Below are 144,179 nucleotides of genomic sequence, written 5' to 3' on the forward strand. Positions count from 1 at the left end.
CGGCCAGGGTCCTATTGTTGGCACAAAGCCCCTGCATCAACACATGGAGTGTCTCCATAAAGTGGTATGGGAAAACCAAGCCAATCATAAAGTGTTACAGCCTGATGCAGAAATTGCTGCATCTTTCACCAGCCAGCACCAACTCTCAAGCAGTGAGGGCTCGTCAACGTCAGTAGAAGAAAGCTTTTGTTCCTTCCCATCAACTTCAATGTCGTCTATTGCTCCTGATGCTCCTCCTTCTCCTTGTCACTTGTTTCGACAGCAATCGATCGCCACGCTAATTGCAAAAAGACAATAGCAGCAGTCTCTTAGTCAGTCTTACTGCCTTTGACTGTCTCCACTAGCCTCCCTTGCCCTCTCCTCTCCCTTCCTCTCTTTAGACTTCTACGTAATCTGATCCTTCAGTGAGAAAGCATCCCATCTTCACTGAAGACAGATCTGAGTAGTGAATTAAGAGTTACTGAACAGAAGGGAAAACAGGTTAAAAATATGAATGCAATGATAAGGAAGCCTCTTTCTATAAGAAGATATATTACAACTAGAGATGAGCGAAGTTTTGAAATATTCAATTTGGCAACTTTGCCGAAGTTTGCCAAGAAATGTGATTTGTTACGAATTGCTATAAATCAGCTATACCCAGGCTTTACTCTGCTTTAGGGTATAGCCACACAGAGCGGCCATGCTGCTAGGAGGTTGCAGCCATGCTGCGGTGAAGAACCACGTGGCCAATGAACCCGCAGCTGTCTTTAATTTAATAATAAAGACGGTGTGGCACCTTTAATGCACTTTTAAACAGGGACTGTTGCTGGTATAAGCTTTGGCTGGTTAGGTGGGGGCAAAAAATGCAGTTCTGGCCTGCCTTCTTTGGCAAGTTATTTTACAGTAAACACAGAATATTAATCAGCTCTGGTATACCCACTTCTCGTACTGCAACATTATCCTGCCCTATAAGTGAGAGCCCTTGTTCTGCGCTTTTCCCCCTTCTAATAGATTTTTTACTCCATCTAAAAAAACATTTCCCAAACTCGCGTTCGGTTCAAAGGTACCACTGAGTTCCGGAATTGATTTTTTACAGTACAAATTAATTTATGAAGTTATTTCCTGAAGTCTCTCAAGACGTCGCAAAGCAATAACTTCGGCTCATCGGGGCCAATACATTCTAATACTGTATGGAGCTCCTGTTCTGTACAGTATTAGAACAAAGTTTTATGCAAATCGACTTCGGATGTTTCATCAGAAACATCAGCTCCTCTCTCTGCATCTTGCTGACTTTTCAGGGACATGGAGACCAAGAAGGATGATTTCAAAGCAGTAAAGCCAGAAAAAGATGAGGATGGTCATCAGTAAGACCTGGCCTCTTTAAGGGGTGCGGACTCGATTGTATTGATTGGCACGCTGGCATTGGAATAATAAAAGCTTCCATCTTATTCGTGTTGAATTACATATGTTATTTTATGGCTGATGTAGGAATAAGTAAATATAGGAATAAATAAATAAAACTGATGCAGAATATATCTCCCTACCTCTCCTTGCAGTCTCCCTGCACTCTCCCTGCACACTCCCTGCACTCTCCTTTAACTCTCCCTCTCCAATATTATTCTATTAATCATTATCACCAACACTATCCGTATCTCATGAGCGCTTGACACGTCTCTCTGTATGCTCAACTCAGAGAACAATGGCGGAGACTGCGCAGGATGAGGGTTTTATAGGGCAGTGACATCAAAGGGGATGGCTACCTGCGATTGGCTGGCTGCATGCCCGAAAAGGTGATCTTGTGTTCCTGGGCTTGTCTCCTCTACACTTAGTTTCACTTTGTAACACGTGCAGCTGCCATTTTAGGAAAACCTAATTCGTTACCACAAAGCGTGAGAAAATTCAGATTGGTTTAGAATCAAAGTTTTCCTAAATTTCAGACCAAATTTTTGGTTTTAATGCTTTGCTTTGCCCAACACTAATTACATTACTTATATTCACCCGTACTAATCATTTATGGGGGAAAATGAAAATGCAGATGCTCTTTAAGTTGTCAGATAGGTTAATTAAATGGATGTGTTTCCAACTTGTATATATATGAGGTTCAGATGTACGTCATAAATGCAAATTTACATCCAACTATATATTTTCTGCACGCTAGGGACCCAATCCAAGAGCATTTTAAACCAAGGCAGATTAAGATGTTTCTAAGTAAGTCCAGCAATTTATTCTAGCCATCTGTAGCTGTGTAAACACAAGGTTTCTTACCAAATGTTTTATAGATTTTTAGGTGCAACAAAGTAATTCTCTCGTAGCTGATAAAGGACATAAATTTATTTACAGAGTTGCACAATGATTGATCAAAAGAAGACTGATTGTGGTGTAATGACAACATATTAGCAATGCTAAAAAGGCTAATTCCCTATTAATATTGGTAAAGACATTTTATTTGGTTCATCTTATTTTTAGTTTCATATAGAATTGGTACCAATTTAACAATGAAGAATTGTATGAAATCATTATTTTTACATGTATAGTGAGAAGTTTCTATGTGCACAAAAAGTGACACTTCTATTATTGACAAGGAGAAAAAATTGATACAGGTGATTTCACATAATCCCATTTTTCTTTGCCACATTTTTCAGCCTTTTTTTTTAAACTCATTTTCAAGATATTTTCTTAAAGCCAGTAGTGAAATATAAAATGAACTGCAATACAGTTTTATTCTTTGTGGCACTTTTCTTCATATTTGGTGTCTTTTTTGGGTCCATATTAGAAGGTGATAAAATCAGTTCTAGTGTTGAACGACTCGAAGTTGATGAAGCAGAATTCAATCCGAATTTTTTGAAAATTTTGATTCACACCGAAGCCAAATTTTCTGTTAAGAAATCAATTTTTTTGCTAAGATGGTGGCTACTCATGTTACAAAGTGAAAGTAAGAAGTCCAGGAATGCAAGATCACCCACAATGCCTGAAGACAGATCTGAGCAGTGAATTAAGAGTTACTGAACAAAAGGGGGAACAGGTTAAAAATATGAATGGAATGAGAAGGAAGCCTCTTTCTATGATAGGATATAGGTGCCCGCCCCTTTAATAACAGTGACCTCCACTGTGCCCGCCCCTTAAAAAACAGTGACCTCCACAGTGCCCGCCCCTTTAAGCAGTAAAGAAAAATGGCTGGGTTGTTATGGAAACCTGGAGCAAAACTGTGTTTATGGCAGTTGGGATTTGAAGAGAAAGACTTGCAGGCTTGTATTGGCTAATGTGGGTCATTTTTGGGGGATATCTCAGGAACGGTATGTCCTAGAGAGCTGAGACCCAATCTAAAACCTTCCCGGACACCTGGTTTACCTGAGTGTCAAATTTGGTGAAGATCAGTCCAGTCGTTTGGTCGTGCATAAAGAACAGACAGAAACTCATTTTTATATTTATAAGAGATATACTCTCCCTGCAGGTCAGAATATAGCTGATTTAACGTGCTTCGTGACTAATTCATTCAGAATAACGCACATTTTATTAGAAAATTCGGCAAAGCGTCCAAATCAATTTTTTTTTAAACTTTGCTAATTTCTAATCAGTTCTTTAGGATCAAAATTTGACTTTAATTTAAAAAAATTATAATAATAGTTTGTTAGAATCAGAGAGAGAGAGAAAGAAAAATAAATAAAGAGAGAGAGAGAGAGACTTCAAGGCAACATTATTTCAATTTAGGTAAAATTGGTTCGTACCTGAATAGAATAACAAAGTTTAAATGACCGAAAAATATTTTTTTAGAAATTTGCTTATCTCTAGTCCGTTTTATTTATTTTTTCAAAATTCAGCATCTTCTAGGTATTTTTATTTATTTATTTCTGCTAGCACAGGACTCTATAGTTCAGAAAAAAATCCAAGTGTTTATAAAGCTGTGTTTTTTTTTAGCCAAATTCAGGAGTGGATTTGAAAGGAATGTGAAATACAAAAGTTAGGGCGGGTTCTCATTGGCGCTTTGGAATTCCATTTTTGGTTCCGTTATAACAGAGTTATAATGAAGTAGTATGGGATTTTAGGAAGGAATGCAAAATGAATGCCATTAAGAGGCATTCAATTTTGCTCTGTCCTAATACATGTCTATGGGGACAAATAATGGTTTTGTTTTACATGACAGAAAAATAGTTCTGTTGCTGTTTGATCCATCATACACCAGCAAGGTTTCTTATTAAGACTGGGGTCAAAGATACCAAAACAATAAAGGGCCATTAGGTGGCTTACTTTGAACCAGAATATTGCGGCAGAATTTTGGTGTACATTAAACCATGCACCCGCACCAACAAGCCATGCCCCTTGTTGGACAAGTAACAAAAGTGTCTGTGGGCCCAGAATGTTAACAAAGGATATCTGAACTAAAGAAAGCATGTGCATTATCTCTTCTTCATTTAAGCACTGTTTTATATATACATTTGCATGCAAGACGTTTATTGTTAGAGAATAAACATGTATTTTTAAAATATCATCAACAGAAAGATCTATTTCATTCCAATGATATGAAAACAGCATTTCAGGCTTTGAGTGGTGTCCATCAATACAAAGTCATTGATCAATGTGGAAGGCAAGTAATGATCGTCTATGAATTATTATAATGTTGAAGTGTGCTGTAATCTATATGGGAAATTGCTGGTTTGCTGACATAGCAGGTAACAGTGCTGTCATTATTTGTGCACTGCTTGACTTTGGCTGGATTCATGAGATACTTTTTTACTGCCTGTTTTATCTAGTAGTCAGATTTTGATCATATAACATTACTAGGTATTCATATATAAATTATACTGTATGTGTATATGACAATTATAAGAGAATATGAGTATAAATTATAAATTAAAAAGAAAACATTCATATAAAGATGTCTGATATTACTCACATATTTAAGAAAATTAATGATAACACACAAATCAATTGGCAGTAAACTAAACTGCATACAGCTACCTATCCTCTCATGAGTGTATATCTCAATTCGCTACTTTTACAAATTGAGTTTCAAAATTTCTACCATGTGCTTTGGTTTAGAGGCAAGATGTCAAGATATTTAAGACATCATAAAACAATTGTATTGCAATTTATTATTATTATTTTTATTATTATTATTAGTGACTTTACATGCTAGGATAAAGACAACACCAATATAAGAGCACTGTCCCTAAAGTAATGGCTGTGATATAGCTACAAAGCAGATAACCCCTAAAAAGACACTACATAGTTACTAATAGTAGAAAATGAGTTTATTGTACAATTACCAAACATAATAAAATACATTTATATGTGGCTATACAGACACAGGACAAAAAACAAGGACTACATAAACTTTGTCAATAAATAATAGCAGATAATCCCAAACACTCCCAGGCTACCTGCAAGAGAGAATCTCACTATACAGGTATATAAAATGCACAGTGCAAAAGTGAGAGAGTAACCAAGGGACAATCAACTGCCATTTGTATACAGACCTACTCTCTCACCTATGCACTATGCACTTTATATACCTGTATAGTGAGATTCCCTCACAGGTAGCCTGGGAGTGTTTGGGATTATCTGCAATTTTTTATTGACAACGTTTATGTAGTCCTTGTTTTTTGTCCTGTGCCTCTGTATAGCCACATATACATGTATTTTATTATACTTGGTAATTGTACAATACATTTGTTTTCTACTATTAGTAGCTGTGTAGTGTATTTTTAGGGGTTATATGCTAGGATAAAGCAATTGTTTTCTCCATAATACAGTCCACATGTGAGCATGGTCGGAGGCATGTGCACCTCTGCTGCCAATGATTAGCTGCAGAAGTGAAACAAAACTGCAGTGACCTGCTTTAAGACATGTTATCATTGTGGCCAGTCATTGGTTGCAGTGGTACATGTGACCCCTGTCTGTGCCAGATTTATATATATTTATGTTGTGTTAGGTATGACGTTAAGCTGACAAGGTCAATTCTAAACAAATTGGATTTATTAGTAATTTTGCGTAAAAATGGACACCCAAGCTCCATTTTTCAAAGAAAATTTGCAATAAAAAGGCCTGGAAGAACATGGAGTATAGCATGACCCTGGGATGGAAGATCGGAGGGCTTGCTTAGATTGGCTCAGAAGCTGACTGTCTGATCAGCCAATCAGGGGGCAGCAGGGGCGTAGCTAAAGGCTCATGGGCCCTGGTGCAAGAGTTAGACTTGGGCCCCCCTTCCCTCAGTGCTTTGTGTGTCTTCTTATGCAGCACAAGGGTATTTGGGCCCCCTCAGGCTCCTGGGCCCGGTAGCGACTGCTACCTCTGCACCCCCTATAGCTACGCCCCTGGGGGGCAGCATTCATACAGTATTAGAGCATATTTGATTAACGTAGAATGAAATTGGACATGAATCAAATTTATGGAAAGATGGTATGAATGGGACATGAAAAGATTTTGGTAAGCAGTAATTATGGTATTTTTGGAGTAATGCAGTGTAAAATTTAACTACCGTATTTTTTCGCCCCATAAGACGCACTTTTTCCTCCCCATTAATGGGAGGAAAATGCCCCTGCGTCTTATGGGGCGAATGCTGACATGTTTAACATCGCTGGCTGCTGATGTGCGAGCGGAGGAGAGGACTGGGAGGAGGAGCTGGGGGCCGGCAATTGCGGCGGGGCGTTGCAGTCACTGTACTATAGCCCCGCCCCGCCGCTCCTGTGCTACACAAATATAAAATGTATTATTCAATTAAAAGTTATTAAACATGCCCCCCTCACTCCTAATAGTACTGTATATCCTATTTGCTTCTGTATAATGCCGGCAGGCAGGCTGGGCGGGCGGCAGCGTAACTCCCTGATGTCACGTGCCTGCGCCGCCTACTTTATGAATGAAGTAGGCGGCGCAAGCAAGTGACGTCAGTGAGTGACGAGCCGGCCGCCCGGCCCGCCTGCCGGCATTATACAGAAGCAATTAGGATATACAGTACTATTAGGAGTGAGGGGGCATGTTTAATAACTTTTAATTGAATAATACATTTTATATTTGTATACTGGGGGGCGGAGGGGGACACGGAATCTGTGGATGGCACAGTTAAAGGGTGGGGGTCTGTGGATGGCACTGTTATGGGCTGGGGGGGTCTGTGGATGGCACTGTTATGGGCTGGGGGGGTCTGTGGATGGCACTGTTATGGGGTGGGGGGTCTGTGGATGGCACATATAACAGTGCCATCCACAGATCCCCCCGTAACAGTGTCCATCATCCACAGATCCCCCCATAACAGTGTCTGTCATCCACAGATCCCCCCATAAGTGTTCATCATCCATAGATCCCCCATAAGTGTCCGTCATCCACAGATCCCCCCATAAGTGTCTGTCATCCACAGATCCCCCCATAAGTGTCCGTCATCCACAGATCCCCCATAAGTGTCCGTCATCCACAGATCCCCCATAAGTGTCCGTCATCCACAGATCCCCCATAAGTGTCCGTCATCCACAGATCCCCCATAAGTGTCCGTCATCCACAGATCCCCCTATAACAGTGTCCGTCATCCACAGATCCCCCCATAACAGTGTCCGTGATTCACAGATCCCCCATAACAGTGTCCGTCATCCACAGATCCCCCCATAATAGTGTCCGTCATCCACAGACCCCCCCCATAACAGTGTCCGTCATCCACAGACCACCATTAGTTCCAAACCCACCAAAAGCACACCTTTTGGTTAAAAATATTTTTTTTCTTATTTTCCTCCCCAAAAACCTAGGTGCGTCTTATGGGCCGGTGCATCTTATAGGGCAAAAAATACGGTATATTGTGCATTGTTTGTAGAATTGTGCACTTTTGCAGGTAGAGCTTTTACATTATTATTTGTTTTTAGTGTTTCGTTGTTTTTTATTAACTGCTCTAGTTTTATTCATATTTATTTATGTATTTAATATATTTAGTAACTTATTTATTAGCAGCCTATGGTTTGTGTCTCTGAGCCTCTGAGTGTGAGACATGGACATACCTGTGCTGCTCCTGCCTGTCGTGTTTCTGGCATAAATGTTGGCCTTCTGCCAGAGAAATCCTGCTGCATGCAGTGTTATTTTGTGGATTTATGTGGATGATCACTTTATTATAGTGAATGGGAACTTCGGCGGTGCCCAGCTGTATCCAAGGAAGTAATCAAATTTACAAAATGAAGATATGATCCTATCCTTAACTTGCAAAACTATTTCCATGTATAAATGTGCATTAGAGTGGTTAGAATGATACACATTATCTTAGTTTGACATACTCTTTATTTCTTTATTCATACAGTAAGATGCAACTACAGGGCTATCTTATGAACCAATGCTGATTGCAGATATGCCACAAAAATCTAAAATATTTGATGTTATTGTACATTCACATGATATTTTATATTCCTGAGTCGGAAACCACAGCTAAAGTGTAACTAAAATATAACTTAATTCAAATAATCAGTTATGAATAAAATAAAATGTGACAGTTTTGAGTAACTCAGATGCCCCTTGTATGCTAAATAGGTACTTTATTTTTCTCGAAACAAAGAATAGAATATATTAAAATGTATTACAATATACCCTTACATAATGGTTTACAATGTGAAACACTTTATGTAAGGACTTAAAAAAATACTTTACAGAAGTGCTAGTTATATATTGTTTAAAACTTATTTTAGATATATTGTTTTCTCTCCTTTAAGGGGTTGTCCGAGTTTATAAAACATTTGCCCCCCCCCCCCCCCCGTCTACAGTTTAAAAAATTATTGAATATTCACTTATTTCTCCATCACTATTCACAGTGACACCAGTCCGGTCCTCCTCTCACTTTTTGTATAAAAGGATGGTGCAAAGTGGTTTAGTGCCTATGACCGCTGCAGTCAATCACTGTCTTCAGCAGTCATGTGCTAAAGGCAGTGATTGGCTGCAGCGGTCATGTGTTATATACCTGAATGTCACTAAGAGTGCTGAGAATAACAGAGAAGAAGATAGCTATATAATAATTTTTCATTGCAAAGCATTTGGTGGTATGGGGCGAATTTGTAATTTATGTGGGCAACCCCATTAATTTTTGGCATAGCAAGAACGACACAATTGGCTTCATCCTAATCCCTCCTGAGGTAGCAGTAGATACAGTGCTGCCCATAAACATTCATACCCCATGCAAATTTTGATTTAAAGTTACTTTTATTCAACCAGAAAGTAATTTTTTGATGGGAAATGACATAGGTCTCTCCCAAAAGATAATAAGACGATGTACAAGAGGCATTATTGTGGGGAAAAAAAAACATTTCTCAGTTTTTATTTACATTTGAGCAAAAAATACAAGATGTTCCGCACTGTGAAAAATTTTAGAGGACGTGGTCGGAAGCCAAAAGTGACACCTGTGCTGGCCAGGAGGATAGTTAGAGAGGTGAAAAAGAATCTAAAGATCACCACCAAGGCCATCCTGGTGAATCTGGGCTCTGCTGGTAGCAATGTCTCAAGGCAGACAATCCAACGGACACTGCACACTGCTGGGTTCCACTGATGCAGACCAGGCACACAAAAACTTGCTTGGCCTTTGCAAAAGCTCATCTGGACAAAGAAGAAGACTTCTGGTCTTCTGTGTTATGGTCAGATGAAACAGAAATTGAATTGTTTGGTCACAATGATGTTTCCTTCATTTGGCGTAAAAAGGAGAAGCCTTCAACCCAAAGAACACCATCCCCACTGTCAAACATGGTGGTGGGAACCTAATGCTTTGGGGGTGTATTTCAGCCAATGGACCAGGGAATCTAATCACAGTAAATGGCACCATGAAAAAAGAGCAATACATGAGGATTCTCAACGACGACATCAGGCAGTCTGCAGAGAAACTTGGCCTTGGGCACCAGTGGACATTTCAGCATGACAATGACCCAAAACACACAGCAAAAGTGGTGAAGAAATGGTTAGCAGACAACAACATTAAAGTTTTGGAGTGGCTCAGCCAGAGTCCAGACTTGAATCCAATTGAGAATCTATGGAGGGAGCTAAAGATCAGGGTGATGGCAAGAAGACCCTCCAACCTGAAAGATTTGGAGCTCATTGCTAAAGATGAATGGGCAAAAATACATGTGGAGACATTCAAAAAGGCTTTTCTATTGATTATTAAGAAGGGTATGAATAATTTTGGACTGGACACTTTTTGCTCAAATGTAAATAACAGCTGAGAAAAGTTTCTTCCCCACCACAATAATGCCTCTTGTACATTGTCTTATTATCTTTTGGGAGACACCTATGTAATTTCCTGTCAAAAAAATTACTTGCTGGTTGAATAAAATAACTTTAAGTCAAAACTTGCCAGGGGTATGAATAATTATGGGCAGCACTGTATGTAATAGATGTAGTGCACTCAAAGAATTGTGTGCAGCCTGCATATCTGGGACAATTTTCCTTTCTACTTTTCTTAAAGATACATTTTCTCTCTATAACTGAGCAAATAGGTTCTTGATGGTATAACGTCAGAGTCTACTGTAAGCTACAGTAAATAGATGTTCCATTCTACTGATCTCTCTCTTCTCCTTGTGTATCCCAAATAATCTGAAGCAGAGAAGCTATATTATGAGTCTCCTCCTTCATCCTCCCCTCTCACAGCATGACAATAACACAGAGTGAGAGCTCTTGCTGCATTCCTTCTCTCTGTCTAGTATTTAATGTTTAAATCTAGATGGACAGGTGTATAGGTTTCTGAACATCTACTGAGTGTCTTCAGGCAGAAAAACTATAGGCTGCTAAAAGGTGTGTAAGATGCCACTTTAAGAAAATACATTATAATAATGAGATATAGTATTTACATGTACTACTGATTTATAAATGTGAAGATGTAACCCCTTTCTGTCTAACATTGTACATATGGAAGTCAGGACTTTAAATATGACTCCCAATCAAGGGCTGAGCAGATACCATTGTGCCAGGTTTCTGCTGTTTTGCACAGCAGACACCTGGACTCAAAGTCTGTGATCTGAGATAACGCCATTGATAGTTTTTTTGCCTCTTAAATACCATGGTCAACCACCGCATCTGAGAGTTTTTTTCCTAGGAGCATTGTGCTCCTGGGGTCTGAATGGCTTCTCGCGCCAAGATCGTGGGAGCCATTCAGTTGTTATGGCAGCCTCCATCCCTCTGAAGGATCCGAGGCCCGCCATAATAATATTTCTGCTTCATAGGAATATATAGAATATGCAATAGACTGCAATGGTAATTCACTGCCTTCTACAGGAAAAGGGATCAGATGATCGCATGTTAAAGTCCCCTAGGGGCACTATTAAAAAAAAATTAAGAAAAAAGTAAAAATATTTTTTGAAAACCTTTGATGGCGTTATGACATAGTAAAAGTTTTTGAAAGCTCAGTCATACTTAAATAAATCTCACATACTTATAACAGTGGTTATTAGTAAGGTCTAAACACAGTGGAAGTTCATTTACCAACCTTTGAGATAAGAAAAAAAAGGTTTAGAAGAAGAGGTGCAGTAGTGCAATACATTGTAAAGACTGTTTACTATAAAAATGACAGACAATCTTGTAGTATTGTAACATTGTTGCACTTTTAATAAAGAAGTGACTGAGGAATATAGCCAGCTCATTATTTTTTATATTCATTTATATAATGCCAGCACATTCCACAACGCTGTACAGAGATTGTCTTAACTCAGATATGAAAATATAAGGTCCATTGAGCATTTGTGGTGAATAGACAAGAAAAACTGTGGACATTGTGCTCCTTGTTTGTGGATCAATAAACTAGAGATGTACAGGTCATTGACTGGAAATGTTTCGGATACTGGCAAGAGTATTTTCATTCATTGTTTTTTGGCCAACATACTTGTCTCTTAAATCGAGTTATCTAGCATTCTTACATTTCTTTGTATGTGTACATAGATAAAGGCTCATGGACACTGATAGGAAAGTTCAGCTTGGACCTCACCTGCCTAACTTCACTTCTTAGCCTTTGGAAATAGCACCTTAATATTTGCAGCTGCATCTCTGAATTCCAATCCAAAATTTTGAAAAACAAACAAACAAACAAAAAAAAAAACAGTTTTCTAATTTCTATGAATATATTTTTTTTATTTTTCTATTTTTTTTTATGCCCCATTCTGATGTGTCTATTTAAGTCTTGATAGATAAGCCCTAATACCCATGTTATCTGCACTCCCTGCAGAAAAAATGTATATACACTCACCTAAAGAATTATTAGGAACACATACTAATACGGTGTTGGACCCCCTTTTCCCTTCAGAACTTGGACCTCACCTGCCTAACTTCACTTCTTAGCCTTTGGAAATAGCACCTTAATATTTGCAGCTTCATCTCTGAATTCCAATCCAAAATTCTGAAAAACAAACAAAAAAAACAGTTTTCTAATTTCTATGAATATTAGGTTTTTTATTTTTCTATTTTAAATTTTTTTTATGCCCCATTCTGATGTGTCTATTTAAGTCTTGATAGATAAGCCCTAATACCCATGTTATCTGCACTCCCTGCAGAAAAAAATTATATATTGTATATGGGAAAGAGCATATTTGTGGCAGACTTTACGTATGATAGTAAAACTTTAAATAGTGCCATCATCCAATAATGGTCAGTTCTACAGACTTATATACAGTAATTCCTCATCAGGCGCAACTCATCTCTTCACACAAACTTCCCATCCTGCTGTTACCAACAGTGCCCCTCTCAGTGATCCCTACTTAGTGCCACCTTTATGCTTTACACTGAACTAATGCCTTCTTTGGAGCACCACAAGACTCACAGGCCTTTTATTAAATTTGACACAACTCTAAGTAGTCCATGCACCAAAAAATTCTAATCTACACCAGCAATGAGCTGACATAGATTTGAGCTATCATTTACATCAGTTTCTGGCATAAATGAAAGCAAATTGAATGCATCATGTTCATAAATTTGGCACAAGTTAGCATAGCAACTATAATATAAAAATAAACTTTAAATACACCTACAACGATTAATTCCCCCATTTACCTTATCATATGACCACATTTCTTGGGTCTTCAGGTGGTAACCCAGAAAATTAAAATTTTATTTCAACATTTATTTTTCTTTCTGCGCATTTTATTTTATGAAAGCAGAATTAACACATTATATTTAAGTCCGTGACTTAAGGACCGCGGCAGGGGTCCGGCAGTCACTAATAGCCTGACCCCTGCTGCATTCGCCAGCATCGGTGAAATCACTGATGCCAGCACATTAACCCTTGATGTGCTGCGGTCTGCGCTGACCTCGGCACGTGCAATGTCTGGAGTTAGAGAGAGAGGTATCATCGGGTTCCTGCGCTGCTATGACAAGGACCTGATGGCAGGGAAGGCAGCCTAATGCCTTTCTGGCATCATAGCTGCCTTCCGTGACAGCCCCCTGGATCTCACAGACAGGAAGCTGTAAGTGTACTACAGTCTGTAATACACTTATAGCCAATGCATCACAATACAGAAGTATTGTGATGCATTGTAAAGGGGATCAGACCCCTAAAAGTTGTACTCCCAGAGTGGGACAAAAAAATAAAGTGAAAAAAGTTATAAAATAAAGTTTTACGGGAAAAAAAAGTGTCCTTTTCCCAAAATAAAGTAAAATAAATTGTTAAAAATAGAGAAAAAAATGAAAAGTATACATATTAGGTATAGCCGCGTCCGTATCGACCGGCTCTATAAAAATATCACATGACCAAACCCCTCAGATGAACACCGTCAAAAAAATTAAATAAAAACTGAGCTAAAAAAATCATTTTTTTGTCACCTTACATCACTAAAAGTGCAGCTCCAAGCTATCAAAAAGGTGTATGCCCCCCCAAAATTGTACTAATCTAACCATCACCTCACCCCACAAAAAATGAGCCCCTGCCTAAGAAAATTGCCTAAAAAATAATAAAAACTATGGCTTTCAGATTATGGAGACACTAAAACATCTTTTTTTTCTGTTTTAAAACGCTGTTATTGTGTAAAACTTAAGTTAATAAAAAAAACTATACATGTTAGGTCTCACCGCGTCTATAAAAATACCACATAATCTAACCCCTTAGGTGAACACCATAAAAAATTAAAACGGTTTTAAAAAAGCCATTTACTGTCACCTTACATCACAAAAAGTGTAATAGCAAGTGATCAAAAAGTCATATGCATCCCAAAATAGTGCCAATTTATTCGTCACCTCATCCCGCAAAAAATTATACCCTAACTAAGGCAATCTCCCAAAACATAAAAAAAACTGTGGCTCTCAAAATATGGAGACACTAAAACATGATTATTTTTTTTGTTTCAAAAATATTATTGTGTAAAACTTCAATAAATAAAAAAGTAGACAAATTAGTTATCGCCGTGTCTGTAAGAACCTGCTGTATAAAAATATCACAAGACCTCACCCGTCTGGTGAACACCTTAAAAAAAAAAAAAAGTGTTTCAAAAAAGTGTAATACCAAGTGATCAAAAAGTCATATACACCCCACAATAGTAAAAATTAAACCATCATCTCATACCAAAAAAAATTAGCCCCTACATAAGACAGTCGCCCAAAAAATAAATAAAAAACTACGGCTTTCAGAATGTGGAGACACAATAAAAAAAAATGCTTTATTATGTAAAACTGAAACAAACAACCATATTTAGTATTATTGTGTCCATATACCCTCCTGCTCTATAAAAATACCACATGATCTAATCTGTCAGATGAATGTTGTAAATAACAAAAAATAAAAATGGTGCCAAAACAGCTATTTTTTGTTACCTTGCCTCACAAAAAGTGTAATATAGAGAAACCAAAAATCATATCTACCATCAAATAGTACCAACAAAACTGCCACATTATCCCGTAGTTTCCAATATGGGGTCACTTTTTGGAGTTTCTACTACTCTAGAGGTTCATAAGGGGGCTTCAAATGGGATATGGTGTCAAAAAAACAGTCCAGCAAAATCTTCCTTCCAAAAACCATATGGCCTTCCTTTCCTTCTGCGCCCTGACGTGTGCCTGTACAGCAGTTTACGTGTTTCTTTATAAAGTGTCACTTTAAGTGCTGATAACTTTAAAACGCTTTGACATATCCAGGCCATTCTGAGATTGTTTTTTCGTCACATATTGTACTTCATGACACTGGTAAAATGAAGTAAAAAATACGTTTTTTGGAAGGCAGATTTTGCTGGACTGTTTTTTTTTTTTACACCATGTCCCATTTGAGGCCCCCCTGATGCACCCCTAGAGTAGAAACTCCATAAAAGTGACCCCATCCAAGAAACCCTCAAGGTATTCAAAACTGATTTTACAAACGTTGTGAACCCCGTTAGGTGTTCCACAAGAATTAATGGAAAATAGAGATACAATTTCAAGATTTCACTTTTTGGGCAGATTTTCCATTTTAATAATTTTTTTCCAGTTACAAAGCAAGGGTTAACAGCCAAACCAAACTCAATATTTATGGCCCTGATTCTGTAGTATACAGAAACACCCCATATGTGGTCATAAACAGCTGTACCGACACATGGCAGGGCGCAGAAGGAAAGGAATGCCATACGGTTTTTGGAAGGCAGATTTTGCTGGACTGTTTTTTTTTACACCATGTCCCATTTGAAGCCCCCCTGATGCACCCCTAGAGTAGAAACTCCCAAAAAGTGGCCCCATTTTAGAAACTACAGGATAGGGTGGCAGTATTGTTGGTACTAGTTTAGGGTATGTATGATTTTTGGTTGCTCTATATTACACTTTTTGTGAGGCAAGATAAAAAGAAATAGCTGTTTTGGCACCGTTTTTATTTTTTTGTTATTTGCAACATTCATCTGACAGGTTAGATCATGTGAAATTTTTATAGACCAGGTTGTCACGGATGCGGCGATACCTAATATGTATACTTTATTTTATTTATGTAAGTTTTACACAATGATTTCTTTTTTTAAGCAAAAAAAATCATGTTTTAGTGTCTCCATATTCTGAGAGCCATAGTTTTTTTCAGTTTTTGGGCGATTATCTTAGGTAGGGTCTAATTTTTTGCGGGATGAGATGACGGTTTGATTGGAACTATTCTGGGGTGCATATAACTTTTTGATCGCTTGCTATTACACTTTTTGTGATGTAAGGTGACAAAAAATGGTTTATTTAGCACAGTTTTTATTTTTTATTCATATGAGGGGTTATATGAGGGGTTAGGTCATGTGATATTTTTATAGAGCCGGTCGATACGAACACGTAGATACCAAATATGTATACTTATATTTTTTTTTTTATGTAAGTTTTACACAATAAGAGCTTTTTTAAAACAAAAAAAAATGATGTTTTAGAGTCTCCATATTCTGAGCCATAGTTTTTTTTATTTTTTGGGTGATTGTCTCAGGTAGGGGCTCATTTTTTTAGGGATGAGGTGATGGTTAGATTGGTACTATTTTGGTCGGCAAATGCCTTTTTTATCGCTTGCTGTTGTACTTTTATTTTTTTTATGGTGTTCATCTGAGGGGCTAGGTCATGTGATGGGTTTATAGAGCCAGTCTATATGGACGCGGTGATACCTAATATGTATACTTAACCTCCCCTATTTTTTTACAATTTTCTTTAACTTTATTTGGGGAAAATGACGTTTTTGTTTATTTTTACTTTAAACTTTAAACTTTTTTTTTCACTTTATTTTTTGTCCCACTTTGGGACTTGAACTTTTGGGGGTCTAATCCTTTACAATGCATTCCAATACTTCTGTATTGAAATGCATTGGCTGTATGAGTAATACACTGACAACATTTTATTTTTCAGTGGTCTTGGAGTTGTATTTATTTAGGGGATTCCGTCTGAGGTCTGAATTATTTTGGGTGTAGGATCTCGGCTCTGTGTTAGTTTAGGGTGTGGTCTAAGGTCTGATTGCCCACTTGCCCTCATCCTATTTTTTTTATTTTATTTAGCTGATAGTGTGTGTTTGAGGCTTTTATCATTCCCTCTCCCACAGATGATATTCCTGAACGCAGAGGGACAGATATTTAGCAGAGCCTGAACAGGAGAAGAGCAAGCCAGCAGTACATAGAGAGCGTCCAATAAGAGTGAACATGGTCTGTTTCAGCATTCCCTCTTACAAATTGTACTAGACAAAAAGAGGAACACCTCTCAACTCAGGGACCCCATCTCCTGTTTTCCTCTGTATTGTTGTTATGTTTGGGAATTATTTTACATTTTCTAGTATGTCTATATGAATTGTGTGTTAGAGACTATTGTGGTATATGTGCATTAAAGTTTATGATGTTTCCTATAAACATTAACAGGCTGATACTTGCTTTATTATTGTACTTTTCAAAAATCTACTCACAAGATGTAGTGCAGAAAAAGAAATATAGTATCCAGAAAAGCAGCCACTCTCCTTTTAGAGGAAGGCACAAGTTACAGTCCCATTGCACAGGCCAAAAATTGGAGGAAAGATTGGGAAGGATCTTTCCTATGGATTTTCGTTCCCCGTAACTCCCCTATGTAAAGGTACCACCGATCACCCGATGATCAAGCAAACATTGGGCGCAAGCATTGTTAGTGTGGATACCTAAATCATCATTTTTGGGCAGCAGATCAGGCTGTGTAAACAGGCATCTGCTGACCAGAAACAATCCTTCTCTTTGGGTCAAACAATCACAGCAGTGATCCCTTATCCCCATGCAGAGGAGGTAATTGCTGCATGTGAATGAAGCTCTCACCTCCTCTGACAAGCAGTCAGTTATTGTGAATGAACAGATCATTCCCAATAGCTGCCTGCTGTATCTTCCTGTATAAAGGAGCCTTTAGACTACATTGAAGGTTTTCGTTTGCTCAAGACAGGGGCAATGTCCCAGCAAAGAGAAATTATCTAGCCAGCATTCTACATTTGCATGTGAACTTTGTGTCATGTAACTTTTATCTTTCTGCTGTTGAAATGGTCACGTTTATGACCTTTATGACCATGTACTATTTGCTTTGCTGAGAATTTGTTCAGGATCCTTACAACTCTGTACTACAGTAAATCAATACTAGTAGTATGTCAACTTCTTTTTACTACTTTTTATCAGATCATTACGTACTCTCTGTTTCTGAATTTACTACTAAGTGTTTCAGTGTACTCTTTTTCAGAACCTCTTGACCTCATATATCACACTATCCCAACAGATTTATTCTTTTAAAGAGATTGCCTGGGCTTTTAATATTGATGACCTAGCCTCAGGATAGAGAAAAAAGGGGGTCAGTCAGCACATCCCAAAGCGCAGGGGCACGTTGCTATGGCTGAGAACAAGACTGTTAAACAAAACAAGGAATGCAACAGCTCACTGCAAACCAAATAAAGTACAAAATTGCATCATAATATCAAATGCTGAACTAATAAGTTAGAGATATTTGGCAAATCGTTTTGTACAAAATTATTTGAGCCCGTCTGCCGACCGTCAAGGCAATCTCTAGTTAGCCTCAGGATAGGTCATCAATATCAGATCGGTGGTGGTCCGACACCAGCTGGTCAGCTGATTGAGCCTTCTCTCTTCCTGCTCTCCACTGTATGTCTATGGGACAGCAGCAGCAAAAAGGAAGAGAGATGATAGACGGCACGTGCGTACCGCATGTGCCTTCTCCTAAACCAGCTGACAAGCACGGGTGCCGGGTGTCAGACCCTCGACAATCTGATATTGATGACCTATCCCAAGGATAGGTCAATACTTCAATTAAGGATGTACTGTACATATAAAATGAAAGCAATCCTCATCTCTCACGCAAATCCATATCTATGAAGTACCAGCAATAGCATAAAATTCCAAACTTCCATCTATTTAAGCTAAAGCATGCATGCAAATGCTAGCAACGTTTCGACCCGTAATTACAGTCAGGGCTTTGTCAAGCTTGTAAGGGGGTCATACCTTACATAAAAGATCCTTGAGTGGTATATGTGGCTCCCCACTCTAGGATAGTGGAACGAGAAAAGGTGGACACAGATGAAACATTACAATCTTTACTAGCCTCATATGAGACAAGGTTGCCAGTTCTATTTTAGAGGCAACAGGCTTGACAGTAATAATCTCTTTAAAGGCAATCAGCATAGGGTTACAGAGTTCCTAGGTAAAGACACAGTCCTAATAGATAGCAACACATGCAACAGAAATGCTGTCTCTTTAACCTCTTCACGCCTATGACGTACATGTACGTCATCGGTCCTGTCTTTAAACATGGCGCCCGATCGTGCGCGCTGTGGGAGCCATAGCCGCGGGTGGTCATCTGCTTCTTATAGCAGACACCCGGGCTCATTTGCGCAACCGGCAGTAATGACGATCGCGGACATTTAACCCCTCAGATGACGTGCACTTTTGGTTATGCTCCGACTCCCCCGTGTGGCCATCCGAGGAGGCGAATCTTGTGTGCAGCAGCCCCTGTCTTTGTGTATGACAGGAGGCTGCTGCATAGTATTTCCAATGGATCCCTTGCCTGCAATAGGGCTACATAGAAAAGTAGTAAAATCATCATAGATTCCAATGCAAGTGCATTGGAGTCTATGATAATAGTAATCAGACGATTGATTGTTATAGTTCCCTGTGGTAACTGTAAAAAAGTGTAAAAAAAATAAATAAATGTAATAAATGAATAACAAAACATTAAAAATAAAGCTAAAATTTTTTAAAAATACACATCATAGGTGCCGTGATGTGCAAAAACGCCCATAGTATAAAAATAGAAAAATGTATTCCCCATACGGCAAACAGCAAAATGGGGGGAAGCATCCAAATGGCCAATTCGCCATTTTTGGTCACTTCACTTTCTACAAAAAAATTAATAAAAAGTGATCAAAAAGTCATACACACCCAAGAATAGTATCAATGAAAAGTTCAGCTCGCCTTGCAAAAATTGATCCCCTATCCAGCTCAGTACAAATAATTGCAAAAAAGATATAGGGGTCAAAATATTGTGACAAAAAATAAACAGATTTTTTCCCACTTAAAATTTTTTAATCACTATCAAAACGCAAGAAAAACTATACATACAGGTATCACCGGATTCGTACTGACCTGTAGAATAAAATAAAATGGTCAGTTTTATCGCACATCGAACGTCGTAAATTAAAAAAATACGTAAAACTGTGGTGGAATAGCTTTTTTTTGGGGCAATTTCACCCCATTTGGAATTTTTTTCCCGCTTCCCACTACATCATATGCAATATTAAATGGTGGCATTGGAAAGTACAACTTGTCCCGTAAAAAACAAGCCCTTATATGTGAACAGACATATAAAAAAGTTATGGCTCTGGAAAGGCAGGGAGCGCAAAACAAAAACACAAAAAAAAACCTCAGATAATGAAAGGGTTAAGTGACAACAGTTTACTCTCTCCCTTTGTGCTTGTGATGCCCCATTTTTTAGGGTGTCAACATTTTGTCAGCACAAGGTGGACAACCTTCAATAGATAAAGCCAAGTTGCAGTATATCTGTGCTTGCATCCACCATAAGCACTTTATAGTGTACCCACACAATAGCGGTACATATTTCATCGCCACTTTATTGTTCACAGGCAGGTCACTATTAGAGATGGCCTTGCGGTTCACCTGGCAGTCGTTTCGCTGAGAACTTTGCGCATTCGCGATTTGCCGAACATACGGCAATGTATGCATGCGCCATATTCTTTTGGATTGCGCCAAACTTTGAACCATGACACATCTATCAGGAGGGATAGGACAGCACATGGACACACCCCCAGCCTATAAAGAACCCGATCTGGCAGCCATTTTATATTCCGTGTTTTGCCAGTGTAGGGAAAGGTTACTTTGTGGAGCAGGGACAGACTCTTAGGGACACCAAACGCTAGCTAATATGGCCACAATGGTATAGGTGTGCTATCGATAGGTGTGAGATACTGAGGGGTGTGATATGCTTATAATATACTTTCTAACATAGAAAGTATATTATAGTGCATTTGTATTGTGCAGCAGTTGTATTCGGTTCTGCTGCGATACTGCAGCTAAATAGAGGGACAAACGCTATTGGAATAACTAATTGTAACTAGTGTGATATACCTATTGCCCCAAAAAAAACGTATTGAAGGGTGTGATATACCTATAATATATTTTCTACCATAGAACGTATATAGTGCATTTGTACTGTGCAGCACTTGAGTGCGATTCTGCTGTTATACCGAAGGTATCTAGAGGGATAAACGCTTTTGGAACAACTATATGCAACGGGTGCGATATACCTGTTGCCACAGAAAATACTGATTGAGGGGTGCGATATACCTGCTTCTGCCAAATATTGATTAAATGGTTCTCTATACCTGCTTCCACAAAATACAGATTGAGTGGTGCGATTAAACTGCTTCCACAAAATGCTGATTAAGGGTTTTTTATATGCCTGCTTCCACAAAATATTGATTAAGGGTTTTGATATACCTGCTTCCACTAAATACAGATTCAAGCGGGCGATATAACTGCTTCCACCAAATATTGATTATGGGTTCTATATACCTGCTTCCACAAAATACTGATTAAGAGGTGCGATATACCTGCTTCCACGAAATACTGATTAAGGGGTTTGATATACCTGCTTCCACAAAATACTGATTGAGGGGTTTGATATACCTGCTTCCACAAAATACAGATTGAGGATTGCTATCTACCTACTTCCACTTGCTTAAGGGAATTGATATACCTGTTTCCACCAAATATTGATGGAGGCCTGCGATATACCTGCTTCCGCAAAATACTGATTAAGGGGTTTGCTATGCCTGCTTTCGCAAAATACAGATTGAGGGGTGTGATAGACCTGCTTTCACCAAATATTGATTAAGGGGTTTGATATACCTGCTTCCACAAAATACTGATTGAGGGGTGCGATATACCTGCTTCCACAAAATATGGACTAAGGGGTTCTATATACTTGCTTCCACAAAATACTGATTGAGGGGTGCGATATACCTGCTTCCAACAAATATTGACTAAGGGGTTCTATATACCTGCTTGCACAAAATATTGATTGAGGGGAGGGATATACCTTCTACCACAAAATATTGATTAAAGGGTTCTATATACCTGTTTTCACAAAATACTGATTGATGGGGGAGATATACCTGCTTCCGCAAAATATTGATTAAGGGGTTTGATATACTTGCTTCCACAAAATACATATTGAAGGGTGTGATAGACCTGCTTTCACCAAATATTGATTAAGGGGTTTTATAAACCTGCTTCCACAAAATACAGATTGAAGGGTGTGATATAACTGCTTTCACCAAATATTGATTAGGGATTCTATATTCCTGCTTCCACAAAATACTGATTAAGGCCTGCAATACACCTGCTTCCACAAAATTCTGATTAAGGGATTGATATACCTGCTTCTACAAAATATAGATTGTGTCCTGTGATACACCTGCTTCCACAAAATACTGATTGAGGGGCGCAATATACCTGCTTCCACCAAATGTTGATTCAGGCCTGCGATACACCTGCTTCCACAAAATACTAATTAAAGGGTTTGATATTCCTGCTTCCACAAAATACTGATTGAGGGGTGCGATATACCTGTTTTTACCAAATATTGTTTAAGGGGTTCTATATACCTGCTTCCACAAAATACAGAGTGAGGAGTGCGATAACCTGCTTCCACAAAATACTGATTAAGGGTTTTTTATACACCTGCTTCTACAAATTACTGATTGAGGAGTGTGATATACCTGCTTCCACCAAATATTGATTAAGGGGTTCTATATACCCGCTTCCACAAAATACAAATTAAAGGGTTTGATATACCTGCTTCCACAAAATACTGATTGAGAGTGCAATATACCTGCTTTTACCAAATATTGACTAAGGGGTTCTATATACCTGCTTCCACAAAATACAGATTGAGGAGTGCGATAACCTGCTTCCACAAAATACTGATTAAGGGTTTTTTATATACCTGATTCCACAAATTACTGATTGAGGAGTGCGATATACCTGCTTCCATAAAATATTGATTAAAGGGTTCTACATACCTGTTTCAACAAAATACTGATTGAGGGGTATGATATACCTGCTTCCACAAAATACTGATTAAGGGGTTTGATATGGGTGCTTCCACAAAATACTGATTGAGGGGTGTGATATACCTGTTTCCACCAAATATTGATTAAGATGTTCTAAATACCTGCTTCCACAAAATACTGATTAACAGGTTTGGTATACCTGCTTCCACCAAATATTGATTGAGGCCTGTGATACAACTACTTCCACAAAATACTAATTAAGGGGTTTGATATGCCTGCTTCCAAATATTTATTAAGGGGTTCTATATACCTGCTTCCACAAAACACTGATTAAGGGGATTGATATACCTGATTCCACCAAATATTGATTGAGGCCTGCGATACACCTGCTTCAACAAAATACTGATTATGGGGATTGATATACCAGGGTGTGGATGTGCATGCGGTTTTAAGACTTTAAAGTGCTTTTAACAAGGATGTATTTGTAAGTAGAATAAACCTTTTTTATATTGATGGAGTCTGGCAATACTTCACCATTGTGGCGAATCCTTGATCCCTATAGGAGAATCTGGAAGATGAGAAACGCTTTCCTGGGAAGCTGGATGGTGTTTTCAATATCCAATGAAAAATAGCCCGTTGTAATTGACAAGGAGATTCATATTGATGTATAGCAGCGCGGTCTGTTTGACTTTATTGCTTTTAAATTGTGAGACTTACCAACGTCACAGTTTGGACTGCAGAGCTAAAATATATAACGACGTATTATAGATGTTTTTGTATTTTTTTTACGATTGATATAACTGTTTCCACCAAATATTGATTGAGGCCTGCGATACACCTGCTCCCACAAAATACTGATTAAGGGGTTTGATATACCAGCTTCCACCAAATACTAATTGAGGCATGTGATACACCAGCTTCCACAAAATACTGATTGAGGGGTGCGATATACCTGCTTCCACCAAATACTGATTGAGGCCTGCGATATACCTGCTTCCACGAATACTGCTCTTCTCTAGGGATTTCGGCACAGAGTCATTTTGAAAATGACAGGGAAAGGAAGAGGCAGGCCATTCCCTAGGGGTGGTAGGGGTCAGGCAGGTGCATCAGGCCGGAGCGTCAGTGGGAAGTCGGAGAAGGTGCTTGCGATTACATCAAAGGACGCACCAGATTTGGCTGAGTGGCTCATTCAGCTTTCCGCTTCTGCACCCTCCTCATCCTCTGTATCTGCACCCTCCTCACTCTCCGCTGTATGTACTCCCAAAGACACCACCACCACCAACACCACCATAGCCACTCCACTCCAGTCAGAGGAATTATTTTCCCATCCATTCCCAGACCATACCGATGCGCAGTCATTCTTGGCAATAGATGAGGAAAAGGAGGTAGCAACGGCCACCACCCACTGGTCTGACGACAGTACCCAGATTAGCCCAATGAGGGTGGTCCTTGCTGTTGCTTCCTACCCCGAGATCTATAATGTCAGTGGTGGTGAAGGTGATAATGATGAGGTATTGATGGACGTTTGCAGCCTATGCTGTCAACGCATAAGTCATGGTAAGCCCAACACACACCTAGGGATGACTGCCTTAAGAAGACACCTGGCCTTCCATCACCGAGCCCAGAGGAGGTTCAGCACAACAGGGGGGGATCGTGACAGATAAGCGCACTCTCCTAGCTCACGACAGGTTGGACTATCTCATATTTCTAAAAATGAATAAGGCATGGATCTCAGAGAAATTTAACACCTGTGACGACCACGTGTAATTGAATTTTCTCATGCCAGCACATACATATCTGCCACCACCCAGAACAAAAAATGGTCCTTGCCTTATGTATATATAGTGGCATAAAAGGCCTTTTCTGTCAGGTGAATGCCTAATTTTTGGGGCCTCTACGCCTGTGGCCTACAGTAAAATTGTTATCCAATGACCGCCTAATGTACCTCCAGCCACAAAATCACTTGTTCTTTTCTGTCAGGTAAATGCCTCATTTTTTGGGCCTGTACTCCACTGGCCTACAGTAAAATTGTTATTAAGTGATGTACCTCCAGCCACATAATCACTTGTTCTTTTCTATCAGATGAATGCCTAATTTTTGGGGTCTGTACTGGCCTATAGTAAGATAGTTATTCAGTGACCATCTAATATATCTCTAGCCACATAATCACTTGTACTTTTCTGTCACGTGAATGCCTAATTTTTGGGGCCTGTACTGGCCTACAGTAAAATTGATATCCAGTGACCACCTAATGTACCTCCAGCCACATAATCACTTGTTCTTTTCTGTCAGGTAAATGCATACTTTTTGGGGCCTGTACTCCACTGGCCTAAAGTAAAATTGTTATTCAGTGACCGCCTAATGTACCTCCAGCCACATAATCACTTGTTATTTTATGTCAGTTAAATGCCTAATGTTTGGGCCTGTACTGGCCTACAGTAAAATTGTTATCCAGTGACCATCTAATATACCTCCAGCCGCATAATCACTTGTTTTCTGTCAGGTGACTGCCTAATTTTTGGGGCCTGCACTCCACTAGCCTATAGTAAAATTGTTATCCAGTGACCGCCTAATGTACCTCCAGCCACATAATCACTTGTTCTTTTCTGTCAGGTGAATGCCTAATTTTTGGGGCCTGTACTCCTATGGCCTAAAATAAATTTTATCTAGGCTCCAGCAGGACATATTTTTTGAGAGTTTCCCTTTAGGACCCATAAAAATGGCCCCTGATTAAAATACATTTTTTCCGTGGGAATTTTTGCCATTGATCCCCCTCTGGAGTGTCACTGTCCATGTTGTGGGACTATTTGTGCACTTCTAGTAAGTATTTGGTGGCTGCAAATATGACCTGAAGGTTTTTGAGGTTCGCCTGACATTAAAGTCAATAGGTTTTGTAAATATTTGATCGCAAACGTGCGTTCGCGAATCGTCCTACAATTCGTCCATCACCAGTCACTGGCTAGTTATGAGAACTGGTCTGCTGTTATACAAGTCTTGGCTGCTCTCAGAAAGCAGGGACTAGGAGGCTTCATATTTGCCTCAGTGTTAGAACGGACTAGTGAGCAAATATGACAAGATGAGAGAGCACAATTGAGGTTCAGTAGCATTTAGGACTGTGCACACATAACAAACTCTTGCTATGGGGACCTCAGCTGGAGTCTGCCTTTTCATTTTCCTTCAAAACATATAACATGTTCTGGAAAAATTTTCAACATTTACTCCTTGCACATTACTCTACAACTCATGTCCAACTATAATGAATATCTATTGTCAGTGCTACACCTTCCTGTAGTGTCAACCAATTTGCAGTCTGACATTGAAATATGTACCTGACACATATCTTACCAATTTAAATTGAAAGGAGTGCCACAGGCCTGCAAACTTACATATTATATTCACTCCACTGACCCACTATTTCATTTTTTACTGGACAGAATACATTTAATAATATGCTGAAATACTAGATTTTTTCCCCTGTTTCCAAGGGTATGTATTTCGATTGTAAACATAATATTTGTCTCAATACGCTTTTATGACAGGGGTGAAAAGATTTATATTTGAATGTGTTACTTCTGTGCTTGGAGGTAAAACCGCTCAAGAACTGCCACCGATCTTTCACATTTCTGCTTTTCTGTCATACAGTACATAATCATGTCTCCACTAGGTTTGTCATTAAGTAAAACAGACCTGTCATTTTCTGTCACACACAAAAAAATATTCTCTTATGGTTTCTATTATGCGGGTGAAAGGACGGTCGACATTTTATTGTAAGGAGGCAACTTAATGTACTATCTTGCCATAAGAGTTCTGTCCCATTCTCTGATGCAGAAAATTGGTCAATCATAGTAAATTTGGTTTTTGGACATTCCCAAGGATTCACTGATAAAAAGGAAAATGAGTGGGGATAGTTTAAATTCAAGTTAAGTGCAAGCTAATAGAGATGAGGGAACTGATTCTACATGATCAAATTTGTTATGATTTTCACAAAGAAATTCTAATTTTGGCAAATCTTAAACTTTTGTAATTCAACACGCACAAATCTCTCAAAATGATGGCCACCGTTTTACATGTCAGAAGACGGAGAAGAAGGAATCTGCTACCAGCAGGCATACTTTTTGGACCATTTTTTTATAAAAAAAAACAACCAGCTGTACTAGGTATTTTTAAACAATTTGCTTGTTCCCACTGGCTCCAATCTGCTTATCTATAGACAAATATGTCACTTGTCTTTACTAATGCTGTCTTAGCCTTAAACATCTTGAAAGGGGTTGGATACAGTCATGCACAAATTTTCAGGGCAATTTGGGAATTTTTGATTCGGGCTAAATATACTTATTTGATTCGGGATGAATAAATTTTTTTCTCAAGAAAATGGAATGCTTTACTACAATTTTTTTATTTTCACTTTACTGGTTAAATTTATCTATAGTGCAGTGTTAGGTCTTTTTAAAAGTCATTGATCTAAGTAGGCATCAACCTCATAGATACTGTATTTTAAACAAACATAATTGCATTACAGTGTGGTTAAAGCTAACCTGCTGAACACTGTACACACATACAGTACAGACCAAAAGTTTGGACATACCTTCTCATTCAAAGAGTTTTCTTTATTTTCATGACTATGAAAATTGTAGATTCACACTAAATGCATCAAAACTATGAATTAACACATGTGGAATGATATACATAACAAAAAGTGTGAAACAACTGAAAATATGTCATATTCTAGGTTCTTCAAAGTAGCAACCTTTTGCTTTGATTACTGCTTTTGCCAAATACCCTGGGGTCCAGGACTCTTGTGGCAGACCAGGAAAATCTCTGGCCATTTTAGAAGATCTTACATGGCCATGGCTCGCCTTGTTGACGTTTAGCGGCAACACCACTTGCCAGTCAGACGTCTGATTTGTGACTGCCCGATGCGCTGGAACTCCACCTTGTATATGCTTGAAAGGCTGATCCAGCAAAAACGTGCCATTAACGACTACCTGTATGAACTCTGTGGCAGGACAGGTTCTGGCAAGCTCCTTTTTTTTTTTTACCACACCAGTGGCTGCTCATTCGCGACACATGCAGACTTCTGCAACCATTTGATGAGCTCACCAAACTGGTCAGTCGCAGCCAGGGCGCCATTAGTGACATCATACCTTACGCCTTCTTTCTGGAGCGTGCATTGCGTCGAGTCATTGATCAAGCTATCGAGGAGCAGGAGCAGGAAGATGAGGAAGTTGCAATGCTGAATGAATTCCCAGGGGGGCTGCTCCATCTGAGACATGTCAGCAGGAGTCTGAAGAGGAGTCAGAGGAGGATGGTTCCTGGGGGGAGGACGAGGAGGAGCAAGAAGAGCAGGCTTTAAACTTTTCTGGGATCGTTGGTGTTGTCCGTGGCTGGCAAGAGGAGACCGAGGACGACATTCTCCTGGGTGATGAGCAGGAGCCAGGGCGCTCCATCGCTTCTCATTTAGTGCAAATGGGGGCCTTCATGCTCCAGTGAAGAGGGACCCCCATATAAAAAGCATAAAGGGCAAGGACTAGTACTGGGTGGCAACGTACTTAGACCCCCAGTACAAACACAAAATGGCAGACATGTTACTTACCAGCATCACAGAGTGATGTCAGAATGCAACATTTCCAGGCCTTGCTTCGATAGATGCTGCATTCTGCTGCAGCGAGAGCTGGCAGAGGAATTTACACCCACAGAGAAACAGTTGTGGGTACCAATCCTACATATCATGCAAGAAAAGGGCTGTTTTAAGATGTGCTGGTCACTTCGGATATGAGATCGATCATTCTTGCAGCCAACCCATCGACAGCTGCCCTCCGGATCCAGCATCAGGAAATGCCTAAACCAACAGGTGTCCGATTACATCGGGTTAACAGCCAATGTGGACGCTCTGAGAAGCGAGGAACCCCTTGACTACTGTTACCAGATCTGGCCAGACATGAGACCAGACCTGGCACAATTTGCCATGGAACTCTTGGCTTGCCCCTCGTCGAGTGTCCTGTCCGAAAGGACGTTCAGCACAGCAGGGGGGATAGTGACCGATAAGCGCACTCGCCTAGCTCACGACAGTGTGGACTAACTCACATTTCTTAAAAGGAATTAGGCATGGATCTTGGAGGAATTCAACACCTGTGATGACTACGTTTAATAGAATTTCACCTATTACCATTGTTTTGTTTTTTTGTTTTTTTTTAAGAGGGGGATTTTGTTAGCCATGTTTTTATTCCAATTTTAAATATACAGATGAAACTCGAAAAATCTGAATATTGTGCAAAGTTCATTTATTTCAGTAATGTACTTAAAAGGTGAAACTAACATATGTGATGGACTCATTACATGCAAAGCGAGATATTCAAAGCCACAATTTTGAAGTACCGTTTGCTCAGGGGGTATGGATTAATTAGCTGACTGAATTAGTGTGACACTTTGAGCCTAGAATATTGAACCTTTTTACAAAATTCTAATTTTAAGCTGCATTAATGCAATTCCTTTTAATTTGCATTACTGAAATAAATGGACTTTTGCACGATATTCAAATTTTTTTGAGTTTCACCTGTATGTATTTGACATGTATTTGTACTGGCTTGCAGCAAAATTGTTATCCAATGACCGTCTAATATACCTCCAGCCACATAATCACTTGATCTTTTCTGTACGCTGAATGCATAATTTTTGGGGCCTGTAATCTAACTGGCCAAAAGTAAAATTGTTATATGGTGACTGCCTAATGTACCTCCTGCCGCATTATCAATTGTTCTTTTCTGTATGATGAATGAATAATTTATGGGGCCTGTAGTGCACTGGCCTGCAATAAAATTGATATCCAATTACCATCTAATATACCTCCAGTCACATAATCACTTCATGTTTTCTGTCCAGTGAATGCCTAATGTTTGGGGCCTGTACTCCTGTGGGGCCTAAAATAAAATTCTTCTAGGCACCAGCAGTGCACATTTTTGAGAGTTTCCCTTTAAGACGTATAAAAATGGCCCCTGATTAAAATGCCTATTTTTTGTGGGAATTGTTGCCATTGATCCCCCTCTGGTATGTCACTCTCCATGTTGTGGGACGATTTGTGCACTTCTAGTAAGTATTTAATGGCTAGAAATATGACCTGAAGGGTTTTCAGGTTTGCCTACCATTAAAGTGAATAGGGCCCGCCACGAACTTGTGATTCGCAAACATTTGATTGCGTTCGCACGATCGTGTTCGCAAATCATCCCGACCGATGTTCGTCCGTCAGTAATAGTCAGTGTAGGTTAGATAGTGATATAGTGTAACTGATAGGTTCCAGTTCAGGATGTTAGGTAGTGTGATAGGAATTACTGTTTCTCTACTGTCCATACATAAATACTACAGACATAGCGCTGTGATGTCACAACAATACTTAGTGCACCAAGCAGTAATACCTACTCAGACCTGATAAAATGTGAAGTTGCACGTATTGTACAAACAAATATGCACATCATTAGTGCCGATTTGCGAAGTCGCAAAAATAATGACTGGAGATTAGGGATGAGCGAACTCGAACTGTATAGTTCGGGTTCGTACCGAATTTTGGGGTGTCCGTGACACGGACCCGAACCCGGACATTTTCGTAAAAGTCCGGGTTCGGGTTCGGTGTTCGTCGCTTTCTTGGCGCTTTTGTGACGCTTTCTTGGCGCTTTTTGAAAGGCTGCAAAGCAGCCAATCAACAAGCGTCATACTACTTGCCCCAAGAGGCCGTCACAGCCATGCCTACTATTGGCATGGCTGTGATTGGCCAGAGCACCATGTGACCCAGCCTCTATTTAAGCTGGAGTCACATAGCGCCGCCCGTCACTCTGCTCTGATTAGCGTACGGAGAGGTTGCGGCTGCGACAGTAGGGCGAGATTAGGCAGATTAACTCCTCCAAAGGACTTCACTTGATTAATCGATCGATCTGCAGCTGTGCATCATTGAGCTGCTGAAATTCAAATGCTCACTCACTGTTTTTAGGCTGCCCAGACCGTTTGTCAGTCACTTTTTTCTGGGGTGATCGGCGGCCATTTTGTGTCTTGTGCGGTGCTGCGACCAAGTGCATCCAAGCTGCGACCAAGTGCATTTAACCCTCAATGGTGTGGTTGTTTTTTGGCTAAAGCCTACATCAGGGTGAAGCTGTCACACCAAGTGCATTTAACCAGCAATAGTCTGTTCATTTTTTGGCCATATACTAAATCAGGGGCAAGCTGCGCCTGTCACCAAGTGCATTTAACCCTCAATGGTGTGGTTGTTTTTTGGCAAAAGCCTACATCAGGGTGAAGCTGTCACACCAAGTGCATTTAACCAGCAATAGTCTGTTTATTTTTTGGCCATATACTACATCAGGGGCAAGCTGCGCCCGTCACCAAGTGCATTTAACCCTCAGTAGTGTGGTTCGTCAAGCTGTGACACCAAGTGCATTTAACCAGCAATAGTCTGTTCATTTTTTGGCCATATACTACATCAGGGGCAAGCTGCGCCCGTCACCAAGTGCATTTAACCCTCAGTAGTGTGGTTGGTCAAGCTATCACACCAAATGCATTTAACCAGCAATAGTCTGTTCATTTTTTGGCCATATACTAAATCAGGGGCAAGCTGCGCCCGTCACCAAGTGCATTTAACCAGCAATAGTCTGTTCATTTTTTGGCCATATACTACATCAGGGGCAAGCTGCGCCCGTCACCAAGTGCATTTAACCCTCAGTAGTGTGGTTGGTCAAGCTATCACACCAAGTGCATTTAACCAGCAATAGTCTGTTCATTTTTTGGCCATATACTAAATCAGGGGCAAGCTGCGCCCGTCACCAAGTGCATTTAACCAGCAATAGTCTGTTCATTTTTTGGCCATATACTACATCAGGGGCAAGCTGCGCCCGTCACCAAGTGCATTTAACCCTCAGTAGTGTGGTTGGTCAAGCTATCACACCAAGTGCATTTAACCAGCAATAGTCTGTTCATTTTTTGGCCATATACTAAATCAGGGGCAAGCTGCGCCCGTCACCAAGTGCATTTAACCAGCAATAGTCTGTTCATTTTTTGGCCATATACTACATCAGGGGCAAGCTGCGCCCGTCACCAAGTGCATTTAACCCTCAGTAGTGTGGTTCGTCAAGCTGTGACACCAAGTGCATTTAACCAGCAATAGTCTGTTCATTTTTTGGCCATATACTACATCAGGGGCAAGCTGCGCCCGTCACCAAGTGCATTTAACCAGCAATAGTGTGGTTATTTTTTGGCCATATCCCAGTCTAATTCTGTCGCTAAATCCATACCGGTCACCCAGCGCCTAAATACTAGGCCTCAAATTTATATCCCGCTAAATCTCTCGTTACCGCTGTCCTGTTGTGGCTGGGAAAGTTATTTAGTGTCCGTCAAAGCACATTTTTTGTTCTGGGTTGAAGTACAATTCCCAATTTAGCAATTTCATAATTTAGTGGTTCCTGCTATATCAGAGCTATTTGAAATCTATCCCTAAAAGGGTATATAATATTCAAGGTGCACATAGGGTCATTCAGAATAACTTCACACACACGCTACTGTGCATTTCCAAATCTAATTCTGTCACTAAATCCATACCGGTCACCCAGCGCCTAAATACTAGGCCTCAAATTTATATCCCGCTAAATCTCTCGTTACCGCTGTACTGTTGTGGCTGGGAAAGTTATTTAGTGTCCGTCAAAGCACATTTTTTGTTCTGGGTTGAAGTACAATTCCCAATTTAGCAATTTCATAATTTAGTGGTTCCTGCTATATCAGAGCTATTTGAAATCTATCCCTAAAAGGGTATATAATATTCAAGGTGCACATAGGGTCATTCAGAATAACTTCACACACACGCTACTGTGCATTTCCAAGTCTAATTCTGTCACTAAATCCATACCGGTCACCCAGCACCTAAATACTAGCCCTCAAATTTATATCCCGCTAAATCTCTCGTTACCGCTGTCCTGTTGTGGCTGGGAAAGTTATTTAGTGTCCGTCAAAGCACATTTTTTGTTCTGGGTTGAAATACAATTCCCAATTTAGCAATTTCATAATTTAGTGGTTTCTGCTATATCAGAGCTATTTGAAATCTATCCCTAAAAGGGTATATAATATTCAAGGTGCACATAGGGTCATTCAGAATAACTTCACACACACGCTACTTTGCATTTCCAAGTCTAATTCTGTCGCTAAATCCATACCGGTCACCCAGCGCCTAAATACTAGGCCTCAAATTTATATCCCGCTAAATCTCTCGTTACCGCTGTACTGTTGTGGCTGGGAAAGTTATTTAGTGTCCGTCAAAGCCCATTTTTTGTTCTGGGTTGAAGTACAATTCCCAATTTAGCAATTTCATAATTTAGTGGTTCCTGCTATATCAGAGCTATTTGAAATCTATCCCTAAAAGGGTATATAATATTCAAGGTGCACATAGGGTCATTCAGAATAACTTCACACACACGCTACTGTGCATTTCCAAGTCTAATTCTGTCGCTAAATCCATACCGGTCACCCAGCGCCTAAATACTAGGCCTCAAATTTATATCCTGCTGAATTTGAATACAATACATTGGGCCAAATAATATTTTTGTTGTTGTGGTGAACCATAACAATGAGAAAAACATCTATTAAGAGACGCGGACGTGGACATGGTCGTGGTGGTGTTAGTGGACCCTCTGGTGCTGGGAGAGGACGTGGCCGTTCTGCCACATCCACACGTCCTAGTGTACCAACTACCTCAGGTCCCAGTAGCCGCCAGAATTTACAGCGATATATGGTGGGGCCCAATGCCGTTCTAAGGATGGTAAGGCCTGAGCAGGTACAGGCATTAGTCAATTGGGTGGCCGACAGTGGATCCAGCACGTTCACATTATCTCCCACCCAGTCTTCTGCAGAAAGCGCACAGATGGCGCCTGAAAACCAACCCCATCAGTCTGTCACATCACCCCCATGCATACCAGGGAAACTGTCTCAGCCTCAAGTTATGCAGCAGTCTCTTATGCTGTTTGAAGACTCCGCTGGCAGGGTTTCCCAAGGGCATCCACCTAGCTCTTCCCCAGCGGTGAAAGATATAGAATGCACTGACGCACAACCACTTATGTTTCCTGATGATGAGGACATGGTCATACCACCTCAGCATGTCTCTGATGATGACGAAACACAGGTGCCAACTGCTGCGTCTTTCTGCAGTGTGCAGACTGAACAGGAGGTCAGGGATCAAGACTGGGTGGAAGACGATGCAGGGGATGATGAGGTCCTAGACCCCACATGGAATGAAGGTCGTGCCACTGACTTTCACAGTTCGGAGGAAGAGGCAGTGGTGAGACCGAGCCAACAGCGTAGCAAAAGAGGGAGCAGTGGGCAAAAGCAGAACACCCGCCGCCAAGAGACTCCGCCTGCTACTGCCCGCCGCCATCTGGGACCGAGCACCCCAAAGGCAGCTTCAAGGAGTTCCCTGGCATGGCACTTCTTCAAACAATGTGCTGACGACAAGACCCGAGTGGTTTGCACGCTGTGCCATCAGAGCCTTAAGCGAGGCATTAACGTTCTGAACCTGAGCACAACCTGCATGACCAGGCACCTGCATGCAAAGCATGAACTGCAGTGGAGTAAACACCTTAAAACCAAGGAAGTCACTCAGGCTCCCCCTGCTACCTCTTCTGCTGCTGCCGCCTCGGCCTCTTCTGCTGCTGCCGCCTCGGCCTCTTCCTCCGCCTCTGGAGGAACGTTGGCACCTGCCGCCCAGCAAACAGGGGATGTACCACCAACACCACCACCACCACCTCCGTCACCAAGCGTCTCAACCATGTCACACGGCAGCGTTCAGCTCTCCATCTCACAAACATTTGAGAGAAAGCGTAAATTCCCACCTAGCCACCCTCGATCCCTGGCCCTGAATGCCAGCATTTCTAAACTACTGGCCTATGAAATGCTGTCATTTAGGCTGGTGGACACAGACAGCTTCAAACAGCTCATGTCGCTTGCTGTCCCACAGTATGTTGTTCCCAGCCGCCACTACTTCTCCAAGAGAGCCGTGCCTTCCCTGCACAACCAAGTATCCGATAAAATCAAGTGTGCACTGCGCAACGCCATCTGTGGCAAGGTCCACCTAACCACAGATACGTGGACCAGTAAGCACGGCCAGGGACGCTATATCTCCCTAACTGCACACTGGGTAAATGTAGTGGCAGCTGGGCCCCAGGCGGAGAGCTGTTTGGCGCACGTCCTTCCGCCGCCAAGGATCGCAGGGCAACATTCTTTGCCTCCTGTTGCCACCTCCTCCTTCTCGGCTTCCTCCTCCTCTTCTTCCACCTGCTCATCCAGTCAGCCACACACCTTCACCACCAACTTCAGCACAGCCCGGGGTAAACGTCAGCAGGCCATTCTGAAACTCATATGTTTGGGGGACAGGCCCCACACCGCACAGGAGTTGTGGCGGGGTATAGAACAACAGACCGACGAGTGGTTGCTGCCGGTGAGCCTCAAGCCCGGCCTGGTGGTGTGCGATAATGGGCGAAATCTCGTTGCAGCTCTGGGACTAGCCAATTTGACGCACATCCCTTGCTTGGCGCATGTGCTGAATTTGGTGGTGCAGAAGTTCATTCACAACTACCCCGACATGTCAGAGCTGCTGCATAAAGTGCGGGCCGTCTGTTCGCGCTTCCGGCGTTCACATCCTGCTGCTGCTCGCCTGTCTGCGCTACAGCGTAACTTCGGCCTTCCCGCTCACTGCCTCATATGCGACGTGCCCACCAGGTGGAACTCCACCTTGCACATGCTGGACAGACTGTGCGAGCAGCAGCAGGCCATAGTGGAGTTTCAGCTGCAGCACGCACGGGTCAGTCGCACTACAGAACAGCACCACTTCACCACCAATGACTGGGCCTCCATGCGAGACCTGTGTGCCCTGTTGCGCTGTTTCGAGTACTCCACCAACATGGCCAGTGGCGATGACGCCGTTATCAGCGTTACAATACCACTTCTATGTCTCCTTGAGAAAACACTTAGGGCGATGATGGAAGAGGAGGTGGCCCAGGAGGAGGAGGAGGAGGAGGAAGAGGGGTCATTTTTAGCACTTTCAGGCCAGTCTCTTCGAAGTGACTCAGAGGGAGGTTTTTGGCAACAGCAGAGGCCAGGTACAAATGTGGCCAGCCAGGGCCCACTACTGGAGGACGAGGAGGACGAGGATGAGGAGGAGGTGGAGGAGGATGAGGATGAAGCATGGTCACAGCGGGGTGGCACCCAACGCAGCTCGGGTCCATCACTGGTGCGTGGCTGGGGGGAAAGGCAGGACGATGACGATATGCCTCCCACAGAGGACAGCTTGTCCTTACCCCTGGGCAGCCTGGCACACATGAGCGACTACATGCTGCAGTGCCTGCGCAACGACAGCAGAGTTGCCCACATTTTAACCTGTGCGGACTACTGGGTTGCCACCCTGCTGGATCCACGCTACAAAGACAATGTGCCCACCTTACTTCCTGCACTGGAGCGTGATAGGAAGATGCGCGAGTACAAGCGCACGTTGGTAGACGCGCTACTGAGAGCATTCCCAAATGTCACAGGGGAACAAGTGGAAGCCCAAGGCCAAGGCAGAGGAGGAGCAAGAGGTCGCCAAGGCAGCTGTGTCAATGCCAGCTCCTTTGAGGGCAGGGTTAGCATGGCAGAGATGTGGAAAACTTTTGTCATTACGCCACAGCTAACTGCATCACCACCTGATACGCAACGTGTTAGCAGGAGGCAACATTTCACTAACATGGTGGAACAGTACGTGTGCACACCCCTCCACGTACTGACTGATGGTTCGGCCCCATTCAACTTCTGGGTCTCTAAATTGTCCACGTGGCCAGAGCTAGCCTTTTATGCCTTGGAGGTGCTGGCCTGCCCGGCGGCCAGCGTTTTGTCTGAACGTGTATTCAGCACGGCAGGGGGCGTCATTACAGACAAACGCAGCCGCCTGTCTACAGCCAATGTGGACAAGCTGACGTTCATAAAAATGAACCAGGCATGGATCCCACAGGATCTGTCCGTCCCTTGTCCAGATTAGACATTAACTACCTCCCCTTAACCATATATTATTGGACTCCAGGGCACTTCCTCATTCAATCCTATTTTTATTTTCATTTTACCATTATATTGCGAGGCTACCCAAAGTTGAATGAACCTCTCCTGTGTCTGGGTGTCGGGGCCTAAATATATGCCAATGGACTGTTCCAATGTTGGGTGACGTGAAGCCTGATTCTCTGCTATGACATGCAGAATGATTCTCTGCTGACATGAAGCCAGATTGTCTGTTACGGGACCTCTCTCCTCTGCCTGTGTGCTGGGCCTAAATATATGCCAATGGACTGTTGCAGTGGTGGCTGACGTGAAGCCTCATTCTCTGCTATGACATGCAGACTAATTCTCTGCTGACATGAAGACAGATTCTCTGTTACGGGACCTCTCTCCTCTGCCTGTCGGTGTGCTGGGCCTAAATATATGCCAATGGACTGTTGCAGTGGTGGCTGACGTGAAGCCTCATTCTCTGCTATGACATGCAGACTGATTCTCTGCTGACATGAAGCCAGATTCTCTGTTACGGGACCTCCCTCCTCTGCCTGGGTGCTGGGCCTAAATATATGCCAATGGACTGTTGCAGTGGTGGCTGACGTGAAGCCTCATTCTCTGCTACGACATGCAGACTAATTCTCTGCTGACATGAAGACAGATTCTCTGTTACGGGACCTCTCTCCTCTGCCTGTGTGCTGGGCCTAAATATATGCCAATGGACTGTTGCAGTGGTGGCTGACGTGAAGCCTCATTCTCTGCTATGACATGCAGACTGATTCTCTGCTGACATGAAGCCAGATTCTCTGTTACGGGACCTCTCTCCTCTGCCTGGGTGCTGGGCCTAAATATATGCCAATGGACTGTTGCAGTGGTGGCTGACGTGAAGCCTCATTCTCTGCTATGACATGCAGACTGATTCTCTGCTGACATGAAGACAGATTCTCTGTTACGGGACCTCTCTCCTCTGCCTGTGTGTGTGCTGGGCCTAAATATATGCCAATGGACTGTTGCAGTGGTGGCTGACGTGAAGCCTCATTCTCTGCTATGACATGCAGACTGATTCTCTGCTGACATGAAGCCAGATTCTCTGTTACGGGACCTCCCTCCTCTGCCTGGGTGCTGGGCCTAAATATATGCCAATGGACTGTTGCAGTGGTGGCTGACGTGAAGCCTCATTCTCTGCTATGACATGCAGACTAATTCTCTGCTGACATGAAGACAGATTCTCTGTTACGGGACCTCTCTCCTCTGCCTGTGTGCTGGGCCTAAATATATGCCAATGGACTGTTGCAGTGGTGGCTGACGTGAAGCCTCATTCTCTGCTATGACATGCAGACTGATTCTCTGCTGACATGAAGCCAGATTCTCTGTTACGGGACCTCCCTCCTCTGCCTGGGTGCTGGGCCTAAATATATGCCAATGGACTGTTGCAGTGGTGGCTGACGTGAAGCCTCATTCTCTGCTATGACATGCAGACTGATTCTCTGCTGACATGAAGCCAGATTCTCTGTTACGGGACCTCCCTCCTCTGCCTGGGTGCTGGGCCTAAATATATGCCAATGGACTGTTGCAGTGGTGGCTGACGTGAAGCCTCATTCTCTGCTATGACATGCAGACTGATTCTCTGCTGACATGAAGCCAGATTCTCTGTTACGGGACCTCTCTCCTCTGCCTGGGTGCTGGGCCTAAATATATGCCAATGGACTGTTGCAGTGGTGGCTGACGTGAAGCCTCATTCTCTGCTATGACATGCAGACTAATTCTCTGCTGACATGAAGACAGATTCTCTGTTACGGGACCTCTCTCCTCTGCCTGTGTGTGTGCTGGGCCTAAATGTATGCCAATGGACTGTTGCAGTGGTGGCTGACGTGAAGCCTCATTCTCTGCTATGACATGCAGACTGATTCTCTGCTGACATGAAGCCAGATTCTCTGTTACGGGACCTCCCTCCTCTGCCTGGGTGCTGGGCCTAAATTTATGACAATGGACTGTTGCAGTGGTGGCTGACGTGAAGCCTGATTCTCTGCTATGACATGCAGACTGATTCTCTGCTGACATGAAGCCAGATTGTCTGTTACGGGACCTCTCTCCTCTGCCTGGGTGCTGGGCCTAAATATATGCCAATGGACTGTTGCAGTGGTGGCTGACGTGAAGCCTCATTCTCTGCTATGACATGCAGACTAATTCTCTGCTGACATGAAGCCAGATTCTCTGTTACGGGACCTCTCTCCTCTGCCTGGGTGATGGGCCTAAATTTATGAAAATGGACTCTTACAGTGGTGGGTGACGTGAAGCCAGATTCTCTGCTATGGGACCTCTCTCCAATTGATTTTGGTTAATTTTTATTTATTTAATTTTTATTTTAATTCATTTCCCTATCCACATTTGTTTGCAGGGGATTTACCTACATGTTGCTGCCTTTTGCAGCCCTCTAGCTCTTTCCTGGGCTGTTTTACAGCCTTTTTAGTGCCGAAAAGTTCGGGTCCCCATTGACTTCAATGGGGTTCGGGTTCGGGACGAAGTTCGGATCGGGTTCGGATCCCGAACCCGAACATTTCCGGGATGTTCGGCCGAACTTCTCGAACCCGAACATCGAGGTGTTCGCTCAACTCTACTGGAGATCACAAATTCTAGAATTGACAAATTTATTGTGAATATTATGCAAAAAATTTGCAAAATATAGCGAGGGAAAGAAGAAATAAAAAATCTATGTGGTTGCATAAGTGTGCACACCCTCTTATAACTGGGGATGTAGCTGTGTTCAGAATTAAGCAATTACATTTAAAATCATGTTAAATAGGAGTCAGCATACACCTGCCATCATTTAAAGTGCCTCTGATAAACCCTAAATAAAGTTCAGCTGCTCTGGTTCGTTTTTCCTGAAATTTCCTTAGTCACATCCCACAGCAAAAGCCATGGTCCACAGAAAGCTTCCAAAGCATCAGAGGGATCTCATTGTTAAAAGGCATCAGTCAGGAGAAGGGTACAAAAGAGTTTCCAATGCATTAGATATACCATGGAACACAGTGAAGACAGTCATCATCAAGTGGAGAAAATATGGCACAACAGTGACATTACCAAGAACTGGACCTCCATCCAAAATTGATGAATAGAAAACTGGTCTGGGAGGCTACCAAGGAGCTGCAGGAATATCTGTCAGGTACTGGCTGTGTGGTACATGTGACAACAATCTCCTGTATTCTTCATATGTCTGGGCTATGGGGTAGAGTGGCAAGACGAAAGCCTTTTCTTACGAAGAAAAACATCCAAGCCAGGCTACATTTTGCAAAAACACATCTGAAGTCTCCCAAAAGCATGTGGGAAAAGGTGTTATGGTCTGATGAAACCAAGGTTGAACTTTTTGGCCATAATTACAAAAGATCGGTTTTGAGAAAAAACAACACTGCACATAACCAAAAGAACACCATACCCACAGTGAAGCATGGTGGTGGCAGCATCATGCTTCGGGGTTGTTTTTCTTCAGCTGGAACTGAGGCCGTAGTTAAGATAAAGGGAATTATGAACAGTTCCAAATACCAGTCAATATTGGCCCAAAACCTTCAGGCTTCTGCTAGAAAGCTGAACATCAAGAGGAACTTCATCTTTCAGCATGAGAATGACCCAAAACATATATCCAAATCAACAAATGAATGGCTTCACCAGAAGAAGATTAAAGTTTTTTGCTTTTTGATGACTCTGCTTGCAGGGTTTCCCAGGGCCATTCACATAGACCTGCCCCAGAAGTGGAAGAGATTGAGTGCACCGATGCCCAAGCACTTATGTTTCAGGATGAGTTCATGGGAGGACCACCGCAGCACGTCTCGGATGATGAAGAAACACAGGTGCCAACTGCTGAGGCTTTAGAAAGTCTGCAGACCGACAAGGAGGGCAGGGGTGAAGACTGGGTGGAAGATGATGTAGAGGACGATGAGGTCTTTGACCCCATATGGATTCAAGGTCATGCGAGTGACCTATGTAGTTCGGAGTAAGAGGCGGTGGTCACACAGAGCCACCAACACCGCAAAAGAGGGAGCAGGGTGCAAAAGCGGAGTGGCCGTCCCCTAGGCAGTACGCCTGCTACTGCTCACCGCAGCAAGGTTCCGAGCACACCAAAGCCAGCTCCAAGGAGTTGCCTGGCGTGGCAATTCTTCAGACAATGTGCTGACGACAAGACACGAGTGATTTGCACACTGTGCAATCAGAGCCTGAAGAGAGGCATAAACATTCTCAACCTGAGTACAACCTGCATGACCAGCATAGCTTTTTTTCTCATAGAAAAGGTGGTGGGACTCACCCCCCCTCCCCTGGCCACGCCCCTACCCACCCCTATGACCACCCCCTAAAACCGCCCCTTCAGAGAACAGGGATGCAAGTAAAATTTGGGGGGGCTATAAAAGTCCAGCCTAGCAAAGAAACCCCCCAGATGGGGATGGCACTGTTAATGGGGGATCTGGGGATGGCACTGTTAATGGGGGATCTGGGGATGGCACTGTTATGGGGTGGAGGATTTGTGGATGGCACTGTTATGGGGGATCTGACGATTGCATCCACAGATCCCCCCCATCCTGTAGCAGTGCCATCCACAGACCCCCCATCCTATAACAGTGCCATCCACAGACCGCCCCACCCCATAACAGTGCCATCCACAGACCGCCCCACCCCATAACAGTGCCATCCACAGACCCCCCCACCCCATAACAGTGCCATTCACAGACACCCCCCACCCCATAACAGTGCCATCCACAGACACCCCCACCCCATAAAAGTGTCATCCACAGACACCCCCACCCCATAACAGTGTCATCCACAGACCCCCCCCATTGCTGCTCCAGTACAGTTATAAAATGTGCAATTCAATTAATAATGATTCATTCTGCCCCCTCTGTAGTATAACATTCAATATATCCTACTCACAGGGCTACTGTTATCGTAATGCAGGCTGGCCGGGCAGACGAGCGGCAGCGTCACTGACTGACGTCACGTGCCTGCGCCACCTACTTTATGAATGAAGCACGTGACGTCAGCCGCTCGTCTACCCGGCCGGCCTGCATTACGATAACAGTAGCCCCGTGAGTACAATATATTGAATGTTATACTACAGAGGGGGCAGCATGAATCATTATTAATTTAATTATACATTTTATAACTGTACTGGAGCGGCGGGGCCGGAGCACAGTGAACGCACCGGCCCCCAGCTTCTCCTCCCAGTCCCTCCCCGCTGATACATCGCAGCCTGCGATGCTGGAGCATGGCAGGCTGCGATGTCAAAATGTGGCGGAACGCCGTTCCGGTGCGTTCCGCCAGAAAAAAAGCCCTGATGACCAGGCATCTAAGTGCAAAGCACAAGCTGAAGTGCAATAGACACTTCAAAAAACAAGAAAGGTCTCTAGCTCCTCCTGCTTCCTCTTCTGCTGCATTCTCGGCCTCTTTATCCCCCTCTGGAGTGACAGTGGCACCTGCCACCCCACAAACAGAGGATGTGCCAGCAACGCCACCACCTCGGTCACCAAGCATCTCCAAAATGTCCCATGGAAACGTTCAGCTGTCTATCTCCCAAACACTGGGGCGGAAGAGGAAGTACCCCCTTACCCACCCGCGATCCCTGGCCCTGAATGCCAGCATTTCAAAATTACTCTCTGAAATGCTGGCATTCCGTCTGGTGGAGACGGAGAGTTTTAAAAGCCTTATGGCGATGGCTGTCCCACAGTACGTCTTGCCCAGCCGCCACTACTTTTCCAAGTGTGTTATCCCTTCCCTGCACAACCAAGTGGGGGACAAAATCAGGTGTGCACTGCTCAACGCCTTCTGTGGCAAGGTCCACCTAACTACGGATATGTGGACCAGTAAGCACGGTCAGGGACATTATATCTCCATAGCAACACACAGGCTAAATGCAGTGGCGGCTGGGCCTGAGGCTGATAGCAGTTTGGCGCATGTCCTTCCACCACTGAAAATCAGTTTGCCTCCTGTTGCTTCCTCCTCCTCCTCTACAGGTTCCTGTTCCGGTCAGCATAACACCTTCATCACCAACTTCAGCAAAGCCAGGGGTAAATAACAGCAGGCAGGTAAAACAAATCTGTTTGGGGGACAAACCCCACACCGCGCAGGAGCTGTGGATGGGAATGGAACAACAGACCGATGAGTGGTTGGTGCCAGTGAGCCTCAAGCCCGGCCTGGCGGTGTACGATAATGGGGGAAAATCTCGTAGCAGCTCTGGGATCTAGCCGGTTTGATGCACATCCCTTGCCTGGCGCATGTTCTGAATTTAGTGGTGCAGAAATTCCTTAAAAATTACCCCAATGTGAAACTCCACCTTGCACATGCTGGCCTGACTGTGGGAGCAAGAGGGATGATTTACAAGGGTTTCAGGCCAGTCATTCACAAGTGGCTCCGAGGGTGGGTCCCTGCACCAACATACTCCAGGTACACAATTGTCCAGCCAGGGCTGGAGGATGACGAGGTGGAGGATGAGGAGGAGGACCTGTGTTCACAACAGGGTGGCCCCCAAACCAGTTCATGGGCATCACTGGTGCATGGCTGGGGGGATACAGAGGGCACAGACGATACACCTCCCACAGAGGACAGCTTGTCGTTGCCTCTGGGCAGCCTGGCACACATGAGCGATTACATGCTGCAGTGTCTCCGCAAAGACCGTCGAGTTGGCCACATTCTAACTTGTGCTGATTACTGGGTGGCCACACTACTGGATCCTCTTTACAAGAATAACGTACCGTCCTTAATTCCCTCACTGGAGCGTGATCGTAAGATGTGCGGGTAGAAGCGCACGCTGGTATACGCGCCGCTGATGGCATTCCCACCTGACAGCGGGGGCACAGTGGAATCACAAGGCGAAGGCAGAGGAGAAGGAAGAGGTCGCCAATGCAGCTGGGGCACCACCAGCACCTCAGAAGGCAGGGTTAGCATGGCCGAAATGTGGAAAAGCTTTGTCAGCACGCCACAACAACCAGCACCCCCAGCTGATATGGAACGTCTTAGCAGGAGGCAGCATTTCAGCAACATGGTGGAGCCGTATGTGTGCACTTACCTACACGTACTGACTGATTGGTCTGCTGACTGATTGGTCTACCCCCTTCAACTTCTGGGTATTCAAATTAGGCACATGGCCTGAGCTTGCCCTTTACTCCTTGGAGGTGCTGGCCTGCCTTGCAGCCAGTGTATTGTCTGAATGCGTGTTTAGCACGGCAGGGGGCGTCAACACACGCATAGTGGACAAGCTCACGTTCATTAAAATGAACCAGGCATGGATCCCACAGGACTTGTCCGTACCTTGTGCAGAATAGACATGTATGCCAGCCTCACCCAGCCATTGTTATACTCCAGCACACTTTCTCATTGTTTTATTTTGTATATTTCCCAATGTTTTGGGGTGTACCCTAATTTAAATGACAACAAAAAATAATAATAATAAAGTAAAAAAAAAAAAATACCAGGGTTGGCTACCTCATCCTCCTCCACCGCCACTTCCACCTACACTGCCACATCCACTGCCTCCTCAACCTCCTACTCCATATGGACCTCCACCTCCTAGATCAAGATTATTTTTTAATTTTTACGCATTTTTTGTTATTTTAAGTCATTTAACTAATTTGTCTGTTACATTGTTGTGTGACATTCACCAATTTTTGGCTGTGGTATACCCCTGCTCTACATAGTGCACAGGGAAATACATTTGACTAATTTGTCTGTTACATTGCTGGGTGACATTCACCAATTTTTGGCTGTCATATACCCCCTGCTCTACATAGCGGACAGGGAACTAAATTTAGTGAAAACATCTGTTACTTATCGGAAGATGCGCGACTACAAGCACACGCTGGTCGACGCGCTGCTGATGGCATTCCCACCTGACAGCGGGGGCTCAGTGGAAGCACAAGGCGATGGCGGAGGAAGGGGTTATTACAGACAAGCGCATCCGCCTGTCCACAGCCAATGTGGACAAGCTCACGTTCATAAAAGAAAAACAGGCAGGGACCCACAGGATTTGTCTGTACCTCGTGCAGAATAGACATGTATACCGGCCTCACCCAGCCATTGTTGTCCTCCAGCGCACTTTGTCTTTGTTTTATTTTTTATATTTCCCAATGTTTTGGGTTCTACTTAAAAAAATACTACATAAACAAAAAATAAATAAATAAAATAAAATAAAAAATACTAAAGCAAAAACTACTGTTGGAAACCTCCTCCACCGCTGCTTCCACCTACACTGCCACATCCACTGCCTCCTTAACTAGGGATGAGCGAACTCGAACTGTATAGTTCGGGTTCGTACCGAATTTTGGGGTGTCCGTGACACGGACCCGAACCCGGACATTTTCGTAAAAGTCCGGGTTCGGGTTCGGTGTTCGTCGCTTTCTTGGCGCTTTTGTGACGCTTTCTTGGCGCTTTTTGAAAGGCTGCAAAGCAGCCAATCAACAAGCGTCATACTACTTGCCCCAAGAGGCCATCACAGCCATGCCTACTATTGGCATGGCTGTGATTGGCCAGAGCACCATGTGACCCAGCCTCTATTTAAGCTGGAGTCACATAGCGCCGCCCGTCACTCTGCTCTGATTAGCGTAGGGAGAGGTTGCGGCTGCGACAGTAGGGCGAGATTAGGCAGATTAACTCCTCCAAAGGACTTGATTAACTGATCGATCTGCAGCTGTGGATCATTGAGCTGCTGATCCTCAATTGCTCACTGTTTTTAGGCTGCACAGACCGTTTGTCAGTCTCATTTTTCTGGGGTGATCGGCGGCCATTTTGTGTCTTGTGGTGCGCCAGCACAAGCTGCGACCAAGTGCATTTAACCCTCAATGGTGTGGTTGTTTTTTGGCTAAAGCCTACATCAGGGTGAAGCTGTCACACCAAGTGCATTTAACCAGCAATAGTCTGTTCATTTTTTGGCCATATACAAAATCAGGGGCAAGCTGCGCCTGTCACCAAGTGCATTTAACCCTCAATGGTGTGGTTGTTTTTTGGCTAAAGCCTACATCAGGGTGAAGCTGTCACACCAAGTGCATTTAACCAGCAATAGTCTGTTCATTTTTTGGCCATATACAAAATCAGGGGCAAGCTGCGCCTGTCACCAAGTGCATTTAACCCTCAATGGTGTGGTTGTTTTTTGGCTAAAGCCTACATCAGGGTGAAGCTGTCACACCAAGTGCATTTAACCAGCAATAGTCTGTTCATTTTTTGGCCATATACAAAATCAGGGGCAAGCTGCGCCTGTCACCAAGTGCATTTAACCCTCAATGGTGTGGTTGTTTTTTGGCTAAAGCCTACATCAGGGTGAAGCTGTCACACCAAGTGCATTTAACCAGCAATAGTCTGTTCATTTTTTGGCCATATCCCAGTCTAATTCTGTCACTAAATCCATACCGGTCACCCAGCGCCTAAATACTAGGCCTCAAATTTATATCCAGCTAAATCTGTCCCTAGTGCTGTAGCTGGGCGAGTTATTTAGTGTCCGTTCAAGCACATTTCTTGTTCTGGGTTGAAATACAATTCCCAATTTAGCAATTTCATAATTTAGTGGTTCCTGCTATATCAGAGCTCTTTGAAATCTATCCCAAAAAGGGTATATAATATTGAAGGTGCACATAGGGTCATTCAGAGTAACTTCACACACACCCGCTACTGTGTATTTCCAAGTCTAATTCTGTCACTAAATCCATACCGGTGACCCAGCGCCTAAATACTAGGCCTCAAATTTAATTCCCTCTAAATCTCTCGTTACCCACCGCTGTACTGTTGTTGCTGGGCAAGATATTTAGTGTCCGTCAAAGCACATTTTTTGTTCTGAGTTGAAGTACAATTCCCAATTTAGCAATTTCATAATTTAGTGGTTTCTGCTATATCAGAGCTATTTGAAATCTATCCCTAAAAGGGTATATAATATTGAAGGTGCACATAGGGTCATTCAGAATAACTTCACACACACCCGCTACTGTGTATTTCCAAGTCTAATTCTGTCACTAAATCCATACCGGTGACCCAGCGCCTAAATACTAGGCCTCAAATTTAATTCCCTCTAAATCTCTCGTTACCCACCGCTGTACTGTTGTTGCTGGGCAAGATATTTAGTGTCCGTCAAAGCACATTTTTTGTTCTGGGTTGAAGTACAATTCCCAATTTAGCAATTTCATAATTTAGTGGTTTCTGCTATATCAGAGCTATTTGAAATCTATCCCTAAAAGGGTATATAATATTCAAGGTGCACATTGGGTCATTCAGAATAACTTCACACACACACGCTTCTGTGCATTTCCAAGTCTAATTCTGTCACTAAATCCATACCGGTCACCCAGCGCCTAAATACTAGGCCTCAAACGCAGCCGCCTGTCTACAGCCAATGTGGACAAGCTGACGTTCATAAAAATGAACCAGGCATGGATCCCACAGGATCTGTCCGTCCCTTGTCCAGATTAGACATTAACTACCTCCCCTTAACCATATATTATTGGACTCCAGGGCACTTCCTCATTCAATCCTATTTTTATTTTCATTTTACCATTATATTGCGAGGCTACCCAAAGTTGAATGAACCTCTCCTCTGTCTGGGTGCCGGGGCCTAAATATATGCCAATGGACTGTTCCAATGTTGGGTGATGTGAAGCCTGATTCTCTGCTATGACATGCAGACTGATTCTCTGCTGACATGAAGCCAGATCCTCTGTTACGGGACCTCTCTCCTCTGCCTGTGTGCTGGGCCTAAATTTATGAAAATGGACTCTTACAGTGGTGGGTGACGTGAAGCCTGATTCTCTGCTATGATATGAAGACTGATTCTCTGCTGACATGAAGCCAGATTGTCTGTTACGGGACCTCTCTCCTCTGCCTGGGTGCTGGGCCTAAATATATGCCAATGGACTGTTGCAGTGGTGGCTGACGTGAAGCCTCATTCTCTGCTATGACATGCAGACTGATTCTCTGCTGACATGAAGCCAGATTGTCTGTTACGGGACCTCTCTCCTCTGCCTGGGTGCTGGGTAGTGTTGAGCGCGAATATTCGAAAAGCAAATTTTTTTCGCGAATATCGCAACTTCGCGATTTCGCGAATATTTCGAATATAGTGCTATATATTCGTAAAAACGAATATTCGTTTTTTGTTTTTTCCCCCCCCCACAAAATTACAGTACACATATAATTGATTGTTTCCCAAAGGTCCAACAGCTCAGATCTTACTCACATTGCCTAGAAAGTGATTGAGGCGCGAATCTTCGTAAGGCGATTTTATTAGCGCACATGCGAATATCGGCACGTCCCAGAACAGAGGCAAAGGGCTTTGCATTCATACATTAGTGAATTGAGTTGCGAATCTTCGTAAGGCGATTTTATTAGCGCACATGCGAATATCGGCACGTCCCAGAACAGAGGCAAAGGGCTTTGCATTCATACATTAGTGAATTGAGTTGCGAATCTTCGTAAGGCGATTTTATTAGCGCACATGCGAATATCTACACTTGTCCCAGAACAGAGGCAAAGGGCTTTGCATTCATACATTAGTGATTGAATTGAGCTGCGAATCTTCGTAAGGCGATTTTATTAACGCAAATGCAAATATCTACACTTGTCCCCAGAACAGAGAGGCAAAGGCCTGTGCATTCATATAGTATAGCACCATATTCGCGAATACGTAGAACTTCGTAAAATTCGATTTACGAATATTCGTATTTTTTATTTTACTTTCCACCTTACAGATTACATTGATCTGTACTCTGTCAACTACTGTCATCACCCCCCACTGTATCTCGATTGATTCCCAAAAGTCTCACATTCCCTAGAAAGTGATTGAGTTGCGAATCTTCGTAAGGCGATTTTATTAGCGCACATGCGAATATCTACACTTGTCCCAGAACAGAGGCAAAGGGCTTTGCATTCATACATTAGTGATTGAATTGAGCTGCGAATCTTCGTAAGGCGATTTTATTAACGCAAATGCAAATATCTACACTTGTCCCCAGAACAGAGAGGCAAAGGCCTGTGCATTCATATAGTATAGCACCATATTCGCGAATACGTAGAACTTCGTAAAATTTGATTAACGAAAATTCGTATTTTTTATTTTACTTTCCACCTTACAGATTACATTGATCTGTACTCTGTCAACTACTGTCATCACCCCCCACTGTATCTCGATTGATTCCCAAAAGTCTCACATTCCCTAGAAAGTGATTGAGGTGCGAATCTTCGTAAGGCGATTTTATTAGCGCACATGCGAATATCTACACTTGTCCCAGAACAGAGGCAAAGGGCATTGCATTCATACATTAGTGATTGAATTGAGTTGCGAATCTTCGTAAGGCGATTTCATTAGCGCACATGTGAATTTTGCATAGCATATGTATTATGCGATGCGAAAATTCGAATTATCGCATATGCGAAATAATAACGAATTTGAATAATCGCGAATATTTTACGAATATTCTTTCGAATATTCACAAAATTTCGCGAATTCGAATATGGGACATGCCGCTCAACACTAGTGCTGGGCCTAAATTTATGACAATGGACTGTTGCAGTGGTGGGTGACGTGAAGCCTGATTCTCTGCTATGACATGCAGACTGATTCTCTGCTGACATGAAGCCAGATTGTCTGTTACGGGACCTCTCTCCTCTGCCTGGGTGCTGGGCCTAAATATATGCCAATGGACTGTTGCAGTGGTGGCTGACGTGAAGCCTCATTCTCTGCTATGACATGCAGACTAATTCTCTGCTGACATGAAGACAGATTCTCTGTTACGGGACCTCTCTCCTCTGCCTGGGTGCCGGGGCCTAAATATCTGAGAATGGACTGTTCCAGTGGTGGGTGACGGGAAGCCAGATTCTCTGCTATGGAACCTCTCTCCAATTGATTTTGGTTAATTTTTATTTATTTAATTTTTATTTTTATTCATTTCCCTATCCACATTTGTTTGCAGGGGATTTACCTACATGTTGCTGCCTTTTGCAGCCCTCTAGCTCTTTCCTGGGCTGTTTTACAGCCTTTTTAGTGCCGAAAAGTTCGGGTCCCCATTGACTTCAATGGGGTTCGGGTTCGGGACGAAGTTCGGATCGGGTTCGGATCCCGAACCCGAACATTTCCGGGATGTTCGGCCGAACTTCTCGAACCCGAACATCCAGGTGTTCGCTCAACTCTATCCTTAACCCCCTACTCCATATGGACCTCCTCCTCCTAGATCAAGATTATTTTTTTTACATATTTTATGTTGTTTGAAGTCATTTCCCTATCCACATTTGTTTGCAAAGCACTTGCCATGCTCTTAACCACATGTTACAACCTCTAGCCCTTTCTATGACCTTTTTAGAGCTATTTTAGTGCTTCAAAGTACGGGTCCCCATTGACTTCAGTGGGGCTCAGGCTCGGGGTCAAGTTCGGGTGCTGAACTTGAACTTTTTTGCAAAGTTCGGCTGAACCCGGCGAACCCGAACATCCAGGTGTCCGCTCAACTCTAGTGACCAGGTATCTGCAGAGCCAGCAGGGCATAGATGGACCCTGGCACCCTGGCAGGCATCAGGTAAGTATGATGACCACTGTAGGTGTTGAGGTCTGATGAAAAAATCACGAGGAATGAACAACTCCTTTTAAAGTTTTTCTTATCAAGTTTCTATAAAGAAATCCAAAGTAACAACTCCAAAGAGTGAATACTATTTCCCTCATCAGGCCTGATCCCCAGTGGATTTGAAGCCGAACTATGTTTTAATTATTATTATCCACAATGAACCTACTTCATAAATGTAATATAACAGTATAATGGGAGCGGAACTGTTCACAAAGGTCATTAAACTATAAAAACTGAGATTTTCCTGAATTTGTTTTTGCTCATGAGCATGCAGTAATTAGTGCATGCTTAAGAAATAACAGTAATATCACTGAATGGGCTTGTGCTTAAGCCGTTTTCCAATAAAATAAAAAGCAAAATACTATTTGGCTCAAAATGTTCAGCTGCAACGAGTTCGCATAAAGCCAGTCAATTTCTATGATGTACACAGTAGCCCCCACAGGCATAAGTGTTAATATATTTGGCAGTGTGGGTGTGAGGATCAATACTTACTGGAAAGATGAGGCAGAAAGTAATGTAAGAAGAGAAAGTGAATTTGTTTATTGTCAGTGCGTTTACATCTTTGCAAATGTATCCATATGAGTAGCATTTATAAACTTGACATTGTCTTATGGATTCTTAATAAAGTTGATAGAAAATCTAATCTAAATCACCATGATCTTCACATAATTAAATTTGTTTCACTTGTTCCACCATATTATTTTATCAAGCCTTGATTTTTAATGAAACAATACATTTTGTCAAAAACTTGAGCTGTGTAGACCCAATATATGTCAAATTATTGATCTCTACATCTCATGGTGCAGTGTGGAAAACAAATGGAAGAAATACAGCTGCTTCGGATGTTTCAGCGCAACTTTGACACAATAAATAGATAAAATAAAGTCAGTTGGTTAATAGACAGATTATAATGTGTTATAATTGAAATATATTTGATGTGGAAAAGAAAATGTAGCTGAAAAAGGAAGGGATGTGATGTGGAGAATAAAGAACAAGTAGGACAGCGACCCTTGTGTGAAATCTGCTAGACCAATATACCTCCAGGGCCCGGGGATTATAACTCACTGGATAGAGTTGTGCTAGACAGTCAGGTATATGTAGAAATGAAGAAACTCCCTTTTGTAGTGGGATATCCACCTTGGGTACCAAATATTAATAAATATAGCAAAAAAAAATATGTAAACTCTAAATCTACAATATTTTATTAAACAGCATAAAACAACATAAACAAAGATAACATAGGGCCACTAAGCAATGTGTTTCTCTGATGGTCCATCAGTTTTATCAGGCTAGATCACGTTTCATGAGGCTCTAGCCTAATGAAGCTGATGGGACGTCAGCAAAACGTGTTGCGTTGTGGCCATATTTTATCCTTGCTTATGTTGCTTTATGCTTTTTAATAAAATGTACTAGATTAAGCACCACATCATTGTTTTTTATTTTTTGCTTTAATGATGTGGAGAATGACTGTAAGGCAATGTTGTAATAGTTTTCACCTACTATTATTATTTATTTTTAAAGCACCATTCATTCCATGCCACTGTACATATAAAAAAAGGGGTGCACATACATAATACAAAACCATAAGCATGAACAAGATAAGTTACAAACTGGTACAGAAGGAGAGAGGACACTGCCTGAGAGGTTACACAAGGAATCGGGGAAGCATATAGTAGGTGAGGGGAAAGCTGGTCATTTGGTTGTACAGTGGCAGCAGGGTTACTGTAGGTTGTAGGTTTGTCTGAGAAGGTGGGTTTCAGGTTTCTTTTTAGGGTTTCCACTGTAGGTGAGAGTCTGATATGTTGAAATAGATAGGTCCAGGGTATGGGGGATGCAAGGGAGAAATCTTAGAAGGGATTGTGGGAGGAGGTGATAAGAGGAGAATAGAGAAGGAGGCCTTAAGAAGATAGGAGATTACGTGTGGGGATGTATCTGGAAAGCAGTTCAGAGATGCATAGAAGGAGAGATATTGTGGATGGCATTATATGTATTTGTTAGTATTTTAAAATTAATTTGTTGGGCAATTGGGAGCTAGGGATGGGATTGGCAGAGGGGAGAGGCTGAGGACTAATGGGAGGATAGGTGGATTAGTCGGGCAGCAGAGTTGAGGCTAGATATAAGGGGTACAAGGGTACTAGATGGGAGACCACAGAGGAGGACGTTACAGTAGTCTAGGTGGGAGATAATGAGCATATGAACAAGCATTTTTGAAGACTTATGGTTAAGGAATATGTGGATCCAAGAGATATTTTTCAGTTGGATAAGGAAGGAGGTGGAAATGGCTTGGATGTGTGGTTTGAAGGACAGACAGAACAGAATCAATGTAGCCATTGACTTTAGGGACATGGGGAAAAGATGATAAAGTCAGTTTTATCCATGTTAAGTTTTAGAAAGCGAGAGAAGTAGCAGGATATAGCAGATAGACATTGTGGGTAGTGCTGAGTGAATAGAAGTTGACAAAGTGGAATTCGATCTGAATAGAGTTGAGCGGACACCTGGATGTTCGGGTTCGACTAATTAGGCTGAAATTCACAAAAAAGTTTGAGTTCGTGACCCGAACTTGACCCCGAACCCCACTGAAGTCAATGGGGACCCGAACTTTTGAGCACTAAAATGGCTCAAAAATGTCATGAAAAGGGCTACAGGGCTGCAAATGCCAGCAAAATGTGGTTAAGAGTATGGCAAGTGCAAGAGCATGGCAAGTGCTCTGCAAACAAATGTGGATAGGGAAATGATTTTAAATAGCATAAAATACGTAAAAATAAAAAATAATAATCTTGATCTAGGAGGACGTGGTCCATATGGAGTAGGAGGTTGAGGAGGCAGTGGATGTGGCGGTGTAGGTGGAAGCGGCGGTGGAGGAGGTAGTCTACACTGCTTTTTGGGTTTAAATTTATTATTTTTTTTTTTTATTGGGGTACACCCCAAAACCTGTGGGAAATATAACCTGTGATAACCCCCTCCAGTCGTGCTAAACACACGTTCAGACAATACACTGGCTGCAGGACAGGCCAGCACCTCCAAGGGGTAAAGGGCAAGCTCAGGCCATGTGCCCAATTTGGAGACTCAGAAGTTGCAGACGGCAGACCCATCAGTCAGTTCATGTAGGCGTGTGCACACATACTGCCCCACCATGTCGCACGTCCCCGTGATGTTCATGAACCAATTAGATATATGCTCTATCAACTTTCAATGTTCTTTTCTGAGCCTACCATGTTGATCACGGTTATCGGCGAATCCGGGTTCCACGCCGGAGAGGGAGCATGAGAAAGGGATAGCACATCCAAGGGAGATCAATGGATGAAATGTAATTGTGTTTGAGCGGAAATGTGGAAGAAGTTATTAAAACGGAAGAATCGAAGGAAAGAAGGGGGAGCCGGCAATTACCCACTCCCGACTCGGGGAGGTAGTGATGATAAACAACAATACAGGACTCTTAAGATGCCCTGTTATTGGAATGATTATAAAAAAATTATAGGGAATGTCACTGGGGTATTTAGGATTTGGAAACGTTAGACAGGAAAGGCCCTACTGTCGCTTTGTTGACTCTAGATAACTTCTCCCTGATCGCACTTCACCATGACGTCCACGATTTGATATCTTCTCTATCAAATTTCTATGTTCTTTTCTGAGCCTATCATATTGATCACGGTTATCGGCGAATCAGGGTTCCACGCCGGAGAGGGAGCATGAGAATGAGAGACCACATCCAAGGGAAGTTATTTTTTTTAAATTAAATATGATCGAGCGGAAAAGTGGGATAAATTATTGAAGCGCAAATGTGGGACAAGTTGTTAAAGTTTAAACATTGAATGAAAGGAGGGGAAGCGCATCAATTAAAGAATAATTTTTGAAATTTTATTCCCTGTCACCTATGCAGAGCAGGGGTTTGTATACTGCAAAATTGGTAAAATGTCACCAGACAATGTAACTGTCTACTAGGTATAGCAGTGGTATATCACCCCCAAAAATTTGTGAATTTAACCCGAAAATGTAACATACAAATTAGTGAAATGCTTTTACCTGTCTACTAGGTAGAGAAGGGGTATATCACACCCAAAAATTGGTGAATTTCACCCGAATATGTAACAGACAAATTATTGATTTTTTTTTTACCCATCTATTAGAAATATCAGTGGTATATCACACCCAAAATTGTTGAATTTCACCCAAAAATGTAACAGACAAATTAGTGAAATGCTTTTACCTGTCTACTAGGTACAGCAGGGGTATATCACACCTAAAAATTGGTGAATTTCACCCAAATATGTAACAGACAAATTTATGATTTTTTTTTACCTATCTACTAGGTAGAGAAGAGGTATATCACACCCAAAAATTGGTGAATTTCACCTGAAAATGTAACAGACAAATTAGTGAAATGTTTTTACCTGTCTACTAGGTATAGCAGAGGTGTATCACAGCCCAAAATTTGTGAATTTCACCAGAAAGTGTTACAGACAAATTAGTGAAAAGACATAAAATAAAATACGAACAAATAAAAATAAAAAACTTGATTTATGAGGTTGAGGTCCATATGGAGTACGAGTTTAAGGAGGCGGTGGACGTAGTGGTGTAGGTGGAAGCGGCGGTGGAGGAGGACAAGGTAGCCAACACTGGTTTTTGGTTTTAATTATTATTTTTTTATTAGGGTACTCTCCATAGGAGTGGGAAATGTCTAAAATACAACAATGAGCAAGTGTGCTGTAGTATAACAATGCCTCTTTAAGGCCGGTATACATTTCTATTCTGCACAAGGTACGGACAAGTCCATACCTGGTTCATTTTAATGAAAGTGAGCTTGTCCACATTGGCTGTGGACAGGCGGCTGCGCTTCTCTGTGATAACGCCCCCTGCAGTGCTAAACACACGTTCAGACAATACACTGGTTGCAGGGCAGGTCAGCACCTCCAAACCGTAAAGGGCAGGGTCAGGCCATGTTCCTAATTTTGAGACCCAGAAGTTGAAGGGGGCAGACCCGTCATTCAGTACGTGTAGGCGTTTGCACACACCATGTTGCACTGCTCTACCATGTTGCTGAAATGCTGCCTCCTGCTAAGATGTTCCATATCAACTGGTGGTGCTGGTTGTTGTGGCGTGCTGACAAAGCTTTTCCGCATTTCAGCCATGCTAACCGTGCCTTCTGAGTTGCTGGTGGTGCCCCAGCTGCGTTGGCAACCTCTGCCTTCGCCTTGTGCTTCCACTGTTCCCCCGCTGTCAGGTGGGAATGCCACCAGCAGCGCGTCTACCAGCGTACGCTCACGCATCTTACGATCACGATCCAGTGATGGAAATAAGGACGGTACGTTGTCCTTTTAAAGTGGATCCAGCAGCGTGGCCACCCAGTAATCAGCACAAATTAGAATGTGGGCAACTCGGCGGTCATTGCGGACACTGCAGCATGTAATCGCTCATGTGTGCCAGGCTTCCCAGAGGCAACGAAAAGCTGTCCTCTGTGGGAGGTGTACCGTCTGTGTCCTCTGTATCCCCCCAGCCATGCACCAGTGATGGCCATGAGCTGGTTTGGGTGCCACCCTGCTGTCAACACGATTTTTCCTCCTCCATCTCCTCCTCCTCATCCTCCACCTCATCATCCTCCAGAACAGTGCCCTGACTGGACAATTGTGTACCTGGCATTTGTGGGTGCAGGAAACCACCCTCGGAGCCATTTGTGAATGACTGGCCGGAAACCTTATGAAATGATCCCTCTTCCTCCTCCTCCTTCTGTGCCACATCCTCTTCCATCATCACCAGCAGAATTTTTACAAGGAGACATAGAAGTGGGATAGTAACACTGAGAACGGCATTATCGGCACTGGCCATGTTGGTGGAGTACTTGAAACAGCGCAACAAGGAACACAGGTCTCGTATGGAGGCCCAGTCATTGGTGGTGAAGTGGTGCTGTTCCGCAGAGCGACTCACCCGTGCGGGCTGCAGCTTAAACTCCACTATCGCCTGCTGCTGCTCGCACAGTCTGGCCAGCATGTGCAAGGTGGGCGGTGAGCGGGAAGGCCGAAGTTACGCTGCAGCGCTGACAGGCGAGCAGCAGCATGGTGAGAACACCAAAAGCGCATACAGATGGCCCGCACTTTATGCAGCAGCTCTTACATATCGGGGTAATTTTTAAGGAACCTCTGCAACACCAAATTCAGCACATGCGGCAGGCAAGGGATGTGAGTCAAACCGGCTAGATCCCAGAGCTGCTACGAGATTTTGCCCATTATCGCACACCACTAGGCCGGGCTTGAGGCTCACTGACACCAACCACTCATCGGTCTGTTGTTCAAGGCCCGTTCACAGCTCTTGCGCGGTGTGGGGTTTGTCCCCGAAACAGATAAGTTTTAAAACTGCCTGCTGTCGTTTACCCCTGGCTTTGCTGAAGTTGGTGGTGAAGGTGTTACGCTAACAGGATGAGGAGCCGGTAGATGATGAGGAAGTGGAGTAGGAGGAGGAAGCAACAGGAGGCAAACTGAAGCGCCCTGCAAGAAGGACATGCACCAATTTGCTATCCGCCTCAGGCCCAGCTGCCACTGCATTTACTCAGTGTGCTGCTATTAAGATATAACGTCCCTGACCGTGCTTTCTGGTCCATGTATCCATAGTTAGGTGGACCTTGTGTCACGGCCTATGGTGTGTTTTGTGACACTTTCCTTCGCTTGGTTGCCCGTGACAACGTGTGGTGTTATGTGCATGTGGTGGCAGTGTCTCAGCCCTATGGCTGATCCCCAGGACATGGAAGCCACGCATGCCGTTGCCCGCGGCAACAGCTAAAGTGTGTATTTATGTGTGTACTTCCCCTTTAAGTGGCCGTTTTCCCTTGCCTTGTGTTGGAAGTGTTAACTCCCTTCTGTGTGTGTGATCACTGGGTGTGTCTGTGTGGGTGTGGCTACTTTGGGCTATAAAGCCTCTGCTGTTTTCGTCCTGTTATAGCATCTGCCAGTGGGGGCCACCCTTGTGGTCATAAGCTTTATGTATGGTGTTAAGTAGATGTTCCTTTGGTCTTTATTTATTGCAGCATATGGTTTCCTGGCTTCCCGTGTTATGTGTGTTGTGTGCTGTGTCCCTTGTGTTGTTGTGGACAGCAGCACTTATACATGGGTTCCAGGCTCTGTGTCGGTGGCAGGTAGGTGTGGTACTAGTCTCACTTACCTGCCATTGCCATATGTCTGTTTCTGTTTCCCCTTTCATTATAGCTTGGCCAGTGAGACTCCTGTTTGTCCGTATCTAGGAGGAACAGGTAGTCTTACCCAGCTCCTAGTCCAGGGCCACCCTGAGGGCTAGCAGGAATAACAGGTTACGGAGTATGAGCCCTCCTACCATCAGGGTCGGCACATACAGACTAGGAGACAGGGTCAGAATTAGGGATTGTTAGGAGGTGACCTGCTCCCTGATTCCTGTCCTGGCCATGCTCTGACCATCCATCTGCTGATACCGCATGGCTGAGGGTTTTCCCCATCCTCAGCCGTGACACCTTGCCACAGATGGCGTTGCGCAGTGCACACCTGATTTTGTCCCCCACTTGGTTGTGCAGGGAAGGGATGGCACGCCTGGAAAAGTAGTAGCGGCTGGGCACAATGTACTGTGGGACAGCCATCGCCATAAGGCTTTTAAAACTCTCCGTCCTAACCAGACGGAATGACAGCAATTCAAAAGACAGTAATTTCGAAATTTTGGCATTCAGGGCCAAGGATCGCGGGTGCGTAGGGGGGGACTTCCTCTTCGGCTCCAGTGATTGGGAGAGCTGAACGCTTCTGTGGGATATTGTGGAGATGCTTGGTGACTCAGGTGGTGGTGTTGCTGGCAGATCCTCTGTTTGCGGGCTGGCAGGTGGTACTGTCACTCCAGAGGTGGATGAAGAGGCCGAGACTGCAACAGAAGAGGAAGCAGGAGGAGCCAGAGACCTTTCTTGTTTTTTGAGGTGTCTACTCCACTGCAGCTCATGCTTTGCACTTAGATGCCTGGTTATGTTCAGGTTTAGAATGTTTATGTCTCGCTTCAGGCTCTGATTGCACAGCGTGCAAACCACTCGCTTCTTGTCGTCAGCACATTGTCTGAAAAACTGCCACGCCAGGGAACTCCTTGGAGCTGGGTTTGGTGTCCTCGGTCCCTTGCTGCGGTGGGCAGTAGCAGGCGTACTAGCCCAATATGGGTGTTTTTTTAAACCCAAAATATTATTGCTGTATTTCAAGCCTGTATATCACAATGACAGTTGCAGACAAGACCGCAAATTTATTATTTGGCCCAAAATGGGTGTTTTTTAATAACATAATAGAACACCAGTATCTAACGCGTGTATCTCACAATGACAGATGCAGCAAATGCCGCAAAATTAGGATTTTTCCCTAAATGTGTTTTTTTTTTATAACAGTATATGACAGCAGTATAATCGCTTGAATTTCACACTGACAGATGCAGCAAGGGCTGTAAAATTTAGTATTTTGCCCAAAAAGGGTGTTTTTTCAAAACCCAGAAAATGATTGCTGTATTTCTAGCTTAAATTGCACACTGACTAATGCTGCAAAGGCCATAGATGTAGGGTCTTGCCAAAAATGGGCGATTTTTTTAAACCCAGAATATAATTGCAGTATTTAAAGCTTCTATTTGACTGTCACAAATGCACATATGCTGTGCTGGTGCACAGAACTTGCATAAAATGTCTGCTGCCGCCCACCTAACTAACAGACAAATAAAAGTTATTTTTCTGGGTCACTGGGCTCAGGGCAGGGTAAAAAGATTGTGCACTGCACCCACAAAACAAAATCTAGGTAGATCTCTGCATTAACAAGCACTTCTGCATTAACAAGCACCACTTACCGCCTCCATTTGCTCACGACGGGCCTGATTAAAGATTATGTCCTATTCTCTCCCGCACAGCAGCAGCATCCTATCCCTACACTAATCAGAGCAGAGTGACGTGCAGAGCTACGTGACTCCAGCTTATATAGAGGCTGGGTCACATGCTGCACTGGCAAATCACAGCCATGCCATTAGTAGGCATGGCTGTGATGGCTGCTAAGGGCACACAAGTTAAACGCTTGTTGATTGTCTGCTCTGCAGCCTTTCAAAAAGCGCCATTAACTCGCCGAACACCGAACCCAAACCCAAAATGTTCAGGTTCGGGTCCAGTGTTCAAAAATCCAAAAGTTTGGTTAAAATTTTATTATTTAAAAACACTATCACTAGTCTAGCGAGATATATCTATGAGGAAGCATTAAACTAGCGGGTGCAATTACAGGGAGCTGCGATAGCGCCGCCCCCGTCATTGTACCCTTCAGATGCTGTGTTCATACATGATCGCTGCATCTGAGTGTAAAATTGACAATAATTCTAACTTACAAAATCAAACTTACCGCCTCCATTTGCTCACGACGGGCCGGCCACCGCCATCTTGCTTGAAGATCTCAGCCAAAATCCCATAAATCCCATGTGGTGCGAGATTACATCATCACGCAGGCTGGTGTGGTGACGTATGACATCATCACGTCGGCCGGCATTATGATATAATCTCAAGCCGCACGGGATTTCGGCCCAGAACTTTAAGCAAGATGGAGGCTGGCTGCCCTTCGTGTGCAAATGTAGGCGGTAAGTTAGAATTGTTTTGATTTTTATGCTAATTTTAGGTTAAGTTGATTCGCTGACACGAAGCACGAGGAAATTCGGCTTCTAGGCAAATCAAATTTATCCTGAAATTCAGATCAAATTCCACTTTGTGGGATTCGATTTGCTCATTTCTAATCATGACCATTGCTCTTCAGATATAATTTCCTCTCACAGCAGCCATAAGCTGACAATGGTTTACATATCTATGTAAGAGGCTTTATAATTTGTGTTGACTGCTATAGAAGGACACTATTTTTATTGAATTTTCAATGGTATAGTACTGTAGAAATGAAAAGGGAAAACAGCAAAACATTTTTAAAAAGTGCTTTCTAGAAATATTGTGAGAAAAATATCCCTTTCAGAAGAAAGTGCACCTATAAAATCAATATAGAAGACTACTAGTGTCTCTAATTAAAATCAGTACAGTCCTGGCTTTTGGACCTGTTTAAACTGAACATTTATTTTGTGGCGATACCATTAAAGACTGATATATAAAAACCTCTATAATCACATGAATGCTAAGGTGTAATGATCAGCATTCTTAATAGTTTTTTCTTCCTGCCATGAGTCTTAACAAAAATTCTCATTTTATTTTGTGATATACCTTATGCTTAGGAGAGTGGGATTTTATATTCTGTATTTCTACGAAGAAACTGTACACTGCTGTTTTTTTTTTTTCACTGACAGAAGTCTTAGGATAGACAATCCTTTCAAGACTGCACTGCAAGATACACAGAAACATAAAACCAGCAGGTTCAGGTACTGTATATAACTTCACACAGTGTCAATTAAGTCACCAAGAGTACAGTAACTCAGAGTAGAGGTATAAATCAGTACATGGAATTGTATGGCTGAAGTGAAAAATATATGTTCATTGAGAATTTGAGAAACCTATGCTTCATAGTCTATAAATGTTGAATAAATGTACTATACTATGTAATTGTAATGTATAGTCTAGATTTCACTACCGAAAAATACCATATTCAGAAATATTATTAAAGTTTTTATATCCTGTGTCTTTCCAAAAGAAGCCCAATGTTTATTTATTTCAGATACATCTAGAATTCTTCTTTTAAATGTTGATCCTGTAGGGCTGCCACTTGGGAGGTAATTGTTTTTAATTTTTAGGACAGATTAATGCATTATAGATTTTCTACCTTTGACTAGAAAAACAATTTCTAAAGTTTAGCCCTGCACCTTATCTTTATCCACATCCTTTCCTAATCCTTGGTTGAACTTGATATACTGTCTGTCTTGCATAAATTAAACTATGTAACTATTCTTTCGAGGTGCAGGTGTCTGAGTGTAACGGGGCGCCGAAGGCGCACTCGGTCTCCCATCAGCCGCATACCTGCTGCTTAGCTTTGGGAGCAAGGATCTGTGTTTAACCTCGTTCACAGGGTGGCTTTGCTGGCTGGGAGGCTCCCTGCTCCTAGGTCTGCCTTGAGCGCCGAGCTGATCACTCGGTGCTCGACTTGTCTGTTGGTCATGTGACGCTGGCCACGTCACATGACCCTCACTCCCCACCATAAAATACAGGCGGCCTGCTGACTACAGGTTGCCTGTGATTTTAGTCTCTTAGGATGTGTGTATTGTTAGCTACTCTATTGATTGACTGGAATTTGACCTTGACCGTTTCCTGACCTCCCTTTGCCTGCTCCCTTGGTTTTGACGCTACATCTCGGATTCTGACCTCGGCTTGTTCTCGGATTTGCCACCTGCCTCTTCCCTTTGTATTGACGTGACCTCCCGGACTGACCTCGGCTAGCTGACCCGCCTTTGCTTTCTCCTTCACAGGGTACCTCTCTCTTGTCCACTTCCTTGTCCATTTTTCTGCCTGCATCTCGCGTACCGTTCTCTGCCTAGCTGTCCGGTACCCTCTCTGTTCCTTCCACCCCTGCCCGGCACTTACAGAGGTTAGGGACCGTTGCCCAGTTGCGCCCCGTCACCTAGGGCGGGTGGTGCAAGTAGGCAGGGGCAGGGTTGAGGGTGGCAGTCTAGGGGGTGCACTTCCGTCTACCTTCCTTTCTCCTGACAGAATCAGAAACCTAATTAGCATGGACTGTCACGGATGGTGTTGCAGATAGCTGAAACGTATAAATGAACATCCGACTGGCTTGATCCCAAACTAAGGAGCATATGTGTAAGGTCTTTATGGTAGATGCAAAGGTCTTTATGGTAGATGATTGCATGTCCACGTACCTCATACTATGTGACACCTGAAAACCCTATAATAGTGAGGGGACACGACCACCGGCTCCCTGCACTTAATATGGACAGAGTCAGGGTCACCTAGAATCAAGCCAGCAAGGAAACACAAATAAAGGAAACAGACTTTTCTGAGGAATCAGCAGAAGCAGCATCCACCAGTGAACACAATCCAAGAATAAGTATAAACCGCAAAGTGAGGCAGTATGGGAGCGAATATAAAGGGAGACAATCAGTGTAAATAGGTGACAGCTGGGAGAAGGAAAGGGGATGACAAAATGAAACCAAAACAAAGAACTTCATGCACGTAGAGAAGAACATCTAACAGACCTTCTCTGTCACGACCCTTGGTCATGGTCGTGACTCCTTGGGAGCCGCATGCAGTTGCCCGCGGTTTGGTGTTGTGTCAACCGCAGCTGGGGGCACTTAGTTGTTTGCCTCAAGTGCGGTTGCCGCGGACAACAGGTATGCGTGCGGTTGCCCTTGGCAACGTGTGTTTGTGTGCACTTCCCTTGTCTGGTGTGCACGGGGGTTATTGTGTGCACTTCCCCTTTAAGTTGATGTTTTCCCTTCCCTGGTGTTGGAAGGGTTAACTTCCTTCCTAGTGTGTGTGTGCACTGGGTGTGTCTAACTGTTGGGTGTGGGTTCTTGGCCCTATAAAGCCTCAGTGGAAGGCAGTAGTCAGAAAGGGTGCTTCAGCCATGCTTGCTGGAGACATCCTCCTGGTTATTTACCAACTGCCAGTGGGGGCCACCCTTCTGGTCATAAATTGTTACCTTGTCTGATGTGATGTTTATGTGTATGTGGTTGCTTGTTTATTGCACCTTATGGTTTCCTGGTTTCCCGTGTGATGTAGGGTGTGTGCTGTTGTCATTTGTGTTGGTTGTGGATAGCAGCACTTGCACATGGGTTCCAGGTTGTGTGTCTGTGGCAGGTAGGTGAGGTTGCAGTTTCCACGTACCTGCCACTGCCATAAGTTGTATTGGTTTCCCCTTATTTACAGCTTGGCCATTCTAGGCTCCTGTTCCTCTATGTCCAGGAGGAACAGGTAGTCTACCCAGCTCCTAGCTTAGGGACCTGCGGAGGGTTAGTAGGGACCCGAGGTTCCAGAGAATGAGTCCTCCTACCTTTAAGGTCAGCTCATGCCGCTAGGAGTTAGGGTCAGATTAGGGAGGCTTTAGGCGGTGACCTGCTCCCTGATCCTGTGGTCCTGGCCAAGCAGCGACAAAACATCTACGGGCCCCGCAAGGCTGAGGGTTTCCCCCAATCTCAGCCGTGACAGTACCATGGAAATCTGCCAGTGAGGGCCACCCTAGTGGTCATACTGTCACGGCTGAGGATGGGGAAAACCCTCAGCCGTGCGGTATCAACAGATGGAGTCGCTGCAAGGCCAGGACAGAGAATTAGGGAGCTGGTCACCTCCTACACATCCCTAATTCTGACCCTGTCTCCTATCTGTATGAGCCGACCCTGAAGGTAGGAGGGCTCATACTCCGGAACCTGATATTCCTGCTCGCCCTCAGGGTGGCCCTGGACTAGGAGCAGGGTAAGACGACCCGTTCCTCCTAGACACGGAGGAACAGGAGTCTCACTGGCCAAGCTACATAGAAAGGGGAAACATAAACAGACATATGTCTGTGGCAGGTAAGTGTGGTACTAGTCTCACTTACCTGCCATTGCCATATGTCTGTTTCTGTTTCCCCTTTCTATGTAGCTTGGCCAGTGAGACTCCTGTTCCTCCGTGTCTAGGAGGAATGGGTCGTCTTACCCTGCTCCTAGTCCAGGGCCACCCTGAGGGCGAGCAGGAATATCAGGTTCCGGAGTATGAGCCCTCCTACCTTCAGGGTCGGCTCATACGGATAGGATACAGGGTCAGAATTTGGGATGTGTAGGAGGTGACCAGCTCCCTAATTCTCTGTCCTGGCCTTGCAGCGACTCCATCTGCTGATACTGCACGGCTGAGGGTTTTTCCCATCCTCAGCCGTGACATTCTCACAGAAGTGACATGGACAAAGTTACAGGCACAGGAGACCGCCTGTACACCCCCCATTCTTGCTCCCGCCGCCATTCAGGTGGAACCGCATATTAAATTACCCGATCAGTTCTCGGGTGACCGCAGGAGTTTTTTAGCTTTCAAAGAAAGTTGCAAGCTCTATTTCCGACTATGACCTCACTCCTCTGGTCCTGACCAACAAAGGGTTGGGATAATCATCTCTCTATTTCAAGGGGATCACCAGGAATGGGCCTTTTCCTTGCCACCAGATTCCCCGTGTCTTAATTCTGTTGACCTCTTTTTCCAGGCCCTAGGGGTCCTTTACGATGAGCCTGACCGAGCGTCTGTGGCTGATTCTAATCTAAAGGCCCTTACCCAGGGGGATCGTCCCATGGAGGATTATTGTACCCAGTTCCGCAAGTGGTGCGTTCCTTCGGGTTGGAACGAACCAACCCTTAAATGCCAAATTAGGGCAGGGTTGACAGAGAGGTTAAAGGATATGCTGGTCTGTTACCCTAGTCCTGACTCCTTAGAGGAAACCATGACGTTAGCCATCAGACTAGACAGACGGATTAGAGAGAGACAGCGGTAGCATTTGTTTTCTCCTCATAGCCTTCCAAGGTCTGAGGTTTCTCCTATCGAACCCAAGGTGGAGACTCAGATGGATGAACCAATGCAGCTCGGGATGACACGAAGAGAACTACGCCATCGCCGGGGCTCTTGTTTTTATTTGGGCAATTCCGACCACTGGGTCCATCAGTGTCTCAAGGCTCCTCCTTCCGGAAGATCTTTCAAGTCAGAGGCATCCAAGGACAAGGTACTCCCGAAGGTTGTAAGAAGCAAACTATTGCTGCCTGTCTCAATTGCCTTTGGGGTCTTAAATGTGACCCACCTTTTGTGGATTCAGGGTCAGCAATTAGTTTTATTGATCTCAAATTTGTTGAACGGGTAGGGATCCCAATACTAAAATTGTCCACCCCGATTCAGGTGGTCATCATCGACTCTACCCACCTGCTGGGGGGCACGGTAAAGCTCCGTAATCCCGATATCCTGTCTGTTGGGGTCTGCTACTCAGAGAAATGTTCCTTTTTTGTTCTAGAGAATCTTCCTGTTCAGATAGTACTAGGCATGCCCTGGCTTCAGAAACATAACCCGGTCATCAACTGGAGTTTGGGCGAGTTAGAGAAACGGAGTTCCAACTGTAGTTCTTGCTTAACTGTAATTTAAGCTGGGGTTTCTTTAGATGTCATTCCTCACTTTATTGCTGACTTTCATGATGTTTTTTCCACTGCTGAGACAGATATTCTCCCTCCCCATAGGTCTTATGACTGCACCATTGAGTTGGTTCCTGAGTCTAAATTTCCTAAGGGGCGGATTTACAATCTTTCTGGCCCTGAACGCAGTGCCATGAGAGATTATATCCAGGAAAGTCTTAAAAATTGGCATATTAGGTCCTCCACCTCTCCTCTGGGAGCAGGGTTCTTTTTCGTTAAGAAGAAGGACGGTGGTCTCAGACCCTGCATTGATTATAGAAACTTGAATAAAATCACTATTAGGAATCAATATTCCATCCCGTTGATTCCTGATTTATTCAACCAGGTCTTGGGTGCTTCTTGGTTTTCTGAACTCGATCTGAGGGAGGCTTAAAACCTGATTCGTATTAAGGAGGGTAATGAATGGAAGACTTCCTTTAACACTCCAGAGGGACACTTTGAGTATCTTGTTATGCCATTTGGTCTCTGCAATGCCCCAGCTGTGTTTCAGAACTTTATGAACGACATTTTCAGAAAGCTTATCAGCAAGGTTTTGATTGTTTATCTTGATGATATTCTTGTCTTTTCAACGGATTGGAAGACCCATCAGATTGGTTCTTAAAATCCTCAGAGAGAATCATCTATATGTTAAATTGGAAAAATTTGGAGTTCAAGAGATTCCCTATCTCAGGTATATTCTTACTCCTCATTAATTTAAAATGGATACCAGTAAGGTTCAGGTTATCCAAGACTGGGTAAGACCATCCTCCTTAAAGGCACTTCACGCTTTTAAGGATTCTCCAACTTTTATCGTAAATTCATTAAAAAAAAAGTGTTTATTGCTAAACCCCTTACTGATTTGACTAAGAAAGGGTCTGACCTTGTCAACTAGTCGTTGGAGGCCTGCCAGGCCTTTGAGAATTTTTTTTTCTAAAAGCCCCAGTCTTGGTTCAGCCTAATCCAGAGAAACCTTTTGTGGTGGAGGTGAATTCCTCGGAGGATGGCGTGGGGGCCATCCTCTCCCAGGGGTCTTCCAACTTTACAAATTTAAGACTGTGTGCCTTCTTCTCTCGCAAACCATGAGTTACTGGCCATTAAGTCGGCATTCGAGGAATGGAGACATTTTTTAGAAGGGGCTAAACACTGTGTTACTGTTCTCACAGAGAATAAGAATTTAGTGTTTCTTGAGGAGGCCAAACGCCTTAATCCTAGACAAGCTAGGAGGGCCTTGTTTTTTTACTCGTTTTAATTTCTCTGTTACTTTCAGACTAGGAAGTAAAAATATTAAAGCAGATGCCTTGTCCCGAAGTTTTAATGCCGTCCAACCTCCTGACACCCCTCCTGAACTCTTCTTCCCGGCAAGCATCTTTGTGGCAGCGATTTCTTCGGATCTTTCCTCGGAGATTCAACGGGCTCAGCAACTTGCTCCTCCACAAACACCTCCAGATAAGTTGTTTGTTCCCGAGCATTTTCGTTTTCGACTATTGGGTGAGTGTCATGACTCCGTTCTGTGTGGTCAACTAGGCATCGCTGCCACTAAAGAATTACTGTTGAGGTCTTTCTGGTGGCCCACTTTTTCTAAGGATGTGCAATCTTATGTTTTGGCTTGCGAGGTATGTGCCAGATCTAAAACCCCGAGGTCACATCCCGCTGGTGAACTACAACCACTACCCATTCTCTGCAGGCCATGGTCACACATTTCCATGGATTTTATCACTGACCTGCCCCCCTCTGAGGGGAGTCAGTGGTTTGGGTGATGGTTGACCGTCTTAGCAAGATGGTGCTCTTTGTTCCCTTAAGTAAGCTCCCTGATGTGAAAACCTTAGCATCCTTGTTTATTGAATACGTGGTATGCCTGCATGGTATTCCTGAAAATATTGTCTCTGATAGGGCGTTCAGTTTGTCTCTGGATTTTGGAGAGCCTTTTGCCAAAGATACGACATCACTTTATCTTTTTTGTCCGCCTTCCATCCAGAGACTAATGGGCAGATGGAACAGTTAAACCAGGCAGTGGAGCTTATTCTAAGGTGTTATGTATCGCACAATCCGCTCTTGTGGGTGAGATACCTCCCATTGGCAGAGTTTGCCATCAACAATCGGGTTAATTGATCCACGAGGGTATCTCCTTTTTTTTGTAATGGTGGTTTTCATCTTTGTTTTTGCCGCAAGCAGATTCTTTTACCTCTAGATTGTGCACAGTCTGGGCACAGGTTCAAGCGAACCTGGAAAAGGCCCAGGAGATTCAGCGTAGACAGGCCAATAAGAAACGCTCTAAGGGAGTAAATTTTGTACTCGGCGATAAATTGTGGTTGTCGACTAAAAATCTTTCTTTGAAACATTGTTCTAAGAAATTCTCTCTGCGTTTCATAGGACCATATAATGTTAATGAGATTATTAATCCCGTGTCTTTTAGAGTGAAACTACCCGACTCCCTTTGTATACATAATGTGTTCCATATTTCGTTACTCAAGAAATATGTGTCACCAGTGGCTCCTTCCTAAAAACCTCCCCCACCTGTGGAGGTTGAATGTCAGGAGGAATTCATCATCTCTAGAAATATTGATGATTATTGATTGATAGAAAGGTTAGGAACTCCTTTCAATACTGGTCCACTGGAAAGGAAGAGAGGTCCTGGGTTCCTGTGTCTAGGATGCATGCCTCCAAGTTAATTGCTAAATTTCACCGGGAACACCCTGAGAAGCCCTCTCCACGATTGTTGGGTCCAGAGGCCCCTCGTGGAAGGGGGGGGGGTACTGTAACGGGGCGCCAAAGGCACACTCGGTCTCCCATCAGCCACAGACCTGCTGCTTAGCTTCGGGAGTGAGGATCTGTGTTTGGCCCCGTTCCCAGGGCGGATTTGCTGGCTGGGAGGCTCCCTGCTCCTAGGTCTGCCTTGAGTGCCGAGCTGATCACTCAGTGCTCGACTTGTCTGTCTGTCGGTCATGTGACGCTGGCCACGTCACATGACCCTCACGCCCCACTATAAATACATGCGGCCTGCTGGCTATAGGTTGCCTGTGATTTTAGTCTCTTAAGCTGTGTGTATTGTTAGCTACTCTATTGATTGACCTCTGGAATTTGACCTTGACGTTTCATGACCTCCCTTTGCCTGCTCCCTTGGTTTTCACGCTACATCTCGGATTCTGACCTCGGCTCATTCTCGGATTTACCACCTGCCTCTTCCCTTTGTATAGACGTGACCTTCCTGACTGACCTCGGCTAGCTGACCCGCCTTTGCCTTCTCCTTCACATGGTACCTCTCTCTTGTCTAATTCCTTGTCCATTTGTCTGCCTGCATCTCACATACCGTTCTCTGCCTAGCTGTCCGGTACCCTCTCTGTTCCTTCCTCCCCTACTTGGCACTTACGGAGGCTAGGGACCGTCGCCCAGTTGCGCCCCGTCACCTAGGGTGGGTGGTGCAAGTAGGTATGGACAGGGTTGAGGGTGGCAGTCTAGGGTGTGCACTTCCTTCTACCTTCCCTTCTCGTGACACTGAGGAGGCACAGTGGCCCATCTGCCACATACCGTATGTTATAACTTACACCTGAAAGATGTGGGGGCATGTTACAGATTTTGAATAAAAATCCAGAAGCATTATGTTACATTATTGAAAAATATGCTAAATAAATAATGAAGAATTCGATGGAAAATTTAATCAAAAATAATTTAAGCAGAATTAGTAGAAAACAGGTCCCTAACAATAAGCTAATCCTGGGGTGTGGCTCAACCTATGGGGCTTGTGATTGGCTATTGTTGGGGGAAGTCTCCATCGAGTCAGCATTTTCTAAATAGCATTGTATATTGAAATCAATGTTATGTAGTGCCATATGTGGCTAATAGGTGGACTACCAATTGGTAGTCATGAAAGCAACCTCTGTCTAAATGCCTTTTGAACATTGGACTATAAGTCAAAATGGAGAGACATTCTGGATGTGTGGCTCCTGTTCCTAAAGATTCAAGACATATTATCCAATTGCCTAACAACGTAATTCTACATTTACCCAACACAACTGTTGCATTGGAAATGCCTGACTGTTTGTGGGTTCCTCCAGCAAAATCGTCTGTTTTCCAGGATGCCACAAGTGGGATATGGGGTAAAACCTGCAGCCTTTCAAAAAGCGCCAAGAAATTACCGAACACCGAACCTGAACTTTTACTGAAATGTTAGGGTTCAGGTCAGGGGTCCAAAAATCCTAAAGTTCGGTATGAACCCGAACTTTACAGTTCAGGTTTGCTCAACCTTATTTAGAAGCTAAAATATGGATCTTTATTAGAGCCTCTATTGTCTGATATGGCTCACGTTGCCACTACAAATTTTCACAGACATCTCATCTTTTTTGACCAGTTACCTGCCTTGTCTCTCTAGTCAAGTTAAGGAACACATATTTAGGAACACCTCATAAGCCTGGTGAAACTCAGGAACCTAGCATAATAAAGTGAGCCTGTCACTGAATCCTCAATGATAGTTCCTAAATGTATTCTTTCCTCGTGTTTCATCGAGGTTCTGAATGTCATAACATTTTTATTTTAAACAGAAATAAAACACTTAGAATGTGAAAAGGACACGCTCCCGCAGAGGATGTGGCGGCATGGATAATGTTTATTTTCTGAGTTATTAATATATAATATATAATGTATGTCTTACTTGGAAGTCTGGTTGATTAAAATTCATTCTGCATACTGGAGTGATTAAAGGCAAGGTTATAACCCTTTTTAGAATGTAGTTTCATAATGTTAAAATAAAGTCTTTGTACGCTGGAGGAGCCCTTCAAAATGAAATCTATATTACAATGATTAAGATGTCCTTTATTCCTCCTCATTAGTCAAAGGTTCACCATGTGGTATCTATAGTGTTCTATCATAGTGCAGGCGAGTGCTGAGTGAGAGACGCTGGAATACTGCGGTATTTAGTAAGACAATTAATGGCTCATCATGCAAGGGTCTATTTATTTAACCCATTAATGTTTTAAGGAATTTAATGCCATTCATTACCTAAGAAACATATCAAGTTTGCCATTAAAGTTGATTTTCTCATAATGTGAAAAAAAAAAATCAGAGCAGAAAAGACTTGGATGCCATTTTCAGGTCTCACAATAGAGTAGCTTTATTGGTCCCAAAAACAGGATAGTCAGAGACAGATTAAGGTTGGTAAAGGATTATGGGCAGAAAAAATTGTATCTTCCCCAATAACAGCATCAATGACTTATTAATCAATAAATTGTTCTAGACAGAAATATTAAATAACTGATGACTAGTGTTGAGAGTGAACATTCGCATTACAAATTTTTATCGCGAATATCGGCACTTCGAGAATTCATGAATATTTAGAATATAGTGCTATATATTCGTAATTACTAATATATTTTTTTTTTTTTAACACAGTACACATAGGTGATCATCATTCCCTTCTTCTAGCTTGTGGACTTTGTCACAGCTTGGTAACATCCCTAGCAACCAATAGAAAAGTTGCCTACCCCTTCACTATATAAATTAAAACACTCTCCAGCAGCCATTTTGTGGAGTTTCATGTGAGACAGTGAGAGGAGCTTGATTACTGTGCTATGCTTTTTCAAATAACATTACAAATCGCATATAAGTTATCCTGATAGTTAGTGTTAAATAGTAATAGGAAATTGTGTAGCTGAATAGCTGATAGGGTCCAGTGCAGGGTGTAGTGTAGGTTATAGAGTTAGTTAGCTGAAATATATAATCCAGATAGTTAGTGCTAGATAGTGTAGGTTAGTAGGGAATATTGTAATTTAGCTGATAGAGTCCAGTGCTGGGTGTAGTGTAGGTTATAGAATTAGTTAGCTTAAATATATAATCCATATAGTAAGAGCTAGATAGTGTAGGTTAGTTAGGGAATAGTTTAGCTGATAGTTTCCAGGGCATGGTGTACTTTAAGTTAGATAAGGATATAGAATAGTGTTGGGTTTAGCTGTCTGTGAAAAAAAAAAAAATAGTCTTTTAGTCCTAGTGTTTTAGGCTTTAGTTTCTGTAGTGATTAGTGTTTGCGTCTTTGGTCAGTGAAAAAAAAAAAAAAAAGTCATTTAGTCTTAGTGTTTTAGTGTTCAGTTTCTTTAGTGATTAGTGTTTGTGTCTTTTGTTAGTGGAAAAAAACAAAAAAAAGTATTTTAGTCCTGTTGTTTTAGGCTTTAGTTTGTGTAGTGATTAGTGTTTGCGTCTTTGGTCAGTAAAAAAAAAAAAATCTTTTAGTCTTAGGCCTCATGCACACGACCGTATTTTGTTTCCGTGTCTGATCCTTTTTTTTGCGGATAGGATGCGGACCCATTCATTTCAATGGGTCTGCAAAATGCACCATGTGCTGTCCGCATCAGTATGTCCGTTCCGTTGCTCCGCCAAAAAATTATGCATGTCCTATTTTTTTCTAGTTTGCGGACAAGGATAGGCATTAGTACAATAGATCCGCAAAAAAAATGGATACACAAAAAAAACGGATGCCATACAGAACGTCATCCGTTTTATTTGCGGATCCACAATTTGCGGACCGCAAAACACATATGGTCGTGTGCATGTAGCCTTAGTGTTTTAGTGTTCAGTTTTTTAAATGATTAGTTTGCGTCTTTTGTTAGTAGAAAACCAAAATAAAAGAGTATTTTAGTCCTAGTGTTTAAGGCTTTAGTTTGTGTAGTGATTAGTGTTTGCGTCTTTTATCAGTGCAAAAAAAAACAAAAAAAACAAAAACAAAAAAGTCTTTTAGTGTTCAGTTTCTGTAGTGATTAGTGTTTGCGTCTTTCGTTAGTGGAAAACAAACAAAAAAACAAAAACAAGTCTTTTAGTCATAGTGTTTTAGGCTTTAGTTTGTGTAGTGATTAATGTTTGCGTCTTTTGTCAGAGAAAAAAACAAAAACAAAAAAAAGTACTTTAGTCTTAGCCCTCTATTACACGGGCGTCATGTTTTTTGCCCTAATAAGATGCGTTGTGTTGCTGTAAAATGTGCGATTTTTCCACGCGAGTGCAAAGCGTTTTAATGCGTTTTGCACGTGCGTGAGAAAAATCACCATGTTTGGTACCCAGACCCAAACCCGGACTTCATCATTAAAGTTCGGGTTTGGGTTAGGTGTTGTGTAGATTTTATTATTTTCCATTATAACATGGTTATAAGGGAAAATAATAGCATTCTTAATACAGAATGCAAAGTAAATTAGGGATGGAGGGGTTAAAAAAAAGAAATGTTAACTTACCTGCTCCATAGCTGCCGGTCTCTGTTCTATCTTCAGGACCTGGCAAAAGACCTTTGGTGATGTCACTATGCTCATCACATGGTCTAATCACATGGTTCATCACCATGGTGAGGGGCCATGTGATTGGACCATGTGATGTGACGTCAGAACAGGTCCTTAGCCGGCAGCTCAACATTACAGAAGAAGACAGAGATCCACAACTACGCTGATCAAGTGGACTCGGTGAGTAATTTTATTTATTTTTTTAACCCCTCCATCACTATTTTACTTTGCATTCTGTATTCAGAATAGAAATTAATGGGTCCGGATTCAGTGCGGGTGCAATGCGTTCCTATAATGCATTGCACCCGCGCGGAATACTCGTCCGTGTAAAAGGGTCCTTAGTGTTTTAGTGTTCAGTTTCTGTAGTGATTAGTGTTTGCGTCTTTTGTTAGAGGAAAACAAAAAAAAACACAAAAAAGTATTTTAGTCATAGTGTTTTAGGCTTTAGTTTGTGTAGTGATTAGTGTTTACGTCTTTTGTTAGTGAAAAAAATATATACAGTACAGACCAAAAGTTTGGACACACCTTCTCCTTCAAAGAGTTTTCTTTATTTTCATGACTCTGAAAATTGTAGATTCACACTGAAGGCATCAAAACTATGAATTAACACATGTGGAATTATATACATAACAAAAAAGTGTGAAATAACAGAAAATATGTAATATTCTAGGTTCTTCAAAGTAGCCACCTTTTGCTTTGATTACTGCTTTGCACACTCTTGGCATTCTCTTGATGAGCTTCAAGAGGTAGTCACCTGAAATGGTCTTCCAACAGTCTTGAAGGAGTTCCCAGAGATGCTTAGCACTTGTTGGCCCTTTTGCCTTCACTCTGCGGTCCAGCTTGCCCGAAACCATCTCGATTGGGTTCAGGTCCGGTGACTATGGAGGCCAGGTCATCTGGCGCAGCACCCCATCACTCTTCCTTCATGGTCAAATAGCCCTTACACAGCCTGGAGGTGTGTTTGGGGTCATTGTCCTGTTGAAAAATAAATGATGGTCCAACTAAACGCAAACCGGATGAAATAGCATGCTGCTGCAAGATGCTGTGGTAGCCATGCTGGCTCAGTATGCCTTCAATTTTGAATAAATCCCCAACAGTGTCACCAGCAAAGCACCCCCACACCATCACACCTCCTCCTCCATGCTTCACGGTGGGAACCAGGCATGTAGAGTCCATCCGTTCACCTTTTCTGCGTCACACAAAGACATGGAGGTTGGAACCAAAGATCTCAAATTAGGACTCATCAGACCAAAGCACAGATTTCCACTGGTCTAATGTCCATTCCTTGTGTTCTTTAGCCCAAACAAGTCTCTTCTGCTTGTTGCCTGTCCTTAGCAGTGGTTTCCTAGCAGATATTCTACCATGAAGGCCTGATTCACACAGTCTCCTCTCAACAGTTGTTCTAGAGATGTGTCTGCTGCTAGAACTCTGTGTGGCATTGACCTGGTCTCTAATCTGAGCTGCTGTTAACCTGCGATTTCTGAGGCTGGTGACTCGGATGAACTTATCCTCCGCAGCAGAGGTGACTCTCGGTCTTCCTTTCTTGGGGCGGGCCGCATGTGAGCCAGTTTCTTTGTAGCGTTTGGTGGTTTTTATGACTGCACTTGGGGACACTTTCAAAGTTTTCCCAATTTTTTTAGACTGACTGACCTTCATTTCTTAAAGTAATGATGGCCACTTGTTTTTCTTTACTTAGCTGCTTTTTTCTTGCCATAATACAAATTCTAACAGTCTTTTCAGTAGGACTATCAGCTGTGTATCCACCTGACTTCTCCACAACGCAACTGATGGTCCCAACCCCATTTATAAGGCAAGAAATCCCACTTATTAAACCTGACAGAGCACACCTATGAAGTGAAAACCATTTCAGGTGACTACCTCTTGAAGCTCATCAAGAGAATGCCAAGAGTGTGCAAAGCAGTAATCAAAGCAAAAGGTGGCTACTTTGAAGAACCTAGAATATGACATATTTTCAGTTGTTTCACACTTTTTTGTTATGTATATAATTCCACATGTGTTAATTCATCGTTTTGATGCCTTTAGTGTGAATCTACAATTTTCATAGTCATGAAAATAAAGAAAACTCTTTGAATGATAAGGTGTGTCCAAACTTTTGGTCTGTACTGTATCTTATTCCTAGTGTTTTAGGCTATTTTTTTTGTGATTAGTGTCTGCGTCTTGTGTGTGGAAAACAAAAATTAGTTTTACAGTTTTTTGGTTTATTGTATATTTTAGTTCATTATTGCCCCATTGTCCCCACCCCAATAAAGTTTGGCCAAATTTCCTCTTTATTTATTTTTATTTTTTTTGGGTGTTGTATAAACCCACATGATGAGTGCACGTGACCAAGCAGGCAGCCGTGGTAGTGGTAGGGGATTCGGTTCTAGTGCTGGACCGCTACCAGCACGGGGCCGCTCCTCTACCCATGGAGGGGTGAGTGCAGGTGGCCGGGGCCTCCACGTCATCTGTGATTTTTTGGCCGCCCCATTTCATCGCAGGACGCCGAGGCAGTGGTGTTATTCGTGACCAAAACCAGTGGCACAGAGTCCTCTGCCCCGGCTCTCAGCAGCAGCAGCGCACCGCCTCCTGCAGGACCAGCCCCCAGCCCCAGAGACTCGACCCTGATGCTGTTTAACAGTGACAGTGAGAGGGATATCTTAGGGGTGGTAATGCAGGAGAGTGAGCTAAAGCTTGGTCCGGATGGTCAGTACCTTTTGGAAGGGATGGAGGAGGAGGGGGTACCTCCCGTCAGTACCCCAGTGACATTCCTTCCAACTGGTGTGGGTGGTTTCAGCCACAGAACCCCCGCAACTAGTGAGAAACAGGCGTCACCGAGGGGACAGCGGAGCCAGGTCAGGGGCTCCACGTCTGCTGTTCCCGTCAGTGAACCAATGGTAAACCTTGTGTCTAACATTATAGGCGATGAAGAGGAGGATGATTTGAATGGGCGCCACCTCCCTTGTCAGGTGACATCAGCACTGATGAGGAAGGTAGGCACTCAATGCAAACGGTATGCCAGGTCACCAGGGAGCAGAGTGGCAGGGGCACCACTGGTAATGGCAGCAGGAGGCGGCAGCAGCAGCAGGTGCTTGCTCCACCTATGCGCACAGAGCTCAAACAGGCGCAAGCCAGCACCACCCCATCTGACAGAAGGTCAGTGCATAAGTAGCCCGTTTGGGCTTACTTCACCCTGGCAGCAGATGATGCCAGGGTGAGGAGAGGGAGGTCTGTTGCTCGGCTGGGTACTACTGCCTTTACTCAGCACCTGAGAGTCAACCACTGGCAGGAGTGGGAACAGATGCAGGGTGGTCGTAGCAGTGCTAGCAGCAGTGTGCAGGGGACAGCAGCTCCTGCCACTGTCCTCCAGCCACCCCACCCCCTTCCAACAATGCATACCCACTCCCCCTTTCCCTTTCCTAGAGGTACTGGTACTGGCAGCCAGACCTCTGCCTCCTCTGCACCCTCCTCTACCCCCTCCACTGCCGTGCTACCCCAGCCGTCGAAGCATTTGAACGCACCGCGCCCTACGCCCCCCGGGGACTGACAAGTGCATTCACTCAATGGGCTCCTGGCAAGGGTTATCGCCCCAGGGTGTCCAGGGGAGAACTGATGCTCTCCCACAAGTCACTGTCTCCACCGCTGCTGAGCACGCCAGAAAGCGTCCCCGTAGCTATGCAAGTGTGGGGCACGACTGCTGCCAGGCCGTGCTCCAGCTTGTGAGCTTAGCGGAAGGGAGACACACTGGACCTAATGTTCTGGCCGCACTTTAGGCTCAGGTCCACAATTAGCTGACACCCCGAAGGCTCCAGGCAGGTATGGTTGTCAGTGACAATGGCAGCAACCTTCTTGCTGCCCTTCGTGCTGGCAGTCTCACACAAGTGCCCTGCATGGCACATGTCCTCAACCTTGTGGTACAGAAGTTCCTACGCACATACCCAAGGTTGAGCGACATCGTGCCAAGAGTATTTAGGATTGCCAGCCACTTCTGATGCCCCCTAACTGCCACCATGTCCCTGTCCAAACTACAGCAGGACAACAGTCTGCCACCTCGCAGGCTGATTGTGGACAGCGTGACGTGGTGGAACTCCACCCTCCACATGCTGGTGAGGTTGTGGGAGCAGCGACAGGCGGTGAAAGAATACCTGCTGGACCAAGGCACTTCCGGGCCATCATACCCACTCCCCTACATCACCAATGTTGAGTGGGGGCAGATACACCAGGTCTGCCACGTCTTGGCCCCATTCGAGCAGGAAACCAATATGGTCAGTGGGGAGCACGTCGACCTCAAAGACGTGCTCCCCATAGTGTTCCCGCTGGACAGGACACTAGATCGCCTGCTTGAGGCTAGGGAGAGTGCCTTGGTGGAGCAAGAAGAGGCAACAATGCTCCACCAAGACCAGGCCCAGGACGAGGAGGAGGAGGAAGAATTTCTTGAGGAGTTTGCCGAAGTCCAGGAGTCTTGGCCTGGTCAGGAGAAAGAGCCGGTGCAGGGGGCACCATTAGTCTGGGGGTGGGACGGCTCCCTCAGGGAGCAACAGCAGCAGGAGAAGGAGGAGGATCAAGAGGTCATCATCCCAGGCAGCCACGAAGAGTCACAGAGGGATGTCCTCTTCCCCATGGCTGCCCACATTCTGCAATGCCTCAAGTGGGACCCCCATATTAAGAAAATTAAGGAGAGGCATGAGTAATGGCTGGCCATGCTTTTGGACGCCCTGCTGTAAGGGGAAACTGGAGCAGTTCATCCCAGCCAGCCGGAGGCATGCCTGTATGCAAAACCTGTAGGCCTGTCTGATCCTCCAGTTGGAGCAGAAAAACCTTCAGCCTCAAGCTTCAGTTGTCCACAGCCATCTCACCCAGCAGGTGGCTGGCCCTAGCAGCTCCGGCCGAGCAGGTGATCTCATGGGTGAGATGAGGTTATTTTACCAGTCTGCGCGATCCAGCACCAGCAGCAGTCACCACCAGGGCTGGCCCACATGGTGGCAGACTACATGGGGTCCGTTGGTGCTTCCAACAGCATGAGCGCCGATGACCAAATGGAGTACGGGTTTGGCAGGCTGGACACCTGCCGTGAGCTCGCTCAGTATGCGCTGGAACTACTGTCTCACCCCCCTCCAGCATACTGTCAGTCACTACCTCTCCTACTAGAGGCGTAATGGATCCAATTGGATCCTGTCTCATGGGAGGTCTCTATGTCTGTCAGGTAACTGCCATTACGCCTCTAGTAGGAGAGGTAGTGACTGACACTGCTGTTTAATGTGGGTCACTGTCTATGGCAGGTATGGCTTTACCTGTTCCAATTTATAGACATCAGTTTTATCAAAATTTGGAGATATCTCATGGGCCCCATGTCCCCGTTTAGTTATAACCCTAGCATTCATCACCAATATACTTACTCCCCACTGCCATAGCAAAGCATGATGACAGAAGGAAGCGTGGCCGGCAACAGCGGTCGTGCATAGATTGGCTGCCTGTCAGAAGTAAGTGATGACGGCAGGAGGAGGTGTGGCCGGTGGGAGCGGTCAGACGCCTATTGGATGCCTGTGAGAGGCTTGGCAGTGAGAGGGGAGGAGCCATCTCCATTTAATCAGCGCATGCCTCGCGCACGCCACGGCCACTATAGTGCCGGGAGGCTCGTTGGTTGCTGCACGCATGCCATCAGAGGCATGGAGCATTATAGTCAGCAATTAGATCAAGTGTGCTGGCGTGATTGCTGCGCACCCACCATCAGGGTCGCAGTGTATAATCTTGGCCAGACACTTAGATAAATGCTCCTGATGAATTATCGACAAAAGTCGGAAGGGAAACGCGTTCATCATTAGCACTGCAGTATAGAGATGATACATGCAGACTGACTCTCTTCCCCTTACTGAGCCCCAATACTCCTCCTACATATTGGTCCTATACAGTCATAGGGTACACACTGTCTATAGGGATTGCAGCCCTGAGGGACTAGCGCAGATATACTCCTAGGACTGCAACAGGAGTGTTCCTTTGCTTTTCATACTCCTACACACATAAGGAGTTATTGTGGTAGGGTCAATTTAGGAACCACCATATTATTGGTCTGAATCAGTTCCAGTTTACCCTATCAGCCTATATTTGTGGAGATAACCTTTTAATAAAATGAAATAAAGTGTGTTTAACGTACTTATTGAGGCAATAAACAGTATTCACCAAGTACATCCATCTATTATCATACAAAAGTTAATCAGTCCAAAACTGTATATTACCCAATCATCTCAACAGACAAACAGAGGGCTTCTGTTACAAATGCAGATGTTTGTAGGGGAAGAAAATTGAAGGGCTTTGAGGGAGAGATGGTGTAGATAGATAGATTATAGCATGATGGACAACATGTATATATATATATATATATATATATATATATCTACCCCATCTCTCCCTGGAAGCCCTGGATTATTCTCCCCCTCCAGACATCTGCATTGTATAGGTCCGGATTACTGTAAGTTTTTTTGTGAACTTAATGGAATATTAATTTCTATATCAAGTCTACAAAGATGAAGCAAAGATGCATTTGTTTTGTGGGTTAAGTTTACCAGATGTTCGATGTAACTCGAGAACACATGGTGCTTTCAAAACAGACTCCAAACCGCTCTGCTGGATGACAGTGGATGTGATCCCTGGTGCCTGTCAGCCCCTTCCTGTTGAAGTGTGCTACCGGGCTGAAAGATACTACCCCTGTGTGTAGAAAAAGCCTCGCAGCTATAGGCTTATTCAGCAGCATGACATGTGATCGATGATCTGGGCTGCACACTGGAGACAGCCACCAAACACCCCACCAGCAGCCGGTGACCATTACAGAGTCATCAACAAGAGGAGAAGAACTGATCCCGGCGGCAGAGTCGGGGACACTTCCACACCCGGGACGAGGCAAGCTGATTTATCAATGGCTTCTGTGCTCTCACGGGCAGAGGACGGCTGGGTGCTGCTGATGGCTGGAGCATGGCGTGTGTGTGGCACTGATCACGTATGGGTCGTGCGATCCGTGGAAACCATGCCTCTTCACAGACAAAAGGAGGGTGGGATGATGACAGAGCCTCTGCTAAACCACGCCAGTCCTGCTGCCTTATTGCTTGGAGGAATCAGCACGTGGCGCGGCAAGCTGCGTTACCACAGTGTACTTCTCTAGAATCGATGTGCCCGATATGGAAACTGAGAGCAGACCGTTGCGTGCAGCGTGTGGAGCTAATGTACTACTCATTTATTGTGGGCTGTACAAACTTAAAATACAATTGATAAACAATTTTCTGAATGGAAAATATAGCATTTTGTATGCTTTAGAACACATTGCTGCTCTAGACGACAAATCTGCTGCTGTAAGATGTTTCTAAGTTTATTTTTGGTGTTGCCCTTTTTTAGGGGGGGGGGGGGCCCTTCCTGGGAACACAATCCTGCTGCAAACAAAGAACCTACTGCTGTCAAAGGTGTCTAAGTTTATTTCTGGTGTTGCCCCGATCTGTTTTTGGCCCATTCCTATGAACACATTCCTGCTGCAAACAAAGAACCTGCTGTTGTCTGTTCCTGCTGAGTTAGGCCAAGCAATGTGTAGGCCTTTAACTTGACCATTACCATGTCCCTGCTGTTGTCTGTCCTGAACATGTTGACTTATGTGTAGGCCTTATCCTACAGCGTTATCATTTACCTGCTGCTGTCTGTTTATTTCAGGCTGAGTTAGGCCCAGCTCTGTGTATGCTTTACACTACAGCGTTACAATTTTCCAGCTTCTGCTGTCTGTCCTGATATTACTGAGTTAGGCCCAGCTATGTGTATGCCGTATACCAGGCATGCTCAACCTGTGGCCCTTCAGCTGTTGCAAACTACAACTCCCATCATTCCCAGACAGCCTACAGAAGGGCATGGTGGGAGTTGTAGTTTTACAACAGCTGAAGGGCCGCAGGTTGAGCATCCCTGCCCTATACTATAGCGTTGCCATTTCCCTGCTGCTATCTGTTTTGTTCTGGCTGAGTTAGGCCCAGCTATGTGTATACCTTACACTACAGCGTTACCATTTATCTGGTGCAGTCTATCCTGCTGAGTTTAGTCAAGCTAAGTGTAGGCCTTATAATATACCCTTATCAATTATCTGCTGTTGCAGTCTGTTCTGATACTGCTGAGGACAATCAGCATGCTCCACTTATTCGCCCTTGGACTTTATTAACCATTGAGAACTAGAATTCTCTTAAACTGGTGCATGCTTTGTTGTTGCACATATGCTCAGTTCATCATATATTGTCTATATACATATATATATATATATATATATATATATATATATATAGAAATGGACAGCACATCCAGTAGAGAAATATAGTCAAAAATTTTTATTCAGCCACAGTGGCACAAGAGGCGACGTTTCGGCTCAAAATCCTGAGCCTTTCTCAAGCATGCTTGAGAAAGGCTCAGGATTTTGAGCCGAAACGTCGCCTCTTGTGCCACTGTGGCTGAATAAAAATTTTTGAATATATTTCTCTACTGGATGTGCTGTCCATTTCTACATACAAATGTTGGGTAAGCAGTGATAACCCTGGACATAGCACCCGCTATACTGTTGTGTTTTGGTGCTGCCACATTTTTCCATTTTATATATATATATATATATATATATACAGTACAGACCAAAAGTTTGGACACACCTTCTCATTCAAAGAGTTTTCTTTATTTTCTTGACTATGAAAATTGTAGATTCACACTGAAGGCATCAAAACTATGAATTAACACATATGGAATTATATACATAACAAAAAAGTGTGAAACAACTGAAAATATGTCATAATCTAGGTTCTTCAAAGTAGCCACCTTTTGCTTTGATTACTGCTTTGCACACTCTTGGCATTCTCTTGATGAAATTCAAGAGGTAGTCACCCAAAATGGTTTTCACTTCACAGGTGTGCCCTGTCAGGTTTAATATGTGGGATTTCTTGCCTTATAAATGGGGTTGGGACCATCAGTTGCGTTGTGGAGAAGTTAGGTGGATACACAGCTGATAGTCATACTGAATAGGCTGTTAGAATTTGTATTATGGCAAGAAAAAAGCAGCTAAGTAAAGAAAAACGAGTGGCCATCATTACTTTAAGAAATGAAGGTCAGTCAGTCCGAAAAATTAGGAAAACTTTGAAAGTATCCCCAAGTGCAGTCACAAAAACCATCAAGCGCTACAAAGAAACTGGCTCACATGGGGACTGCCCCAGGAAAGGAAGATCAAGAGTCACCTCTGCTTCAGAGGATAAGTACATCCGAGTCACTAGCCTCAGAAATAGCAGGTTAACAGCAGCTCAGATTAGAGACCAGGTCAATGCCACACAGAGCATTGCAGCAGACACATCTCTAGAACAACTGTTAAGAGGAGACTGTGTGAATCAGACCTTCATGGTAGAATATCTGCTAGAAAACCACTGCTAAGGACAGGCAACAAGCAGAAGAGAATGAATAAAAAGTGGCTGGCACTCGCTATATGGTTCACATCAACAGCATTTAATGGCTTCCCACTCAAAATTGGAGTGTGGACAGCATGGATAAAACAGCATATAATCAACACAATAATAATACAATAATAAAAATATATAGTACAATTGTATATATAAAACAGTGCTGTGCACAGGTATTTGATGGAGAAATAGTCCTCTTAATATCAAGCCGTCTGGTATATTCTCTGATGTTTGAATATGGTGCCAAAAGTTCACTAGTGTTAGTGGCAAATGATATAAGTATCCTTTAAAAGCAATACATGCAAATCCAGATTTGTTATTGGGAGTATTGTCTCTTTAAATAACTCTGAATGTTATTCTGAGATCCACTAAATTTCTGCAATATGTAAGCGGTGGACCTTTTGCTTAATATTAGGAAAGCCAGTCTCTCCGATGTTCGGTGCTGTGGGGAATAAAGTATACTAACAATATCAGGGGCTGGTAGATTGACTAATTTAAAAGGCTTTTACAAATGCGGACAATGCATTTGTTGCAATACAGTCAAAATCCCAAGAACTACTAAAAAGGTGCTCTCCACCCAAAATTCATTTTCATGGGAAATAGAACACTTCTTGACATGTAATTCATTCAGTCAGTGTGATTTACCTCATACAATGTCCGTGCTCAAGACAATACATTGGACGGACAAAAAGGGCCTTGAGAGTGAGGATATCTGAACATATTTCAAATATCAAGAAAGGTTATCTAAAACACTCACTCTCAAGGCACTTTAAGGAGGCACACGACAAGACCCAACAGGACTGATCTTTGTAGCACTGGAAAAGATTGACAAACATTGGAGGGGGGGAAATCACATTGAACAGGATGTCAAGGGCGGAATCTAAAAAAATCTATGACTTTGGAAGTATGATGCCAGCTGGCTTGAATGCAGAAATAGAGATCTTTGGCTTCTTGTAATTTCAGGGTGGTGTGCCTCTCATTCAACAGGGGATCACATGCTTGGCCGTTTATCGGCGCTGTGACCCCCTCTTGGTGAGAGGCACACTTCCCCACTTCCACACATATTATACTGAATTGTTCATAATTGACAGAAAACCAACTAGAATATGTGATTATGATGTTGTTAATTTATGAATTTGACTTCCCTTTTAAAATAGTTATATTTTAATGCATTTTTAAGAGTTTTATACTTGTTATACTTTTTATAATGTAATGTAATGGAGTAGAGACTTGTCCTCCACCATCAGCATCTATTATGACATTATGATGCAAAATCCAGTAAAAACGCATGTAATTCAAAAAAAAGCATGCGAAACGCATTAAAACCGCAGTATGTGAAAAAGTGATTCCATCCCAGATTTTGTGGAGGACCCATGAAGATATAAAAGGAGGGGTTGCAAGAGTTATGGCCACTGAGGAAGGGGAGAGAAGTCCCCGAAACGCGTCTGGCGTCATACCTCTGCTCATCATAAGAAAATTGATACGATCAAGATCTTGTAAGTAGTTTTTAAAACTGGAGCGCTCCACTTCTTTCTTTTCAACGTGAGTAATTCTCACAGGAACCCGGAACTAAGCCACCAAGTCCCGCGATACCTTGGATTAAACACGTGACAGATACCAAGCAGTGCGGACGCCGGAAGCAATCTCGAGCGGTGCGGTAAGCTGGGCGACGGGACTGCCGGGGATTCTCATTTAACCGGTAAGCACATTTATTCCCCACAGCACCGAACATCGGAGAGACCGGAGGCTTTCCTAATATTAAGCAAAAGGTCCACCGCTTACATATTGCGGAAATTTAGTGGATCTCAGAATAACATTCAGCGTTATTTAAAGAGACAATACTCCCAATAACAAATCTGGATTTGCATGTATTGCTTTTAAAGGATACTTATATCATTTGCCACTAACACTAGTGAACTTTTGGCACCATATTCAAACATCAGAGAATATACCAGACGGCTTGATATTAAGAGGACTATTTCTCCATCAAATACCTGTGCACAGCACTTTTTTATATATACAATTGTACTATATATTTTTATTATTGTATTATTATTGTGTTGATTATATGCTGTTTTATCCATGCTGTCCACACTCCAATTTTGAGTGGGAAGCCATTAAATGCTGTTGATGTGAACCATATAGCGAGTGCCAGCCACTTTTTATTCATTTTCTCCTGTTCTTGACTGATTGGGTGATCAGTTTTCTGGCTAGAGCACCTTTGCCATACAGAGGAAGGTAGTGAGCTATCCACAATAACTTTGTGAATATTTTGAACAAGCAGAAGAGACTTGTTTGGGCTAAAGAACACAAGGAATGGACATTAGACCAGTGGAAATCTGTGCTTTGGTCTGATGTCCAAATTTGAGATCTTTGGTTCCAACCACCGTGTCTTTGTGTGACGCAGAAAAGGTGAACGGATGGACTCTACATGCCTGGTTCCGACCGTGACGCATGGAGGAGGAGGTGTGATGGTGTGGGGGTGCTTTGCTGGTGACCACAGCATCTTGCAGCGGCATGCTATTCCATCTGGTTTGCGTTTAGTTGGACCATCATTTATTTTTCAACAGGACAATGACCCCAAACACACCTCCAGGCTGTGTAAGGGCTATTTGACCATGAAGAAGAGTGATGATGTGCTGCGCCAGATGACCTGACCTCCACAGTCACCAGACCTGAACCCAATCGAGATGGTTTGGGGTGAGCTGGACCGCAGAGTGAAGGCAAAAGGGCCAACAAGTGCTAATCATCTCTGGGAACTCCTTCAAGACTGTTGGAAGACCATTTCAGGTGACTACCTCTTGAAGCTCATCAAGAGAATGCCAAGAGTGTGCAAAGCAGTAATCAAAGAAAAAGGTGGCTACTTTGAAGAACCTAGAATATGACATATTTTCAGTTGTTTCACACTTTTTTGTTACGTATATAATGCCACATGTGTTAATTCATAGGTTTGATGCCTTCAGTGTGAATCTACAATTTTCATAGTCATGAAAATAAAGAAAACTCTTTGAATGAGAAGGTGTGTCCAAACGTTTGGTCTGTACTGTATATATATATAGATTTGTTTGAATAAAATACAATCATGCGGTGTAACGCTACATTCACCCAAAAAGTTTTTTTCATTTATTTAATTTTATATGTTATAATTTTCCTTTACTTGGGTTGTGGGTGGCACTGGTGTGGTTCTTACTATAACTATGTAAGCCAAACAAAACTCAATATTTATTGCCCTGATTCTATAGTTTCCAGAAACACCCCATATGTGGTCGTAAACTGCTGTATGGCCACACAGCAGGGCACAAAGCAAAGGGACACCATATGGTAGGCAGATTTTGCTGGACTGGCTTTTTGACACCATGTCCTATTTGAAGCCCCCTGATGCACCCCTACAGTAGAAACACCCAAAAAGTGACCCTATTTTAGAAAGTACACCCCACAAGATATTTACTAACTGATTTTACTAACTTTGTTAACCCTTTAGGTGTTCAACAAGAATTTATGGAAATTGGAGATGAAATTTCAGAATTTAACTTTTTTGTCTGATTTTTCGTTTTAATCATTTCTTTCCACAAAAAAAGCAAGGGTTAACAGCCAAACAAAACTCAATATTCATTGCCCTGATTTTGCAGTTTATAGAAACACCCCATATGTGGTCGTAAACTGCTGTACGGGCACACGGGAGGCCGCTGAATGAAAAAAAAAAAACGCCATATGGTTTTTGGAGGGCAGGTTTGGGATATGGTGTACACTGGGATAATTTTAAATTGCCATGTCACATTTGAAGACCCCCTGATGCACCCCAGAGTAGAAATTCTAAAAACGTCACCCTATTTTGGAAACTTTGGGATATGGTGTACAATTTTAAGGTACCGATGATTTTTGGTTGCTCTATATTACACTTTTTGTTAGGCAAGGTAACCCAAAAAGAGCTGTTTTGGCATGGTTTTTAATTTTTGTTATTTATAAGGTTCATCTGACAGGTTAGATGATGAGCTATTTATATAGAGCAGGTTGTTACAGATGCGACAATACCAAATATGACAACTTTTTTTGTTGTTGTTTGTTTCAGTTTTACATATTATCCACCTCCCGACCGCCTAACGCAGGGATGCGTCCTGCGGGCGGCCGGGTTATTCCTCTGTTACGCATCTATGTGTTATCTCGCGAGAGCCGAGATTTCGCGTGAACGTTCACAGCGACGCCCAGCTGAGAAGTTGATCTACAGCCTGCCAGCAGCGATCATTCGCTGGTAGGCTGTAGATGCGATTTTTTTAACACCAAAAAGGTATATTAGATGCTGTTTTGTTAACAGCCTCTTATATACCTGCTACCTGGTCCTCTGGTGGTCCCTTTTGCTTGGATCGACCACCAGAGGACACAGGCAGCTCTGTAAGTAGCACCAATCACCACACTACACCACACCCCCCCTGTCACTTATTAACCCCTGATCACCCCATATAGACTCCTTTATCACCCCCCTGTCATTGATCACCCCCCTCTAAGGCTCCATTCAGACTTCTGTATGTGTTTTTCGGATCCACGGATCCGCGGATCCGCAAAACACGGACACCGGCAATGTGCTTTCCGCATTTTGCGGATCTGCAAATTGCCAGAACTATATAGAAAATGCCTTTTCTTGTCCACAATATATATGTGACGGGGGGTATAGTGTAGTGTGGTGATTGGTGCTACTTACAGAGGGGTGTCTTCTTTCCAAAATGGGGTCACTTGTGGGGTATTTACACTGCCCTGGCATTTTAGGGGACCTAAATCGTGAGAAGTAGTTTGGAATCCAAATGCGTAAAAATGCCCTGTGAAATCGTAAAGGTACTCATTGGAATTTGGGCCCCTTTGCGCACCTAGGCTGCAAAAATGTGTCACACATGTGGTATCGCCGAACTCAGAAGAAGTAGGGCAATGTGTTTTGGGGTGTATTTTTACATATACCCATGCTGGGTGAGATAAATATCTCTGTAAAAGACAACTTTTCCCATTTTTTTTATACAAAGTTGTCATTTTACAGAGATATTTCTCTAACCCAGCATGCGTATATGTAAAAAGACACCCCAAAACACATTGCCCTACTTCTCCTGAGTACGGCGATACCACATGTGAGACACTTTTTTGCAGCCTAGGTGCGCAAAGGGCCCAAATTCCAATGAGTACCTTTTAGGAGGGCATTTTTAGACATTTGGATTCCAGACTTCTTCTCACGCTTTAGGGCCCCTAAAATGCCAGGGCAGTATAAATACCCCACATGTGACCCCATTTTGGAAAGAAGACACCCCAAGGTATTCCGTGAGGGGCCTGGCGAGTTCATGTTAAAAAAAAAAAATTGTCCCAAATTAGTAGAATATGAGACTTTGTAAGAAGAAAATAAAAAAATTATTTTCCCTTAACTTGTGCCAAAAAAAAACAATATCTATGAACTCGCCATGCCCCTCACAGAATACCTTGGGGTTTCTTCTTTCCTAAATGGGGTCACTTGTGGGGTATTTATACTGCCCTGGCATTTTAGGGGCCCTAAAGCGTGAGAAGTAGTTTGGAATCCAAATGCCTAAAAATGCCCTCCTAAAAGGTACTCATTGGAATTTGGGCCCCTTTGCGCACCTAGGCTGCAAAAAAGTGTCACATATGTGGTATTGCCGTACTCAGGAGAAATAGGGCAATGTGGTTTGGGGTGTATTTTTACATATACCCATGTTAGGAGAGAGAAATTTCTCTGTAAATTTACAACTTTGTATAATTTTTTTTTAAAGTTATCATTTACAGAGATATTTCTCACACACAGTATTTGTATATGTAAAAATACACCCCAAAACACAATGCCCTACTTCTCCTGAGTACGGTGATACCACATGAGTGACACTTTTTTGCAGCCTAGGTGCAATGAGTACTTTTAGGATTTGACAGGGCATTTTTATGCATTTGGATTCCAAACTACTTCTCATGCTTTAGGGCCCCTAAAATGCAAGGGCAGTATAAATACCCCACAAGTGACCCCATTTTGGAAAGAAGACACCCCAAGGTATTCCGTGAGGGGTATGATGAGTTCATGTAAAATTTTATTTTTTGTCACAAGTTGTATATGAGACTTTGTAAGAAAAAAAATATAAATTTTTCGCTAACTTGTGACAAAAAAATCAAAACTTTCATGAACTCACTATGCCCATCAGCGAATACCTTAGGGTGTCTACTTTCCAAAATGGGGTCATTTGTGGGGTGTTTCTACTGTCTGGGCATTGTAGAACCTCAGGAAACATGACAGGAAACAGAAAGTAAAAATGTCAGCAGCAATGAAATACCACCAAATGAAAGTTCTATTAGTGAGAAGAAAAGGAGGTAAAATTCATTTGGTTGGTAGGTTGTATGACCGAGCAATAAACCGTGAAAGTAGTGTTGTGCAGAATTGTAAAAAGTGGTCTGGTCATTAAGGGGGTTTAAGCTAGGGGGGTTGAGGTGGTTAAAGCATTTTTGAAAAAGAAGATTTTTTTAGTGTCTCTATATTCTGAAACCCATGATTTTTTTTATTTTTCTTATTCTTATGTAGGGGGCTCATTTTAAAAAAAAAATGAGATGATGGTTTGATTGGTACTATTTTAGGTTGCATAAGAGTTTTTGATCTCTTGGTATTGCACTTTTTGTGATGTAAGTTGACCAAAAAATTTGTGCTTTTTTGACACCATTTTTTTATTATGTTGTTTACCTAAGGGATAAGGTCATGTGATATTTTTATAAAGCAGGTCATTACGGAGTTGGCATTACCTAATATGTGTACTTTTTTCATTTATTAAAGTTTTACACAATAGCAAAATTTTTTTTTAAAAAAAATCATGTTTTATGTGTCCATATTCTGACAGCCATAGTTTTTTTTATTTTTTGGGCAATTGTCTTAGGTCATTTTTTGTGGGATGAGATGACGGTTTGATTAGTACATTTTTCGGGTGCATATGACTTTCTGATCGCTTGCTATTACACTTTTTGTGATGTAAGGTGACAAAACATTGCTTTTTTTATACTTTTTTTTACGGTGTTCACCTGAAGGGGTTAAATCATGTAACATTTTTATAGAGAAGGTTGTTATGGATGCGGCAATACCTAATAAGTATACTTTTTTTATTTACTGAAGTTTTATACACTATTAATAGTTTTCATTAAATAATCACCTTAGTTTGTATTTATACTTGGCACCATTCACTTGTGTCACAGCTTGAGAAAGGTTTTATTGTGTGCACTGACACGTCGCTTTTGGTTGAATAAACACACTTTTTATTCAGACGTCATACAGCAACGTTTCGGTTCTCTCTCAGAACCTTTTTCAAGCCAAGTGCTGTATATATATATATATATATATATATGTATATATATATATATATATATATATATATACAGGGAGTGCAGAATTATTAGACAAGTTGTATTTTTGAGGATTAATTTTATTATTGAACAACGCGTTCAATAATGATAGTGATGGAGCATTGTCCTACATGAAAATCATGTTTTTCTTGAAGGATGCAGACTTCTTCCTGTACCACTGCTTGAAGAAGGTGTCTTCCAGAAACTGGCAGTAGGACTGGGAGTTGAGCTTGACTCCATCCTCAACCCGAAAAAGCCCCACAAGCTCATCTTTGATGATACCAGCCCAAACCAGTACTCCACCTGCACCTTTCTGGCATCTGAGTCGGACTGGAGCTCTCTGCCCTTTACCAATCCAGCCACGGGCCCATCCATCTGGCCCATCAAGACTCACTCTCATTTCATCAGTCCATAAAACCTTAGAAAAATCAGTCTTGAGATATTTTTTGGCCCAGTCTTGACGTTTCAGCTTGTGTGTCTTGTTCAGTTGTGGTCGTCTTTCAGCCTTTCTTACCTTGGCCATGTCTCTGAGTATTGCACACCTTGTGCTTTTGGGCACTCCAGTGATGTTGCAGCTCTGAAATATGGCTAAACTGGTGGCAAGTGGCATCTTGACAGCTGCACACTTTAGACTTTTCTCAGTTCATGGGCAGTTATTTTGCGCCTTGGTTTTTCCACACGCTACTTGCAACCCTGTTGACTATTTTGAATGAAACGCTTGATTGTTCGATGATCACGCTTCAGAAGCTTTGCAATTTTAAGAGTGCTGCATCCCTCTGCAAGATATCTCACTATTTTTGACTTTTCTGAGCATGTCAAGTCCTTCTTTTGACCCATTTTGCCAAAGGAAAGGAAGTTGCCTAATAATTATGCACACCTGATATAGGGTGTTGATGTCATTAGACCACACCCCTTATCATTACAGAGATGCACATCACCTAATATGCTTAATTGGTAGTAGGCTTTCAAGCCTATACAGCTTGGAGTAAGACAACATGCATAAAGAGGATGATGTGGTCAAAATACTCATTTGCCTAATAATTCTGCACTCCCTGTATAACTGTAATGCAGAGCAGCACTCCAAAATGAGGCTTGAGAAAGGCTTCATGTTGGAGCCGAAACATCGCATCATTTATGGGTGAATAAACACATCCTTTTTTTATCATCATTTTGGAGTGCTGCTCTGTCTGCTTTACAGTTGTACATTTTGGGTAAGCCTTCCCTTTGGAGCCAGCACCCATCTCCAATATTGGTTGGTGATGCCATACTTTCACTATATATATATATATATATATATATATATATAATTTTTCTTGTGGGCTTTACAATCTTAAAAATCCTTTGAAATAAAAAGTGTCAAAGGAATATATTGCAAAGAACATTCTGCTGTCAGAGGTGTCTAAGTTTATTTTTGGTGTTGCCCCATTCTGGTGGGGGCCCATTCCTGGGAACACATTGCTGCTGCAAACAAAGAACCTGCTGCTGTTAGAGGTGTTTAAGTTTATTTCTGGTGCTGCCCCGATCTGGTGTTGGCCCATTCCTAGGAACACATTCCTGCTGCAAACAAAAAACTGCTGCTGTCTGCTCCTTCTATGTTATGTCGAGCTATGTGTAGGTCTTACACTAGACCATTACCATGTACCTGCTGCTGCTGTCTGTCCTGATCATGCAGAGTTATGTGTAGGCCTTATACTCTGATGTGTTTGCCTTGGACTAAAGGGGCCTTACTCTAACCTTATCGATTAAAATTACACAAAAAAATAACAATATGTAAAAAACAAAAGCACACGTTTTAACTGGAAAAACATTTTTTTTTACAAATTTGATAAACTAAAATAGCTCTAAGGCCAACACCAAAAGATATGTTTTAGTTGGTGAACAAGGTCCACCAACTCCTGCATCTCAATTTGTTCTTGCTCCTCCAACTTCTTCATCTGGTGAGCGAACGATAGCCCCAGCTCCCGCATCTTGTGCTGCTGCTGCTGCTCCCGGAACTCCTTTATATATTTTTGGTGTTCCTTTTGCAGCAGGGAAACTTTTTTCTTTAATTTCATAAATACTCTATGGATTAAAAAAAAAGTGCATTGTGTGGAGTATTTTTTAAAGCACTAACAATTTACATCTCAATTCTTTATTTAATGACATTTATGATGATTATGTAGTTCGTTAGTTAGTGATAGTTCAGTAGAGCATAATGTTATATAGTTAGTTACTGATAGTTTAGTAGAATAATGTTATTTAGTGGGTAAGTTAATGGTTTTGATGTAGATTACAAAGTTAGAGTCCAGTATTTCTGCTTTTAATTACTGTAGTTTGTGTTGTCCCCTAATTTTTGGCCCTTGTAATGTTTATATACATGTTATGGATACATAATTATAAACTGTACCACTTAATTGAAAAACAAACTGAAATCTTTTAGGTGGAGGAAAAAAAATAAAAAAAATGTATGTGGTCGCATAAGTGTGCACGCCCTCTTATAACTCGGGATGTAGCTGTGTTTAAAATTAAGCAATCACATTCAAAATCATGTTAAATAGGAGTCAGCATACACCTGCCATCATTTAAAGTGCCTCTGATTAACCCCAAATAAAGTTCAGCTGCTCTAGTTGGTCTTTCCTGACGTTTTCTTAGTCACATCCCACAGCAAAAGCCATGGTCCACAGAGAGCTTCCAAAGCATCAGAGGGATCTTATTGTTAAAAGGTATCAGTCAGGAGAAGGGTACAAAAGAATTTCCAAGGCATTAGATATACCATGGAACACAGTGAAGACAGTCATCATCAAGTGGAGAAAATATGGCACAACAGTGGCATTACCGAGAACTTGACGTCCCTCCAAAATTGATGAAAAGATGAGAATAAAACTGGTCTGGGAGGCTACGAAGAGGCCTACAGCAACATGAAAGGAGCTGCAGGAATATCTGGCAAGCACTGGCTGTGTGGTACATGTGACAACAATCTCCCGTATTCTTCATATGTCTGGGCTATGGGGTAGAGTGGCAAGACGAAAGCCTTTTCTTACTAAGAAAAACATCCAAGCCAGGCTACATTTTGCAAAAATACATCTGAAGTCTCCCAAAAGCATGTTGGAAAAGGTGTTATGGTCTGATTAAACCACTGCTGAACTTTTTGGCCATAATTCCAAAAGATATGTTTGGCCCAAAACAACACTGCACATCAACAAAAGAACACCATCCCCACAGTGAAGCAAGGTGGTGGCAGCATCATGCTTTGGGGCTGTTTTTCTTCAGCTGGAACTGGGTCCTTAGTTAACCCCTTCCCGACCGCAACCTGTATATATACGTGATAGCTGCACATACCCCGTGCAGCTACCACGTATATATACGTTCTGGCAGCTCTTTAATCCAAGCGCTGCAAAGCGCTTGGATTAAAGCTTCTGCCCCTGCCCTGCTGCTGTCACGGACAGCATACAGTGCAGTAATGCCGGCAAGGGACCAATCAGAGTGGCCCCTTGCCGGCAATCGATCCGATTGGTTAGTCTGTGCAGACTAACCAATCGGATCGCGGCAGTGTTAAAATGCCGGTTTTTAGGCTCTGATCTGCGCTCTGCAGATCAGAGCCTGAAATCAGTGTCCTTGCAGCCCCCCATCTGTGCAGCCCCCCGCCCCCGATCTGTGCGTGCAGACACTTACCCCCCTGCTCCGATCTGTGCAGGCCCATCTGTGCCCCCTCCGTCTGTTCTATTGCTGCGGCACTGCCCCCTCCTTGAGTCCGCCCCCTGCTGCCTTGACATACCTCCCTCCCCCCCCTCCCCCTTCCAGCGCTGACCCCCGTCTGCCCCCCTGCTGTTTGATGGCGGCGGCTCCATTCCTGAGCCGCCGCCATCATCAGAGTGTCAGCTCTCTGCTGACACTCTGCTGTAAATTCTGTGACCCCATAGATGCTGCGGCAGCGGCATCTATGGGGTTAATAGAGGGAGGGGGCTCCCTCTCTCCACCATCGGGGCTGCTGCGCTGCGATGGCAGCCCCGATGGTTGCCCTGGCAACCGGACGCTTTGCAAAAGCGTCCGCTGTTGCCACCTACAGGGCATCTGAATGTATTACACTTTGCAATGCAAGAGCATTGCAAAGTATAGTACAGCCATCAGCCCCACTGGATCTTCATGATCCAAGAGGGACTTGATAAAAAAAAGTGAAAAAAAATAAAAGTAAAAATTATTAAATAAAAATGTAAAATAAAAAAAAATAAAAAATTCCTATAAAAAATGAAAAATGAAAAAACTACACATATTAGGTATCACCGCGTCCGTAACGACCGTCTCTATAAAGATATCACATGATAGACCCCGTCCGATAAACATCATAAAAAATAAAAAATTAAAACTGTGTAAAAAAAAGCCATTTTTGTCACCTTACATCACAAAAGTGCAACAGCAAGCGATCAAAAAGGCGTTTGACCGCCAAAATAGTATCAATCAAACCGTCACCTCGTCCCACAAAAAATGATACCCTATTTAAGACAATCGCCCAAAAAATAAAAAAGCTATGGCTCTCAGACTATAGAGACACTAAAACATCATTTTTTGGTTTCAGAAATGCTATTATTGTGTAAAACTTAAATAAATAAGAAAAAGTATACATATTAGGTATTGCCACGTCCGTAACGATCTTCTCTATAAAACTATCACATGACCTAACTCCTCAGATGAACGCTGTAAAAATAAATAAATGAAAACTGTTCCAAAACAGCCAATTTTTGGGTCACCTTGCCCCATAAAGTGTAATAATGAATGATCAAAAAATCCTATGTACCCAAAAATGGTACCAATATAAACCTCCACACTTTCTGCAAAAAACGAGCCCCTGCACAAGACGATGGGCAGAGAAATAAAAAACATATGGCGTTCAGAAAACCAATCCAGCACAATCTGCCTTCCAAAAACTGTATGGCATTCCTTTCCTTCTGCGCCCTGCCGTGTGCCCGTACAGCAGTTTACGACCACATGTGGGGTGTTTATGTAAACCGCGGAATCAGGGTAATAAATATTGAGTTTTGTTTGGCTGTTAACTCTCAATGTGTTAAAGAAAAAAAAATTATAAAATGGAAAATCTGCCCAAAAAGTGCAATTTAGAAATTTCATCTCCATTTTCCTTTAGGAACGCCTAAAGGGTTAACAAAGTTTGTAAAATCAGTTTTGCGTAACATGAGGGGTGTAGTTTCTACAATGGGGTCATTTATGGGGGGTTTCCACTATGTAAGCCCCACAAAGTGACTTCAGACCTGAACTGGTCCTTAAAAAGTGGGTTTTGGAAATTTTCTTAAAAATTGTAAGAATTGCTTCTAAACTTCTAAGCCTTGTAACGTCCTAAAATAATAAAATTACATTTCAAAAATGATGCCAACATAAAGTAGACATATGGGGAATGTTAAGTAATGATTATTTTATTAGGTATGACTTTCTGTTTTAGAAGCAGAGAAATTGAAATTTGGAAAATTGTGAATTTTTCCAATTTTTTGGTAAATTTGGGATTTTTTCATAAATAAAGGTGAAATATATTGACTCAAATATATGACTATCATGAAGTACAATGTGTCACGAGAAAACAATCTCAGAATGGTGTGGATAAGTAAAAGTGTTCCAAAGCTATTACCACATAAAGTGACGCATGTCAGATTTGTAAATTTTGACCTGGACACTGGGGCACAAAAACTGGCACAAAAACTTCAGGCTTCTGCTAGAAAGCTGAATATGAAGAGGAACTTCATCTTTCAGCATGACAACGACCCAAAGTATACATCCAAATCAACAAAGAAATGGCTTCACCAGAAGAAGATCAAAGTTTTGGAATGGCCCAGCCAGAGCACAGACCTGAATCCGATTGAAAATCTGTGGGGTGATCTGAAGAGGGCTGTGCACAGGAGATGCCCTCGCATTCTGACAGATTTGGAGTCTTTTTGCAAAGAAGAGTGGGGAAATCTTGCCAAGTCAAAAAGTGCCATGCTGATAGACTCATACCCAAATACATACCTCATACTGAGTTCTGTAATAAAATCAAAAGGTGCTTCAACAAAGTATAAGTTTAAGGGTGTTCACACTTATGCACCCATATTATTTTAGTTTTATATTTTTTTCTTCCCTCTACCTAAAAGATTTCAGTTTACTTTTAAAATGAATTGTACAGTTTATAGGTCACATTAAAGGTGGAAAAAGTTCAGAAATGATTTATCTTTGTCTAATTTTTTTTTTTTACAGCTCAGAAACCTGACATTTTAACAGGGACTTTTTATATCCACTGTATACACACTGACAGCGAGGTAGAGATGTATGATGTTACCTGCTGATTTGCTACGTGTTACACCAGGTACTAAATAATAATTTGTAAGGGGATGAAATACTTATTTGCATAACTGTATATATACATTACAGAGTGTTGGTGATAGATACAAAAGTAATGTCAGCGTTGTACTGGGGCATAATCTGTCACAGATCTCTGTGATCCACTCCAAATTTCTCCTCTTCAAATCTGACCACTTTTTTAATATGACCATCCGAGGGTGCCTGACCTGACCTTAAACTTTGTTTTGAACTCGGAACGGAGCTCCTTTACAATGGCCTGTTTCTATGCCTGGACCCGGGTGCGGTCATATTTCAGCTTCAACATGCACTGCAGGATAAAGACGCAAGCATATAATCCCAATTTTGTTTAATACAATTATTGAAAATAATGTCCTCAGCAAAACATCTAAAAGTAATTAAGTGTTGGAAGGGGAAATATTAGATTTAATGTTACCGTTATAAGATCAGATTGTATTGCTAATGTATGTGTGTGGGGTCTGAGCAATCGGATATTGTCCAGCTGAGCAGAGATGTACCTGTCTAGTGAAGTGACGGTACAGTATGGGGTGTAAAGCTAGTTCGCCCTGCCTTGGTGCACCCTGGGTAACTCTAAATGAACCAGCAAATATTGGCGGTAAGACAAAGAAAGCTTCTCCTGTGTCTGGACAAAGTCTAATCGATAGACTGTGTTTGTGTGTGTGTGGGGGTTGGGGGTATATAGTGTGCGGGGGGTATATAGTGTGCGACATGTGAGAGATATTTCTTTGCTGTTCATACTTACATGCTACAGACATATTGCTCTGATGTTACAACAATACTTAGTGCACCAATCAGTAATATCTGCTTAGAACTGATAAGTGAAGTTATATGTAGTGCGAAAAAGATATTTGCATCATAAGTGCAGATCTTTGCAATATAGAATATTTTATAACACTCTATCTGAATATAAAGCGATTGGTCTGACATGCATGTGAAATGTAATCAAATACACTGGTGTAATGTGAAATTACTTACAGTGATCAGGAGTTCTTCCTCACTGCTTCCAACCATCTTTTCCAATCTCCTCAATCTTCAGGTAGTTCAAACCAGTTGCTTAACTAGACCACACCCTTTTTGCGCATGTGCATTATACGAAAAAACAGTGAACAAAGATAACGAATTAGCGAATATATGACAAATATTCTACCATATATTAGCGAAATCGAATATTTCCCCTGCCGCTCAACACAATTTTTGACATACTATATTAAAACAGGCTATGATGACAATCCAATGTGTATGACAGCAGCCACATTGTCCCCTATTGATGGAAAGAAAGGCTTGAAATCTCGGATTTATCAGGAGATAAGATTGCTACTGGTATATCATAGCTGCTTACCCTACTCTCCATATGGTAATAACTAAGCACGCTCACCTACCAAATTTCATCAACTTAGCAGAGCAATTTATTTTTTTATCGCCTACATGTAAAATTTTCGGTCGTATATGCAGAGACAGTGCCACTTGATCTCTTTCTAGACACTAAAAGTCTCATCTAAATGTTGTGAGGCAGTGGCATAAGTCATTTATGAAGGGAGATATGTGTCACCCAGAATGTTGCAGGAAGCATTCTAAAAGGGGTTTTGTTTACAACGGGAACGTTTCACCAAGGTGCCTGGCCTTGGTGGCGTAAAGGCCCTTAGAGTAGGTGTCCAAGGTAGATAGTGGGCACCATGATAGACAGCATAGCTGGTTCCAGCTAGTCTGGGTCGGGCTTTTACTGGGAACAGGCAATGTGCTGGGTGCGTGCCTGTTCCCTATGCTCCAGTCCGGGACTTAGGGCATGCTCATGTCCAGGGATTCTATTTAATCTTGCTGCTGGACTTAGGTATGTCTCAGTCTGGGGAAGAAAGTAGTCAGTGTGAGGTAACACTGGCCCTGGGTTCTGTGATTGTTTGACCCGGCTGTGATCTGGATTTATCGTCTGAACTTATTTGGATAAGCCTAAATAAAGAAGACTTTGATGAACTTTGGGGTGTCCCTGCCTCTGTACACTGATCAAGTGAGCACGGTTCCTCACAATGTGTTTACATTCTCCGTATGTAAATTAATCTATGATGAAGATTTTGAAAATTGTAGTTTGCTAGATTTTCTGCAGCAGATTTCAATCCTTTCAAAGTAGATGGCTTCCACTCCTTAAGGAGAGCGTCTTAATCAGCTTGAGGAGGCCTATAGGCCATATATGCTTCTCTGGAATTCTGGGAAAAGGTATGCAAATGTAATGTAGATGGATGAAATCCATGATGTAATCCTCAGCAACTAATTCCACATGTTTTGCAAATTGATTTTTTGTCGGTGTTCGTGGTCCATCCTATAGTTTGGCCTTGAATATAATAACTAGAAATTATGTTGAATTGATTCTAACATTTAAGAATTCGTCATTTTTTTTTTTCTACAAGTTTGCATTTGAATGAAAGTGAATTTTTTGTGATTCATTGAGAAACACTTAATTACCGGCAATTGGAGCATTTGCAATTTGTGTAAAATATGTGGCAGATGTGAATTTTTAGAAATTTGGTTGCCCCTAATAAATAATGAATATACACTCACCTAAAGAATTATTAGGAACACCATACTAATACGGTGTTGGACCCCCTTTTACCTTCAGAACTGCCTTAATTCTACGTGGCATTGATTCAACAAGGTGCTGATAGCATTCTTTAGAAAGGTTGGCCCATATTGATAGGATAGCATCTTGCAGTTGATGGAGATTTGAGGGATGCACATCCAGGGCACGAAGCTCCCGTTCCACCACATCCCAAAGATGCTCTATTGGGTTGAGATCTGGTGACTGTGGGGGCCATTTTAGTACAGTGAACTCATTGTCATGTTCAAGAAACCAATTTGAAATGATTTGAGCTTTGTGACATGGTGCATTATCCTGCTGGAAGTAGCCATCAGAGGATGGGTACATGGTGGTCATTAGGAGATGGACATAGTCAGAAACAATGCTCAGGTAGCCCATGGAATTTAAACGATGGCCAATTGGCACTAAGGGGCCTAAAGTGTGCCCAGAAAACATCCCCCACACCATTACACCACCACTACCAGCCTGCACAGAGGTAACAAGGCATGAAGGATACATGTTCTCATTCTGTTTACGCCAAATTTGGACTCTACCATTTGAATGTCTCAACAGAAATCGAGACTCATCAGACCAGGGAACATTTTTCCAGTCTTCAACAATCCAATTTTGGTGAGCTTGTGCAAATTGTAGCCTCTTTTTCCTATTTGTAGTGGAGATGAGTGGTACCCGGTGGGGTCTTCTGCTGTTGTAGCCCACCTTTCTTTCCCATTCTGACATTCAGTTTAGAGTTCAGGAGATTGTCTTGACCAGGACCACAACTCTACATGCATTGAAGCAACTGCCATGTGATTGGTTGACTAGATTATCACATTAATGAGAAATAGAACAGATGTTCCTAATAATGCTTTAGATGAGTGTAGATTCACAATACTATTTTTAAAGATCCGCAAGTAACCCCTATTGCCTGGCATTGACCTATAAATCTATTAACATAATATGAGCAGAGATAAGCAAATCAATTTCTAAGTGAATCAGATTCAATCTGAATTTTAAAAAAGTTGCATCGAAACCATTATTTTGGTGATTTGATTCTGATGACATTTGGAGAGAAAGAGAGAGAGAGAGACTGCATATTAAAATTAGCTTTATCAAAACCTGACTTTTCTGAATCTAAAATACTCTATGCAATGCAAAGTGCGGGTTCACCTATAGTACATGGCCACATATTACCGAAATAAATATCTATAAATTCCCTTATATGACGTTATCATGGTTCCCATTGCAAGTAAGCACGTTCTAATGGAGAAAGACTGCTTTGGGTAATTCAGATTAACTACTGCATCTTGCTTCAGCTTACACCTTCTCATCTTGGACAGGATAATCTACACCTGCAATTTTCTTAGGCGTTCAGCCTACTGGATTCAACCAAATCAATTACTATAATAATTATGAAATGCAATATAAAACATTAACAAATTTCTTTTAATAGGTTCTGTTTTAATGAAAAAGAAATCTATAAAATAGAATTAAAATCAGCTTATAGATACAAATTGCAATTAATACTTTTTTTATGAGGATGATGTGTATTATGTGAGTGATGATAAATGCTAAGTAGTGGATTGGAATATGTTGGTGCTATGGAAGAAAAGAAAAGGGAACAAAAAGATATCTCTCCATTACAATGTATATAATGGTTTTAGTTCTGCAATGGTTTACATGAATCCAAAGATGAAGCATATCCTGTAATTGCTATAGTATTGTTGCCCCCCTCTGGCTTTGGTTGAAATAACGTTCAGTGTGACGATTTGTTTTATATGGTGTACATAATGAATGCTCAGTTTGCTACATATAGTTATGTTTATAGATCACCGGTGAGCCAAAATTTATTTGTATCCATCTTCTCCATTCTAATGGTTAATGTTCAGCTAAAAACCTCACTTGTTTGTAATTCTGATGTGATATCCCTTACCCCTGATGTCTATAATATGATTTAGTGCGACCAAAATTTCTTATTGTTGTAAGATACATCATTATATGGGACAGTGAAAAAGGAGAAAATCTCAAGTGGCACAAACAATATGATAAATTTGGTGCAACTAGCTCAGCAGGTTATATGTGTCTCTCCTATTTACCAGCTAGTGGTTCGCACAGTTTGCTCCAAAAATTGCACCACACATAATGATTGTCACATATTCTTACAGAATTTGTAGAACATTTTTCTTTGTAAATAACTCACATTATTTTAATTTACTGACAGGGCAACCTAAAATCTTGCAGTTACAAATGTAACATTATTGATAAGCATTCATATTTCCTGGGAAGAAGGGTTGTGTGACCCTCCAAAAACTGTGCACATGGCCAGAGGGAGCGTTAGAGCTGGATTAGACACTGGGAGGACTGTAAACACCTTCATTGCAGCAGCCAGGACTCCTACCCTCACCATTGCCTCATGCCCACCCAGCTAGATAGATTATAAATAGACAAATGAATAGATAGAATTGTCAATCATATTGCAATTGTCGCTTTCACAAGTAATGTACAATATTTTAGGATCCTGATCAGCTTGTCAGCCATGCAATTAGATAGCTATCCGACATATGCTGACATAACTATCTTCCCTAACACCTCTATATACATTTATATCAGTGAATTTTCTTTTAGGTTGGGTTTTAACTGAGAACAGGCCTTAATAAATGAGAGGTGTTTAATAAGTTATCTACACCAGGATGTTCAGTCATTGTTAGAGAGCTGAGCTTGTCTGTGTAGGTTGAGACATGTCTGGATATGCAATACAGTAGCAGTTCAGTTTGATTAAACCACTGGATGGCAAGTGCAGAACAGTGTGGATCTACAAAGAAAGTCAGGGATTTGGAGCTTTGTTTCATGATTAAATTCCTCACAAAAGGAAGAAATGAAGCCTAAAAAAATCCATGAAAGGTGGATTGCTGTATATGGTAATGATTCATGATGTTTTGAAGACGTCAAAGGTCAGTTCCCGGTGGATGCCACGAATGTTGACAATTGAGCAAAAAACATGTCGCCAGCCATTTAGCCAAGAGAATGTAGACATGCTTAGAGAAAATCCAGGAGACTTCTATTCTCAAATTATTTCAGGTGATGAAACATGGTTCCACCACCAGGATCCTGAGATCTTGAGACCAAACAAGAGAAATTTTGTGTGCAGCAGTAAGCTGGAAGGATCATGGTAACAGTTTTTTGGGATACAAAAGGCATTTTATTACTAGAATTCATGCCATGCAAGACAACAATTACTGGAGACACCTATGATTCAACAATGAAGGCATTATGTGAGACAATCAAAGAGAAACATTGTGGGAAGTTGTCAACAGGTATGTTGCTGCTTCATGTCATTGCACCAGCTCATAAATCTCACAAATCACATGCTGCTATCAGGGAATGTGGCTTCATGGAGCCTAACCATCCACCCTACAGTCCAGACCTGGCTCCCAGTGATTACTTTCTCTTTTGGAACCTGAAGAAATTTCTGCATAGGCAACGATTTCCTAGTGATAATGCAGTCAAAGAGGCATTAACAGGGTTCCTGAAGCTGCAAGAAGTCTCCTATTCTGAGGCCATCTGATCACTGGAGGTGAAGTGGACTAAGTGTGTTGCAGTCAAGGTGGATTGCATTGAAAAGTAGTAAGTTCAATGTTCTCAGAAGTTTATTTTCATATTCAGGTAGATAACTAATTGAATATATTCCTCGTATAAAAACAGGTTTCTTATTCATTTCTTCAACCTTTTCCTCATAGCTAGAGATGAGTGAATTTTTCAAAAATTTGATTCGGCAGGTTCGGCAATTTTAAAAAAAAAATTTGGTTTGATCCAATTTTATTTGAGCAGAATTAAGTTAAAAAAAACAGCTAATTCCTGGCTGCAGAGAGCATTTATAGTGGTGTAGAACACTGTGCCTTGCAGTATCACACAAAGGGAGTCTGATTTGGTAGTGAAACAATACTGAGAGTCAATATGACATGCAGATGACAGGTGTCACTCTTAGAATCACTGCAAATTTTACTTATTTGGGCATTCACAGGGTCAAAACTGACCAAATAACTCAAGTATGAACTCAGCCTTACAGGTCGATGTTAGCGCCAAGAAGAAGCACACTCCTTTTACACCGCTAAAAGCCGATTACACATAGATGTCTACATAACCTGTTCTATTAAACGCTTATGCAAGTAGAGTCCCCCAACAGAGTGGAGAGCGGTGTCAGCAGTAAGTTTGTGTTGACGTCACTGATTATTTTGCCCTTCCTCTGATCCTTCAGAACAATAACCCGCAAAAAACGGATACTGTCTGTTTAACATCTGCCTTCACTTGGTCAGCATTTGGTCAGTAATCCATCATATTGCTAAAGGCAAAAAAAAACAGGAGTTGATCCAAAACAGAGACGACCGAGTCAACCATTCAAGATCCTCTGTGATACTGGTCAAGACACAACCGCTAGCTAACACTGGGAGCTTAGGCCTCTAGAAGTGACCCCTGCTGCCACGACCCCTTACTCTGCTGTGACCTCTGCCCGCGCCAGAAACATTTAGGCCTCTTTCACTCCTTTTTGCAGGACCTGGCATTTCTCTGTCTGACATACTGTTAGATCAAATAAATAAATAAAAAGGAAATTGAAACGCCCCAAAAAAGTCTGTAATTTTCTCACTTTACCACACAGCAGCTAGTAAGTCCTTTTTTTCACACTAATACACACAAAAAGGGCTGTAGAAAATATAACTGCACCGCTGAACGACAAATATATTTTTCTTTTGCCACTAATAAATGCCATTTAACTGCATCACAGAACAGCAAATATATTTTTTCTTTTTCCACTTATACACACCACAAAAGGTTTTATAACAGATAACTGCACCGCTGAACAGCAAATATGTTTTTATTTTACCACCATATAACTGCATCACAGAAATATATTTTTCTTTTTCAACTTATACACGACAAAAAGGGCTGTCATTTTTGCACTTCACCACACAACGGCTAATAAGTCCTTTTTTTCCACTAATACAAGCCAAAAAATGCTTTAGAACATATAACTGCACCGCACAAGGGTAAATATGACATAGAAATATTCCCTTGCAATAAATCCTATTAATGGCTGTATCAAACAGCACTTGCACCCCAATAACAAGGTTTGATGGAATTACAGAAATAGCAGTTTGGGTGCCCAGTCAGTGCAGCAAGGTGTAATAGGATTGTTCCCATTACCCAGGCCGGAACCTCCCTTACTGAACCCTGTTCAACATAAATGCTGTGAAATGATTCCTCCCTATCCTTTCCCCACACCTTGAATAATCCTTCCCTGCACTAGTAAATGTTTTTTTTAGCACAATTAAGTTTTTTCTAGCACTATCCCTAGAGCCTGCTGACATCTCCCCCTGCACTAAGTACACTGGAAAATGGCAGAATCCAAAATGGCTGAGGGTATTTATAGGGCTGTGACATCACAGGGCTGGCTGGCTGCTGATTGGCTGCATGCATGGGAGTATTGGTGATCATGCCTTCCCAGAGTTCATTTCTCCGTGTCCTCACATGTGCAGCAGCCATTTTAGGAAAAAATTTGATTCGTTAGCACGAAGTATAAGGAAATTTGGATTTAGTGCGAATCAAATTTTTCCTAAAATTCGGATCAAATTCCACTTTGTCAGCTTCTATACGCTCATCTCTACTCATAGCTTTCACAAATGCATTATTACCCTTCTTATAAATGAGATTTCAGCAATGCATTACTTCGTCTGAAGTAGCTTATTTTTATGTGAATTCTGTTTGCTATATGGTTTCCATTAATAACTGATTTTGGACAAAACATACAAGCTAAATATTGATCTCTATAAGTGATGTGGTATAGCCTGAAACTGTTTTCATGCAAATATATGACAATCTCTAGTTGAAACTTGAAAAATAATTATGTAGTGTAAAAGCAATTACCTAAAAAAGAGCAAAACTGTAGGATAAAAAAATAGAAATATACCTCAGGCTCTGCTTAATGTAAATTAAAACATATGTATAAGCAGATATCTGCACCTCTGCAATGCCTTTCCTTAAGCGCCTGACAACAAAATTGTGTGAAACGCATAGCATAGGATGCCACTACCATGTTCACATTTTATTCCCATTACTACAATACTCAGGGTTACTGTATTTCTTGAGAAACTCAATTCCAGGGTTTTTCTTTTGGCAGAATGAAGAAATTACACATAGTAATTCTGAATTATTACAATGCACAGAGAAGCCTTGGTACAAAATGAGAAATGTATTGAGAAACATTGCTCTTTATTTATCATTTCAGAGCCAGCAGGGCAGCCATTTTTAAGGCTTTTATTTATGAGTGTAACTCAAGATGGCCAACACCTAGTGAAAGGCACAGAAGATGTAGCCATTGGTCATACTGTTTTCTATTGCAAATCTCTTTTAAAATCTTGTTTAGATTTTAAGTAAATGGAGATATGCGAATCAAGCAAAATTTAGGTTTGATTTGGCTGAATCTGTCAACTGTTTCAATTCCGGTCTGACTGAATTGAAATTCAATTCAGCCTTAATTGAAAGTGCTCCAACTGCCTGAAAATTTTAGCATGACACTGTGATGTTTCTTACAACTTATAGCTTTACTCTCTAGTCTTTCACTTTTTTTTAATTAATTTTCGCTCTCTCCACAAAATTTACTCAAATTGAACCACCAAAAATTAGGATTTGTTTTACAACATTTAGGACAATTTCTATCAGTTTAGAATTGTTTATCTTTAATTGTAATTTTTTGTTTCTTGTTATTAGCACATTTACGGCTTTATCTCAAAGAACTATTCACACTAGTCCTCTGGCTTCAATTGATAACTTGACTAGAGATGAGTTAATCGAAGCTGACGAAGTGGAATTCGTTTAGAATTTCAGGATTTTTTTTCCTAAAATGGCGGCTACACATGTGGGGACATGGGGCAAGGAACTTTGGGAAGGCGGGATCACCCAGATTGACATCAGCAGCCAGCCCTGTGATGTCACAGCCCTATAAATACAGCAGCCATCTTAGAGTCAGACATTTTCCAGCGTTCAGAGTGCAGGGACAGACGTGTGAAGGTGCTAAGACCAGCAATTGGAGACACCTGATTGTGGAAAAAAAGACAGAAAAAACTATTTATAAGTGCAGAGAAAGAATAGGGAGGAATCATTTCATAGCATCTTAGTGCAGGGAGAGATGTCAAAGGGACATTGATAGGTAAGCGATTTACAAGTGCAGAAAAAGATTATTTGGGGATCCAAATAGCCAATAGAAAGCTTTGTTATTCCAGCTATATGTTATTGGGCTGTAACTGCTATGTTGAAAAGCCTTTAGTGGCTTATATCTTAGCATCTTTAGGATCTTATATTAGAAAAATATATACATATTTTACTTCTTCAGTTTTTTCTTGTGAAAGTGTATAGGGGACTAATTCAGTAAAAAAAAATAAAAATAAAAAAAAAATATATATATATATATATATATATATATATGTGTGTATATATATATGTGTATATATATATATATATATATATATATATATATATATATGTATATACAGTACAGACCAAAAGAGTTCTCATTCAAAGAGTTTTTTTTCATGACTATGCAAATTGTAGATTCACACTGGAGGCATCAAAACTATGAATTAACACATGTGGAATTATATACATAACAAAAAAGTGTGAAACAACAGAAAATATGTCATATTCTAGGTTCTTCAAAGTAGCCAACTTTTGCTTTGATTACTGCTTTGCACACTCTTGGCATTTTCTTGATGAGCTTCAAGAGGTAGTCACCTGAAATGGTTTTCACTTCACAGGTGTGCCCTGTCAGGTTTAATAAGTAAGATTTCCTGCCTTATAAATGGGGTTGGGACCATCAGTTGCATTGTGGAGAAGTCAGGTGGACACACAGCTGATAGTCCTACTGAATAGACTGTTAGAATTTGTATTATGGCAAGAAAAAAGCAGCTAAGTAAAGAAAAACGAGTGGCCATCATTACTTTAAGAAATGAAGGTCAGTCAGTCCTAAAAATTGGGAAAACTTTGAAAGTGTCCCAAGTGCAGTCACAAAAACCATCAAGCACTACAAAGAAACTGGCTCACATGCGGACCACCCCAGGAAAGGAAGACCAAGAGTCAACTCTGCTGCAGAGGATAAGTTCATCCGAGTCACCAGCCTCAGAAATCACAGGTTGGAGACCAGGTCAATGCCACACAGAGTTCTAGCAGCAGACACATCTCTAGAACAACTGTTAATAGGAGACTGTGTGAATCAGGCCTTCATGGTAGAATATCTGCTAGGAAACCACTGCTAAGGACAGGCAACAAGCAGAAGAGACTTGTTTGGGCTAAAGAACACAAGGAATGGACATTAGACCAGTGGAAATCTGTGCTTTCGTCTGATGAGTCTAAATTTGAGATCTTTGGTTCCAACCACCGTGTCTTTGTGAAAGGTGAACGGATAGACTCTACATGCCTGGTTCCCACCGTGAAGCATGGAGGAGGAGGTGTGATGGTGTGGGGGTGCTTTGCTGGTGACACTGTTGGGGATTTATTCAAAATTGAAGGCATACTGAACCAGCATGGCTACCACAGCATCTTGCAGCGGCATGCTATTCCATCTGGTTTGTGTTTAGTTAGACCATCATTTATTTTTTAACAGGACAATGACCCCAAACACACCTCCAGGCTGTGTAAGGGCTGTTTGACCATCAAGGAGAGTGATGGGGTGCTGCGCCAGATGACCTGGCCTCCACAGTCACCGGACCTGAACCCAATTGAGATGGTTTGGGGTGGGCTGGACCGCAGAGTGAAGGCACTCTGGAAGACCATTTCAGGTGACTACCTCTTGAGGCTCATCAAGAGAATGCCAAGAGTGTGCAAAGCAGTAATCACAACAAAAGGTGGCTACTTTGAAGAACCTAGAATATGACATATTTTCACTTGTTTCACACTTTTTTGTTATGTATATAATTCCACATGTGTTAATTCATAGTTTTGATGCCTTCAGTGTGAATCTACAATATTCATAGTCATGAGAATAAAGAAAACTCTTTGAATGAGAAGGTGTGTCCAAACTTTTGGTCTGTACTGTATATATATATGTATCAGAAAATTCCATGGCAGCACAGATATCCGTGAAAAAAAGGGTATTTTATTCCCCCATGTGTAGACAGCAATGTTTCAGCTCACTCCATGGAGCCTTTGTCAAGCCATAATGTGTAAAATCAGGTGCTTATATAGCGTACATGATTAACAAAAGTTATTACATGATTAAACAGCAATTTTCACAAAAAAATTGATAAAAACAATAAATCTCAAATATACATAATTATATTGCAGTGAAGACAGATCATATATCTGAAAAGTGCTAAGTGCCAAAGATATTAACCATCACATCATCAAATAATAGTGCATAACATCATAAATTGATATATCCTTTTAGGTGTGCATGATCATGTGGATTAAAAACAAATAATTCATTTGATGTGTTACGCTCACATGTAGCTGGAGATGGCAGGACTCAGTCGACGTCCGGAACTGCACTTCATCCCGCAAGACTAACTATCGCATAGGGCACATAGCGGCCCACATCCAAGATGGCGACTCTGCACCAAACAAAGACTGGGCATGCTCGTTCCCAAGGCAGGGCGGACACAGTCTGACACACACAGAGATCATGTGACAAGTCACCTGATCACCATTCATAACAGAGGACCAATTGTACTACAACATTTCCTTATTAATGGCTCAAAACGGGGAGTCCAACGGTGTAAAGCGGGCTATTGGCATAATGCCCCTATCACCCTTAGTCACCTCTTCCCCATATTCTTAAGATCATAGATTTCTCTCCAATGGTCCACACATCATGCAATATCACAATTAATCTCCAATGGTGTGACGCGACCGCCGGGAGCCACCGGAGCAGAGGCAGCACACCTGAGGGGAAGCGGCATACACTGTCGTCACCGTGAAGTGACTCGGTGTCCCGATCCCCATCCTAGGAGAATCAGCCATACAAATCAGGGCTGTGTCTGCACTAGAGGATCAATGTCCACACATACAGTGCCCAACATAGCAGGCCAACCTCATTGTGTCATAGGTATCACAGCCGAGGGAACATGTGTGGTGCTAAGTCACATCCTGTCTGTGTCGTCATGCGTCCAATACTTATGATAAAACTAATGATAAAACAATATAAAAAAATCACTAATCGCCAATGTGGTCCTGCTGTCTTCTAGCCTCCAAGGAGATGCATTTTCATATTCATCTATAAAAAATATACATATAAAAAACAAACTATTAGTTGTTGGATTGGATACAAAACTTGCACATGTATAAAACCCTACTAGAGAGGTGAGCAGAGTACTACAAAATGTTTGGGTATGGGTAAATCCAGCATCTGTTTTCTTATAGTGTATCTATGTTGGTTTAGCCGTGTTTTGACATCCCAAGTTGTTTCACCAACATAACACAGTTTACACGGACATGATAACAGATAGATTGCGTAAGTAGAATCACACGTAAGATACTGCTTATTACGAATTGTCTTACCAGTGGCTGGATTTACGAAGGAATCACCCCTAAGCATATAGGGGCAATTCACGCAACTGCAGCACGGATATCAGCCCCTGCGTGTGGAGCCGAAATGCCTGCTGCAGTCGATCCTGGTAGTCCCAACATCTGACCTGACTAGCTTGTCACCTAAATTGCGACTCCTACGAAAGGAGCACAAAGGAGGGGGGCTTTGAATTCCGCTATAGTCTGTAACAAGAGGGATTCTCTGTGTTTGACTCTTGGACCTCCTGGGTTCACCATCCTTCATTCTCACCTCAGTTTTGCTAATACTATCAGAGATAAGTCTCTTGGAGTAACCCCTAGACTGAAACTTCATGGCCATCTCTGATAGTCTGTGATCCCTGACCGGGCCCTCGCCAACTATCCTAGCCACTTGTAGCATCTGGCTAAGGGGGAAGGACTTAATAATCGGCCGTGGGTGATGACTTTTGAACCTTACAATGGTGTTTTTGTCCGTGGGCTTCACATAGAGATCTGTGGACAGTGTGTGTCCTTGGATCGAGACCTCAGTATCAAGAAACTGCAGTTTATCCTGAGAGTGTATCAAAGTGAACTTAACACTTGGATCAATCTCATTTAAGAAGGAGTGGAAGGCCATGAGGTCCCCTATGGCACCCACCCATACCAAGAAAATATCATCTATGTTGCGCCACCACCCCAGTACATGGCTGAAGTGGTGGCACCCATAGATGTAGGACTCCTCCAGATGTGTCATATATATGTTTGCATAGGTGGGCACCACATTGGACCCCATCGCCGTCCCCCTCAACTGTACATAGTATTCATCTTGGAATAAGAAATAATTCTTGGATAAAATAAACTTCAACAATCCCAATAGAAATACCCTACAATCCCCTGTATAATCGGTCCGCTGTAGACATTGTTCTACCGCAAGGTGGCCCAACTCATCCTCAATCAACGTGTATAAACTACACACGTCAAAAGAAGCAAGAGTGGCACCACCAGGTACTCTCAGATCCTTGATTTTCAACAAGAAATCACTAGTGTCGCTTATATAAGATCTTATCGAGAAAAATCGCTGGGTTACAAATTAGGGATCCTCTGCCGGACACTATGGGCCGGCCGGGGGGGGGGGGGACACACACACAGATTCTTATGTATTTTAGGGAGGGTATACAATATGGGCGTTATCGGTTTTTCACACAGTAGATAGTTAAGCAATTTTTCTCATCTATGATACCACCAGATTTAGCCTGCAGTAACATGTATCTGAGTTCTCTCAATAATCCAAACTTAGGGTCACTTTGGACCCGCTGATACCCATTTCTATCTACCAACTGGGATAATATTTCTTGCACGTAGCGATCTGTGTCCATGACCACAACCCCACCACCCTTGTCAGCAGACTTGATGGTGAGGCTGCGGTCCGAAGCCAGATCACTAACGGCCCTTATATCCTCAATTCACTCAATCCCCTACTATCAGTCAGGGTTCTGTCCTGTTGCCCTGAGGCCCACACTTTCAACTTAATCATACGGTAAAACCTTTGCAGGTCTACTTCAACATTGAACCAATTGGTTTTGGCAACTGGGAAAAAGGACAACCCTTTGTTGAGCACAGAAATTTTGGCATCAGTAAGTTCAATTGAAGAGATGTTTACCACTGTGTTCTCTTTTTCACAGTCCTTGTTCTCTGAGACCTGGGCATCTTTTTTTTTTCTCCACTTGCACTGGCGTCGCCCGCCGCGCCGGGTTCTCTAGTTCCTGGACTCTGCTCTAAAAAAGAAGAACAAGGGACTCCACCAGTAGATGATTGCATCTCAACCTTGTCCCTAGGCCCCCGATTGGTTGGTTTCTTATTATCACTTGTCAGATTTAGACCTCTTTTTTCTCCCTCCGAATATTTCTCAGATCTCCTTGCTAGTTGTAGATATAACCTGTGGAGTAGTCATCCATATCTCTGGACCATTTATTTATTTTCTAGGCCTGAAGAACACCCTTGAATTTATCAAAAATAAAAACGGCTGGTGGACATATATGTATCAAAGTCCTCTGTAGGGAGCATTTGTTGCAATTGGTCAATCAGAATCTGTATACTCGCCTCTAGTGTTATAAGCTCTTTTTGCTAAAATTCTACATTTAACAAAATAAAGTCAAAAGCATATTTGTTGAAAATCTGTATGAATCTTGCACAAAACTCAGGATTATGTAAAAATAAATCCGGTCTGAGATGCGAGTGCATGCCTCTCGGTATTCTGTGAAGATGGTGATATTCACTAAACATCTGCAGGTGTAAATCCAAATTTATAGAACGTTTTGATTCAGTTTCAAACTTTTTCTTAATATCCACAATAGAAGGAACAGAAAGGAAGGAAACATCTCTCACTGTGTTCTGAAAAATTCTCTCCTCATCCTTTCTCGTATAGGAAAACACATCAGGGTTAGCAGCATTTGATCGCAAGGTGACTTGTCACATGATCTCTGTGTGCGTCAGACTGTGTCCACCCTGCCTTGGGAACGAGCATGCCCAGTCTTTGTTTGGATACACAGCTGATAGTCCTACTGAATAGACTGTTAGAATTTGTATTATGGCAAGAAAAAAGCAGCTAAGTAAAGAAAAACGAGTGGCCATCATTACTTTAAGAAATGAAGGTCAGTCAGTCCGAAAAATTGGGAAAACTTTAAAAGTTTCCCCAAATGCAGTCACAAAACCCATCAAGCGCTACAAAGAAACTGGCTCACATGCGGACCGCCCCAGGAAAGGAACATCAAGAGTCACCTCTGCTGCGGAGGATAAGTTCATCCGAGTCACCGGCCTCAGAAATCGCAGTTTAACAGCAGCTCAGATTAGAGACCAGGTCAATGCCACACAGAGTTCTAGCAGCAGACACATCTCTAGAACAACTGTTAAGAAGAGATTGTGTGAATCAGGCTTTCATGGTAGAATATCTGCTAGGAAACCACTGCTAAGGAGAGGCAACAAGCAGAAGAGTCTTGTTTGGGCTAAAGAACACAAGGAATGGACATTAGACCAGTGGAAATCTGTGCTTTGGTCTGATGAGTCAAAATTTGAGATCTTTGGTTCCAACCACTGTGTCTTTGTGCGACGCAGAAAAGGTGAACGGATGGACTCTACATGCCTGGTTCCCACCGTGAAGCATGGAGAAGGAGGTGTGATGGTGTGGGGTTGCTTTGCTGGTGACACTGTTGGGGATTTATTCAAAATTGAAGGCATACTGAACCAGCATGGCTACCACAGCATCTTGCAGCGGCATGCTATTCCATCCGGTTTGCGTTTAGTTGGACCATCATTTATTTTTCAACAGGACAATGACCCCAAACACACCTCCAGGCTGTGTAAGGGCTATTTGAGAATGAAGGAGAGTGATGGGGTGCCGCGCCAGATGACCTGGCCTCCACAGTCACCGGACCTGAACCCAGTCGAGATGGTTTGAGGTGAGCTGGACCGCAGAGTGAAGGCAAAAGGGCCAACAAGTGCTAAGCATCTCTGGGAACTCATTCTAGACTGTTGGAAGACCATTTTAGGTGACTACCTCTTGAAGCTCATCAAGAGAATCCCAAGAGTGTGCAAAGCAGTACTCAAAGCAAAAGGTGGCTACTTTGAAGAACCTAGAATATGACATATTTTCAGTTGTTTCACACTTTTTTGTTATGTATATAATTCCACATGTGTTAATTCATAGTTTTGATGCCTTCAGTGTGAATCTACAATTTTCATAGTCATTAAAATAAAGAAAACTCTTTGAATAAGAAGTTGTGTCCAAACTTTTGGTCTGTACTGTACTATATATATATATATATATATATATATATATATATATATATATTATCTAATGTAATTGGATAAGGAATAGGATCCAGATGAAAGCACAGAGCATAGCAATGTCACTGCTCTCTCTCTCTCAGAACTGCAAAAAACAGCAGAAAATCACTGCTAGGAAGTTTCTTATATAGTAAAGGGGTAGGCAACTTTCCTATTGGTTGCTAGGGATGTTGCTAAGCTCTGACAAAGATATTGCAGCCTTCTCATTGGCCCACAAGCAAGAAGGGAGGTTTCTGATAAATAAATAAAAATCTAGAATATTTACGATTACGAATATATAGCACTATATTCTACATCTTCGTGAATTCTCGAAGTGTCGATATTCACGATAAAAATTCGCGATTTGAATATTCGCTATTAACACTAATAGAAAGCCAAACTTCTTATTGCCCAAAGTTGCGCGAGACATTGGTAAATTACTAAGGTATGCCTATCTGTGTATTTAAAACATTTGAAAAAAGGAATTCAAAGTGGGCTTTGGTACCAAAGTAACAGCCAGTAGCAAAGCCCACTTTGGGTTCCTATTGTACACGGATAGAAATACCTCAGTAATTAACTTAAGTCTCACACAGAGTATGTGTAGTGAGACCCTACATCCTAACCCCCTAGGCAGCCCTGAGAGCGGTGGCAACCAGTCCTACTCACACTCTAGGACTGTTTTTTTATATATTTACCGTATTTTTCACCCTATAAGACGCTCCGGCCCATAAGACGCACCCAGGTTTTTGGGGAGGAAAATAAGAAAAAAAATATTTTTAACCAAAAGGTGTGCTGTGTGTTTGGTGGGTTTGGAACTAATGGTGGTCTGTGGATGGCACTATTACTGGGGATCTGTGGATGACTGACACTGTTATGTGGGGGATCTGTGGATGACCGACACTGTTATGTGGGGGATCTGTGGATGACGGACACTGTTATGGGGGGGATCTGTGGATGACGGACACTGTTATGGGGGGGATCTGTGGATGACGGACACTGTTATGGGGGGGATCTGTGGATGACAGACACTGTTATGGGGGGGATCTGTGGATGACGGACACTGTTATGGGGGGGAATCTGTGGATGACGAACACTGTTATGGGGGGGATCTGTGCATGACGGACACTGTTATGGGGGGATCTGTGGATGACGGACAGTGTTATGGGGGGATCTGTGGATGACTTTTGATCTGCTTAATCCTTTTGTACCTATATCGCCTGTATCTGTAACCTCAGACTACTGTATATATTTTGTGTGTATAGTGTTATATCTAGTGTGCCCATAAGGTGATTAAATATATAATTTAATCTTGTGCTGTCTTGTATCTCGATCACGGATCCCCACGTCCGTGTTTCGGCCTAGTTATAAGCTACCCCGGGTTGGTTTCTCACCCTATATAATCCCATTGGCGGACCGGGCTTATATCAAACAAGAAGCTGGTGGCAGATTTCCCAGGCTGAGGATGCGTTGTTTTCACCGTGGCAGTGAAAAGGCTCTATCAGCTTGTTGCCTCTCGGTGCCCGTGTGGACAGGAGGTGTGTGTGTAAACTGTAGCAAGCTGACCTTACCTGCTCCTCTGGAGGGCGTAACGTCACGCTTTGGCAACCCGTGACCATACCGTGTCTCGTGAGCTCTACTTAGGTGACGTCAAGCGGGCACGAGTTGTGGTATTCATCACATAAGCTTTGAGACATGACTCGGATATTAAATAAGCCAGCACCTCATAGCTTATTAAGAACTCATTTGAATCCCTTTCTTCCCTTCTACAGACATACTGCACACTGGTAATAACACTTTTTTTGCTGTAATATGCGTTTGCTGTAAAATTGAATGGTATCTTGCAGTAATATATAGTATGACACATTCAATAACATAGGTATAATGAGTGTTTTTATGGCTGCAAAATGTGTGAGCTATAACACTGAATGGTATTTTGCGGTAACATACAAGTTCAATAACACAGGAATAATGCATTGAATGCCCAATTATAAACCGTTTTTGCAGCAGAATGTATGCTATTGGGGTGCTAGCAATAAGCCTATGAATTGTAAAAACTTTTTCTTACAAAAAAGAAAGAAAAAAATGGTTGTTTATACAGAAAACTATGAGTTTCTTGCAGGATTCTGTAATGCAGAACTAGCCTGCATTATGCCCCCTGATTGGCTTATCAGGTTGTCTATCAGCCTCTGAACCAACCCCCCCCAACCCCCCCCCCCGCCCCCGCACACACACACACACTTACTCCGAGTGTCATGTGATTCTTTATCTTCTTCCTCCCTCTTGTTTTCCCCGCCAATTTTTGAAGTAAAATAAAGCTGGGTGCTGTGGAGCTTGTGACCATGCCCACCCTGTGCCAGATGTAAAAACTGAGGCCTTGTTTTATACAGGAGATATATATATATATATATATATATATATATATATATATATTTTGTGCTGCTCAGAGGTGCATATAAATTACAGCTCTGTACAGCATGAGGATGTAGTGTGTGTGTGAAGTGTGAAGAAAGATTTTTTTACCTTTGCTTCTTGTGTTTATTTTTATACTATTCATGTGTCACACTAAATAAACTAATTATTTTTTTAATTTATTTAGGGTGTGCATATTAAAATTTTATACTAAAGAACCATGTAAATAAGTAAATAAAATCCCATTATAATGTATAACATACAGCAGCATCAGGAGAACACAGAGTGGCAATGTGAAATAGTGTAGAGGTGGCAGCAGCATCAGGAGACCACAGAGTGGCAAGGTGACATAGTGTAGAGGTGGCAGCAGCCTCAGCAGACCTCTGCAGCGCTGCTCCCATGTTTCCCCCACCGATCTGAAATTGATCCTGATGATAAACCATCAATTTTAAAATCCAGAAACACCACTTTAAGGTATTTCCCATAAGTACATATTTCTCTGCAGGCTATATGTGCAGAGGTTACATGGAAGCTGGAGCTGACTCTGGGGTGCCTGAACTCATTGCAAGCGGAATCCCACTCACCATTAGTGTTGAGCGTGAATATTCGAAGCGCAAATGTTAATCGCGAATATCGCCACTTTGAGAATATGCAAATATTTAGAATATAGTGCTATATATTCGTATTTGCGAATAGTGTTGAATATTCTAATCGCAAATTTATCGCAGGTTTATCGTGAATATTTTACATTGTCGATTTTCACAATCAAGTAAACAATGACTGGAGATCATTAATTCTCGAATTTGCTAATTTATGGCAAATATTCGGCCACAAATATGCTAAATTTCACAAATTTGAATATTGCCTATTCTGCTCATCACTGCTCACCATCTGTCATCTGAGGACACACATTTCTACTACATGTAGGATTTTGTTCAATTTTGGTCCAGATCAGAAAGGTATGCTACACATCCTTATTTATTTTTTGCTCATGGTCCACGTTTGCTGCAAAATGACCTTATAGGAGGAACTTCCAGGTTGTCTATGGGGTGGTGGAAGGAAGGGCACCTCACCCCCGCTTTAACCTGAGCTTTCCTTTCTGGGGAACCAAACTTTGAGTTTTCAATCTGGTGTATATTGGAGTAACAGCCCAGATAGAAATAAGGAGCTTCATGGGGTCTTCCTAGGCTTCAGTGAAGGTAGGTCATTGATCACTGATGAATGTTAGTTCTTTCCTATTGGATCTCATGTGTGAACTTTTTTTGCGTAGCACACTTAACTTTTTATGCTAGTTAGGTGAAGAAAGCACATGTGTGCAGTATTGTAGGCCAGGCGATGCCCCTCTAAGTTTTATGGGAAAGGTATTCAAATTAGCTTTCCTAAACCTATCTGATGCCAGCAGATTTTGGCAATGATAATTTGCATATCTTTTCCCCAGAAACCAAGAGTACTGTCACCTGACATACAAAACTCATGCATATTTTGGGTATCCTAATTGATAAAAAAAATACCCCAAAGAGTACCCAACAAGGCCAGTCAACCAAGTTAAGAACATCTCTCTTGATCTATTCTGGTTCCTTTGTCCTTCTGGAAAAATAACTAATTTGCATGGTTCACTAAGAGAGGTGTAAGCTTTGTGGGGTGTTGTAATTCTTTTGTCTCACTTTCAATTGAATGTTACTTTGAAGGTATTTCTGGTTCATCTGGTGTTGATCCAAAATAGTGAAATAGAATTGCTAAAGTTGTCTGTTTTTGCTACACTGATGATGTATCCTCAGGTGGATAGGAGGGAGCCATCTCATTGAGGTGAATTGGGACAGCAGGAGCTATAAGACTAACTACTTGCTTTTGCTAAGCGATTAGGTAAACAGTAAGGAAAAGTTAATATGCGCAATGACTATTGTAAACTAGACAATGCTCCTTTTGATTTCTAGGGAAAATATATGCAAATTATCTTGTCTAACATCTGCTTACATCAGATAGGTTTAGAAAAGCTAATATAAATATCTTTCCCAAAAACCCATAGGGGCATCAACTGGCCTACAATACTTCACATATTTACTTGGCATCCTAAGGTGCTCTGTATAACGAGAAAGAGTACCTCTTGGACAACTCATACATATTGTTGAGAAACTGACATTTGTGCACTAGGTTCTCTCTTTCTCTCTGGCATTAATTGGATATTACATCAAGAAATTTTTTCAATCACAGTAGGATGGTATAATTCTTATGTTGTGTAAAGGTTTAAACTCAATTAGGAATAGATCTTATAGTGAACCTACCACCTTCCAATTGGTATAATCAAATGAAAGCCCATTTAACTGAATCCTACTAGAACAGGGCTGGCCAACCTCTCCAGCTGTTGAAAAACTACAACTCCCACCATGCCCTGCTGTAGGTTGATAGCTGTAGGCAGACTGGGCTTGCTGGGAGTTGTAGTTTTGCAACAGCTGGGGAGCCACAGATTGGCCATCCCTGTACTAGAAGTACGGCATGGAGTACCATGGAGGCAAAAAAGACTGTGGGCAAAGTGTATCATTCTCTCTACACTAGGAAATTGTTGTCAAAAAGTTGCAAGGTGTGGCAGACGCTGCAATTTTGTCACTTTTTGGGGGGTTTCACCACATTTCACAGTAATGAAAGATGAAGTATCAGTGTAGGGAGACTATCACACTTATTATAATCTACATCAGGAAACTGGCATAGATTATAGTGTAAATATACACCAGCCTCTTTGCTGGTATAGATCTTCACTTTAGAGCATGGGCCTGCACAGGCATGCTGCAAATATTAAGACAAGTGAACCTCCTAATAATTGTAGGCATGTAAAACACCAGTCTTGATATATGTCTTCCTTCCAATTAATCACTGTAGAAAAACAGCTCAGTACAGTGGAACCCCACAAAATCTCTACAATCTCATATCACCTCTGGAAAGACGAGTAACCATAGTTTAGCAAAAACAAAGGGTTTCACTTTTGTTGAGAAAATCAGACAAAGCTACAATACCAAGTATGGGGTCTATAAAACTATGATCTTCTGCATTACTGACTAACGTAAACAATGAAGAGGCTGCAGCACTGACATGGGCGTTGTCGCTTCTCCAAACAGTAAAATGGCAGGGGTACAGAGAGTTTGACCCCAATGATCTAATATTGAGTACAGGCCATCAATTCTTAGAACTCATTTAAACAATGAAAGGAAAAGCCTTTCATCCAGTGACCATTACATACCTTTTATAAATATAGAAACAATACATTTTAATACAATCATCAAAGGTTCCAATACTTTGCAGAATAATTATTTTTCTTTTAGTAGCCAAAATTATTACAGTATATTAAATGATCAGCAAGCAAGTGATATTTACTGTCACGGTAGGGAGTGGTGAAACCCTGAACTCACCCAAACCACTGTCTCTACCTACTTGCACAACGGTTCCTAAAGGGATGGCCTAAATCTGGACGACAATCCCTTCTTGACTAGGTGCTGGGGCCTATGAGGGAAAATACTAATTGAGAAAATAATAAATGTAATGACAGACAGTAAAAGCCAGGACTGGGTCAGAATCAAAAAGCAAAGTCAAAATTAGTCCAGTGTCCAAATCAGAGACATATATCATAACTAGGGATAAGCGAATCGACTTCGGATGAAACATCCGAAGTCGATTTGCATAAAACTTTGTTTCAATACTGTACAGAGCAGGAGCTCTGTACAGTATTAGAATGTATTGGCTCCGATGTGCGAGACTTCGCATAATAACTTCAGAAATTGATTTATACTGTAAAAAAACATTTCCCTTAACTCGGGTTCGGTACGAAGTGGTACTTTGGAACCAAACCCGAGTTCGGGAAATGATTTTTACAGTATAAATGAATTTCTGAAGTTAAAATGCGAAGTCTCATGAGACTTTGCAAAGTAATAACATTGGCTGATTGGTCCGATGCCTCTGCTCCTTGATAGGCAGAGCAGCTTTCATATCAGTGGGGTTTGCAATGGAACGATGCTAGCAGCGCCGCCATGGAGAGATAGCATCTGCCATGGGAGCACCGCCAAATGAGTTCATGACATTTACTTTATTTTTTTAAGATTTTCCAAAAAACACATTATTTCAACTAGCCAGTTGCATAAAGCATCTAAGAATACTTTATAAATAATGAAAATAACATTAAAATATATTGCAAGTACGTAAAATATGAGAAGGAATTTATCACACCGTTTCACCCCATCACACGACTTTTGCAACTTTTTGGGCTTTATTGTGCAAAAATGTACCACTTTTTGTATGTTTACACCTCTCAATCCAGTTTTGAAAACTAGGTGGTAAAGTGGGCATGTTAATCAGCTTTCCTCCAGATTTTTTTTAAAAGTTGAAAAAAATTTGCAAACTGAATCCAGTAGGGGGTAGCATAAACTGATTTGCATTTCTAGACAAAAGTGTTAGATGTCACAATTTAACAAGGTGCAACATTTGATACATTTGGCACTAAATATGTCAATGCAAAACTGACTTCAAATATTACCCTCATGATAAAAAAAAAATTCCAGAGAGTTTTGTGTACACAATTAAAGAAAATAGGGTTGGCTGTTATGGTTTGGTGCAAATGTTGGTCCTAAAAGCAATGAAATAATTGAGGCATTCTGTAAAGTATATAATTCACTCCACATTCTCTTAGGCAGAAGCTGTGAAGTGGCCCAATTTTTTCAGCTTTGCTCTTGGGCCCAGTGGTACATTAACCATTAGCTATGTTACAGTATTAGTAAGTGTTCTGTCTGAAAAAAACGTAATTTTATTTCTCTGAGAATACAAATGTCATCCAAAGTGGAAAAAAAGAAAACCGCTTCTACAGATAAACCATTTTGTGATTTATTATTCCCATTTTTATTTGGAATATTTATTTTCCAGCTTTGTAGAAAACAAGCCCGAGGAAAGTCTTCAAGAGAAAGAATGAATAAATGTTACATATGCTTGTGTTGGTATTTTAATGCACCTTTTAGCTCAATATATACTGTAATTGGGTTATGTTGAATTTTTTTTTTAACGCTTTCATTTCCAGCATTTCGTTATGGAAATCTATTTCATTTGTAGGTGAACTGATTTACTTTTCACATAATGTGGTTTCTGAGCAGCCATAAAAACTGACATATACATTTTTAGCATAATTTAGACTTTTTTTTTAAAAAAAGCACTTTGCTTAAATGTTCTGCCTTTCTATAAAAATATATATATATAGATCAGCTTACATAAACTCTTGGGAACAGCAATTGTTAGGTTTATGTAAAATGTTATACCACAGCAGTTATGTCATGAAAGACTAACTTTTTCTCAGATGGTTTACAAACGTGTACTTTAAATCGAACTAACATTGCATAATTTTGGGAAACGGTTTGGATAGTAAAATGTTTATAATGCATGTGTCTAAATTTACAATTTAATCTTTATTTTAGGATTAATAGCTAAAAAAAATGTTGCCAGCTGTATCAATAAGGCTCGAGTCCGCAAAACATGTGCACTGGTTGTGTGAAGCATTGGGGTGTGGACCCATTGCCTTCAATGCGTCTGCGATCCACAAGAAAAGACAAAAGATAGGAGTGGAGGCACGGACCTGGAAGCCCACGGAAGGGCTTCCGGGTGTTTCAATGCGCTTCTGGGCCCATGTCTCTGCTCTGAAAAAGATACCGTATGACATAGCCTCTCTTTTTCCATATCTTGCAGATTTAGTGTCTTGCAATAGGGACCAACAGAGTACTTTATTGCACATGTAATAAAAGAACATGACAGCAGGTTAAGCAATAGCGGTAGCATTACCACAGAACTAAGTGCACCAGCAGACCAGAGGAAAAACCCAGAGGGCAGAGAGTCAGTGAGCCTCGTTCTTCACAGAGCCCTGGTGGTGGGGATGAACTGGGCCGAGGACTCACTGGTCGCACCTTCAGGAAGGTCCCGTCAGACTTGGCCCCTACCTGCAGAGAACCACGTGCAAGTACCAGCTGAACAGACAACAGAACTGGAACTCAAGTAAGCACAGGGCATAGATGAGACAACAAGACAAATGGGAACCAGCACAGAAGCAGATGCCTGGACCCCAGGCGGAATAGAAGCATGAAGGTCTCAGGCAGAGCTGCAGACAGACTAGAGATCCTCCCTCTGGAAAACCCAGGGGCCCTCTCACGAAGTCAGGACAACCACAGGAACATAAGCAGAGGGCACTGCTGGACAGACAAGGAACAGACTAGATAAGAAGCAGTTAGCACTGCCAGGCTGGACATAGGACAGGATCAGAAGCAGTTTAGAACTGTCAGGCTATCAGACACAGTTAGAGCACTGCTAGGTTAGACATGGAACAGAGTGGATCCAGACAGAGAATAGGAGAAAGGCCAAGGCATTGACAAGGAAACAACATCACAGAATAGGTACAGAAGATCAGACAAGGGAATAACAGCAATGCTCTACCAGGCGACACCATAAACAAGGGCAGATGGCAAAATCCCCTTGGTCAGCAGCAAGGGGCTACACCCAGTAAGACACAGGACAGACTGAACTCCTAGGTGAGCAGCAAGGGGCTACACCCAGCAAGACATAAGACAGACTGAACTCCTAGGTCAGCAGCAAGGTGCTATACCTAGAAAAACACAAGAAACTGACCTTAAGCCCCACAGCTCACAGATAGATATAGCTGGATAAACTAGGACACCTGATAAGCCACACCCAGCCCCAGACCCAGAATGTTAACCCCATCAGGACCAGGATTAACAAGAAGCACAAAACATATGATCACAAATAAATCCAAACTTAGTCCCTATTCACACTCAAGGCTGCAGCGAGCACGCACCGCAGAAACAGCATGCATGGGAACACCCACAGCCAGTACACAAAGTGCATGCAGCAAGCATGCACAGCACCAGAGACAGGAACCACAGATATGCTGACATGGAAGCCAGAAACACAAGCCAAAGTTCACAGACACACCACCACAGCCAGCACACAGCTCCAAGCAACCAGCATACACAGGTGTCAGCCTGCAGCAGTACATGGAGAGCCTGTAGCCAGCCTACACGGCAACAGTGACAAGAACTGCACAGAGAAGCAGACAGGGGGAGTGCAAACATTCACAAGCAGCAGTTCACACAAAACACCACAGCCAGCATACACAGGTGTCAGCCTGCAGACAGTACACGAGAGGGCATGCAGCCAGCCTACACGTACACAACTGTCACAGTGAACCACATCTGTATTCCGATCTGTGTATTTAAAAACATTTTTAAAATAGGAATACAAAGTGACCTTTGGAACTGTGACTTTGGGCTAGATAAAGTTTGGCCTCATAGAGCCATTACAGGTTAATGCTGTACGGAAACAGGATTAACACGGGTTGAGCGAACCCGATCTGTAAAAGTTGGGTTCGTAGCAAACTTTAGGATTTTTGGATTCCAGACCCGGACCCAAACTTTTCAGTAAAAGTTTGGGTTCGGGTTCAGCTTTAGTCATGGCTCTTTTTTAAAGGCTGCAGAGCAGCCAATCAACAATCATTTAACTTGTGTGCCCTTAGAAGCCATCACAGCCATGCCTACTAATGGCATGGCTGTGATTGGCCAGTGCAGCATGTGACCCAGCCTCTATATAAGCTGGAGTCACGTAGCGCTGCACTCTTTAATCTGAAATGCACTCTGAACTCAGTGATCTACCTAGATTTTGTTTTGTGGGTGCAGTGCACAATCTTTTTACCCTGCCCTGACCCCAGTGTGAGTTAGGTGGGCGGCGGCCATTTTATGCAAGTTCTGTGCACCAGTGCAGCATATGTGCATTTGTGACACTCAAATAGAAGCTTAAAATATTTCCATTTTTGGCAATACCCTCCATCTGGGGCCTATGCCACTTTAGTCAGTGTGCAATTTAAGCTAGAAATACAGCAATCATTTTCTAGGTTTTAAAAAACACCCTTTTTGTGCAAAATACTAAATTTTACAGCCCTTGCTGCATCTGTCAGTGTGAAATTCAAGCGTTATATACTGCTGTCATATTCTGTTATTAAAAAAACACCCATTTAGGGCAAAATCCTAATTTTGCGGCTTTTGCTATATCTGTTATTGTTAAAAACAAGCTGGAAATATTTCAATAATTTTATGGGTTTTAAAAAACACCCATTTTTGGCAATACCCTCCATCTGGGGCCTATGCTGCATTAGTCAGTGTGCAAGTTAAGCTAGAAATAATTTTCTGGGTTTTTAAAATTTTACAGCCCTTGTTGCATCTCCCAGTGTGAAATACAAGCGTTAGATACTGCTGTCATATTCTGATATTTAAAAAAACACCCTTTTTGGGCAAAATGCAACATTTTACAGCCCTGGTTGCATCTGTCAGTGTGAAATACAAGCTTTAGATACTGCTGTCATATTCTGTAATAAAAAAAACCACCCATTTTAGGCAAAATACTGAAGTTTGCAGCCTTTGCTGCATCTGTCATTTTGAGATACACGCATTAGATACTGGTGTTCTATTCTGTTATTAAAAAACACCAATTTTTGTCAAGAAACTAATTTTGCAGCCTTTGCTGCATCTGTCATTGTGAAATAAACACATTAGATACTGGTGTTCTATTTTGTTATTAAAAAAAACATCAAATTTTGGGCAAAAAACTAAATTTGCAGCCTTTGCTGCATCTGTCATTATTGAGATACACGCTTGAAATACAGCAACAATATTCTGGGTTTAAAAAAAACACCCATTTTGGGCAAATTACTTAATATTGCAGCCTTTGCTGCACCTGTCAGTGTGAAATACACGCGTTAGATACTGTGGTTTGATTATGTTATTAAAAATACACCTATATTGGGCAAGATCCTAAATTTGAGAAATATGAGGAAAGCGTCAAATAAGGGATGTGGCCCCAGTAGTGGTGCTGCTGGTGGAGCTCCTGTTGCAGGGAGAGGACATGGTCAATCTGTGGCAGCTACACGCACAAGGGAAACACCTTCAGGTGCGAGTAGGCGACAGAACATTCAGCGGTATTTGGTCAGGCCTAATGCGGCTCTACGAATTGTGAGGCCAGAACAAGTACAGGCAATAGTATATTGGGTTGCTTACAGTGCCTCTAGTTCCTTTACATTGTCTCCCACCCAGTCTCCTGCTGAAAGATCAGAGTTGGCACCTGCAGCCGATGTCCATCAGTCTTTCACCTCACCCCCTTGCAAATCAGCCAAGCAGTCTGAGCCCCAAGTCATGCAGCAGTCTCTTCTGCATTTTGATGACTCTACTAGCAAGGTTTCCCAGTGCCATCCACATAGCCCTGCCTCAGAAGTGGAAGAGATTGAGTGCACCGATGCCCAACCACTTATGTTTCAAGATGAGTACATGGGAGGACAACCTCAGCACGTCTCGGATGATGAGGAAACAAAGGTGCCAACTGCTGTGGCTTTCGAAAATTTGTGTGCAGACGGACAAAGAAGGGCAGGGGTGAAGACTGGGTGGAAGAAGATGTGGAGGACGATGAGGTCCTCGAGCACACATGGAATCAAGGAAGAGGTGATAGTCGCACAGAGCCACCAGCACAGCAGAAGAGGGAGCAGTGTGCAAAAACAGAGCGGCCATCCCCTAGACAGTACACCTGCTACTGCCCACTGCAGCAAGGGACCAAGTGCACAAAAAGCCAGCTCCAAGGAGTTCCCTGGCATGGCAGTTCTTCAGACAATGTGCTGACTGACAAGACATGAATGGTTTGCACGAGCAAAGCACGAGCTGCAGTGGAGTAGACACTTCAAAAACAATGAAAGGTCTCTGGCATTTCCTGATTCCTCTTCTGCTGTAGTCTCGGCCTCTTCATCCTCCTCTGGAGTGACAGTGCCACCTGCCACCCAGATAGCAGTTTAGTGCATGTCCTTCCACCACCAAGGATTGCAGGGCGCTTCAGTTTGCGTCCTGTTGCTTCCTACTCCGCTTCCTCATCCTCTACCGACTCCTCATCTGGTCAGCGTAACACATTCACCACCAACTTCCGCACAGCCAGGGGTAAACGACAGCAGGCAGTTTTAAAACTAATCTGTTTGGGGGACAAACCCCACACTGTGCAGGAGCTGTGAACAGGCCTTGAACAACAGACCGATGAGTGGTTGGTGCCAGTGAGCCTCAAGCTCAGCCTGGTGGTGTGCGATAATGGGCAAAATCTCATAGCATCTCTGGGACTAGCCGGTTTGACGAACATCCCTTGCCCGACGCATGTGCTTAATTTGGTGGTGCAGAGGTTCCTTAAAAATTACCCCAATATGTCAGAGCTGCGCAGAAAGTGCGGGCCTTTGTGCGTGCTTTCAGTGTTCTGACCCTGCTGCTGCTCGCCTGTCAGCGCTGCAGCATAACTTCGGCCTTCCCGCTCACCGCCTCATATGCGACGTGCCCACAAGGTGATACTCCACCTTGCACATGCTGCCATACTGTGCGAGCAGCAGCAGGCGATAGTGGATTTTCAGCTGCAGCACACACGGGTAAGTCGCTCTGCGGAACAGCACCACTTCACCACTAATGACTGGGCCTCCATGTGAGACCTGTGTTCCTTGTTGCGCTGTTTCGAGTACTCTACCAACATGGCCAGTGCCGATAACGCCGTTCTTAGCGTTACTATCCCACTTCTATGCCTCCTCAAAAAAAACGCTGCTGGCGATGATGGAAGATGATGTGGCAGAGTAGGAGGAAGAGGGATCATTTCATAGAGTTTCCGGCCAGTCATTCTCAAGTGGCTCCGAGGGTGGGTTCTTGCACCCACAAATGCCAGGTACACAATTGTCCAGCCAGGGCACAGTTCTGGAGGATGACGAGGTGGAGGATGATGATGAGGTGATGGAGGAGGAGGAACCATGTTCACAGCAGGGTGGCACCCAAACCAGCTTATGGCCATCACTAATGCGTGGCTGGGGGGATACAGAGGACACAGACAATACACCTCCCACAGAGGATAGATTTTTGTTGTCTCTGGGCAGCCTGGCACACGTGAGCGATTACATGTTGCAGTGGCTCCGCAACGACCGCCGAATTGCCCACATTCTATCTTGTGCTAATTACTGGGTGGCCACACTGCTGGATTCCTGTTACAAGGGCAATGTAGCGTCCTTAATTCCGTCACGTACAAGCGCACACTGGTAGATGCGCTGCTGGTGGCATTCCCACCTAACAGCAGGGGGCACAGTGGAAGCACAAGGCGAAGGCAGAGGAGGAGGAAGAGGTCGCCAACGCAGCTGGGGCACCACCAGCACTTTAGAAGGCAGGGTTAGCATGGCCGAAATGTGGAAAAGCTTTGTCAGAACGCCACAAAAATCAGCAGCTCCAGCTGATATGAAACATCTTAGCGGGAGGCAGCATTTCAGCAACATGGTGGAGCAGTATGTGTGTACACGCCTACACTTACTGAATGACGGGTCTGCCCTTTTTAACTTCTGGGTCTCCAAATTGGGCACATGACCTGAGCTTGCCCTTTACGCATTGGAGTTGCTGGCCTGCCCTGCAGCCAGTGTATTGTCTGAATGTGTGTTTAGCACGGCATGGGGCGTTATCACAGACAAGTGCAGCCGCTAGTGATGAGTGAGCACCAAAGTGTTCGGGTGTTCGGTCCGAACACATCGCGATATTCGTGCGCTCCGCCGATCACCCGAGTATAATGGAAGTCAATGGGATGGGACCAGGCACCCCCTGCTCGCATGAAGGGAGGGTGCCTGGTTCATAGGAAAAGGTCTGAAAGTGATGGAAACACCTCTAAAATCGATCAGGAACAGCAGGGGGACTATGTCTGGATGCATCTTGGACACCAATGTCGCTGCTGGGGACCATGTTCTCCAGTTGTACGACACTTTTACAGTCTGACAAAAATCCCCGCCCCCACAAAAAAAAATCCTTTTCAGAGGAAAAATTGTTAGGAAACATTCTTTCCTGTAGATTCAATTGCATGTACAGTGTAAGTGCTGCCAAAAATTACAAGAAAAAAGTTATACAGCCTGTATATCACATAAAGGAGGGCCTCATTCACATGGTGCTACAATTGTTCAGATAGTGGGACTCCTACACTCATAAAGCCTATGCACTAAGTGAAAGGGCTGCCAAAAATTACAAGGAACTGGCACTACAATGCACCCTTTATTACATTGTAAGAGAGGGCTCATTATGCTGATTATGTATGATAAATAGCTGCAGAGTTATCTGTGTTTTTATTCATATGCAAATAAACAATTCGAGCACTCAGAGGCGGGGCTGAATATTCTGAGCAATGCTATGTAACACCCCCTGTGCTCTGCACCCCCTCCCCCCATTGACTGACAAGGCTAGACAGCAGGCGGACGTCACAGCACCACGGGGACCCGATGGACACCCTCTACCCGGCAGGATATCGCACATGCATCGGTCAGCGCTGACCGCGGCAGTGCAAGGGTTAATGAGCCGGCATCATTGTTTTCACCAATGCCGAAGCATACAGCAGGGGTCCAACGGCTGCCGGACCCCTGCAGCTGATCGGGAGGGAGTAGCTCTTATGGCCGCCCGATCATAGGGCTGTACCTGTACGGCGCTGGGATTTGTGACCGTGTTTCCAGCGACATACATGTACAGCGCTGGTATCCTACGGGTTAATGACATATGATTTATTATAGTATATGCTATTAAAGAAACAAAAAATATGTCTTTCTGGGGACTTCAACTTGGGCTATCTACATGCAAAGCCATTAATGTAACCTCCATTCTATGACATTACCACATGGTTTTTCTATACTTAGAAGCTATCACATAGTACTGCAATCTGTATGATCATATATTGTGTCTGTGGATAAAGCAGTAATATGTATATCAGCTTTCTGAGCAGATCTCAGTGTGGTGAAGCTATAGCACACAGTATGTATAATACACATATATACAGTAGATATGTATAATCCAGGACACAGCTCTGTATGCAGTGACTAATTAATTTTTTCAGGGGTCCCAGAAATACTGGGTGATTCTAGCTAATATGGAACTGCATACACACTTGAGAGAGGTGAATCCATGTATAAGCCATGTAAGATAGCGGAGGAGAGTAGATCTGCAGATCTCATCAGCTACTCCAGAACACACCCAAACTTCCTCCTGCTTGGAGAGCTGGAACATGCCTAACCACAGTGGACTAGTGAGACCCCTAGTGGTCATATCTTTGCAGCTTATGTTTGGGTGGATGCTGACAAATAATTGCAATCAAGTGATTTACAGATCTGATATTTAGACTCCTTGCAAAGAAATAAGAATACATTATTATATTGTACAGTGACTGTTTCAAGACAACAAAAAACTAAAAAAAATAGATGAAGATACAGTAAATTAGTGCCCCCTTTACTATAGTGCTGCCCATATACTCTAAATAAAAGAAAAAAGGACTCCTTACATCACACACCACTTGATTTTGTCTCTGATATAGAGCTCTATAAAATATGAAATTATTAATTTAATAAAAAGGCAGATATGGGTTTTGTACCCATAAACACTACATGCAAAGCAAGTGTCTTACCACTGAACTTGTAGCTTTAGACACTGAAGGTGGTGATTTTTTTGATCTATGAGATGTAGTATACCAAAAAACACAGTAAACCTAAAATTCTTTGAGATACTGACAAGTAAAGGAAGTCAGATATCAGCGTCACACATCATTTAAATGTGCCTCTTACCTAGGGCTTAATAAAAATGTAAAATAAATTAGAGGCTGAAAGGGGTTTTGAACACCAAAAGCCTGGATATGGGATAACAGCATTACCACTGCACTACCAGCTTGCCTTGTATGAGCTCGGGATTTTTGTTCATCTATGTGATGTAGCATACAAAACCACAGTAAACCTAAAATCTTTTGTGACACTGACAAGTGAAGGAAGTCAGATATCTGCGTCACACATCATTTAAATGTGCCTCTTATCTAGAGCCTAATAAAATGTAAATATTTTTTAGCGGCTTAAAGGGGTTTTGAACACAGAAACACTGGATATGAGGCAATTGCTTTACCACTGAGCTATCAGCTATGCACCCATGTGACACTGTAATGTGTTAGCTTACAGCATTTTAGGCAAAGAGCTATAAGCTGAGCAATACTTTGGTTGTGTGATTTAGCATACAAATACATAGTATATCTATAACTCATTCTAACTTTGACCCTGACCTATGAAGAGCATAAGTTAAACTCAGAGTCAGATGTCAGAGTCAGATGTGAGAGTCAGGTGTCAGGGTCAGGTGTCAGGGTCAGGTGTCAGAGTCAGGTGTCAGGGTCAGGTGTCAGGGTCAGGTGTCAGGGTCAGGTGTCAGGGTCAAGTGTCAGGGTCAGGTGTCAGGCGTCAGGGTCAGGCGTCACATTGGCATTATTTTGATACTTGACTATGATATCTGACCATGTCCTAAAATGAACACTGTACATATGAAACATTGGAGGTGAGGGCCTACAGCTGATCAGACATATGAAAAATTGGAGGTGAGGGCCTACAGCTGAGCAGACCATATGAAACATTGGAGGTGAAGGCCTGAAGGTGAGCAAACCCCATCAAACATTGTAGTGAGGGCCTACAGTTGAGCAGACATATGAAACATTTGAGGTGAGGGCCTACAGCTGAGCAGACGTTTGAAACATTAGAGGTGAGGGCCTACAGCTAAGCAGACAATATGAAACATTGGAGGTGAGGGCCTACAGGTGAGTGACCCCCATAAAACATTGTAGTGTGGGCCTACAGCTGAGCAGATGTATGAAACATTGGAGGTGAGGGCCTACAGCTGAGCAGACAGTATGAAACATTGTACTGAGGGCATATATACTGTATGGAACAAGAGGAGGAGGAGTAAACAAGATTCAAACATATACCCATTTTTGGAGGTGAAAAGGGTGCATCTGAATCTTGTGGATTGAGTACATTGTAAAGTATACATTTCAATTGCGTGTTTGTTCCTCATTAGCTGAGGGTTCCTCTGGTGCAGTGGAGAAGTCAGGGGCAATCCAGGCCTTGTTCATTTTTATCTGAGTCATCCTGTCAGCATTGCCAGTGGACAAGCAGATGCGCTTATCTGTTATGATGCCACCAGCAGCACTAAATACAGCTCAGACAAAACGCTGGCGGCAGGGCAGGCCAACACCTTCAAGGTGTAAAGCGCAAGTTTGTGCCATGTGTCCAGCTTGGACACCCAGTAGTTGTAATGCACTGAGTGATCATTTAGGACGCTGACACGGTCTGCTATGTATTCCGTCACCATTTTCCAAAACTTTTCCCTCCTTGTACCACTAGGCCGCACTTCAGGTTGAGGTTGCTGGCGGGGTGTCATGAAAATGTCCCATGCCTTGGAGAGTGTTGCCCTGCCTTTGTTGGAACTGCCATTTGTTCCCATTGTCTCTCTTCCCCGGTTGCCTAAAGAAGGATGGACTCTGCCTTCCGCGTTGTCAGATGGAAAATTCCGGAGCAATTTCTCAACAAGTACCTTCTGGTATTGCACCATTTTACTCGTCCTCTCCACCACAGGAATAAGAGATGAGAAGTTTTCTTTGTAGCGGGGGTCGAGAAGGGTGAACACCCAGTAATCCTTGTTATCTAAAATGTGTATAACGCGAGGGTCGTGGGTAAGGCAGCCTAACATGAATTCAGCCATGTGTGCCACAGTACCAACAGGCAAGATGTTGACATCAGGATGATTCTCCATCTTCTCTTCCTCCTCCTCTTCGGCCCATCCACACTGAACAGATGGGAAAATTCCGGAGCAATTTCTCAACAAGTACCTTCTGGTATTGCACCATTTTACTCGTCCTCTCCACCACAGGAATAAGAGATGAGAGTTTTCTTTGTAGTGGGGGTCGAGAAGGGTCAACACCCAGTAATCCGTGTTATCTAAAATGTGTATAACGTGAGGATCGTGGGTAAGGCAGCCTAACAGGAATTCAGCCATGTGTGCCACAATACCAACAGGCAAGATGTCGACATCAGGATGACTCTCCATCACCTCTTCCTCTTCCTCCTCCTCCTCCTCTTCAGCCCATCCATGCTGAACAGATGGAATTAAAGTTCCATGGGTACTAGCCTCAGTAGCAGAGGCAACAGTCTCCATCTCCTCCTCCTCCTCCTCTTCACGGTCCAATTCGTGCTGAGAAGACGAACTGTGGGTGCTGTGGGTATCACCCTGTGAGATGTCCTCCCCCAGTTCCTCGTCTGCCACATTCAGAGCATCGTCCTTAATTGTGAGCAGCGATCATTTGAGTAGACACAGCAGTGGGATGGTTATGCTGATAATAGCGTTATCGCCACTAATCATCTGTGTGGATTCTTCAAAGTTTTTTAAAATCTCACATAGGTCTGACATCAATGCCCACGACCATTTTACAGCTGGTATTCCACAACTGCCCTCTGCTGCTCACAAAGCCTGGCCAACATATAGAACGTAAAGGTCCAGAACGTGCTCGCATCACATCGGTGAGCTGGAAGAGGCAAGTGCTGCTGCAGAGTTGACAGGCCAGCTGAAGCTGTGGACGACTTGCAGAAATGGGCACACACGCGGCGCACCTTCACTAATAGCTCTGGCAAATTGGGGTAAGTTTTGTTAAAACACTGAACCACTAAGTTTAAGACGTGGGCTAGGCATGGGATGTGTGTCAGGTTGCCGAGCTCCAAAGCCGCCACCATGTTACAGCCATTGTCAGACACAACCATGCCTGGTTGAAGGTTGAGTGGAGAGAGCCACAGCTCGGTCTGTTCCCTTATACCCTGCCAAAGCTCTGCGGCGGTGTGCTGTTTGTCCCCTAGGCAGATCAGCTTCAGCATGGCCTGTTGACATTTCCCCACAGCAGTGCTACACTGCTTCCAGCTAGCGACTGATGGCTGACTGCTGCTGGAGGTGGAAGTGGAGGAGGATGAGGCATAAGAGGAGAAGTGGGGGTTGGAGCCAGTAACATAGCTGCTTGCGGAGATCCTGATGGATGTAAGGCCCGCAATCCTGGGCGTGGGTAGCACCTGTGCCATCCCGGGGTACCACTCACTCCCAGTCTCCACCACATTTACCCAGTGTGCGGTCAGGGTGGTTAAGAGGACCTTCCCAGTAACTGCGTTGGTCAGGGCATGGGTGATGCTCTGGGACACATGCTGGTGTAAGGCGGGCACGGCACACCATGAAAAATAGTGGCGGCTGGGGACTGCGTAACGAGGTACCGCAGCCAACATCAGGCTGCGGAAGGTCTCAGTGTCCACAATACTTTATGGCTACATTTCAAGGGCCAGTAATTTTGAAAGTTGGTAATTAAGTGCTATGGCCTGTGGGTGGGTGAGTTTTTGCGCTTGCGTTCAAATGACTGTGGTGTGGACATTTGGACGCTGCACTGGGACAGCAAAGTGGATTTTGTTGCTGCTGGTTCATTCGAAGGTCCTGGTGCAGGGCGAGAGGCATTCGGGTCTGCATCTTGGATAGGGGATTGGACAGCACGTAACGCAGGGGAAGAGAAGGCAGTTGTGTGACCCGCACACCCAGATTGTGGACCCAGGCGTTCGGCCTACTTAGTAGGATGCTTGGATGCCATGTGGCGGATCATGCTGGTGGTGGTGAGGTTGCTAGTGTTCATGTCTCAGCTCATTTTGGTACCACACAGGTTGCAAACTACCACTCTTTTGTCCTCTGCACTTTACTCAAAAAAGCACGGAACACCTACCCCTTGTTAAGGTTGATTTACGCATAGGGGTGATTGGTGTAAAGGTTGTGGGCCTGTTTGGTGTGGGCCAACTTCTCCCTTTTGCAACCCCACTGCCTCTTCCTGCCTGTTGTGGTGCTGAGGATCCCTCCCCCTCTGTACTGCTGTCCTAGCTCGGCTTTTCACCTTCCCGTGTTGGGTCAATTGCCTCATCGTCCAACACCTACTCTTCCACTTCTTCACTCTGATCATCCATCCTTACTTGACCTAACCACAATGTCAGTGATTGACAACTGTGTCTCATCCACCTCGTGAACTAATGATTGACGTTCACCACCGTCATCTTCTTGAGACTGTGAAGGCTCAAGAGGTTGGGAATCAGGGCACAATATCTCAGGTCCCTCTTTAAGCATGCTGGCCGCGAGGGCCAAATCTAATAGTGCAGCTGAAAAGAGCTCCTGGGAATATCCAAGTGTGGGATCACTTGTTTGGCAGGCCTTTCCATGGTGGGAGGAAGGATGATCTGAGCGAGGAGTTGGCTGACCAGACTCTTGGCTACAGAGACTGGACTTGGTGGAAGAGAGGGTAATGCTTAGCCTACTGGAAGCATTATCGTCAGCAAGCCAACCGACCAACTGTTCGCACTGGTCTGACTTGGACAGTTTTGTCGTGCGCCGCCTAGCTAAGTTGGACATAAAGCTGGGTACGGTTTTATGATATTTTTTTTGGGTGCACTGGCAGCAGGCACAGTTTTATTGTGCCCAGTGCGACAACCTCTGCCTGAACCATCAGCATAACGCCCACTTCCCCGTCCCTTAGTGCTGGCAGTCTTCATATTTATGGATTTTTTTACTGATTGTGACGCTGTTTTTTTTACTGTCCACAAAAGACAGTTTTCAGATACAGGGCAGTATATGACACAGAACAGCACAGATTTTGGACTATATTTTAGCCACAGATTATTGTAATCTGCAGTACAGACACTGTTTTATGATGTTGTTTATATTTATGCCTATATTATTCCCAATATATGGGCCTGAAGCGCACAGACGGTTCAGAAATACAATGCACTGCGATAAACTTTTTAAACCGCAGACAAGAAAACTGGGTGCTGATTTAGTGAAATGTGTATATATTCTGATTTTCAATTCCTCCAAATATATGGGCCTGAAACACTCAGACGGTATAGAAATGCAATGCGCTGTGATAAACTGTTTCTGCCACAGACAAGAAAACTGTGTACAGATTCAGTGAAATTTGTATATATTGATTTTCACTTTTTCCCCAATATATGGGATTGAAGCACTCAGACGGTATAGAAATAAAATGCATTGCGATAAATGGTTTCTGCCGCAGACAAAAAAAACTGGGTGCTGATTCAGTGAAATTTGTAGATATATTGATTTTCACCTTTTCCCAATATATGCGATTGGACACTCAAATGGTATAGAAATGCAATGTGCTGCGATAAACGGTTTCTGCCGCAGACAAAAAACCTGGGTGCTGTTTTCACTGATATTCTTACTATCTATGCCCCTCATACACAGAAGGTATTGCACAGATGTCTGAAGTCACTGCAGACACCTTCTATTAAGATAGCCAATGAAGCAATTGTTTTTGCAAATTAAAACAAAAAAATGGGCAAATCTGCACTTTAAATTGCTGCCAACACACACAGTAGTCCTTAAAAGGATTTTGAGGTCTTTGAAACGTCTTTAAAATGAGTAATTTGCGATCAAATTCTCTCTACACTCTCTGTCCCTTCCTAACAGCAGCTCTCTCTGACTTGCAATGAGCCGAACCCGTGTGACCGGGTGCTATATAGCACCCGATGACGTGTTCCGGATAATGACATTACAGTTATGGCAATAATTACCAGCATGTTTATTGGCTGCTTAGAAGACGCCAAACGTGCGGGGAGGAGACTCGAGCATGGCGCTCAAGCACATGCGGTACTCGGCCGAGCCCTTGGATCTGCCGAACATAGCGATGCTCAAGCCGAACCGGTACTTGAGCATGTTCGCTCATCACTAGCAGCCGCCTGTCCACAGCCAATGTGGACAAGCTCACGTTCATTAAAATTAACCAGGCATGGATCCCACAGGACTTGTCCGTACCTTGTGCAGAATAGACATGTATACTGGCCTTAACCAGCCATTGTTATACTACAGCACAATTGCTCATTGCTGTATTTTTGGAATTTCCGACTCTTTTGGAGTTTACCCTAATAAAAAAATAAAAAATTAAACCAAAAAACAGTGTTTGCTAGCTCGTCCTCCACCGCCGCTTCCAACTACACTGCTACGTCCACCGTCTCCTCAAACTCCTACTCCTTGTGGACCTCTACCTCATAAATCAAATTTTTTGTATTTTTTTATTTGTACGTATTTTATTTTATTTCATTGCACTAATTTGTCTGTTACATTTTCTGGTGAAATTAATCAATTTATGAATGTGATATATCACTGCCATACCTAGTAGACAGGTAAAAAAAAAACATCACTAATTTGTCTATTACATATGTGTGTGAAATTTGAATTTTTGTGGGTGTGATATACCCCTGCTGTACCTAGTAGACAGGTAAAAACATTTTACTAATTTGTCTGTTACATTTTCAGGTGAAATTCACCAATTTTTGGGTGTTATATACCCCTGTGTCATGGTCTTACCTTCTTGCTGTTCTCCTTCGTTTGACATGTGCTGGCGGCCATCTTGGTTTCTGGGTTTCTTGTAGCCTCCCACCCTGCGGCTTCTCCTTCCCACTGGGAGGAGCTGGATGCCTAGCTCATATATATAGGAGGTCTGTGGCTTCAGTTCCTTGCTTGGTCCTCCTGTGTTCACATGCTTCTTAGACTGCTGCTGCTTCTGGTTCCTGATCCTGGCCTCGTCTGACTACCCCGCTAGTTCCTGATCCTGGCTTCGTCTGACTACCCCGCTGGTTCCTGATCCTGGCTTCGTCTGACTACCCTTCTGGTTCCTGACCTCTGGCTACGCAAGACCCTGCTTCGGTTTAGCCATCCGTTTGGACTTTTGCTTACAGCTTGATTTTCAATAAAGCCTTCTTATTCCCACTTATCTCTTGTTGTACGTCTGGTTCATGGTTCCATGACATTAGGACCAAGCCATGAATTCTGACGGTACAGGGCCATCCTCGCTACCCACGCTGATTGCCAGACTTGATCAGCAGGATCACCTGTTGGGTCGGTTCGCTGTGGCGTTGCAAACCCTGCTTGAACGCACGGCTCATTTCGCTTCCGTTGCCGATGGGTCGGTTGTCGCTCCTGGGCCCGCTCCTACTGCCGCTCCGGTTGTTGCGCCAGAGTCTACCCCGACACCTGTTGCTGCGCCTGCGGTGTTTCGGGGTATGACCGGTTCTGCCCCCCTTCCACAGCGCTTTGGGGGAGAGCCAACTCAGTGCCGAGGTTTCCTTAACCAGGTGGGCATTTATTTCGAGTTGCTGCCACATGCCTTTCCTACTGAGAGATCAAAGGTGGGCTTCTTGATCTCGCTGCTCTCAGACAAGGCCTTGGCCTGGGCCAGCCCTTTATGGGAGAACAACAATCCGGTGGTTGCCGAGTTTTCCGGTTTTGTTGCTTCTCTTCGGAAGGTATTCGATGTGCCGGCTCGTGCTGCCTCTGCTGCGAAGCTCCTTATGTCCATCAGACAGGGTTCACGATCCGTAGCTGAATACGCCATTGAGTTTCGTACCCTGGCAGCAGAGGTGGGCTGGAATAATGAGGCTCTGGTCGCTGCTTTCTCTCATGGTCTCTCGGATGCCTTGAAGGATGAGGTTGCAGCTAAGGACCTACCAGTAGAGCTCGAGTCTCTTATTTCTTTCCTGATTTTGATTGACACCAGACTCAGGGAGAGACCTTCCTTTAAGGAGAGCCTGCGGAGGCCTTCTAACAGATTGGCGCCTACGTTTGCTGTCCCACCCGTGCCTCCCTCTCCTCCCACGCCTCCTGGGGATGACTTGTCTGGGGGTGAACCCATGCAGCTGGGGTTTGCTCGCCTGTCCGAGGGGGAGAGGGTACTCCGGAGACGCGAGGGCCGATGCATGTACTGTGGTCTCGGTGGGCATTTTCGGTTGGCATGTCCGAACCGTCCGGGAAACGCTCGCACCTGAGATCCTGTCGGGGGCAGATCTTGGGTGGAGTCTCCTCGTCCCCGGTTTCCCGTGTTGACAAACCACTGATCACTGTTGTCCTCTCCTGGGTCGGGGGCTCGGTGACGACCCAGGCATTGGTGGACTCTGGTGCTGGTGGTTTGTTCATTGATAGTGTGTTCGCTGACGCCAATTCCATTCCTCTGCAGCCTCGAGGTTCCCCACTGGCTCTTGAGGCGATAGACGGCAGACCCCTTCTGCCGCCACACGTGACTCATGAGACCCTTCCAGTGGGGATAGCCATTGGTGCCGTTCACAGAGAGTCGGTCTGTCTCCAGGTGATTTCGTCTCCACACTACTCGATGGTCTTGGGGTACCCCTGGCTCCAGAAGCATAATCCGACTTTCGATTGGAGATCGGCCGAGATCCTCTCGTGGTCACCGCAGTGTGGGGCTAGTTGCATCCATGGGCCTGTCAAGTTGCTGTGTACTTCCTCGGACTCTCAGTTGCCTCCTGAATACGAAGAGTACCGGGATGTATTCGATAAGGTGCGCGCGGTTGCCCTACCTCCGCACCGCCCATACGATTGTGCCATAGAGTTACAATCTGGTGCCGTTCCTCCTCGTGGCAAAGTCTATCCACTGTCGGTAGCGGAGAATGAGGCCATGGAGGAGTACGTGAGGGAGGCGCTTTCACGCGGACACATTCGCAAATCCTCGTCCCCGGCAGGGGCTGGATTTTTCTTTGTGAAAAAGAAGGGCGGTGAGTTGAGGCCTTGCATCGATTACAGGGGTCTCAATCGCATCACGATCAAGAACGCTTACCCGATACCCTTGATTTCCGAGCTGTTCGATCGCCTCAAAGGGGCCACGGTCTTTACCAAACTCGACCTGAGGGCGGCATATGACCTGGTAAGGATCAAGGCGGGCGATGAGTGGAAGACCGCGTTTAACACCAGGACCGGTCATTATGAATCCTTGGTTATGCCCTTTGGGTTGTGCAATGCGCCCGCAGTCTTCCAGGAATTCATCAACGATGTTTTCCGTGACCTGTTGCAGCAGTGTGTGGTGGTCTATTTGGATGACATCTTGGTATATTCTGAATCCATGGAGGCCCACATTATGGATGTCAGACGAGTGTTGCAACGGTTACGAGAGAACAGGCTGTTCGGTAAGCTTGAGAAATGCGAATTTCACCGATCCCAGGTAACCTTCTTAGGTTACATCATTTCCGCTGAGGGGTTCTCCATGGATCCTGAGAAGGTTTCGGCTGTCTTACAGTGGCCCCAGCCCAGTGGTCTCCGTGCCCTGCAGCGCTTTTTGGGCTTCGCCAATTATTATCGGAAGTTCATCAGGGACTTTTCTATGCTAGCCAAGCCTCTCACGGATCTGACCAGGAAGGGCAGTAATTTCCAGGTCTGGCCGCTCGAGGCCATCCGAGCTTTTGAGGCTCGAAAGTCCGCCTTTTTGTCGGCTCCGATTCTGTCGCATCCCAACCCTGGGTTGCCCTTTGTCCTCGAGGTGGACGCGTCTGAGACGGGAGTAGGCGCCCTTCTGTCTCAGCGTAGAACACCAGAGGGTCCTCTGCTTCCTTGTGGGTTTTACTCCCGGAAACTGTCTTCCGCGGAGTGCAACTATCGGATTGGTGACAGGGAGTTATTGGCCATCGTGCAGGCCCTTAAAGAATGGAGGCACTTGCTCGAGGGCTCGGTGGTTCCGGTTCTCATCCTGACGGACCACAAGAATCTGACCTACCTTTCTGAGGCCAAGAGATTGACACCACGTCAGGCCAGATGGGCTCTGTTCTTGTCACGTTTTAATTACGTGGTCTCCTACCTACCCGGTTCCAAGAACATCAGAGCGGATGCCTTATCACGGCAGTACTCCGAGCTGTCCAGGGAGGAGTCGATTCCGACTTCGGTCATACCTCTGAATCAGATCCTGGCCGCCATTCGCACCAGTCTGACCTCTCCCCTGGGTGAGCAGATTTTGGCGGCTCAATCTGGTGCTCCCTCTGGGAGACCCAACGGCAGATGTTTTGTGCCTGAGGAGTTGCGCACTCGGTTGTTGCGAACCTACCATAACTCCAAGGCCGCGGGGCATCCTGGAAAGAATCAGCTGTCCTGGGCTGTTTCACGTCTGTTCTGGTGGCCTTCTCTACGTTCCGACATCGCCGCATATGTAGCGGCATGCTCCGTTTGTGCCCAGAGTAAGTCCCCTCGGCACCTTCCGTTGGGCCTTTTGCAACCCATAGCCACCGGGGAGTGCCCATGGTCACACCTGGGGATGGATTTCATTGTGGACCTCCCTGCATCCCGAGGCCATACGGTCATTCTCATGATTGTGGATCGGTTTTCCAAAATGTGCCACTGTGTTCCTCTCAAGAAGTTACCCTCTGCACAAGAGTTGGCCACGATTTTCGCCAGGGAGGTCTTCCGGTTGCACGGTTTGCCCAAGGAGATTGTGTCGGATCGGGGGAGTCAGTTTGTGTCCAGGTTCTGGCGCGCCTTTTGCTCCCAGTTGGGGATTCATCTCTCTTTCTCCTCGGTCTACCACCCTCAGTCCAATGGGGCCGCAGAACGATCCAATCAGGCCTTGGAGCAATTCCTTCGTTGCTATGTCTCCGATCTCCAAGACAATTGGGTTGACCTCCTGCCTTGGGCTGAGTTTGCCAGGAACACGGCGGTGAACTCTTCCTCTGGGACGTCTCCCTTCATGGCCAATTATGGGTTCCAACCTGCCGTGTTACCGGAGGTATTCTCTCCCCAGGATATTCCGGCTGTGGAGGATCACCTTTCCGTCCTACGTGCTTCTTGGGTACAGATCCAGAGGTCCCTTGAGGTCTCTGCGCAGCGCCAGAGACTCCAGGCTGATCGCAGACGAGCGCCCGCTCCTTCCTACCAGGTCAGAGACCGTGTATGGTTGTCCACCCGCAACCTCAACCTTCGAGTGCCCACTCCCAAGCTGGCGCCTCGCTTTGTTGGTCCCTTCCGAGTGCTTCGCAGGGAAAACCCGGTAGCCTATGCCCTTGCGCTTCCTCCTGGCATGCGGATCTCCAACGTGTTTCATGTCTCCCTGTTGAAGCCATTGGTGTGTAATCGTTTCACTTCCTCGGTTCCTCGGCCCCGTCCGGTCCAAGTGGGCAATCGTGAGGAATATGAGGTGAGCAATATCCTGGACTCACGCCTGGTCCGCGGTCGGTTGCAGTTTTTGGTCCATTGGCGTGGTTATGGTCCAGAGGAGCGTTCCTGGGTTCCCTCCGCAGATGTCCATGCTCCTGCTTTGCTCCGAGCCTTCCACGCACGCTTCCCTCAGAAACCGTTCCTTACTCCGCGGAGGAGGGGCCCTTGAGGGGGAGGTACTGTCATGGTCTTACCTTCTTGCTGTTCTCCTTCGTTTGACATGTGCTGGCGGCCATCTTGGTTTCTGGGTTTCTTGTAGCCTCCCACCCTGCCGCTTCTCCTTCCCACTGGGAGGAGCTGGATGCCTAGCTCATATATATAGGAGGTCTGTGGCTTCAGTTCCTTGCTTGGTCCTCCTGTGTTCACATGCTTCTAAGACTGCTGCTGCTTCTGGTTCCTGATCCTGGCCTCGTCTGACTACCCCGCTGGTTCCTGATCCTGGCTTCGTCTGACTACCCCGCTGGTTCCTGATCCTGGCTTCGTCTGACTACCCTTCTGGTTCCTGACCTCTGGCTACGCAAGACCCTGCTTCGGTTTAGCCATCCGTTTGGACTTTTGCTTACAGCTTGATTTTCAATAAAGCCTTCTTATTCCCACTTATCTCTTGTTGTACGTCTGGTTCATGGTTCCATGACACCCTGCTGTACCTAGTAGACAAGTAAAAGCATTTCACTAACTTGTCTGTTACATTTTCAGGTGCAATTAACCAATTTTTGGCTGTGATATACCCCTGCTATACCTAGTAGACAGGTAAAAACATTTCACAAAATTGTCTGTTACATAATTTGGGTGACATTTGACCATTTTTGCCTTGATTGAACCCCTGCTCTGAATTGGTGATAGGGCCAAAAATTTAAAAGAATCGTCTGTTACTTTATCAGGTGACATTTTACCAATTTTGCCGTATACAAACCCCTGCTCTGCATAGGTGACAGAGAATTAAATTTAAAAAATTCTTCTTTAATTGACACGCGCCACCTACTTTACTTGTAAGCTTAGGCTTCAATAATTTGTCCAACTTTTCCGCTCGATTAACATTTAATTTCATCCATTGATCTCCCTTGGATGTGGTAGTCCTTTCTCACACTCCCTCTCCGGCATAGAACCCTGATTCGCCGATAACCATGATCAACATGGTAGGCTCAGAAAAGAACATCGAACGTTGATAGAGGAGATATCGAAATAGATCGTGGACGTCACGGGGACGTGAGATCAGGCAGAAGTCAACAAAGCGGCAGCAGGGCCTCTCCTGGCTAACATTTCCAAATCCTAAATACCCCAGTAACATTCCCTATAATTTTTTATTAATAATTCCAATAACAGGGCATCTTAAGAGTCCTGTATGGTTATTTATCCTCACTACCTCCCCGAGTCAGGATTGGGTAATTGCCGCGCGCCCCCTCCTTTCCTTCGATTCTTACATTTTAATAGCTTCTCCCACATTTCCGCTCGATCACAATTAAATTTCATCCATTGATCTCCCTTGAATGTGCTATCCCTTTCTCATGCTTCCTCTCCGGGGTGGAACCCTGATTCGCTGCTAACCGTGATCAACATAGTAGGTGCAGAAAAGAACATTGAAAGTTAATAGGGCAGATATCCACTTGGATTGTGAACATCGCGGGGACATGCGACATGGTGGGGCAGTATGTGTGCACACACCTACATGTACTGAATGATGGGTCTGCCCCCTTCAACTTCTGGGTCTCCAAATTGGGCACATGGCCTGAGCTTGCCCTTTACACCTTAAAGGTGCTGCCCTGCCCTGCAGCCAGTGTATTGTCTGAACATGTGTTTAGCATGGCTGGAGGGGGTTATCACAGGTTATATTTCCCAATGTTTTGGGGTGTACCCTAATTTTAAAAGAAAAAAATATTAAAACCAAAAACCAGTGTAGGCTACCTCCTCCACCGCCACTTCCAGCTACACCACCACATCCACTGCCTCCTCAACCTCGTACTCCATATGGACCTCGTCCTCCTAGATCAAGATTATAATTTTTTATTTTTATGTATTTTATGTTATTTAAAGTCATTTCCCTATCCACATTTGTTTGCAGAGCACGTGCCATGATCTTAACCACATTTTGATGTCATTTGCAGCCCTCTAGCCCTTTCCATGACATTTTTAGAGCCATTTTAGTGCTCAAAAGTTCATCTCCCCATTGACTTCAATGGGGTTCGGGGTCAAGTTCGGGTCCCGAAATCGAACTTTTTGTGAAATTCGGCCGAACCTGTCGAACCCGGACATCCAGGTGTCCGCTCAACTCTAATTAACACCTATGTTTTTGAACAAATCAATTTGCTCAAGCCTACCCCCAATCTTTATCAGACTTTAGAACAGAATCCCATATCAGAACTCAGATAAAAAATAAAAACCCAACATCAGACCTCATATCTGATCCCCATATCAGACATATCAGAATCCCACATAAGACCTCAGGTTAGACACCTATATCAGACCATATCAGATCCCCACGTCAGACCTTAGATCAAACCTCAGATAAGACCACCATGTCAGAGCCCCATCAGACACCCATCAGAGCTGAAATAAATATATTAACTTACCGCTCCTGCTCCGCCACCACTCTACAGATCTGGTGATTCCTCCTACATGCACCGCTCCCAGGTCATAGGGTGTGCACTATGTCCTGACACTGAGTAGTATTTACTTTATAAGATGAACTGCCTTTTTTTTCGGGTGGGGGAATGCATCTTATAAAAATGAAAATACAGTAGTTCTATCAGTCACAATAAAAGCTATGAATAAACTATTAACTACTAATTACTATAAAATAGCAAAGCTGACCCAAGTGAGACATATTGTGAGAGAGGTTTTTCTGTCCTTCACCTCACATTCCAACATATGTTTCACTATGTGCTTTTTCTAGGAGCAGTGGAGTGATAAGGGCAGTATTTATACTTAGAACTCCCCCTTACTGGGCTCTTGGAGAACGCTGTTCAGTCCATGTGTGCAGGAAGTAATAGAGTATTGGATTTCATTGACATCCAATTTAGTATGTTTCCTGGACACTTCATCATTGTCCACTAACAGAGCAGTGTATAGAGTCTATGCTTCTTCAAAAAGTCTAAATACTGTTTCATTCAAAACCGATATAAAATTCAGTTGAAGAACATGAGTTTCAGTCTAATAGCCGCAATGGCTAATAACCCCATACAATCTTTTTGTTTGTTTTATTTTATTTCTTAAAGTCTGAGACATGCAGTACAGTAAAATTATTTTCAAGGGTATCTGCTCCCAGGTGGATGCTTGTGTTTTTCTGAAGTGGTGTAATTGAAAAGCACAATGTGATTCAGATAAGATGAAAAGAACTATATAAATGCAAATCATTATTAATTATTGTGTTCATGATAACTCTCAAATCTCAATCACTTTGGTGCATAGGTTGACAATCTGTGAAGCAATGCTGAAGCTGAAATTCCTAACTAAAATATATTCAGTCTTAATATGATTTAATTATTCCCTCTTAGAGTTCTTTGATAGGGTTTGCTGTCTTTGTAGTGTCTTACATTGTAAATATTACATTTTCTTTTACTAAATTAATCAAAATGATTTGTTTACAAAGGTTTTGATGTTTTTTTTTTGTATTTTTTTCAATGTTCATCTAAGGGAAAAAAAGCAACTGGTGCCATAAATCAAGGAGATTATTGTGTATTAATTCAGGGTTGTAGATTTAAGATGATTTGTATTCATTAATTATGGAATGTTTCTTATTTGCATTCACAAAAATGGTGTTTTCACAACTTTGCAAAACATGATTATTTATTTAGCATAATAATATATAGAATTTTTACATTTCACTATTTACATTTTAAAATCTATGGACATTTTTTGGGACATTTTTTTTGGGAGGAGGGGGTATTCCTATCAATTTGAGCTAAAAAAAAAAAATCATTTTTCAAATGATCTTTATTTAAAAATTATTTAACTGCTTTTCCTGTTTCCATTTTCCGTTTCTATGCAGACTGGCAGACTCTCTGCTTCACAG

This window comes from Bufo gargarizans, chromosome 7, assembly GCF_014858855.1.
Source record: "Bufo gargarizans isolate SCDJY-AF-19 chromosome 7, ASM1485885v1, whole genome shotgun sequence".
NCBI classification, from domain to species: Eukaryota; Metazoa; Chordata; class Amphibia; order Anura; family Bufonidae; genus Bufo; species Bufo gargarizans.